Below are 144,179 nucleotides of genomic sequence, written 5' to 3'. Positions count from 1 at the left end.
CACCACCATGCCCTCTTCTAGGTTCATCTCCTCTTCCTCCTAACCGTCCTTCTTAAACAATCCACTGGACCATGTCCAACTAATGCTATCTATATATGCATGATATAGGGCTGCTCAATGGGGCATGGGCAGCCCACTAGGAAAGACGCTCCTGATGAAACTCAGCCCCTCTCCCTCAGCAGTTGTTAAGTGCCACTAGCTTTTCAGCTAGGAGTACACTCAAGTAAATGCAGCCCCCTACACACCTATGCAGGCACATGGACAGGCTTGATCAGGTCTTAGTCAGCTACCCACAGTGGTTGTGAGTTCACTAGTGCAATGTCCCTGTCACATCTAGGAGATCCTGTTCCACCACAATCCTCCACAACTTCTGGGTCTGATAATATTTCCACTCCTGCCTCTTCCAAAATGATCCCAGAGCCTGAGGGGAAAGGGGGCTGGTATAAATATCACATTTCATATTGAATGTTTGTAGTTTGTAGAAGGCAGCCCCTGTGTATGAAAGTGATGTGTAGTTGAGTGGCAGAAACAGTGATGAATCAGAGAAAGACTTGCCAGAATAGGATACACCCAACTCTCAGGATCGAATACTGAGGCTCAATGGAGGCTCAAGCCTCCATTGCATTTGGAGTCCTTCCCTTAGCTTTCTGAGGACTCCTGTTGTTCCCCTTCTAGTCCTGCTCTTCATTTGTCATCTTGTTCCCCACTTCCTCTGTGTTCTATCTGAACAGACCTGACCACAGATCCAAAGCACCACTTCCCCAACTCAAAGTTATCACGGAGAAGAGTTTTTTTCCCCCACTGTGGGGTTTGTTTGGTTAATGTGAGATAAAGGTATGTAACTTAACTACAGATTAGGAAAGCAGCTTCATATGTGTGGAAGTCTTTATCTTAGAAATGGCTTTATCCTGTTGCTTCAGCTTCCCCATCAGCAATGGGTCCTCTTAGACTTTGATTTCTTGCTGTCTAAATGAGGAATTAATTCACAATTCCATACGCCCTCCCTCTGGTGCCTCTGGTAGGTAAGGGCAGGGAGACAAGGGCAGTAACAGGAAGTCAAGGAAAAAGGTTGTAGCAGATGCCCAGGCAACCGATTTTGGAGATCTGGATCAGCAAAATCAAAGAGGTTAAAAAAAAAAAAAAAAAAAAAAGGAGTGGATAGCGTCAGGACTGAGGGTAGACAGTGGACAGCTCTGCTGGTAGATGTGGGGGATGGAAAAAGAAGGAAGGCCAGAGGTGGGCATGTGATTATTTTGGTCTAAGCACAAGTAGACTTAATGAAAGTAACTCATATGAATGCAAATTATCTATATGATACCTAAAATATAAAAAGTCACTACTTTCTTATAACTGTCTTTTTCATTGTGAGACAATTTGGCCTACTTCTCTTTGGTTATTCTTTTTTCTTCCTTCCAATTATTTTAGAGTTTTATATGTAAACATACAGATACATTCTTATTCCACTTAAAAAGGCCCAATATTAACGAAAACTTTTCTTTTTCTGCTAGGCATTGGAATTCAGATAAGCTGCCCTGTGGCGTTGTCTTCTGGTATTTTGAACATTTCCCCTTGACATTAGAAGATTTTAGAAAAAATAATTGTAGTTGCTGTATAATATCTCTGATGGTGTGGTTGTGGAGTAACATTTAAGCTGGCCTTCTCTTCTTAGACACCCATATCCTTCCTGATTCTGGGAGATTAAAATAATATTGCAACCTTTATCCATAAATATTTGCACATGAATCCAATAATATTCTCACGAGAAACTGCTAAATGTGAAATACCCGGTTAATACCTTTAAAGTAAAAATGGCTCCTTGATTAGTGACCATTTTTATATGTGGGAACCCTGGTAGCTGTTCTTAGCCAGCAAGTGGACTACATCTGGAATTAACTAAGACACAGTGGCTGGGTCCACTGAAGGGTCTTTTCTTAATTAAATTATTTGAAGTGTGAAGACCCACTTGTAATGTAGATCTCTTTGGGGTGGGAGATACAGCTTTAATCCAGCTCTTTTGCGGTGGGAAGATCCACCTCTAACCTGGGCCACACCAGTAACATGAATATCGAAGAAGAAAGCTTGCTCTCCGCGCCTGCTTGCTCTCACTGGCACGCTGTCCCTTCACTGGCGTTAGGCCTGCTTCTTCAGGATTCCAGCACATACTGAAGACCAGCTGCCCCGTCCACCCTCAAGGGCTGGGCAACTACCAGATTCTTGGATCTTCTGTTGGTGGACAGCCATTGTTGGACTAGCAGGACCACAGCCTGTGAGCCTTTCAGCCACATGCTAGGCAATATGCTAGCTCTTGATGGCATGATTTTATCCTCAGAGCAGTTCTCTGGAGCTCACCTTTTCATTCTCATCTGACAGATGGAAAACTGAAACTTTCTTTTTTTTTGTCTAAAAGAGAGGCTTACTTAATTTTACAGTTTTAAAGTAGGGTCAAAACTCAGTGCCAAATTCTGTCTAATTTCAGAACTCTTTCTCATGCCCTTTCTTTTCCCTCACGATAAATTAGTTTACCTTGAACATTTCCAGAATTTCAAAATTATCTCAATAAAGTATCCCCTGACCCCATCTTCTGCACTGTTTTCCAGCAAGAGTATTGCTCCACTGAGCCACCAAAGAGTAAATGCATTGGATGCACAGTATACTATCTGAGAGCTTACAAATATTTATTCTAAGTGAAGGAAGAGGGATAACTTATCATTTCCATTCACAATTAGACACTTGGCAAGAGCAGGAGCTAGAAGAGAGATCTGAAGCTGGCCAGTTCACTAATTTGGTGTGCGGCATTGTCAAAATTATTCATCAGCTTAGCTTAATGCTGACAAGCAATTATCTTCCTAGTGCCAAGTGAATTTCATGAGCAGGCGATTTAAAGATGTTCATTCTATTAACTTGAATGACTTCAAATGAGATCTTGATGAGAACAGTGTGGTGGGGGAATAAAAGAAAGATGGTAGACACCAGAAATTAAAAAAAAAAAAAAACAAAAACAAAATTTCACAAAACTCTCGGCTGGGGGTTTCTTCTCTCTAGTACCTTTAGCTGAATAATAGGACAGAATGGCAATTTAACAGTTAACTTGGTAGTCTCAAGCTGTATGTTATTCAAATGACTTTAACACCTAGAACAGTTCGGGCATCACAAACTGGAGAATTCTCCACGCATGCCTTCCGTGGCGCGGGCAGCCTCCCCATCATCACTGTTACCCACCTTAGTTCGGTCTAACCAGTGAACTCCCGCCCACACCCACACAGCGCCACCTGTCGGGTTCATGCCTTGACCTGTGCATTCGGTGAGTGCGTGAGGTGAGGTATCTTCCTTGATCTCGCCACCACGCTGGGTATTTTCAGCTGGGTATTTTCTTTTCGTTCATTCCTTTGCACAGTGCTAAGTCGGGATCCTGCTTCGATACAGAGTGTTAGCATCTGTTGGACGAGTCTGCTGCTCTGAGAAGTGGCTGCAAAGAGCAGTGCCACATCAGCAAGCAAGCCTTGGCGCTCAGTCTCCCGCACTTGCTCGCTGTGTTGACCGTCACCTGGACAATGACTGGCTTGCGGAAGCAGTCTCCATGGGTTTCTGTCAGAGCCAACCTGTGCTCCATGCCTACGCCCAGCCCTGAGGAGAGAGAACTGGAGACCTTAGGAAATGAGCCGCTGCTGGGGCTGCTGTCACCAGGCGGAAAGGCCGTGGCCAAAGCTGGAGAGCGAGTGAGCGAGGGTAGACAGACCTCCAGCAGCACATGAACTGACTTCAGCACAAGCACCGCACATCACAACCACATGTCGCATGAAGGAGTGGGGAGAGAATCCCAAAAGACTTAAAATGTGGCATAAGTGGAAGTCATACTATGCACATACACACACATACACACATCACACATGCACTTGAACACACCCACATACATGCATGCACACAGCACATACACACAACACACACATACACTCACACACACACTCACCACACAACATATACACTCCCCCCCCCATGCAGAGGACAGAATTTTCTTCCTCCTGCTTTTGGTTTCTGTTTTCTTTGGTCATTTCTATTTTTTCAAAAATTTATCTCTCTCTTTTATTTTTTTTCTCCATCAAGTCCACCAAAAGCCATCATTTGGAATACTTAGAATTAAAACTTCTACCCTTAAAATTTCATTTATCTTTTCCAAAAATCAAATCTCTGTATTTGAAAAGTAAAGGTTTAAAATGATTGGCTTAAAATAGAATAGCACATTCTCATAAAAGAGGATTTCTTTTTGTTTTTCATCATGAGCCTAGCCTTTAATAGCTGAGCCATCTCTGCAGCCTAAAAGAAGAGTTCTTAATCAGAAGACAGAGCTGCAACTAAGAGAGAAAAATAACACTAAAATGTTAAAGTTCTGTGAGCCAAATTAAAAGACAAAAAAAAAAAAAAAAAAGAGAGAAGATATTGCCAGTGCATATATCTAAAAAGATCTATAAGGAATAGCCATGGGGCTGGAGAGATGGCTCAGCAGTTGAGAGCACTGACTGCTCTTCCAGAGAACGCAAGTTCAAATCCCAGCACTTGCATGGCAGCTCACAACTGTCTTTAACTCCAAGATCTGACACCCTCACATAGACACACAGGCAAACAAAACATTAATGCACATTAAATAAATAAATAAATAAATAAATAAACAAAATAAATAATAAATAAATAAATAAATAAATAAACAAATAATAGCCACATAGCAACCAAGGGCTGACCACCCCAGTCAGAGTAGGGCACAAGAAAAAGAGAGAGAAGAGAGAGGAGAGAGAAACAATTAAATAAAAATATTAACAGCAAAGAAATCTAAAAACAAACACATAAATAAATAAATAAATAAATAAATAAATAAAATAAATGCAGATTAAAATAAGATACCTGCTATTCTGAACCTATTATACTGAGAGAGGAAAAAAGTGCTGACAGTACCATATGCTAGAGAAGATGTTACAAAATGAGAGTATAAATTGATACGACAATACGAAGACTAACTTCACAAAGCTTAAAGTTGAAAATGTATATACAACACAATGCTACAACTTTACTTACTAGACAGAGCCCTAACTGATATTCAAACTGAGGTACCTAAGGCTAAACATAAAAATCTTCCTTGCATCGCTGACTGAAGTTGTGAAAAAAGGTAAAACAACCTTCCTGAGATTTTACTAACCAAAAATTTGAAAATAGCACAAAGAGTGTTGTAAGGGTTTATGATTAGATATATCGTGAAGATGTAAAAATGTGTGTAGGGATGTTTACATATGTTCTTACTATGTTCTCTCTCTCTCTCTGTGTGTGTGTGTCTGTTGTGTGTACATGCCCTTGTATATTTGGAGGCCAAAGGAAAATTTATACCCGCTTTGGACTAGGCTTTCTGGTCAGTGAGTATCCAGAATCTGCCTGTTTCTGTCCCCAAATGAAGGGGTCACAGGCACATGCAGTCACAACTGCCTTTTATGCGGGTGCTGTTGATCTTGAACTCACATTTTCATGTAAGCAGTCTTACCCACTGAGCCATTCCTCTAGCCCCTGCCTTTTGATTTCTTGAAGTTTAAAAATGTATATATATATATATATATACACATATATATTCTGAATTTTTGAAAACATTTTACTATTTTTAAAAAAGAAGCAAGTCTTAAAGGAGTAGGACTTATAAGCTTGCTGAAATTGAAACAGAAACTTTAAATGGAACTTAAACGTAAGCTAAAGTTAAATTTAGAAACATGCAACATTAAGTAGAATTAATTGAAACATAGATTAGTGCATGTGAAACGAAAACGGTCTCATTTGTAAATAAAACAAGTTTCTATTGACTTGATAAAAGCCTGTGGGGCGATTTTTCATGAAAGAGTAAAACAAAAAAGACAAGGGAAATAAATGGATGGCGTTTATGCTTGTGCTAATCCAGTTAGAATGCTTGTCATGATACCCATTGATGCTGATGTTTGCCAGAGTTTGAGTAGGATGCTGTTTTAGTGGTTGCCACCAAGAACTAATCAAATAACTTAAACAAGAAAAGCAGCCTCTCCATCCCCTCCTTAGTGCAGTATTAGAAAAGGCGCTCTTCAGTGTAACTCAGGCTTTTTGTTCCCTCACAGTGTGTGTGTGCGTGAGTGTGCATGTATGCTTGTGTGTTGGAAAGTCGGTGCTGTGGGTTGAACTTAGGTACAGGTGCTCACAAGGCAAGCGTTTTATACCCTGTGTTATCTCTCCAGACCTGTTTTGTTTTTCTCAGTGTCCTTGTTGGTGCTGCTCTGGCTTTCGCCATCACTTCCGCCAACACCCAGGAGGTAAAGGGAAGACAAGGGGGAAAGTCATTTACATCATCTCTGCATTTACTCCGTGACTACACCTACCTGCAAGGGGAGCTGAGAAAGACATTCTTTATTATAATAGAGTGTCTGTGTGCCCAGCTAAAATTCAGTCGACCTAAGTAGAAGGGCAAGAGTAGATCTTTGGTAACAATTAGAAAATTCTGCTCAAGTCACAAAAGTAACCTTTTACCAGTTGATATGAATTTTCTAAAAATGCCATAGTTTCGGATAAAAAGCTTTATGAATTATTGGGGTGTGACGGTGGAAGAGGTAGGACAACTAAGAAGAGAAGACAGAATAAAAGAAATTTAGCTGTTTCTCTATACAGATAAATGAGGATGGGAAGATGAAAGCATCAAGTTCCATGACCCAAGCCGCAACATCTCAAATTTGTGTGAACTCTGCCACATAAGGCAAGGCTCCATAAGGCTGGACTCTCTATACAGGTCCAGGAGGGGAACCCCTCTTTTTGTGTGATCCATATTGTGCACGACAGAAAAAGCACTCGGGATAGGGGCAGTTGACAAAGGGCATCCCAGGGGTGCTCTGGGGCCATCAGTGCTGCACCTGTGCATCTGAGCCGAACACAGAATGGTATTTTTCTTGTGATTATGCCAAAGATAGTACAGTGTAGCAACACTTACAGTATAGTAAGATTTTCCAGTAATCGCAAGCCAATTGAAAGTACACAGGACAGTGTGGTTAGGGTGTAGGCAAGCACTATGCCATTTTGCATGAGGGCCTTACGTGTCTGCAGATTTGGGTGCCGCTGGGGAGGCCAGACGAACCCTCAGAGCAAACCCAAAAGTGCAAACAATTGCACTCAGAGGCACCCTCAGCGTCACACTTGATTGTCACCTGTGAATCTAGTTTTGAAAGTGTCATTTTCCCAGGTTTCCTTTCAGGGTGCCTTCCTCAGTCATGCTGCTGTGCCTGGGCCCTGGGAAGAACACAGACCAGCCCTCACCCATGGGCCTTACAAAGCTCAAGCTCAGTAGAGACAGTACAGAACCAGGACTCCACGCCAGAACACTGTAAGAACTCACTACATTTGTGTTCATAGTAAGGTTTGAGGATTTGCGTGAGAATAACTACAAAAATAAATTTTTGAATAAAGTTGTCAATTTGTTAGATGCAGGTATGCCCCTGCAATTTAAAAAGCTATCATTTTGTAGCTTAAGATTAAAAAATAACATGTAAGTTGATATCGATTTTAAAATTCTATGTCTCAAGTAGACTTAATGAGTGACAATCATTTACTCATAGCTTTTAATTGACTGTTATTGTCATTGGTGCAACAAATTCATTAAAATTTTTTGTTGTGTATTTATTGCATATGGTGCTGTGCTATATATAAGGGCATTTGATATAAGTATGTATTTTGTATTGAGTGCATTTCTTACATGCTCCCCCATGTTTCTCACCCTGATCCCATCAGTCCCCTTTGTTCCCCTAGACATTTATGCTTGTACTTTCATGTCATATATATATATATATATATATATAATTTAATGTATCTGTATGAAATCTAAGAACAACATACAAAAAAAAAAAAAAAAAAACCCAGCATTTTTGAGGCTGGCTTTGTTCCCTTACTATGATTATCTCCAGTGGTATCCATTATTCTGCAAATGACATAAATTTGTGTTTCTTTGTGGCTAGAAAACTTTCATTGTGCATGCATGCCAGGTTTTCTGTATCCATTTCTCCACTGTTGGACACCCAGGTCAGTTTAATAACTTAACTATTGTGAAGAGTTCTGTGATAAACACTATATCAAGTATCTGTGTGATAGTGACCAGACATTTTTGAGCATCTATTATACAAATGCCTCTGAGCTGGGAACAGTAGATGAATAAGAAATGAGACATCCTTCCAGCCTGCAAGGACTGGGCAGACATGGAAAGGAACAAGTACAAGACAGTGTGAGGCTGATACAGAATTAAAAAAGGCTCGATGTCTGCTTGCTGATGCATACGCAAGTTTTAAGCCACACTCATTTGTGTGGTATCTTTCATGTTAAACAACAACAACAACAAGTCTGCAGGCTGGGAGCGCCCTTCTGGTTTTCAAAGCATCTGGGATTTCTTGGTATTGTTTATAGAACAGAGCCTGAGAAAATCTTTGCTGCTAGCAAGCCAAAATTTAGTTTATAATTAGACAAGAGGGCTTGACAACAAGAGAAGATTGAACACAGCTAGCAATCTGAGAGAAGATAGGGAAAAGGCAGTTTGAAATTAATTTAAAATTTCAGCCTTTAAAAATGTCTGTTGATTTCCATGGATGCCAAGCTTGACCCATCTCCAGAACCAGACAGAAAGCCCTTATTGTATAGCTAGTTACCTTTCAAAATGTAGGTAGTGACTATTAAAACCTGTGTGGCAGGCAGTGTCAGGAGCTCTTTATATATGGTCTCAATCTTCATAAACATTCCATGTGGGGATTCTTAGCCTCATTTTAGAAGGGTAGAAACTGAGGCTTGGAACATATATTCATTCACTTTATGCCACTAGAAGGGCAGAAATGAAGAAATGAGCTTTGTATTCTGAGCCTCAGATCCTATAATCTTTACAAGACTATTTAGCTCTTCATTATATATATATATATGTATATATATATATACTTTATTTATCCTCTTCTCACTTCCAAAAGATATGTGTAGTAAATATGTGTATATATGTATTTTATACATATGTGCAATGAAAAAAAAGGAAGTCAAAAGCCCTTTGGAGGATGAGCAATGTCATCAAACTAATGATTTTCCACACAAATGCTTATTGAGAATGTAGGTTAATAAATTAAACTAGAATCAGACAAATTAAATTTAGGAGTCACTAGAAGCTACAGCAAAGAGGAAAATGTGTTAGTATATAACTGGCATAAAAAGGCATATAAATAAACTCAGTGAAGCAATTTGTCATATGGACAGTAATGATAGGGCAGCATAAATGATGTATGGGATAATAGTTCAGAAGGAATTGAGAGTATTTACACATGAAAACCATTTTCATGGTGTTTAAAAATGCCTGGCAAAACCCTAATGAAACCTTCTCATGCTTATATCCCATAGGCCTGCCTCCTTCTATTGCGCTAGGTGAGAGAATTCAGTAGATGGGGTATTAAATGACCAAGGTCCAAATCTAGTCCTACTTTCATATCATTTTACTCTCTTCTCCTTTTAACTTCTCATTTGTATATTTATGAAACACAGTGACAGATACTGATCTCCATCAGTAAGAATGGAGACATAGGTATGGAGGTTATTGTGTGTTTTTTTTTTTTTTTTCCCTTGTATCTAATCAGGAAAGAACCACCCTTGCCTTCTCCCAGTCCGGCCCTGGCCAAGGTTGTCTTCCATCAGCTGAGCAGGATGGACAGTTGGAGCAAGTTTAGGCGTGCACTAAGATGATTTAGTGCGTAGGGTAAGCAGGAGCGATGTAGCAGGCCACGACGCCATCTCGTGGTGGGGGAGGGGTTATGCTTAGACTGATAGGCATGTCCTAGTGCCGCCAGGTACTCTCAGAGCCCCTGGTTCTGAGCAGAGGACAAACTTCTTCCCAGAAATTTCTCTATCTAAAGAAAGAGTGCGGTGTCGGAGACTGCTGGGCCTCTGTTCAAACATCGCTGTTTGGCTTTTCTAACCTTCGGCTTTGGAGGAGACCTTAGCCAGCGTCAGCTGCCCAGCTGTGAAGAAGGGGAGATGGATCCACTTTGGCAAGTTTGTGTAAGTGTTCAAATAATTACGTGTAAATGATATTCATGACAAAAGGAACGATGAGATGGTTCATCTTCATCATCATCTCTGGGTGTGTTTGTGCAAGGGTTCCCAGAAAAGTTAACTGAGACGGAAAGACTCGTCTTAAATGCGACTGTGACCGTCCCTATGGGATGGGGTTCCAGTGTCAATAGAAAGGAGGACGCAAGTTGAGCACCAGCATTCATCTCACTGCTTGCTCGCTCTGGACCCAGAGTATCTGTCAGCGGCCTTACACTCCGGCTGCCATGACTGTAGCCTGGAGCTGGGTGCTAGGAGAAACCCTCCCACACTCGAGTCGCTCTCAGCAGGTATCTCGCTGCAGTCCTGAGAAAAGCAACAGATGATTAGGTAAGTTTCTTGGATTCTTCCATTAGAAGCCCTGGAGGTTTGAATTAATACTGACCTCTATTCTTTTCAGTTGTTTTGTTCTTTTATGCTGTTTTTCTCCATTTCAGTCTTCTCACTAGGTGGTAGGAAGCATAAGACAGGAAATGCACCAGACCTCTGCACTGTTGAGCAGCCAGGGACTGCCACAGAGCAGGAGTTCCACACACATGTGCTGGATGAGTGTGTGAGTTCATGCAGGAGTGATGGGGTGAAGTAGGAAGGATTTGTGTCCACACCCACCCTCACCCTCACCACACAATGCGCTGACGTTCCCGAGGTCACAAATATGGTGCCTCACATGCAGGGTACAGGAGATCCTTGTGTTTTTGAAGGAGCTGAGAGACATGATTTCTCCCCAGCCGCTCTCTGGCCTAATAGCCGCACATTTCTTCTCCACTGTGGCCTGTGGGTATGCTTGATTTCCCTAATTCTCCTATCCACTTCCTCTTTTACCTCCGGAGGCCATTTCTGTTGATAACTTTGGAATTTGTGTATGGTTACTAGGGACACACTTGCTTATTTTATGTTGGTAGAAACTCTGGGTTTTCAATGAAATACGCTCAGTAGCTAAGTACAGGGATGTCTACATTTGCTGGGAGGTGCTTAATATTGTGAAGGCAGTACTTTAATAAATTAGTCATTAATTTTTAAAAAGCCCATACTCGTTGTAGTTGATCTTTGGTTATAATTTCACCAAGAAGATATTACCAAAATGATTACTAGACAGTGATGTGAGGACTGAATTAAAAAATCAGTTTAAAATGCTAATAAGCTAAGTATTTGATTTTCATAGATAGGTAATAAAATCAGAAATGATGGGGGTAGCTTCCAAAAATTTTCTTCAAAGAAAGAAAATTAAAGGAGGCATCCGTGACAAAATTAAACTATGTAATTAAAATCCTATGAGTAACGATCCAGTTTTTTTTTTTTTTAATAAAGCAATGCTGGGCCTTGTTCTAATGATAATCTGATTGCCTTTGTTAAATACAATAACAGGGAAGGATAACAATTTCAGAGCGAACGTTGATAAAATAGCAGGTTATTCGGTTGTTTTAGCTTTATCAGTGCTATCTGATCACCACACCCGATACAGACGCACTCACAGCCTTTGCCTGGGAACAGCAATAGAGGGCTGGGCGTATTTGCAGTGATTCATCATTCTGCAGTGTCTCCCCAGAGCGCCCGCCACCTTTTCTTATATCCTCCAAATACGGTGGACCATGATAAATGACAGCCCTAAGAGCCGGAGTCTGTTTCCAAAATGCAAAACCCCAGAAATTAGAACAGATATCCAGCTGATCTCCTGCCTATTGTCCAAGTCCTCTGTGTAAAACAACAGCCTGGCAGCAAATGCCCAAAGGGTAGGGTCTGATTGGTGATCTGGACCAGGGCAAAGGCACCTGATACGGAAGAAGCAGAGCATAGCTCAGGAAGGATGACAGCGGTCACAACCACACAGTTGCCATGGTGGTATTGGGCGCATGACTAATCAGACTGACATCTCTCACCAGAGACTTAAGACAGGCAGAGTGGCTATCGTCAGGAAAAGAAACAACAGCAAATGCTGGCAAGGATATGGTGGGGGGGGGATGAAGGGCGCGCGTGAGCACGCGTGTGCATCTGCATGTACCCTGTGTGTGTAAGTCAGAAGCTGAAGTCCGGTGTCTTCATCAACAGCCCTCCACTTTATTTACTAAGGTAGGGTCTGTCACTGAACCGGAAGGGATTCTGAGTACCTAGGCAGGGATACCCATCTTTGCTTCCTAGGGGTCTTGAATACAGGCAGGCAGGTTGCCAGGCCTGCCCAGAGGCTACCATCCCTGTGCTTCTGTGGCAGGCTTTCTCTGTGGAGCCATCTCTCTAGTCCTTAAACCTTGCTTCTCATTAGGACTCTGCTTTAGGGTTGTGGCAAGCTCTTACTCATAGTCAAAGCCCTTCCAAGCGCAAGATGCTGTCCACATCATCCATCATTTAGCTGCCCGTTGTCCCAGCCTGGCCTCTGTGGCTTAGCAGTTTTTCACATGGCACTTGGGGTACCATACTCCTTTGTAAGACATAGGAACTTGGTGCCTAAAAGCCCAGCTTTCTAGAAGCCTCTCATAGCTGTTCACTTGGAAATCTTGCCATCACTCAAGGCCGGGTGAGACATGCATTCTCATTGACTCTCTTCTACTTCTCAGTCTCGGGGCTTTGAGGTGGAGTAAGAATAAACACACAGCAAAGACAGGAGGGGATGCAGCCACCTGCATTTATGCGCAGAACCTTTTGAAGGATTCATTTTACAAAGACCTCTGGGCAAATGAAGAAGAAAGTGTAATTAGATTTCTTGTTACCAAAACTGTATTTGCATTGTTTCTGTCTCCAGTTGTGTTTGGAGAAGGGCAGCTGTGCTGGTCATTTTTCGTCAACTTGAGACAAACTTATGAAGAGGGAACCTTGATGGAGAAATCGCTTCATTGGCCAGGGGGCAGGTCTGTTGAGCATTCTCTTGAAAAACGATTGAAATAGAAGTCTCCAGCCCTCTTTGGAGGATGCTTCCCATAGACAGGTGGTCCTGGGCTGTGTCAGAAAGCAAGCTCATGGCTGAGCAAGCCATGGAGAGCAGCCAGTAAGCAGGGCAGCAGGGTTCCTCTAAGGTTCCTGCGTCTGTTCCTTCTTAAGTTCCTGCCCTCAAGTCTCTCGGTGATAAGCTGGGATGGGGATGCCTATTTGTAAACCCTTTCCTCCCTAGTTGCTTTGTCACAGTGTTTATCAGAGCAATAGAAGCCAAACTAGATCAGTTGTCTTGGCGTCCTATACCTTCTAGCACTGGGTTCTTTCAAAGTCTTAATGTTGCCTCCATTTTTACCATTCCCTCTGCTTCCAGTGGTCTATCTTCTAGTAGCATCTATTTTCTTCTCAGTTACTCTCTCTCTCTTTCTCTCTCTCTGTCTCTCTGTCTCTGTCTCTGTCTCTGTCTCTCTCTCTCTCTCTCTCTCTGTGTGTGTGTGTGTGTGAAGCAAATGCATAAACTCTTTTTCCCCATGTGCTGAGGTATGGCTTTTGTAAAGAAGGGACAGTAGACACAGTGACCATTCACAAACTGTCCTGACTGACTTGTCAAGGTTAGAGATTGTAAGCAGAATCCAGAACAAAATTTGAAATCATTTTCATTGTGTTTTTTCAAGACCAAGGCTCATGATGTCAAGGGTCAAGTTAAAGGGTTCCTATAGGCAGCATGCTTACAGGGTAAAGGGCCTGAGCAGTTTCTCTGGAAATTTATTTTGAACCATAGTGATGTGTCTCTCACTTAGTGGGAGAGAGAGCTCTTTGACTCTAAGATTTTAGCACCCAGCACACCTTTGTTCCTTAAACAACAAAATGTTTAGCACATTTTGTTTTCTATTTTTGCCACTTGGAATAAAAAAAAAATTTCCCCCAAATATTTCCTGTCCTCTTTTGCCTTCACAATGAAGGATGCTCAGCATTATTCTTTCCCTCTGTGGCCCCTGAACTCTGGTTCTCAGGAATGCTTTTGCTGAGTTCAGGCTGTGGGCGGCCTGTGGGTTCCTTGGTCTCTTCCACTGCTGTACTCTCTTATGTTGCTCCAAACTTCTCACCAGGACTCCTGAGGTGCCTGGGAAGACAGCTTAACTGCCACGCAATAGCTGGAGGGTGTCTCTGGACTGTCACCTGAGCCCAGCTGAGGTCGGATCAGGGCTTTGTGCAGCTCTTCTAATGGCAGGCTATGTCGCAAAGGAGCTGTGACATAAATGTTAGGCACAGCTTATTTTGTGTCCTGACCTGGACTCTGTGGGATGCTGAGATAAAAAACCATTTAATTCTGCCTTAACTGATGAATAATTAGATCCTCAGAGCAACCTCCTTAAAAAGAAAGTTGTTCTTGGCTGAGATGCAGTTCAGTGGCAGAGAGCTTGCCTAACCTTTGTAAAGTCCTGGGCACTGCAGAAAGCACAGAAACTTTGCCCTGTGCTGTTAAACTTACTCAAGCTTTTCGAACTGTGGAAAATAGTCATTGATGGATAACAAAATCAATTTAGGGCGTCAAGATGTATTCAAAAAACAAAAAATATTTTCCACCATTTGTCTGCAAATTTCATGATTTTCTTGTTTTTAATTGCTGAATAGTATTCCATTGTGTAAATGTGCCACAATTTCTGTATCCATTCCTCAACTGAGGGGCAACTGGGTTGTTTCCAGTTTCTGGATATTAAGAATAAAGCTGCTACAAACATGGTTGAGCATATTTTGGATATGCCTAAGAATGGTCAAGCTGGATCTAGAGGTAGCACTATTACTAATTGTCTGAGAAAGGGCCAAATTGATTTCCAAAGTGGTTGTACAACTTTACATTCCCACCAGCAATGGAGGAGGGTTCCCCTTTCTCCACATCCTTTCCAGCATGTGTTGTCACTTGCGTTTTTGATCTTAGCCATTCTGATGGGTTTAGGTGAAATCTCAGGGTGGTTTTGATTTGCATTTCCCTGATAACTAAGGATGTTGAGCATTTCTTTGTTTCTCTGCTTTTCGGTGTTCTATTGAGAATTCTCTGTTTAGCTCTGTACCCCATTTTTTAATTGGATTACTTGACTTGTTGCTGTTTAACTTCTTGAATTCTCTATATATTCTGGATATTAGCCCTCTGTTGGATATGGAATTGGTGAACATCTTTTCCCAATCTGTAGGCAGTCATTTTGTTTTGATGACAGTATCCTTTGGTTTGCAGAAGCTTTTCAGTTTCATGAGGTCCCATTTATTGATTGTTGATCTTAGAGCCTGTGCTGTTGGTGTTCTGTTCAGGAAGTTGTCTCCTGTGCCAATGAGTTCAAGGCTCTTCCCTATTTTTCTTCAAACAGGTTTAGTCTGGTTTTATGCTGAGGTCTTTGATCCACTTGGACTTTAGTTTTGTGCAGAGTGATCTATTTGGATCTTTTTGCATTTTTCTACATGTAGACATCCAGTTAGATCAGCACCATTTGTTGAAGATGCTGTCTTTTTTTCATTGTATGGTTTTGGCATCTTTGTCAAAAATCAGGTATCCATATGTATGTGGGTTTATTTCTGGGTCTTCTATTCGATTCCTGAGTTATCCCAGAAGCAGAAAGACACACATGGTATGTACTCACTTATAAGTGGATATTAGATATATAATATAGGATAAACATACTAAAATTTGTACACCTAAAGAAGCTAAGCAAAAAGGAGGACCCTGGGCAAGATGCTCAATCCTAATTCAGAAAGGCAAATGAGATAGACATCAGAAGAGGGAACAGGAGAGAAGCCAACTACTGAGGGCCCCTGAAAGACTCTACCCAGCAGAGTATTAAAGCAGATGCTGAGACTCATAACCAAATTTTGGGCAGAGTGCAGGGAATCTTATGAAAGAAGGGGGAGATAGAAAGACCTGGAAGGGACAGGAGCTCCACAAGGAGAGCAACTGAACCAAAAAATCTGGGCCCAGAGGCCTTTTTTGAAACTGATACTCCAACCACGGACCATGCATGGAGATACATCTCTCCATGTATGGAGAGATGTAGCCCATGGCAGCTCAGTCTCCAAGTGGGTATCCTAGTAAGGGGAATAGGGAATGTCTCTGACATTAACTCAGTTGCTGGCTCTTTGACCATCTTCCTCTGAGGGAGTGGGAGCAGCCTTACCAGGCCACAGTGGAAGACAATGCAGCTAGTCCTGATGGGAGCTGATAGTCTAGGATCAGAAGGAAGGGGAGGAGGACCTCCCCTATCAGTGGGGGAAGGTCATGGGAGGAGAAGAGGGAGGGAGGGCAGGATTGGGAGGGGATAAGGGAGGGGGCTACAGCTGGGATACAAAGAGAGTAAATTGTAATAAATTTTAAAATAAATAAATAAAACAAAAATAGTGTAAATAAAATTTGCGTTTTCCTGTAGGTTTCTATCTCAGTTACTGTTGTATGAATGCGCATTTGTACCATATTGTAATATGAGATTTACTGTGAGCCATAGTCCAAACCACTAGAGAAAAGACAAGCTGTTATTTTCTACTGCAGTGTTACAGAAGGTTGAGCTGTTGGAAATGTAAATTTGTGAGAAATGGTGAACACTGGCTTCTTAAGGCTGAATAAATGGGGTGAATAGAGTGACACTGATTTCAGAAAGGGCACACTTTCATGGTGGTACAGTGCGCACAGGGGCTGGGGATGTGGTTCAGCTGGTAGAGGGCTTGCCTAGCAAGCGTGACGCCCTGGGTTCCAGCCCCAGCATTACTTAAAGACACACACATAAAGTATGTGTCTTTGGAAGGTGAAGGCAAGAAGACCAGGAGTTCAGGGTCATCCTTGGCACTCTAGAAAGTTTAAAAGTAACTTGGAAAACATGGGACTACAGAATAGTGATGGAAGCTGTGTACGTAAACTTGGGAGGCACTCAGGATACTTTCAGGGGACACCTTAAGCATCTGTTTAAATGACTTAAGCCATTTGTTGTGACTAAATAACTTCTCTGTTACATGGAAGAACGACAGATGCTCTTTAATGTGAATTTCCTACATGCTAGGTCCTATTCTGAATGCAGTGCTCATAGGCTCTCTTGTAGTCCTTTTGACAACTTTCTGAGCTTTCTTTCTCAACACACGGTCTTTCTATGGGTCCAGCGTTTTCCTACTGGACCCATATGTGAAGAAACTCACATAAAAAGGCAGCTTGCCTTTAGAGATTTGAATTCAAATTCATGTTGTTTTCTCCATCCTCAGGTCCAGTTAAGAGCGAGAACAGCACACCCACAGTGCTTAACAGCTTTAGAGTTTTGATTTTTCTGACAAAGATTTTTCAGAGTTCCATTTAGATCGCTCATGCTGAATTGAAGCCCTTTCCCTCTTTTGTCTTCTTTGTGGTGCCACAGAACAGCTGGCCACCATCCCCCCACTCCTACCCCTACAATGAGGCTGTCATCAAGTAGGGGACAGTAATTGTCCTTCTTCAGAACCAACAATCTCAGCTCCTTGAGACAGTTTTTCTTGGTCCTATTTTCTCATGCCTTCAATTACTTCTTTGTTTTTTTGTCTTGTCCTTTGGGGATAGTGTCACAGCTTATCCTTATCAGCCCTGCCTGTGGGGACAGGATGAATGTGGGCATTTCTAGCTTTATATCTGTGTTCCTCTGTCCATAGAATGGGACCCATAGGCTGACTTCTCATGTGTAGCCCTGCCATTCTTCTCTGGACCCTGCCACACTCACAGGTTAGCTTCCCTGAGTCCTCACGGTGACACAGGACACATGCACCTCAAGTCACCTCTGAGTCATTTGTGACTCACTGTCTTCTGACCCCTGCTTCTCCCTCAGGATGCCCTTCTTCTGCTTCCTAATGTTCCTTGCACACTTCCTCCTCTCAGAGGGTTGGACGTTCTCCTGCAACCGGGCATACTGGCCTGTGGGTTGCTTCTCTTTCTCTTCAAGCCCTTTTTTAACTTTCTGTGTCAGAGTGCTTATGTACTTGTCATTGCCCTTTTGTGTATTGTTAATTTGTTATTTAATTTATGAAACACAGACATGCTATAAAATTCAAACAGTCTAAAAAGGCACAAACAGGTCACACGACTTTCCTAGTCTGCTGTCCTCTACAGACAGGTGACTAGTGTTGGCCATTTCACAGGCATCATTCTAGACATGCTCTATGCATCCAGTTTATGATTTTTAACATACACTTATCACATGTGTTTTTATAGCATACATATGCACTTTGTGAAGACACTCACACACATGTACGTGTGTTATGCACAAATTGGATGGCTACATTATTCTGTATTTTCTTTTTGGCAGTACAGCTTGGCTACTATTCTGTTACACGTTTATAAAGAACTTCAGCTTGTATATAACATTCCATTTAAGGAATAAATCCTGATTTATTTCATCAAGCCTTTTCTAGCACACATTTGATTTTAACAGCGTGGACTCTGGGATGATATCATCTTACACGATTCTGTCACTGCCACTTAAGCTCTAAGAACCATGGCTGCCCACTCCTTTGTGTGTTAGCCTTATAAACTTCAGAATTTGAAAACCGCAACAGTCACTCCACTTGGGGTGACTGTAAAGATTAAATATGCTGATCGGTCTCAAACCCTTTCAGCAGCGTGTGACACAGAGTAGGTGCCAGTCGATACTGGCTTCCAATTAGACTGTCCCCCAAGTTTGGCGGTCACCCTGTGTATTGCAGTGAACAACCTTGAACATAGGAACAATGTCCAAATATTTAACAACTGTTACACCCTGGACACTGATTAATCAGAGCGATGCTGCCCAGAGTGCTGAAGCATGGTCCTAGACAGCCCTGGTAGTGATAGGCAGTTCATAGGCTGGATGAATTGTGCAAGTGTGAAGGTTCTTGGAACAGGCCTGGATCTCAGACAACAGTGTTTGCTATGAAAGAAGTGAAGTCTCCCAGGGCTTTGACAAGCAGGTGTGGTGCGTAACAGAATGAACTTGGCTCTGCAGTCAAACCTATTTTCACATCCATGTACGCGAATCTTTCCAGATAAATACCTAGATGAGGAATTGTTAGGGGAAGGTTTGCACGTTTGCAGTTTATCCTCTTGGAGGCCTACGTCCACATTAGCAAACTGCGAAAGCACCGTTCTTTGCCACGCGTTCTGTTAGCGAGCTTCTTTATGCCTTCCCCTTTGATCATTGAAAAATGACACCTCAGTCTTAATTTCCACTTCTTTTATTGTGATTGAGTCTGAGTCCTGCGGGACTCTGCATTTAAAAGGTCAGCCTGGTGTATCCGGAGAGCCAACTGAACTCAGTCTACTATGATGGGGTCCCTTTTCACAGCAGGGTTCCCTCCCCACCTGATCTGGCAACTCCAGATGTTGTAAGGGAAGATCATAGGCCCCACAGACCCTTTCCTAATTTCAAACAAACAAACAAAACCCCACAAAACTGTTTAGCAGGCACATGGGGAGTTCCTGGAGATACCCACCTATGTTAATAAGATGCCTTGATGTCTTGGCTTAGTTCTTCCCCAGCCCATAGGACAATTAAGTGCTATGTTCTCCCTCTTAGGACACTGGACTACTGCATGTAAGTGAGGTACTGTACCACAACATGTAAATCAAGCTTTCCTGGCATCCCTGTTCCCAGCAAATCAGACACGTTCACCCTTGGAGCCCCTCCCACTGCCCAAGGTTTATGAGTTCCTGATTTTACGTGAAATAAACGTAAAATGGGTGGGTGCTGGGTGCGTGCATGCTGCGTGATACCGTCAGCTTTCCACCGTGGCTGCTGGAGAGCTGTCATTTATTTTAGGGGAGGGAGATCTCCCCTGCTCCCTAGAGATTTGCTGATGAACTCTGGGAGCTTGGCTTGTAGCTAGGCTGACTGGAGCCTGCCCAATTGCCACGAACTTCTGGACTGCTCCGGCCACAGCGAGCTTCTGCCATTCACCGGCGTGCAGAACTGCCTCAGCAGCCGCTGACCTGCGTCCTGCCGGGTCTGCATCTCACCAGACCTGCCTTTCAGTCTGCCAAGCCGGCCAGGCATGGGCTTTTGTCCATACCTCTGCCATGCTTAGCACAGCATCTTAACCAAGGAGCAGTAACACTCTGGTATCACCATTGGCTTTGGAACGCCAGAGCTTCCATTGCCACTGGTGATCTCTTCTGCAAGAGACAACTAACTGTAACACTCTGTGGAAAACTCTTTCCACACTCTGGTCTATCGCATGGGCCTCTAAAGCACTCTAGCCATTCCTGAGATCCAGAAACAGAACCCCAATCCTGGTGTCACTGTTCTTTGTTCGGAAGCTGACAGCTGCATCCAGACTTCCACCAGATGGAGAACGACAGTGTCCTTAATGCATCTAGAGGACATACTCTTTTTTTTTTTTTTCAATGCAGTTTATTCAGGAACCTTGAACAATCATCTGACCCTGGGGAAAGCCAGCCCACAGCTTAAATAGCCTCTGGGTAGCCAACCCCAGCGTGCCACGTGGGCAATGCAGATAGGTCCACATACATGGAAGCAAGCCAGATCCTCAGCCTTAGCCAAATGTGGAATTGTTCGTGACAGAGAGAACTCACCATCGGGAAGGTAGAAGGCGGAAACCAGCTCCATCTTTAAGGCATAGCATTCCGAAGCTCTCTACAGTTCCCCCTTTTTGTTTTAGACACATCAGGCAAGAGTAGAGGTCTGATCTCTGATATTAGAAATAAATTGGGACTTTGTACCGATGTTCATTTAGGTGTCATCCACCCAAAGAGCATCAGACCCGACCGATACCTTTTTCTCAGAGGCGGGACCTGGGGCATCAACCCGCATGCAATCAGACATGCTCTTCTCTGGGTCCAAAGTGGCTGACCCTGAGTGCAGTGCTTAGCCTCGCATCCTGAGCATAACATTTTAGCTTTTTATGGTAGCCAACCATGCTTGGGGAGACTGTCCTGCTTCAATGGCTGTAAAGGCCTGAATGATCATGGCTGCATTACGCTGTTGTGAGACTCTAATCTTGCATATATACCACAGGCAAACCAAGGAGACCAACACCAGAAGGCCTGCTAACGCTCCCATGCCCGCCCATTCCTTCAGATGATTCATGGCTGCAGCAATCTATGATGATAATCCTGTGGCTAGTCCTGCGTCCACTCTGGTAGAATTTACTGTGACAATGGCCACTCTCAGCTGCTCCATCGTAGTATCGAATTCTCCAGTCCAATTACCTAAAATATAGCTAGACAATTGTTTAGACAGATTTGCAGCACAGGAAAAATTCTCATGTTATATGCTAGTGACTCAAAGTCCAGCATATTTTCATTGATAGCCAAGTTGAGCGATTTGCCATAGGGTATCAATTTGCTCCTGCACGAGGTCAATCCTCTGATTGAACACCATCAAGCTTCCTTTTAGTTGAGCATTAATTCCTTTTTGTACAACTAAGGCATGAGCTACATTGGCTAAATGATTATTCAGGGTCTGAGCAGTCTGCCCAGTATGACTCATGGCTAATGCCCCGGTGGTAGCTCCAACAGCCGCCAATGAGATGGCAGTAACAATTGGCTGTAGTTCCAAGATCCCTTTTCTGTCTGAAGAGAGTCATAACGTGAGGGGCATCAATGGGCACAGGCACCCAGCGAGGCATGCGAGTAACCAGGGCATAGCTAAATTTACTAGCATTCCAGCATTGGGCAAAAAAGCAAGTATCATTACCACAATTACTTGGCTCTATCTGGCTAATAATGAATAAAAATGGGGGATATAAACAAACAGGTGTGGGCTTATAGGAAATATTATGAGAAGCCTTAACCCCCTCGTTGGAACATCCTGCGTCAGTTCTAGAACTAGCAGTGGTAGTGTCCGAGGTCTGAGTAGGTTCAGGAGACCATTGCCCCCAGGGGCGAGACGTGCTCCATGCCAATTGACTAACTCCATGTTTTCCTCCACTTTTGAAAGTCATTTAAGGTTCTTAAATTATTTTTTTCCCCTTTTTTTTAAATTTTTCATCAATTACACTTTATTCATTCTGCATCCCCCCATAAGCCCCTCCCTCCTCCCCTCCCAATCCCACCCTCCCTCCTCCCTCTGCTTGCATGCCACTCCCCAAGTCCACTGATAGGGGAGGTTCTCCTCTCCTTTCTGATCTTAGTCTATCAGTTCACATCAAAAGTGGCTGCATTGTCCTCTACTATGGCCTGGTAAGGCTGCTCCCCCCCAGGGGGAGGTGATCAAAGAGCAGGCCAATCAGATTAAGAGGACATACTCTTTTTAGCTGTCATTTTTGTTATGGTTATGCGTGAATGCTTTATATGCTTAGCGGCCATTTTTACTTAACTTTTCTCTATATTGTTTTCCTATACCTTACTCAGTTTTTGTTGTTGTTGTTGTTGCCTCTTATTGATTTGTAGGAGCTGTTTGTATATTGCATGCAATTTATTGTTTTACTTATCTTAGAGATTCATTGAGTCTCTAGGACAGGTGTGGTGCTATTCTAGGACTAGAGGTCAGGTGAAAAACAGTAGCAGCAGTGAAACAGAGTACTCAACTTCAAGGAGCTGTCAGCTAGCAGAGGAGACAGATAAGAAAAAAATAGTTGCGATAAAGGCTTAGAAGTGCTATGGGTACAGTGGCATTCTTTGAGAACACAGAGGAGCATCCATGTGGGCTGTGTCTTACTAGGGAATTCTACAGTAGTGTTCAAGATGCTTAATGGATGCTTGCTTTCAGTGGACAGGCTCGTGAGCTCCTGCTGTTCAGAGTCATTTCTAAGGAGCTGAGTGCCATGAATCTTATGTCTGCTTCATCTCTGTCGTCTTATTCCCGGCTCTGAGACACAAAAGGAATGGTGGGATTCCCAGTGCAGCTGGGATGTTTAAACCCTTGCGTTTCCAATGATAAGGAGCTTTGTTTATGTTAAGGGAGAAAGTTGTCAGCTCCATTTCTCAGAGACAGAGACCTTTCTAAATGTAAAGCAGTCCACACCCCCAGCCTGTCCATTTTAAACACAGGTTGGGTACAAAATAGCACTCAAACCCCACACAACACCTTTGTCTTTCTAGTAAGTCTTTTTTTGAGTACTTACTTGGAATATTTCACATCCAAATAACCTGTATAGTAACACATAGCTTAAAGTGGGTCATTCCACCTGTTCAAAAAAGGAGTTAAATGAGTCTGTAGTGTTGGTTCCACCTCGGGCTGAAACAGCAACCATGAGAAGAACAACAATCCTACGCAGCTAGAGACCCTTTATGTGTGCTTCTCAAGGGCAGCTCGTTCTCAGACTAGGGCATGCGTGCCGTAAACCCACAGAGCAGGCCTGGCCCTCTCCACCAGGTCGAGAGTCTCTGCTTCAGTTCTCAAAAGCAACAAACAAAAGGAAGTGTGTGGTGTGTGAACTAATGGATGAGCCTATTAGACTCTGTGCAAACCAAAATGATGAGGCCTCTTATTGGAAATTACTGAGTTTCCAAATGAAGACTGCGGAGTATCAAATGTAGGTGGCTGAGACGCAGAGCCATGTCCATAAGCATGAAACGAACATGGAGAAGGGAGGTACAGGTTCTTTGCCACATCCTGAAATGTGTCACTCGCGAGGAGCCACGGCTTGTGCTACCCAGATTTTGCATGGGTGTGGAGGGGGGCATGCAATCGTGTGTATGCCTACGTACGCACGTATGTACATTAGGCTACAGGAGAGCCTCAGGTGCCATCCCTCACTGCCACCTCTCCCACTGTAAAGATATTTTTACATTTATTTTATTATTTTATGCATGCGAATATTTGCCCATATATATATGCACTGAGTACATGTCTGGTCAGAAGAGGTCTTTCAGTCCCATGGGACTGGGGTTACAGATGGTGGCAAGCCACCACATGGGTGCTGGGAATCAAACTTGGGTCCTTTATAAGAGCGACACATGCCTGTGATTACTGATCTCTCGCTGGCCTGGAGCTCATAATGTAAGTTGGGCTGGTGGCCAGTGACCCTCCGCAACCTGCCTGCCTTGGCTTTCCCACAGTTGGGATTTCTAGTGTGTGACATCATTCTTGGCTTTTTTAATGTGGACCCTGGGACTTGAACTCAAGCCCTTTTGATTCCAGGGTAAACACTTTCCCTGCCCTAAGCCATTTCCCCAACTGTGATGCACAGACTTTTAGAAGCTGTTTCTATGGAGCTGTAAGAGTTTTAGTAACAGGCACATACAGCATTTCCCTTGCTCCAGCAGGGAAGGGAGATGGGATGTGTGTGCTCTCTCTGCCTTCCTGGTTTTCACCTCCTCTCTTAGACATGATATGGTGAACTTTTGACCAACCAGAACTTCTCCATCTCTCTAAACTGCCTGATGGTAATGTTCTGCTGAAATCCAGGTCTTATGATTGCACATATATGAGGGAAACAATAGCTTCATTAATTGATAACAACTTCTTTTATTGGCATTGTATCCTGTCTCCTGAGTGCAGCAGGTAGTGGGTTAACCTTGTATTTGCTATGCTCTTCTCTAAGGCACTCTCTCACAGACAACACAAATAACACAAGTCGTGACATCTAGACCTTATGAACCATGCATGGCCCATCACAGAGCTAAAAATGCTACTTGATTATGCACATGGCTCCTCCTCCTCTCTTGGTAGCGTAGGGAGGGCTGGAGGCAACTTGCAGGAAAGCTGCTTTGAAAAAGAACCATCATGAATCTCATGTATGGATAAAAGGCATGAAATAGGCACATTCTAACAAAGGGTGTGTGTGTGTGTGTACACATGTGTATGTTTGTATGTGTGCATGTGCACACATGAGTCCATGTGGAGGACAGAGGTCAATGTGTTTTGTCTTTATCAACCGCTCCTCCATCTTATGCTTTGAGGCAGGGTCTCTCAGCCAGAGCTCTCTGATCAGGCTGGGCTGGCTAGCTAGCAAGCTCCAGGGATAAAGATTATATGTGTAATGTTGAAGAATTTTTGTTTTATGATATGCAAACACGATTTTGTTTTAATCCCAGGTATGGGGAGTGGGACTGATTCAGATTGTCAACAGCAGGAAACTATTTGGCTGTGTGGGCTTTGAGAGGGCCTCTTTGCCAGCTGCAGATAGATTAATTCTGAGGACTCTGAGAAGGGATAAAGGCCAGAGTCCAGAGAGTGTTGGGGGTGCTCCAAGAAAGAAGAAGGCTGCTGGTGCTCCCTCCTGCTGCTCCGGGTTGCTGTTGACATCATGAGAAGTTGGACTTGCTAAAATGAACCCAGCAACCCTAACCAGCAGGAAGTAGCCTAAGAGAACTATGCTCCCTCTCCCCACTAGCCTTTCTCTCCTACATGGCATTGGGATGTTGGAAGGGATTGGGGTGGGGAAGAAAGAAAGAGGCATAAGAAACATAAATAAAATAGTTTTTTTTTTTTAAAAGTACACCAGTGCCACCCAGATGTCGGGCTTAGAATAATGGCTAATGCCATAGATTAGACAGCCGGGTATGGAGAAATGAATATACTGTTTCAGGATATGAGGAAAAGCTTTACTGCAGCTGTTACCACTGGCCTATAAGGCCTAAATTATTTACTTTTTATCTACAGAGATGACCTCTAATAGGAAACTATTTCTTCAGCTTAAAAAATATTTTTTTATGTGCATTGGTGTTTTGCCTGCAGATATGTCTGTGTGGGGAGACAGACCCCCTGGGACTGGCCTGCACTGCCATGTGGGTGTTGGGAACTGAACCAGGGTCCTTTGGAAGAGCATCCAGTGCTCTTTTCCTCTGAGCCATCTCTCCAGCCCAGAAAATACTTGATGCAGATTAAACATAAATGTGACATGTGCATAGCTGTTTATTATGAAGTGCACACATGAGAACGGAGGAAGCACTCCTGCAGCATTTGGTTCCTATGACCACAGACACCCCTCATATCATTAATGAGCAACAGATTTCTAAAGCAGTAGTGTTGAGACTGAAGGATGGTTCCTCTTATTGCACAGCATGAATGCGAGTACGAGTAGATCAGATGGAAAATTTCAGGACAACAACTGTACTGAGGAAGAGTTGATTGAGATGCCATTCCATTTATCAAACCATGGTTGACCTACAGCTGTCTATCACCCCATCCTCCTAGGAGTTCAGGAAAAATCAGTTAAAACATTCTCAATAGACTCGATTGTTAAATAAAATTTATATTATTCCAAACCTGCATATTTTACTATCATTTATAAAACAGGTATATGTGTGTGTGTGTGCGTTATATCAATAAAATACAAAGTGTATGTGTGAATGTATGTATGGGTTTCAGCGCATGGCTGGCTGGCTCCATTGCTATGCACCTGAAAAGAGGCTGAACCCAAGAAGAGGTAAAGAGGGTGTGAGGAAACAGAGACTCTCACTTCATGGTAGCCAGAGAGAAGGCAAACAGGAAGAACCCAGGGAATGTAAGTACATCAAAACATACTTCTTCCTTCTACGAACCCATTCAGATATCAAGTCATTACTGGATTAATTTATGAATGGAATTAATTCTTCCATGATCCAATTACTTCTCCAGAGCTCCTCAGTTCAAACCAAGCCTTCAACATAATCCTCTTGAGTGATCACTTCATATGCAACTCACGGCAGCAAAGTCTTCTTGACGAACACTCCTCAGCACCCAACCTTTCTCCTTCATAATATGCTGCCATGGGGAAAACTGTAAACCACCCACCTTCACTAGGTAAGCTGAGGAAAGGCCGAGACACACTGTTCAGTTCACTGCTGAACCGGCGGTCTTTAATAGACCCATTATTTGTGGGGAAACATTAAGGGCTTAATAAATGCGTCTTCCTTTTCCCGTTTGTTCTCCCTGGAGAGTTGGCATTATTTCTATGAAGACATTTTCTGATTGTCATGATTAATACTGAAAACTTTGAGACAAGACTCACTATATAGCTTTGGCTGACCTGGAACTTACTCTGTAGACCAGGCCAACATTGAATTCATATAAAGCAACCTGCCTCTGTCTTCCAAGTGCTGGGATCAAGGGTGTGTGCCAACATTCTCAGCTGATAGAGAACATTTTTATGATGACATGGAATTTTCCATGAAATCACAAAATACAAACAGATGTCATCAGTTCTTTAAGGGATTTAATTTACTGTTGTCATCTTGCTGAGTGCCTCTCTCCATGGTTGGGTGAAAAGCTTACAGGGTTAGGCCCTTGGACCTCCTGCTTACCACCAGTGCATTGTCTCAGACAGTTGACCATCAAGGACATACCAGCAAACAAGATAGAGATATCTGTCCATGTTCCCTGTGGTGAGACAGACATTGGACAAGCACATATGTCCCGCATGCTGTGAGGAAGAATAAAGCAAGGCAAGAAGGAGAATGCGTGGGTCCAGAGCAGGGAGAAACATGCTGAGGAGGATTTCCTATAGGGGTGTGGGCGCCTCCTCCACAAAGACTGAACCCGGCAGTCTTTACTCAGCAGGGGGGGTTGCTTTGCCATAGCTGAGTAGCTGGAGGCCTCCTTCCTTAGTGTTGGATGGTCTATAGACTCTAGCCCCTCCTGACCCCAGGTTGTGTACAATTAGGGCAGCATAGATAGGGAGAGGCTGGATATTCAGGTAAGAGTCAGGTGACCATCCTCTCTATGAGGGGAGTGTAAACAGTCAACAAAAGCAGCTAGGGGAATCAATTTGCAAGGATCACAACTGGGATTCCCAAGATGGCGGTTGCTTGGTCCTGAGGCCATTGACCACAATGGGCTCTGAGAGGAGAAGATGCGTTATGGGTTCAGTGAGTGGGAAGAAAGCCATAAGGCTACAGCAAATGTTAGAAGAGAATAGGGAGATGCCGTGGAGTCAGAGGACGTGTGGGATCTCTGTAGAGCCCGCAAGAAGTTTGATTTGATCTTTGGTCTAGGGGAGATTAAAAACTCATGGGAATTCTGAGCAAAGAAATGTTATGATGCTTTTAAATGTTTTTCTTTATTCTTGAGAATTTCGTATATGCACACAATGAAATATGATCAAGCCAGAATTTCCCTTTCAAATCCCCCTGTGTCTTTTTGCTGTGTCCCTCTCCCAGCTGTAGGTCTTTTCTTTTCCTCTTTTTGATAATCCACTAAGTACAGTTAATGCTGCCCATATGGAGCATAGAAAACCTACCAGTGGTCATACTCTCAAAAAAGAATGATTCTTCCTTCTCCAGCAGCTACCAACTGCCAAAAGTGCCTCAGTAATGAGCTGGGCCTAGAGAGCACTCCCTTACCTATGCTGGGATTTTGTCTGGTTTGAGTGTTCAGGGTGTGCCTGGTCCCATAGCCATGCAATGTTCAGGAAACAGCATTTCCCTCCCACCACCCAGCACTTGCAGTCTCTCTGCCTGTTCTTTATTGACATTCCCTGACCCATGAGAGATGTGGGTTGGGGCTTGATGAAGGTATACCATTTAGGGATGGTGCTTTTGTCTTAATGGCTTTACTCTAGACACAGCTCTGGAATAAAAGGCAGAGAATGCATAAGTATAGAGAGATCAGTTGGGAGCCCACAGTGTGAATCCAGGTGAAAGCAGCCCAGCACAGATGAGAGGCATGAGAGAGAGGTCTTGAAAGGTGTTAGATTTGGTACATATATTTTGAAAGTAAGTTTTAGAAGATTTTTCTGGTAGATTCATTTAATGGCGTGAAGTTGAGACACATCATTGTTGACATTTTTGAGAATGCACGCATGTAATGGCCAGTGCTACTTTGTACAGAATCAGTGTTCCAAAAGAGGGGAAACTTCCAGAGGAAATTCTAGCAAGATATTCCTTGCATAGAAGGTTCTTTTAACAGATATTCTGCACACACCAATCCAATTATTCTTTAAATCTCTCCATGGAATACATAGGAGCTATATCTCCATCTTACAGAAGAGACACAGAGGTAGAGACCATGAGCCGTTAAGCAAAAGTCCAAGGCTTACAGTCACCCAGATCATAAGTGGCAGAGCTGAGAATTAAACCCAAGGCTTCAACCATCACCTGTACTAATGCTAGAGGACAAAATCATAAAGCAAGATTTTCTGCACCAAGACGAACTGGGCTTGGAGTTGCTGGGGCAGGTCAGAGCTGAAGAGCCCAGGAAGTGTTGGCATCATGCTTCTCCAAACAAAGGAGGCTTGACAGTATCAGAGGAACATGCTGTAGGGTACCAGGAAAGCGCCAAAGGTGGGGGTGAGGTGGGGAGGACCTACCTGTGCAAAAGACAAGCACAATGTAACATTTCTAGTAGATTTGAATGTAGATCTCCCATTAAACAGACTTTACACCGAGGTGCACACACACAGACTCATAAACACACAGAGAGACACATAAGCACACACACACACACACACACACACAGACACACAGATGCATACGTGTAGCCATGCCACTTTGAAAAGTTGCTAGTTTCTCGGCTCCTTTATTGGTGGCATTACAAGCAGTGATGCAACACTTCCTGGAGAGGCCTCCTGGTAAAGTGCAGATGAGTACCAACACAACTGCTGCCATGCCTGCCTCCTGAAACTTTGCTTCTGTGGAAGAGTTGAGTAAAAACTGTAAAGCATAAAGCTGGAAGCATTGGGACAGTAAGGAGTACAAACCAAGCCTCGGGAGATTTCAGTGGACAGAGTAGGGGCAAATGAAGAAGGAGGCTGGATGGTGTGTGGCCATGAAAAGAGAGTCGTTTAAAGACTATCTGGGGAAATCTGGGTTGAGAATGTGGTGAGAGGAGCTTGCTCTAGGTGGGCAGAATTTGGGGTTTCTGAGACACAGAATGTGAGAAAGTCCTAGAAAGCTGGATTAGGGATAGATAGGTGATTGGGCATCAAGGTGTTTGAAGATATCTGACATTTCATGTTTACTTTTCAGGTGATAGGAACACATCTGAGAGCTCTTATTAGGATACCTCCTATGTTGCTGGGCACATACTAGGTAGATAATTTTTTTTTTGCAAGTAACAAAGAAAAGATAATGGTGCAAAGTTATTAAGCAGTTGCTAAATGCTAAGCTTTTAGCCATTCATACAACTGATTGTCAACACACACCTTCAGATGGCTTTGTCAGATGCATCAGTTCTACAGATGAAGAAATGGAATCTCGGGAAAGCCGTATGTCTCACTCAACGCTGTGGCTAATGAATGGGCATCCAACCAAAGTCCATTATCAATGCAATTGGAAGACTTAAATAGATGAGAGAAAAGAAGGAAGCAGTGGACTACCAGTGTTCTTCAGAAAGGAAGTCATGGTGGGCATAACCTATCGGAGGAGCAGGGTGGCTTAGGAAGAGGGGGCATTCCAAAGACAGAATCAGTGGGCATCTGTTACGACTTGATGTGGGAAGCCTGGGAGAGAGAAGGCTCAGGGGGGTTCGTCCTTTCCAGGTTTCATTTCTGGGAAACGGCAATTATGGAAAGAAACTGCAAAGTGAGAGAGGGGAGTGGCAGAAATCTGGGCTCCCTAGGCCCTCTAAATTAGCCAGCAGACCCATTATGAAAGGTTAGCTGGGGGGCTCCTGTGCCCGGCCACTTTCCCTATCTCTGGATTTTGCTGGGAACTTTGAGGCTCTCTGAAGTTCCTTTCTGTGTTTGTATCATTTAGCAGGGAAGGGTTGTTAATGACTAATCTGTGTCCATGAGGCACAGGGCCAAGGGAGAGATGCTCTAGCATATGCCGGAAGGCCGCCTGTGGTCACCCAGGCTTCTACTGGAGTCTCTCCTCCTCCTGTTCCCTCTTCCCCTCCTCCTCCTCAGTCCACTGTCTCCTTATCTCACCCCAGAGCAGAACTGAATTCTGAGCATCTACAGCGAAATTGCTGGGCTCTCGAAAGGAGGACTGGCTTCTGAAGCCTCCCAGCGCCTTGGACATCTCTGACCCAAAATAATCCAAGTAAGTACCTAGTCCATCTGGAAGAGGGAGTGCGCATCTCAGAGCAGCAGAGAAAGGGCACCATGTGCAGGCTTCTCTTAGACACCTGTGATTTTGGTCAACGAATGAACCGTAGAGTCAGCAGAGTTTGATGTAAAAAATGCTGAAGTTCCAGAAGAGAAAGTAACCCTAAAGATAAGAGCCAAAGCTGCTTTCTTGCTGTACAATAACTGATAAACGTCCTTTCTCCATCCTGGTCCCCCAGAGGGCAAGGCTGCAGACAGTGAGTCTCCAAGAAACTGTACAATCAATGCTATTTCTACACAGAAAATCTAAACTGTGCCGTGTGCTACCTTGTGGCGATTTGCCAAATCTCCGTGTCAGTTGAGGAGTGTAGCTACTGTCAGGTGACCATGCGCTGGAGAACAGAACATGGAGCCTACACTTCAGTGGTATGGATGTTTTCCTTGGACATGTGGCTTCAAAGTGGTTTCTCTTTAAGCTTCATTTATGCCCTCCTCTACTGCCTTCTACTTCCAACACTAATATCAGAAATATTAAAAAGGGCTTGAAAATACGTGAGAAAGAATTTCATTACGAAAGTGCCCCTGGAACAAAGCTTGTAGATAAGGCCTGCTTGTCTGCTTACTGACATAGTGACACAGGCAAGCGGGGCGCTCGGAAAATTCCTCCTAATTGGACTTTTATTTGGAAAGGAGGGGCAGGGGAATAGTGGATGACTTGCCTTCAATTCTTACTCTGAGCAAGTCATACCTGTGTCTGAAGAGATCCCATGTTATCTTTGGTGCTTGCTTAGAGCCACTGCAGCAATGTTGAAGACAGACGGGGCGGGGAGAGGGGGAATCCGCAAGTTCATGTTCATGAGAAGAAAATGGGGAGGAAAGCATAGGGAACGATGAAAAGGTTTATGGTGTAGATTATGGTGATGATTGTATCTTTTTTTTATGCCAAACACACCTTTATAAAGTGGCATGTGCATATGTTCTTTTCCCTTTAAAATGGGCGTGAGATCGGAAGGAAAAGATAGTTGAAAAGCTGTCATTGTGTTCCTGGCTTTGGGTTTGTAAAAACGATAGACACTTTGATCTTTGAGTCACTCCCTCCTCCTACAAAAAGGTGGACCTGTGCCTTTTGCACCCTGGACCCTTCTGTGTGCTGACAGTGTTGCAAAATGACTGATGTAACTCCCAGCTCCCAGCTGAGGTAGGCAGGACAGAGCTTGGTTCTCCAGAGGCCCCTCTGCAGTCTTTCTAGCAGTGTTCCACAGCACAGAGCTCTCTTGCATAGGGATAAGGAACATGGGACTATCCTTTGCTTGACTCAAGACCTGGGCAAACAGAATACACAGTGGTTACGAGGCCTGAGGACCCTGTAAGGAAAGGAAAAGAAGTGTGTGTGTGTGTGTGTGTGTGTGTGTGTGTGTGTGAGACAGAGAGAGACAGAGACAGAGAAAGACGGAGACAGAGACAGAGATAGAGAAACACAGAGAGACAGAGACACAGAGGGGTAAGGCTATCTTTAATTCCATGTCTACTAAATGCCCCAGGCTTTTCCTAAACAGCCTGTTTCCTTCTCACAAGAGCACTCTGTGATGTGGAAGTCTTTGAAGTACCCATTTTACAGACAATGAAAACAACGCTCAAAGAGGATGAGTTGCCTCTCTGCAGACAGACAGCTAAAGAATAGGACTTGAATTGGAGTGTAGCTCTGCCCTTGCTCCCCCGTTCCTATTGCACCCTTGGAAAAACTTGAAATTGACAGCTGGTGGCCATTTCAGTTTGACAGGGCTGCTTGTTAAAAGCCACAAATATTTTGAAGATTCTAAAAACCTCACTCATACGGCATTTTCTAATGACTGCACTAACAGCAGGGGAAGTGGAAAGTGCAGAGCTGTGAGCCATTAACCCACCAGTCTGCAAGAGCTGCTTGGACACTTCAGTTATCAGCATCTTAATTAAAGCCTGGAATGATCACAGTGTGGGACATTCCAGAAGGGATCCGGCTCTGTGGTTCACGGAGGCCACGGGTGATGGATGCCGAAGCAGTGCTTATCTCGACATGACAGAGTTTCAAAGGTTCTTGGGGTAGAAAGAGAGGAAACATGGGTCAAGCTTTCCCCACGTTGCTTCTAGTTTCGTTTTCCCTTTAGTCCTGGTAATACAGATTATGAAGAAGAAGAAGTTTCCCCCCAGTGTTTTTACGGAGCTGGTAGGGCCAGGTTTTAAGCCTGGGGCCTTGTACACACCAAGCACATATAGCTTAGCTATCACTAAGCTATATTCCCAGCTTCCTCCTGGCTATTTCTTATTGTCCATTTGCTGTCAGCAAAAATGGAGCTAAAAGGCAACACGATATGAGTGTCCTAAGTTGTAAGCTACATGGGGACACGCATCATCCCCCTCCCGGAACCCAAGCCCCTTGGCTCTCCACTGCGAGTTATTTCTTCCCTTAGTTGCCCCTTTCCAATTTTGTTTATAAAGGAATGTAATTTTTTAAAACTCTCCATTGTGTACATTTATGTCAATACCTTAATATAGTACAGCTTGCAGGATAAAAGACAACATGGTTTATTAGGCCTAAGAACTATTAACAGGGTTCTGATGATCAAAGTAATATGTGTATGTAAAAATTGAATTTTAAGCTGTGCGTGGTGGTAGATGCCTGTAATACCAGTACTTGGGGAGGCAGAGGCAGGCGGATCTCTGTGAGTTCGAGGCCAGCCTGGTCTACAAAGCAAGTCCAGAACAGCCAAGGCTCCACAGAGAAACACATCCCCCCTCTAATAAAGGAAAGAAAATGAATTTTATTTTTATTTTTTTAAAGTTGAAGTCCTAATCCAACATCGAAATTCCCCTCCCATTTAAAGTTGCTCAAGAGGAACTTCTCTTGGTCTCAGTCAGCCTGGGGTAATTTGTGTCTCTTACATTAACATTTTTTAAAATTTCTTGTTGTTTATTGTGTACACATCACGGGGTGAGGCAGAGGGGCCATGGCACCTGTGTGGCAGTCAGAGGGTCATTCTGTGGAGCTGGCCCTCTTCGGCTGCCTCTGTGTGGTTTCCAGGTAGCAGCAAGGTATCTATCTGAGCCTTCTCATCCCCCAGTGTCACCAGTTCAAAGGAAGGGGAAGCAGCATAGCTCTGCGTATCAAGTCTCAGAGCTACTTTTGACATGGTTATCGGGAAAGTGTGGTCGGTGATTCACCTGTTCATGGAGAGAAGAGCCCTGTTGAAGAGCATAGCTAACCGGAGAATGCCCCACTGCTTGGGGCCAAGATTGTCCCTGATGGACCAGAAAACCAGAAACTGCAGGTTGCCTGAGTTCTGCCAGACCACACCATCGCAGGCCTAAAGAAGCAAAAGCTGACTGCAGTCCAGGGCTGGGCACAGTGACATCTTCCTAAGGGCCTGATTCAGAAACCTCCTGCTATGAATCTGAGGCCATGACTGGGTTCTCCACCCAGGTGTCCTTTGAGACTGTATTTACGTACATCTCACAGAGGCTATATAGGGAACATAGCTAAGGCAGACGACACTGCAGAGGTGGATATGGTTTTTCTTGCACACTTGTCAGAACCTGTAGGATGTCGGCACTGAGTGAAGCTTCAGGCAAACTGTGGGGTTTGATAAAGGCACGCCAACACAGATGCGTCAGTTTATGGAGAATGTACCACTGTGGTGAAGGATGCAGACGGTAGGGGGTTATCTGTGCCTTTATGGAGGTAGGGAGCAGTTGGGAAATTTCTGTTCTGTTTTCTTTGAACCTAAAATTGCTCCCATGCCAAATTAATTATATTTTAAATGAACATTTTATGTTTCCCCAGAGGTTTTAAATTTCCACTCCAGCACAAAAGTGCTGTTAATTCTAAAATTATTTTTTTACTTTTTCTTTGGTTTTATTTTATTTTTGTTTACATGCATGTTTTGCCTGCATGCATATCTTTGTACCACCTTTGTGCTGGTGCCTCCAGGGCCAGAAGAGGCTCCTGGGAGGGTACTTACAGTGCGAGCCAGCTGGTGTGGGTACTGAGGATTGAACCTCGGTCCTCTGGCAGAGAAGCCAATGTTCCCAACCCCTGTCTGTTAATGTTGCCAAAATTATTATTTTCCTACTTAAATCTTAGCAAATTAGTTTTTAATGCCCTATATTATAAAGACAGCCATGTAACTTCCTATTGTTCAAATAGTTTTGATAAATTTTGAAGTCAAATCCATTTGGAGCTGATTTCCAAGGTCTTTGTTTTCATCTCTAAATAGTAACTGCTTTTCTGATACAATTCCTCAGCTGGCATTTCTTCCACTGATTGGAGCTATTTGAAGTTCAGTACACACGGTTCTCATAGCCACTTCTAACATGCTGTAGTCTAATGGCTACGTGTTCTTTTCTCTCTCTTTCTCTATTTTTTCTCTTTCTTTCTCTATTTAATTTACTTCTGTGCATCACATGTTTGCCTGGTATCCATGAAAGTCAGAAGATGGCCTTAGATCCCTGGGGTTCTAGATGGTTGTGAACCACCATAAGGGTGCCGGGAATCAAGTGCGTTTAACCCCTGAGCCATCTCTCCAGCCCTCTTTCAATATTAGGCTCTAGCCTCTCTCCTCTTAAGACTTTCCGTATCTTCTGAGTCACACTCCTGTTGAAAAACCACCGAAGACTCCCACTTAGGATAAATTCCAAACTTCCCCAGCCATGGGAATGCTGCCTGCATGGGCCTCATCCCCTAGAGTCCTTCCCTGAATGGCTCGTCTCCACATTCCTGGACTTCCATTCCTCTTCCCAAACTCCAAGCACAGGCTCGGGGCACTGGCTGGCTGCTTCCCTGGTCTTAGTTCTCCCCTGTGTAGCTGGCTCCTCACCCTTCACAAACATCTTGCCTTTGGTTTAAAGACCCACTTTTAAGAGAACCCGCCACTGGTCACCTTCTCTGGTGTTCACCTATATCCCTCTGTATTTATCTCCTTTATTTATTTTTTATTATTATGATCACCATTGTTTGCTTGTGTCCTTATGCTGGAATGTGAGCGAGCTCTTTGCCTTATCCACTACTGTATTTCCAACACCTAAATCAAAGCATGAAACATGGTAGAAAATTAATGAATTGGGGGAATGAATGCCCAACTTATGTTCTTGTTGGGAACTATGTTTTCTTCTATTGTACTGATAATGATGATAGATTTGAATCCTTTGTCTGGTTGTCTGACACGAAGTCAATAAATGTATAGTGACTGAGTAAGTGAGTGAATGAGTTAGAAATTGACATTGAGATGCTATTTTTAAAGAACATAGTACTTTTAAGAAAATGCTCATTTTGGATAAGACAATAGCCAGCTTGTCATATTGTTGAGAGGGGTTGTATATCATCTTATAACAAGCTCCCGCTCTACCCCCTAATTTAGTGGCTCAGTTCTGTACCTTTTAAAGTATTTTGACTGAGATGAATTGTGCGACTACTTTTAACTGTGCAAAGCTAAGGTAGTTAAGCCTTCGCTTCCCTGCATGTGGGCTCCGAATTGGCTGACACACTACTGTCTGAATCCCTTTCTTCTACTTATGTCAATCTTAGCATTCCAGAGAGAAAAACAGAAAGTCCAATGTGCCTTTAAGTTAAAAATCAAGTCATTGTGACAGTCCATTCAAGGGCTGTAATAATAGACCAATTATATATTGAAAGATTGTCAGGATTAGCTTCTGGCTCAAGATGGCATTGCATTTACTAATATAATTTACTTGAATGTCATGTGTATGTGTGTGTGTGTGTGTGTGTGTGTGTGTGTGAGTGAGAGAGAGTGTGTGAGAGAGACACAGACACAGACACACAGAGACAGAGACAGTGAGACAGGCAGAGAGAGAGAGAGAGAGAGAGAGAGAGAGAGAGAGTTAGAGTTTTAGCGTTCATGCATGCCTAAAAGGCACGCCAATGTACTGGGTAAATACCTAAACAGAAAAATTATCTTTTTTTTCCCCCTAGAATTCATTTCTCTCTCTCCTTAACGACATACCTTTGCACTGAATCTTGGGCTTCCTCTAAGCATGGAGTCACAATGATGTTTTAAGCTTTGAAAAGTGAATCCCATATATACTTACCAGAATCTATGTTCCACAGCAGCCGGGTTCACAGGACAGTGCTTTTGTGTGTGAGTCACACATATGATCAGTTTTTACATGCATCTCCCAAGACTTGAAAGTATCTACGTCAGCCAGCGCTGTTTAGTTGAAACAGAGCCTGAAGTGGGTGCCAGATTCCTTAGAGCTTATAACTGGAGGTTGTGAACCACCTGAAGTGGATACTGAGCACTGAACTCAGAGCCTCTGCAGGAGCAGCAAGTGCTTTTAACCACTGCAACACCTTTCCAGCCACTGGCCTATTCTTAAACACAGATTCCATCGTGTCATTAAAAACATCTAGCACATTCTCACTGATCACAGTTATGTCTGTCAAAAAATTTTTTGGGAAGAGATTACTTTCAAAGCTTTTATAAGAGTGAAGCTTTGTATGAGCTTCCATCTATTTACAGTTGAGAAAGCTTTCTATATTATATCGTTAGGATTTAGTCATTTTCATTGCATATATGTGGGTACATAATTGCATATAATATACACTTAAGTCCACTCAATCTTTTCATTATGAATATTTTTAACATGCAAAGAGCAGAGTAATATAATTGACTCCCTTGTATTTGTTACCAGAGTAATAACAGCATTAAAGATGTTTAGGGTTGCTCTGTGCATCCAACTCGCTCGCATTCTGAGTATGGAGCCATTTCTTTTGTCCAAGTGGATAATGAGAGCAGGGATTACAAACGCTCTCTGTGAAGAGTGAGTGACCAAGTCAGGCTTTGCAGATCATGCGGACTGTTTTGCAACTATTCAACTCTGCCATTGTAGCTTTAAGCAATTAAAGACTAAAGGACAAACAGGCCCTTGGCTTTCCATTCACAGCTCACTGAGCCCTGCAGTGGAGTATCAGTGACAATATGATGTGTTTTACAAATCTTTAAACACATGTAAATCACATCAGACTATATGAATTATTCTGCAACCTGATTCTTCTGCTCAATATGGTGCTTTTAACTAATCCATAGGAATACAATAAGCCTTGGTTCAGTTTGTAATAGTTTTGTCCAGTTTACAGTAATTTTAATTAACAAATAGTGTCCATATAATGCTTACTTATTCTATGAATTCTCTTAGGAATGGACTATTATACTGTTTCTAATTTTTGTACTATGGTGAACTTTTTTTTTAATGCTCATGTCATCCTATACATACGTGCTGAAGTCCAGGAAAGGTAGACCCTTTAACTTTGCAGCAGTCCTGCTGCTCAGATTTTAAAACTTTGTGCAGCAGAGGCTTGGAGTAGAAGTGCTGAGTGGTTAGTTCCAGACCTTAGCTCCAGGCCACACGTGAAGCTGCAAGGACAGGCTTTGTTCTGTGAGGTATTTTCTACAAGAACAGAGCTGCCATTTCTGTATGTGCATACGGTGGTTTGAAGGAGAAATGTCCTCCATGGGCTCATGTATTTAAACACTGTGCCCTGGGTGATGTTGTTTGGGGAGGCAGGCATGGACTTGCTGGAGGAAGGTCATCTCGGGGTGAACTGTGAGAGTTTACATCCTCATCACACTTCCTGCTTGCTCTTTCTGCTTCCTGTGTGGGCTTCAGACTGTAGCCAGCCAGCACCTGCTTGTCCTGGCCCGCCATGCCTTCCCTGCCTTATAGACTCCAAGCCTCTGGAACCATAAGCCAAAGTCAACTTAATTTTTAAGCTGCTTCTGGTTATGGTAGTTCATTGCATTAACAGAAAAAGTAACTGAATCAATGCCTATCCCTGCTAGTGATGAAAGAGAATGCTGGAGACATCCACACTGGCTCCTGTCTTCTAATGGTTTATAATCTGCTGAAACAATGAAGATAAAGTAAGTAAAGTTAAATTATTAACTGTACACAAGAAAAAGGGAGAGAACTGACATGGATTGCCCTCCAAAAGAGCTAAAACCAAAATATTACAAACATGTAAATACTCTTCTCTTCATAATCTGGTAACATCTCAAATGCCTGAAGAAACTTCTTTAAAAAGTAGCATGTCGTATAAGTAACAATGGCCAACTGAGCATCCGCTCAGCTGCAGAGGGGTCTGTATCCACTTTCTCTCATCCAAGGCTCAGGAAGCACTGCAGAAGAGTGGGCAGAATGAATACAGAAGCCAGAAGGTACATGGGGAGCTGTAAAGGGACATCTTTTGATGTAGCTGATGGTCGCAGCTATGATATATGATGCTCACACATCACCCACAGAAGCTATGGTTGCCAGTCTTTGCACCATTTGACACAGAGAAGGAGCCACCTAGTTGTAGAAATTTGTGCTGTAGGCTCTTTCTTTTCTGTTATGATGCAGCCAGGATGCCCCTGCCAGGCTAGTAGCCCTATTCTCCAGCCACCATTATCATGAACCAAATACATAATTTTTTACTTTCTAAGTTATTTAGGTGCAGGTGTTTTGCTATAGCTACACAAAGCAAGCTAAAGCAGCATGCACCTGTGTTACCATTTCCAAAATTAAAGGATTTCCTTTTAACAGATCCTTTGGAGATTAGTGAACCCAGTAAAATAGGTTTGAGTGGGCCCTGCTCACTATACGGGACTAGACAACTCTGTTGTTAATTAGTCAGGGACAGCGACTTGGTGGACCTCCAGTGAGCAATAATTACCAATGGAAGCAGAGGAACTGAGTTTTTCCTTGGGTTAGCCAATGTTAAATCATATCCAAAAACTTGTGATAATAGGAGAATGTGATCTTAATGACATTTTTCCAAGAGAGTACACCAGATATAATGGAATTTGGCACAACTTTTCAAGAAAAATAATAAACACAGATGGTTTAAGCGCGTCAACATTTCTTCGGGGAGTATTATGTGCCTGTCATTTCAGTTTAAGACATCATGTTTATGTGAACATACAGTGGAATGTCTAGGAGTCCACATGAAGAAGAGCACATCTTGTGAACACACAAGGTTAGAAACGGTGGAAGACATGAACATTGCCATGTCTGTGGTCTTCGTTACACAAAACGGATCCTTGAGGCCCAGGAGTTCAGAACTTGATTGGGAAACAGAGTGGGAATCTAACTTTAACCAAAATAAATCAAACTGTGGAAGTGAAAAAATGGGGAGCACAAGGGGAAACCTAAAGTCAGAGACAGCATCAAATGGTAGTAACTTAAAGAGTATACATTTGGATTGAAAAGTAAGAACAATTAGCAGCTTCTAGCATTGTAGAATATCCTTTACTAGAGACAGAAGAAACTCCAAAAATAATCATTGCTTGAATTGGGGCCAATAAAAAGTATATACACACATATATGTACATTTGAGCACATGACTTCTATGTGTGTTTTGTCTACGTATGTTGGATGTGTATTTATACAACTGATATTTAACATAGTTATGATTGGATTTCTCTAGTTATATACTGGTTTACAGATAGGACTGAAATTTCCTCACTGCTTCCAGTGCTTTCTGGCTTATTCCTCTGGGCCTCTACCTCCCCATCCAATCATAGTCCCCAAGGATGTTGGAAGGCTTGCATTTGTATGTTTGTTTGCTCGTTGAGACAGGGTTTCTCTGTGTAGCCTTGGCTGTCCTGAACTCACTCTGTAGACCAGGATGGCCTTGAACTCACAGAAATCCGCTTGCCTCTCTGCTTCTTGAATTCTGGGATTGAAAGCTTTCACCATTATTCCCGTCTGCCTGCATCTCTTCAAATGCATAATGTAGTCTGCTCTGGCTTCTCTCTTTCCTCTACTTTTTGGGGTTTTGTTTGTTTGTTTTTGTCCCTCAGACAGAGCATCACTCATCCAGAAGTCATGGTAGCACTGCTGGGCAATTCTGTATGGCTACAGGGCTGCTCCTATTTCACAACTATCCTAGAAAGCTCCTGGGCCCTCATGTGTTCGAAGGTCCAGTATGATGTGTGGCAGTTATTTGAGGATGAGAGTTGTATTAGTTACTTTTCTGTTGCTGTCATAGAACACCATGACTGAAAACAAGTAATGGCAGAACAAGTTTATTTTGCCTTATAGTTCCAGAAGGAGAGTCCTTAATGGCACGGGAGGCATGGAGTCAGGGGCTGGAGCAGGCGAGATCACCTCATCAACCATGGGAAGAAAGCAGAGAGAGTGAATTAGAAGTAGGGAAGGTTATACACTCTGAAAGTCCTCCCCCAGGACATACTTCCTCCAATGACACTCATCCTCTGTGGGGCTCCATAACTCCCCAAACCACTCCATCAACTGAGGAACAATTTTTCAAACACATAAGTCTGTGGGTGGGCATTTTTCATTCAAACCACCTAAGGATGGAGGCGATCCTGGCTTTCTCTCCTTGTTGAATTCTGTTGAAGAGTCCTGTCTTGACTTTTGGTGCTTTTAAATTCTGCTTTCACATGTCAGCTACTCCTTTCCCATCCTTTGCTGAGAAAAACCTCCCAAGCTTAATGAAGCTAAACTGACCACAATTCATTTCTCTGATGAGTTAGGTTTTGCTTTAGGATGACGGTTATGGCCCTCGGTGTCACCCAAAATTCACTTTTCTTCTCAAATGGCAGGTTTGATGGTAGAGTTTTTCAAGAGTTTAGGAAACCATGTCCTTGGTTCACTGTATGGATCAGTTTGTCTCTATCCTTACAATGGATGCTGTTGATGTTCCTTTAGGTGAGCCACAGAATTGCCCATCTTTAAAAATTGCTCTTAAAACCATATCTTCTGCAAGGCATTGGGGTATATAGCTGTAGTTTCAGTAGTTAGGAGACTATGCGTTCAAGGCTAGCCTGTGTTTCATAGTGAGTTCAAGGCCAGTTGTCTTGTAGTGAAACCCTTGATGAACCAGGCAACCAACCAACCAATCAATCAAATAAACAATTTTTAAAATATGTCCCTTTTCACCTACATTACTATTTCTTGACACCAAATCCACTAGAACATGTTATTCTGGGCCTTTATCATCTGACCCTGGGGAAAGCCAGCCCACAGCTTAAATAACCTCTGGGTAGCCAACTCCAGCGTGCTACGTGGGCAATGCAGATAGGTCCACATACATGGAAGCAAGCCAGATCCTCAGCCTTAGCCAAATGTGGAGTTGTTCGTGACAGAGCTTCTTCTTCTTCTTCTTCTTCTTCTTCTTCTTCTTCTTCTTCTTCTTCTTCTTCTTCTTCTTCTTCTTCTTCTCCTTTTCCTGAGACAGGGGTTCTCTATGTAGCCTTAGCTTTCCTGAACTTGCTCTGTAGACCAAGATGACCTGAAACTAACAGAGATTCGCCTGTCTCTGCCTCTCCAACTGCTGGGATTACAGGCATGTGCCACCATACCTGGCATATTCTGGGGCCTTTATAAACCTTTATAAACAATGTGTAATCAGCCAAGTTGTGTGATCACTGTACGGATATCTGTTTCTCATTAAGCTTAACATCATGAATCATAGATGCTTTTCGGCCTTTGTCACTTTACCCCAGAAGATCCAGCCCGGTATTTACCTTGGAATAAGCACTCAGGAAATGTTTGTTGGAAGTCTGAACAAATGAATGAGTGAGGCAAAGCTGCTCCTGTGGAGCACCCTGCCACACACCTTGCCTAGCTCCCTCCCGCTTGAGCTAGGAAAGACATGGAGACTGAATAGTGGGGAAATTCCAATGAGATAAATATTTGTCCAACACACTCTAATATTTTCTCCCAGGGCAGAAAATATAAATATTTAGGAAAAAAAGTTTCTCAGTGAAGACAGGATAAAAAGGTTGGAAAACCATTCTCAGCCAGAGGGGAAAAGCTCTGAGGACTCACCTTTCACTGTCTAACCACTCCTTTCACTTCCTAGGAAACGGTGGGAAAGAAGGAAGGAAGGAAGGAAGGAAGGAAGGAAGGAAGGAAGGAAGGAAGGAAGGAAAGAGGGCCAGCAGACCTACAGAAAACAGCTCAGTGTGGGCACTGCTTCTCTTGAATAGACTCCACCAATTCCTTCAGAATGAAACTAGAGGTATTTGGGTAAGATTTACCATTATTTCTTTTTTTTAAAAAATACTTTTATGTGTGAATGTTTTATGCATATATGTCTGTGTGTGCTTACATGTCTGAAGCCTGCAGAGGGCAGAAGAGGGAGTCAGGTCTTTGGAACTAGAGGTACAGGCAATTGTAATGCACCACGTGGGTGCTGGGAACTGAAACCAGGTCCTCTGCAAGAGTAGTAAGTGCTTTTAAGGCTTGAGCCGTCTTTCCAGCCTAAATTATCTCTCTATTTATCCTACATACTTTTCATTTTGGTTTTACCCTAGTCCAATGTGGAGCTAATGTAGACAGTAGAGTAAAAAAATGCAAGTTCCTAAAGATTTCCCTACCAGGAAGAAGTCCAGTCTAACCTAGAGGATCAGTCTCTGATTTTTGACTGTTAACATACTTAAGAAGCACCACGAAACTATTGTTTTGTGTTTACACAGCCCAGATCAACTTTTAAATAAAGTTAAGAAAATAAATCAGTGTAGGTCCCCTAACAATTGGAGCGGTGGGGGGGGGGGAGTGTCTCTGCCTTTGGATCCCTTTCCCCTAGCTGGGCTGCCTTCTCTGGCCTCAGTGGGGGAGGATGCACATAGTCCCACTATGACTGGATGTGGCAGGGCAGGTTGGTACCCATGGGTACCCTTCTGAGGGGAAGGGAAAAGGGAAATGGGTGAGGGGTGAGGGTGGGACTGGGAGTAGAGGAGGGAGGTTGTGATCGGGGTGTAAAGTGAATAAATAAATTAAGTGATAGAAAAAGTAAATCAAAGACATCCCTTTTTAAATTAAAGCCTTTATATTTATTTTTGTTTTCTTATACAAAAATGTCTTATATAAAAGAAGACATAACCCAAATGTTATCACATCTTGCCTAAATCCACAAATACTGGAATTTAAGTGAAAAACATTAGGTATATTAAATTTAAAAAAAAAACACCTCTTTGAAAGCATGTAACTTGGACGTTTTTTAAGTTCAAGTGAGCTATAATCATAATATTGAGAAAAAAGAATAAAGAAAGGTTATAGAAAAGTCTCTGCAGAGGAACCATTTGGACATTTGTTTTGTTCATTTGCTTTCTACCTGTTTCTCGTGAGCAACTCCTGACCCCATACTGCAACCATGAAATTGTCTCTACATTGCCTTTCTGGGTTCTTGTTTGCAGACCACCATCCCAGAAGCACGTTTTCTCAAACTGAAAAGTCTGAGTGGTGTCCAGAATGAATCTGATTGAGTACTCCCACTTACAGGCCATGGATGAGTTTTCTCTTTCTGAAAACTTATTCGGTAAGTTGTCAAACTGGTTTAGATAGGAATCCAACAGAACTAATTGTCTCAGAAGAAAGCCTTGGTAGTGAGTTTGAGAAAATGATCTTGCTTCTTCTAAAGACTCAGTAAATGTGACCTCTTCTGCCAGGTTGTACTTTGGATTCATTGATCTCAACGGTCTCTCTCATTCCCTCTCTTTATAGAAGAGGACTGTCAGTCTCCAGGGCTTTGTGAGTCTCCAAGGCCATGAGACTAGATAATTAACTGAGTGGGGAAGAAGCTACTTCCTGTTCTCGAGTGAATTCTAGAGTTATTACAGCAGGTATTAAAGCATGAATCAAGTGCTTATGGCTTAATATGATGCCTGTTAAAGCCTGGGGTTGCTCAGTGCTTGGCACTAGGTTGCTCTCTCATTCCTCCTGTGCTGGGATCTATGACACAGTTTCAGGATTAGTCATTTAAATAGGTTGAGGACAAGCTGTACCAAGTGACTTTATGTAGATCTGTGACTAGATGACACCATAAAATGATCTATTGCTCCACTTTATACATTTATGAAAGCATCTAAGCATAAAGAGTTCAGCTGAGAATATTCGCAAAGAGTCAAAACGAGGGCATGCTTGGGGCGGGCGGGAGCTTTCTGCCGCCTTTGAATGACTTCTTTCTGTATAACTTACCTTCCTCGGAGGCTAGCTTGCTCTCAGTTCCCATCCAGTATCACGCAGACCATGGTAGACTATGATAATAAAAATGGAAACCTTTGAGATGCCACCAAGATCAACGTGGTAAGAAATGATCCCTTATCTAGTGTCAGATGTCCCCAAGAAATACTGGTTGTGGCTGCTCTAGCGCCTGCTGGCCACTATCATCTGTGCGGAGGTGATAATTAGTGCATTTCCAAGGCGAGAGGGAAGCACTTGCGTGGCCTGCTTACACGTCTAGCACCCGTGCACAGTAGGGGAACATCAGCGCGCAGGCTTTACTAATCCTTGAGCACCGGATCGCTGATAATCTAGTGAAAAATAACAGACAAGAAGCGTAAAATAGCCTTACTGGGGAGAGAGGGGGCGACCATCGGTGATTCTCAGAGAGAGCACAGACAGAGTAATTCCTTGTGAAATGCCAATTTTCACATAGTGTCATTGTGTCTTATAGTTTTAGTAGCCCTCAACCCTGTGTGCCATGAGAGGTTTCGAGCAATGGCAGGGTGTGCCTCTGCTCCTGATCTCTTGAACATTTGTTCTAGCCTGCTCTCCTATACTTCCTTAGAAAAATCAACACATGGACAGTGGGTAATTTTTGCTCTACCAACAAAAACTCACAGAATAATTGGGATTATTACTATATATTATAGATAAGCAAAATTCCACTTACGATTATTTTTTTCAAAGAAAAGCTACCACTTCCTGTCCCAAAATTTTACAATGGTCTATTAAAATTCCCCAGTCTTAACATTATTAAAACAAATCATGTTGAGCTCAAGTTTGCACATGGGGAGGAAAATGTAGATTTTTGCTTACATTCCAATCCAGCTTTACACCCCAGATCCCAGGTTAACCTTAAGGAGTAAAGGCTAGCAGGTACTGTCCGATTAGATGCACCTGCAAAATGATAGCAAAACATGCGCTGCAACTCCTGCTTTTCATCTTGTGGCTCCCATATATATATGTATGTATCATGATACATACATATATATAACACACACACCCATATATGTATACATATGTATACATATATGTATACATATGTATATATGTATATATATGGGTGTGTGTGTGTGTGTATAATGAAATTATATTCTCATTTCCTGGTTTCTGGGAATACATAGCACAAGGTGCGTGAGCTGCAATGCATAGCTTTAAATCTCTCTCTGGCCCATGCTTGTAAGTTAACCAGATCAGCGCTAGACTCCTCTCATTTTTCCCGCCTATGTTCTAGAGCAGTGCTTCTCAACCTGTGGATCACGATCCCTTTGGGGAGGTCACATACCAAATATCCTGCCTATCAGATACTTACATTATGATTCATAACAGTAGCAAGATTACAACTATGAAGGGGCAATGAGATAGTTCTATGGTGGGGGTCACCACAGCATGAGGAACTGCATTAAAGGGTTGCAGCGTTGGAAAGGCTGAGAGCGGCCTGTTTTTCAGGGGTGTAACAGGGAGTTAGCTGGGTTTTGTGGGAGACTTCTGTAGGTGAACAATCTCAGTTTGTAAACATCCAGGTGGGGGAGCAGTAGTTGTCAGTTTCTACACATGTGAGTCACAAACACTCCTCTTGAGTCTGACATATATGGCAAAACCAATTTTGCCAGTTTCCCATGGGCCCAAGGCGTTATATGCATATTTAAATATTACTTAATACATTATATTAGGTAACATATGGATGTCATATGTAATCCTTTAATGTTATTTAAGTCTGGGTATTGAGTTAGTTTAATAAAATTTTAGGAATAAGAAAGAAAAGAAAGAAAGAAAGAAAGAAAGAAAGAAAGAAAGAAAGGTTGAGAGTGACTGTTTCAGAGCAAGGCTTAAGCATTGTTCTGAATCTGTTTCTTCTGGGGCCTCAGTCACATCCTACTCAACACACTTGGGCTAATGGAGAAAAATAGAGTCCTTCATCCCAGTTCTCTGTTTTCTTGTCCAGAAGACACTGACAGATACTATGCCTCCCTCCCCAGCAGGTTTAGGCTGTGGCACATTAGTGCAGACTGTTAGACACAGATGAGTAGCCCACAGACCCTAGTTCCTCACTCTTGCATCTTAAGTTATGACAAAGACCTAGAGCCCTATGGATTCAACTGACCAGGGCCAGGGAGGTAAACTCTTTTCAGTGCTTTGTATATTAAAAACCCAGCAGCCTGTATTGTTATAAGTGCAGGTAAAATTTATGACAAGCAGATGGGACAGTATCATTCTATTAAATGTTGAGCACTGATGATGCTCTGGGCATTGGAATAAAACAAAAGCAAACAAACAAAAATCGGACATTTAATAGATGTTCCATTAGCTGAAGATCCTGAGACATTAGCTCCCTAACCCTTCTAGACTGTTCTTATACTCAAGCCAAACTGTCGTTCTCTGTAGTATTAGAAAACACAGAGCTGAGGTGTGTCAAAGGGCTCTGACACTAGCATCAGAAGAAAGAAGGAAAGCTTGGACAAATATGACATAGAATTGTGATATAGAATATAGGGTTCTTTTACTCATCCTGACACTCTGTCAGACCCACATGGAAATCTAGCCCATCGGTAAACAGATCCCCACGGAAGGCAAGGGATGGAAAGACAAGGTGACCTCATAGAGATAAGACTCCTTTCCCCTGAGAGCCTGCAAGCCGGAAACTTGGTCAAAGATTAATTTATGGCTTTAAAGGGGCATCTCTGAAGAAAGAAGGCAAGGTTTTATGTAATTAGTGCACAATAAAAAGCAATGATGGCAAAGTCCATGGTCTCTTGCCATTCAGCACAGTGAATAGGAAAGGAAGTAGCAGATTAATCAAAGCTTGTGTTTTATTTTAGTAAATTTTAGAAACTAAAACTCCCACAGAACTTAAAAGATCAAGTAGCTAGACAAAGAACTATAACAGCAGGGCTGAATAAGCAAAGGCAAGAACAGTCTGGTGTTCCCAGGACTCAAGCTCGTAGAGCGGCATGTCTCAAAGTGCTTAGGTCTGGCGTGCCGGGGAGGATACACTGAACGCACCCGTGGAAAGGGGCAATACAGTTGAGAGGACTGAAGTCAGAGGCAAATGGTCCTCTCTGAGCTTCAGTTTTCTCCTGTGTGGCCTTACTGGGACGGAAGAGAGTGTTCCATAAACTCTAAGGCATCACAAAACATTATGATTAGTTTGGAGTTTGACTGCCATGAGCTACATTTAAAATTGTTGAAACGGTAAACACGACTCCACTCACTCAAAGAAGGAAATGCTGCTTGTCTCTGCATTGTTAAGTGCAAGGTTTTAGAGGAACCAGACAGAATCTACAACACACAAATATGTTTCTGGTGTCTTAAGGACGGAGATTTATGTTCTTCCTCACCTTATCATTACACCACTGTTATAGTAGCAACAACTGTGAAATCCATGGTTTATATGTCAGTTTTTATTATTCTACTCAATATTTTCCGCAAATCTCCAAGCCACAGTGAAGCCCAGCAAGGAGCAGGGGATAGACTCCACGTACTCCCATTCCCACATTCCGTTGCCTTTGCTTATTCCTCCTTGCTTTATGTGCTGCTTAACTACTGATGTCTACCTTCTCTGGCTATGCTTTCTTTTTAATTAGCACTTTGGAATCTGGTTCTTGCCAAAGCTGTGCACTTCAATTAAAAGACTGCCAGATGTTCCAGAACAACCCAGATGTCTTGAAATACAATTAAAATTCTTGAGATGAGGATTTACAGAGCATTTCTGACATCTGGTTTCAAGCATTTTTTCATTTCACTGAGCTTAGCTCAAGCGAGCGTAGTTCTAACTAGTTGGGCGAACTGAAACTAAAAGTCTACAGGAGACTGAAAACTGCCGGGCTCAGTCAAAATAAGCTTCACTTAACAAAATTGGGGTTTTGTTCTTCTCTCTCCTTTTCCCCCAGTGCTAAGGATCAAACCCAGGACCTTACACACTTTAGGCGTGTTCCCATGCCACTGGGCTAGCCCTGGCCCACTACTCTTCCTCATCCTTAACTCTCCCACAGCTCTGAGCAGTCTCTGAAGTTTTGCTAATTCTCTGGGGCTCTAATTTTTCCTATCTGAGGAAATCACTCTCACACCCTGTCTTTTATTCATGGAGTAGAGAACCGAGGCAAGGCATGATACTGAGTCAGCCTTTGCTCATTACAGCACAGATCGCTGCTGCCTTCAGAGAGGGCGTGCACAGAGGGCATTGTACATGCATGCAATAAGATGCAAAGTTGTGTACAAGCTGGTCAGCTGCTCAGTGGTTCTTCTAACTTCTAGGATTTAGACTTCAACCTTGTAGGATAAGAAGCAGATTCTCAGGGGTACCAAGCTGAGAAAGAGTAACCATAAAATCAGATTAAAAAGAGATTTGCAGTGGTAGGAAGAACAGAAATAATAATAATTTTCCCAATTCTTTCTATATGCCAGACACCATATTGATGAAGTACATTTCAGATTTAAATGTTTTTTTTCAAGGCATGTCTCATGTAGCTCAGGATTGGCCTATATAAAGATGGCCCTGAATCCCTAATCCTTATGTCTCCATTTCCTAAATACTGGAATTACATACCCAGCTATTCTATATGCTCTTGAAGCAGGCTTCCTGGGTTACTTCCATCTCTGCCATCTACTTGTCTATGGTCCAGACACATTCCTTCATTCTGTGCAAGTTACTGGCCTTTGTTCATTAAGTACTCCCAAAACATCCAGGGGCATAGTAAATAACTGTCCTCTATTGGCTGTTAATATTGATTCTCACAGAGACTCCTCTAAGACCCCTGTCATTACTGTTGCCCTTTTATGGAAGGAAAGTAGATATTTAAAGATGTCAAACAAACCGAGTCACATTTTCTTAAATAACAAGTAGACCACCAAAATATAATTAGGACAAGGACCTGGATCCGATGCTCAAGGTTCCCAGCCAAGGGAAAGCTTCTAGTAACTTTGTTTCTTTGTTTCTCTCTTTCTCTCTGTTTCTCTTTCTCTCTTTGTTTCTCTTTCTTTCTTTCTTTCTTTCTTTCTTTCTTTCTTTCTTTCTTTCTTTCTTTCTTTCTTTCTTTCTTTCTTTCTTTCATTCTATATCCTGAACACAGCTCCCTCCCTCTTCTCCTCTGGGTCCTACCCTTCGCCCCTCTTCCCCCTTCCCCATTCCTTAGTCCTCAGAAAGGGGGAGCCCCTCCCTTACCAACTGACCCCAGACTATCCAGTCTCTTCAGAACTCTTTGCATCCTCTTTCTCTGTGGCCTAGCAAGGCCGCCTCACCTGGGGGATGTGATTGAAGAGCAGATAACAGAGCTCATGTCAGAGACAGACACTACTCCCCGATTAGGGAACTTACATGGAGACTGAGCTGCCTATCAGTTGCATCTGAGCAGGGGGTTAGCATGGTTCTTGGTTGGTACATCAGTCTCTGCAGGTCTGCCCTCAGCCCAGATTTGTTGGTTCTGTTGGTCTTGTTGAGTTCCTATCCCCTCCAGGTCCTTCTACCCCACTCTTCCATAAGACTCCCTGCTCTTTGCCCAAAGTTTGGCTGTAAGTCTCAGCAGCTGCTTCCATCCTGTCCTGGCTGGAGTTTTTCAGAGGACATCCATAAAAGGCTCTGGTCGAGACTGTGTCACAGGATGCTGGAAAGAGTTAGGCAAGCATTTCCAGTGTTTGCTCTGGGGCATCCCATTTTCTATAGTGCAACAGCTGATAGCCAGTGCAGCTTGACTCACACTGATTTGTGCGATCTATCACTACACTAGCCAACAGAGCTGACTGCGGTGGCGGACATGTCCAATGCAGCAAGCACTGTCCACATGGAGGACGCTGGAATGTGAACGGTGTGCTTCGAGAACTGCCTCAACTTCCCTAAGTGCATGTGGATGTAGCCAGCATTCCTGCTGATATTCCAGTGAGGTGGTTTGAATTTTTCTTTAAATGGCCCCCACAGGCTCATAGGGAGTGGCACTATTAGGATTTGTGGCTTTGTGGGAGTAGGTGTGGCTTTACTGGAGGAAATGGGTCTCAAGGGGGTGGTCTTTGAGGTCTCAGATGCGTAAGTCTGGCCAATGTGTCACTGTCTCTTCCTGCTGATCTAGATGTAGAACTCTCAGCGACTTCTCCAGCACCTTGTCAGTCCACACGTGGCCATGCTTCCTGCCATGATGATAGTGGACTAAACCTCTGAAACTATAAATCAGCTCCAATGAAATGTTTTCCTTTATAAGGGTTGCCATGGTCATGGTACATTTTCACAGCAATGAAACCCTAATTAAGACATCCAATTAGTCTCTCCTTTACTTTTATGTGTTTATTTATTCATTGATGACATGATATACTTTATTATAGCTGTTTACAGCGTCCTGGGTACGGGTTTATTTTCAGGAGTGTGAATTCCTCGCCAGAAGTTATCTGCACCACTGAAGAGAATCTCTTTCTCCCTCAGCAATCACTAAGTGCCTAAAAATGTTCAGGGGGCTATTTGGACCTGAGGGCACCCTCTACTCAGCTGCCATTTTCTGCCTGTAGGTCCTGGGTGGGCACAAGGCCCTTCTCGACCATGGTGAGATGAGGCTGATCCAGTCTTGTGCAGCTCTTGTGCTAGCAAGCTCAGCTGCGGTGAGATCGAGTGCGGTGGTGGTGTCACCTTCCCATGACAGCGTTCTACTGCAGTCGCCTCTTTGCTCCTGCCCTTTCATCCTTTCTACCCCATCTCTCGAGGTTTCCTCAGCTTTGCTGGGAGTGATGCAGATAGGCCTTAGCCTCCCAACCATCGGATTCTGATTCAGAAGTCTCTACTTCCTTCCCTCTAATCTACACACAAGTTACCTTAACTCAATGAGTTGGTTTTCCTCCTCTGTAAGATAGGGTTGAAGGCAGAGGGCCTCATAAACAAAACCCTGCACATATGGCAGACGTGACGCTCCCCTGAGATAACACGTAAATACACTTTGTCCACTTGTAAAGACTGTAGGGGTGTCAGCAATCACACCACGAATCACCTTTGTCTCTTGAATTTGCTTTCATGTTGATTATCTCATTTTATCTTCACAGCAGGCCTATGAAGGGTGTAGGCAGGGATATTATCTATATTTTACCATCTGTTAATGCAAATGAATGGGGCCCACAGCATCCCAGACACTTACCTGAAGTTGCATTGCATGCCTGGAATCAACCCTGAGCCTACTGAGTCCCCTGTTAAGGCTTTCTCAGAGACAACAACCAAAACAAACCAGTGACGTCTTAAGGTTGACATTCAGAAATTATGTACAGGGGTTTCTAAATTGAACCATTTCTATTAAATAACAAAGCCAAACTGAGTGAGTCCAGTATCAGTGCAATGACAATAGCCATCAATGCAGTTGTGACAGTTTCAATATTATTTTATTTAAATCAAATATGAGTAGGGGTTGTGTTGCTGTCACCCCCTCCCTTTAGAAGTTAGGAAATCGGGCCTAGAGAGACAGCTCTGCATTTGAGAATGCCTGCAGCTCTTGCAGGGGACCCTAGATTGGTTCCCAGCATCCCAGCTGACAATCTTCCCTAACTCCAGTTCCAGGGTCTCCAACACATGATGGCCTCTGCAGGTACCAGGTACACATGTGGCATACATACATACATGCCAGCAAAATACCCACATACATAATGTAAAAATAAGCACAAACATTTTTTGTTTTGGTTTTTGTTTTCGCTTTTTCAGACAAGATTTCTCTGTGTAGGCTTAGCTGTCCTGGAGCTCATTCTGCAGACCAGGCTGGCCTTAGACTCATAGAGATCCATTTGCCTGCCTCAAACTCTCAAGTGCTAGAATTAAAGGTGTGGGCCACCACCCTGGTCAGTCTCCTCCTCCTCCTCCTCCTCCTCCTCCTCCTCCTCCTCCTCCTCCTCCTCCTCCTCCTCCTCATCATCATTGTCCTCCTCCTCCTCCTCTTCCTCATCCTCCTCCCCCTCCTCCTCCTCCCCTCCTCCTCCTTTTTCTTTTCTTTTTCAAAGAGGAAATAAGTGCAGAAGATGCAGGAATGTGAGCATGGTCCACAGAGCTTGGAAATGTCAGGAAAGACTGGATTTATTAGATTTTGGGGGCTACTCTGCTTGACTATCACAAACAACAAAATGTATTAGCTTAGAGTTCTGACAGCCAGAAGTTTAAAATCAGGATGTCGTCGGGCTGATTCCTCCTGAGACTGCCAGGAAGGAATCTGTTCTAGGTCTTTCCGTTTGGCTTATCAATGTCATCTTTTGTCTCTTCATTCATTGTCCATCCACAGGTGTTTGTCTGTGTTCTAGTTTCTCTGTCTCTCTGTTGCTATCTCTCTGTCTCTGTCTGTCTGTCTGTCTCTCTCTCTAATAAGGACATGAGCCATAGTGGATTAATTCCCATTTTGATTATCTTTATACGAAGTTAGCCCACATAGACTTTATATGTAAATAAGGTCACACTGTAAGGTCCTTGGGGTTAGGATTTCAACATATGAACTGGAGTATGGGTGGGACATAATTCTTCACATATTATTAGATACATACCCATTTGGTCAGGTTCATAGGCTTCTAGGGCTAACTTTGAAGTATTATTCATAATGCTTCCGATGTTACAAATGCATGCTGGTTACAAATACAAAGATCCAGAGTGTGATCTTTGACCTCCAACCAGTATTAGAGGCACTGAATGGAAATTTACCCTCTAAAAGTTCTTAAACTGGGAAAGGGCTCCCCAAAATGTTTATCTAAGACACCAGTTTTCAGCTTACTAGGCAATCTGGCATTGAGGACTTTTCTCATAAACATTTACAAATATTCCGCTCAGTGATGGAGTTAATCAGTAAACCACACCAACCTCTGGCCCCTGTCACTTCTTACCTGGTCTCCTCCTCAGTTGCTGTGAGGAAGCTAAGAATGGTGATGCAGTTTCAGGGCTTAGAAAGTCCAATTCAGATTAATCTTCACCACAGCCACCGGCTACCAGGACTTGTGTCGGACATGATGAGTGTGAAGCCTGCTAAAGGTAGGACCCTACTCACAGCTGTCTTCACGTGGACTCTCCTACCATACCGAGGAAATATGGGACTTTTTTGTTAAGGCTATAGATCTCTGTCAGAGGGAGGCCCAGACAACTTGAGAAGGCCGGGGATGGGAGGTTGTGATGGGTTGATATTTGTTGTTCTAAGCACATCAGTATCTTATCAGGATAATAGGCCTGTGCTGTCCTTTCAAGTCAGTCAAATGTTACCGTTAACATCAGTGAGTGCTTGAAGAACATTAAAGTGTGCTCTGTAAGGCTGTTTGTTTAATACGGAACTTGAGTCTCATTGAATTCTGACGCTTGTTCAGCGGCTTGGGACCAGCATTAAAAACCAGAGTGCAGTATAGACAATATGGACACACCTGCCCAGAAGCAAAGACAAATTTGTTTTGTAAAATTTTGGTTCAATAACATGTGTGTAAGTATGCATAAGGGTCATGATGAAAAATTCATTGCAGACCATGGCATGTAGTAAGAAGTGATTACCAGAAAAAGAAGAAATACCAATTTAATGAACGGGTTGTATAGCATATTTCTTCCAGTGTTTTCTGGTAAATAAGACAAATGAAACTGAGATTTAGGCTTAGGGTTTTTGTTTTTCTGAATTAAGAAATACTTTATTATAAAAAAACAGTATAATGTAAATATTATCTTAATGTTTCTCTCAAAACAAAACTCATATTCTAAAATTTCCACCAAAAATTGAACACTGATTATTCTCTGATAATTACAATGATGTGCATACTTTTGACCATACGCTTGGCAGCATCCCATTTTCCTTAGGAGTAGTATTTCAAAGGGGCTGGCGCTGTATTTAGAAACAGACATTACTTACATGGTTTGGAAAGCAAATTTTCCACCCCCTTCTAGTTAACACACATTTATTTGACGTCTATTATGTGCAGGGACTGTGTCTAGTGCCAGAAATAATAGAAAAGGAAATACAATCTAATATTTCACTCAGAGAGTTCACAGACTAACCACAGCAGGAGCAAAACAGAATGTACTGAATGCTTGCTCTCTGTGGAGAGTGCAATTTGCATTCCTGGTCCTAGGCCTGCCCTGTTGCAGCCTCTGACGTTACAGCACATTACTCCAGCTTTATGGAGGCAGAAACAGAACCTAAAAGAAGTTCAATGTCTTCCCCAACTTCATCCATTTAGCAATTCACTGGTGAATTGAGTCCAGATCCGTGCACTTCAAACCAGTTTCTCATTACCACCTCAGGTTTTGCATGGAAGATAAGGCTGTGAACAAATATGGATGATTGTTCATGCTTCTGATAAGTGCTGGAGTAGAAGTGTGTACAGAGGTTAGGAGAGATTTGTTCTACCTGGGGGAACTGGGACAGGCCTCACGGAGGTCATCAGCTGACACAGCCAGGAGAAACACCCACAGCCTGGCGCCAGGAATGGCAAACAGCTTCACAAATGAGGCCATGCTGTGTGGCTTAGGAGCCATGGCTTAGGAAATAAGGAATAGGTTAAAGCAAGGTTCCACTCACTTCAATCCCGCAAATATGCAGTGAACAGTTGCTGTGCTTGGTGTGTGTCAGAGGTAAACAAAAACAGAGAACAAAGAAATAAAAAACAGGAAAAAATGGGATAATTTGCACCAGGCACTGACTCAAACTGAAATTGTGAGAGGGAACCACCATTAATATGTCAGCCTAGCCCCTGTCACAAAACCCCTAGAGCTGTACTGTTGACTATGACAGTCACTGGCCACACAGGGTTATTTAATTTAAAATTTTCATTACTGAGAATTATTTATACGTTTAGCACTCTTTTCCTTGGTGTTACTGATTGCATCTCAACTGGCCAACATTCTCACGTGGTTAATGGCTGTCATATTATAAGCACAGAATCCTTCTTTCATCTCAGAAAGCCTCCCGTGGATGAACGTCTATGGAAAGCCAGGGGCCCCTATCCAGAAGCAGGCTTTCCGGGAGTTCTCAGGCCTGCCTGCAGATTATCCATGTGTCCCTACTGAAGACCTTCTCCTAAACTCTCACGGGGTTTCCTGCCCAAAGGATTCGAATTCTGACACTGTAAATTATAGTTGGTCCACTTCCCCCCCTACATCTTCTCCAATCGTGTAAATCAATGCTTCTCTAATGATTTAGTCGCTTATGTCCTGTCCGCGACATCTCTATTCTCCAACAGAGACACAGAAGAAAGGCTGAGCATTTTCTACCTATCTTGTTCATGGTCGTGTCCTTGAAGCCTAGACAATGTGTGCCAAATAGCAAGTGTCCAATATACACGATGAAATAAGTGTCCCAATGCTTATGTCATTAGAACAGACTGTGTGTGAATGATTACCAATTAATTATCACTGAAGTCGAGATTTTTTTCTGAAATCTTCAGCATCAACCCTTTTTCTTAACAACTGTACTTTAAAGCAAGAATTACCTAATGAGATAGCAAGGCCAGAGCGGGGTTTGTCGTCCAGGGAGACTGTAACACATAAAGTGCAGGGGCGGACCTCATAGTCACTTCTGTAGTAGAAGGTGCCCTGGCCCAGCCTTGTAGAGAAAGTCAGCTGTGCGAGTCTGCATCTCGCACGTCTGTATACTTACCACTCTGTGCTGTGTGCAGCCAACTGTGAAACGCTGGAAGTGGAGAAGCTTTGAGAACAGAATCATTAATTCGAGTCGTTGTATACTAGTCTCGTATTTTGCCATGTGTTACTTTTTTTTAGCATAATATTACTATAACCTTGGGAAAGTTTTATACTTATGTGTATTTATGTGTGCACACGTGTATGTGCGTGTGCGTGGGTGTGCATGAGCACATGTGGAGGCCAGAGGTCAGCCTCGGGTGTTGTTCTTTAGGTATTGTCGCTTGTTTTGTTTGGTTCTTTGTGGTTTTCTTGTGACGGTCTCTCACTGGCCTGGTACTTGTCAAGCAGGCTGCCTGGCCAGTGACCTTGAAGGTTCCTTCTCGACTCTTACCAACAACACAAAATCAAGAAGCCTGGAGCCCACCTGGCTTTTGACGTGGTTTGGGGGAATGTAGGTTCTCATGCCTGTGTGGCAGGCACACGAGTGCTGGGGATCTCTCCCACCTCACTTTATGTTTTAATTTAGATGGTTCCAGGGAATGATATGATGTTGATACCATTAACTGACCTGATTTCAGACTCTGCTGCTTCTTGATTATGGAGATCTTTGTTTCCCTGAAATAACTAATGCTCAGAGGCCTCAAGCTGTCATGTGAGGAGAAAAAGTTAACCATTTCCCCAGATTCTACAGAATCCAGATTCTGTTGCTAATTGGTTCCTTGACCTTGTACTAGTTGCTTGACTTTCCTAACCTGAGGTGATAGAAAGCTGGGCTTGGGGTGGAGTGAGAATTGAGAGAACATGTCAGAAGACAAAATCAAGGCCAGAGTAAAACTCAGAGTGTAACTTTCCTGTTCTTTTACATCTTATTTTGTTCCAGAGTTTTAGCCATATTTGATTAAGAAATGGATTGCGATTTTGCTTACATTTCATCTATAATAACTTTTTACCTTATTCTTCTATTTTGTACTCCTAAAACAAAAGTGGCTTTACCAAATCATTTTTGTCAGATGCACTGGTTATTGTTTTCTGGCTCATACAGACAAGGTGGGCACGAAAGGGAGGAAATTGATGTTCGCACAGATGCTGTATATTGTGCGATTTTTCTCAGCCATTTCCCAGGTCGGTGTAGAAAGTGTTCTCAATATTTGAAGATATTCTGCTTTGCCGTTGTAGAAAAGTTCTGAATTCTAGTATGCATAGAGAAGTCTCATGCTTATGAGGTTTTTAGAGAGAAAAGACTAAAAGGTCCTATATATCCTTTATAGATGAGCGAAGAGAGAGTCCAGCAGGTTAGTAAGTAATGGTTTGCAGGCACTGTTTAATTAAACACAAAGCCGTAACTCTCCCCGCCCCCCCCCCCCCCCCATACAGGGTTTCTCTTTGTAGCCTTGGCTGCCCGGGAATATGCTCTGTAGACCAGGCTCGCCTGGAACTCACAGAGACCCACCTGCCTCTGCCTCCCCAGGCGCTGGTATGCACGACTGCATATCATCCCGGACGCCGCGATCTGGTCTGATCGCAGAAGAAACACGACTCTTAAGATTTAGAGTCAGAGAAAACAACCCAAGCAAAGCAGTCCTTACAGAGAAATCTGCAGTCAAGTGAAGGGCAATGAGCTCTGGGAGAGATGAGGAAGGGCCCAGGCTCACGAAGCATGAAGGAAAAGTCCTAAGACTGGAAGCAGCAAGAGAGCCAAGAAACAGAAGAGCTGGCACGTGGGGAAAGAGTGGCAGGAAGAGAGAGGGCCGTGCCCGCTGAGCCTTGCAGGCCTGTTCGGATGTGATGTGCGAGCAGAGGTTACCGGCTCAAGTACAGGGAGCAGAGGAGGAGACAGCCACTGCCTCGTGCTTCGTTGAAACATCTCACATTTGGCATCATTCCAGAGAGTAGGGTGACCCCATGCAAGGGCCTTGAGGTCAGACTCCAAAGTCCCAGCCACCTAGCGGGGTAGGAGCAAGGAGGAGCTTCAGCAGCGGCATTCTGGGCAGCTGTAGAGACAGCACTGTGCTCTGAGGTGCAAAGCGGCCCAGGAGATGACTGCTCTCGGAGGAGTAACAGTACCTCATCCTACTGCGGCAAGGAACACCATGAATATGCAAATGCTCAGTATTGAGAAGAGATTCATAAAAAAAATTGTGCCTCTAGTAATAATGACAAAAACATCAACCATTTGAGTGCCTTGAAGAATATTTTAGAGGTATGGTACACAGATCCAGATTCCAAATTCCAATTTCCAAATTCTAAGTCCAATTCCAAATTCCCAAACCACTGGAAACCATTGGTTTTTAAGTTTAGTCAGATTTTTTTTTGTGCCATTCCTGAGCTGAAGGATGTGAAACTTTGATTAAATAAATAAAGTGTTTATTCTGCTTTGTGTGAATATTCACAAAATCTCCCTGAGGAGAGCATTGCCGAGCTTGCTTCATAACACAGCATGCACTGATTTCTCCCCAGGGGCATGAATTCCACGGCACCATGTTCTGAGCTCTAAATGAAATATTTTTTTCTCTTTCAGCAGTTCTGGGGATTGAGCCCAGGCCCTTGCCTAATCCAGGGTTCTAAATTTTATTTGTTTATTTATTTTATCAATTATATAATGTGTCCATGCAGAAGGCCAGAGAGTGAAGTTAGGTGCCAGAGAGGAAGACATTCCATCCCTCCACCCATCATCATCATCATTCTCTCCTTGAACTGGGGTTGCACCATTCCAGTGGGACAGGCTGGTCCTTGGCAAGTGCTGGCATTACAAGCGTGGGCCACCAGGGCTTTACAGAGCAGTAGTTTCAGCCTAAAGGTTGTGACTCCCACAGGGGTCGAATATCACATATTTACATTATGATTCATAGAGCAGCAAAATCACAGTTAGGAGGTAGCAGTGAAATGACTTTATGGTCGGGGTCACCACATGGGGAGCTGCATTAAAGGAGGGAAGCATTAGCAAGGTTGAGAGCCGCTGATTATACGATGCAGAGGATCTGAACTCATGTCCTCTTCCCTGTGAGGCAAACACCTTACCCATTGAGCCCTCTCCCCCAAACCCCTAAGACCCAAAAACATCTGAATTCTAAGACACATTCGATTCTGAGCGCTTTCCATCAACAGAACCGTTTATCCAGAAGCTTCCATCTCCAGTCAAGGTGTGAACATTGAGAATCAGCGGTTTATTTGCTTCAAGTTCTACACTCAGAAAGGAGGCCAGAACTGTGACCAGGGCTGCCTGACAATGTGATAAAGAATCAGATTCACTTACACCACCTTATCTTTAATTTATGTCTTTTTAAAAAGAATTTTGCATAATTCAACCATTTTGTTTTCTAAAGAGCATAGCTTATGTTTCCAAAAATAGAAGCATTTTCATTAACCGCTAATTTTTATTACCTAGAGGTTTTATTTAAGCATCTTATTTAATAATAATGCTTTTAGTAATAATTATAATCCCTGTTTTAATGTCATCTGTAATTTTTGGACACTTCAGTGTCATTTAACACAGTTCTTGGCATGCCTTATCTCATTTAATCCTTACAACAACTCAGTTGTTACTGGTAGACATTACTATTCCTTTTATGTAAAGAGAAAACTGTGGATTTTAAGAAAATTCTCATCTGCACAAAGAGATTAAGTACCAGAACATAGATTTGAATCCAGGTAGACTAACCCAGTTAGGCAGTGCATTCTTTTGTTCAAAAGCTCTCTTCTATGCTATAGTAATTAAAGCAACATTCACTTGACAAAACAAACAAACAAACAAACAAACAAACAAAAAACCCAACTCAAACAGTAAAATGATTATGTAGTTTTTTACCCCAGAAAATAGTGTAATATCACCTTCCACTCTCACCAGCATTTAGCTTGTTAACACCACAAAGGAAGTTGCCTGGCCTACAAGACACAAACACACACAAATATTTTTATTCAAAAATATACACATTTTTCTACAGTTTACTTTCTGAAAATAATAGCTGGGCAAGATATTAACCCTCCATATTGTCACTGTTATTATTGTTACACATTTAAGGAGTTGTGTACAAATACTGCACGTTTTTCTTCAACCATTCCATGGATGGAGTACGTTTCCAGCTTCTGGTTCTTCCAAGGTGCTAAAAATGAATGCCTTTATTTCTATGGAAGTTCCTTTCACGTAGAATTAGATGTATTTCTAAAATAAAAATTTCTGGCACTGTAAAAATTAATGCTAGCTATTAGTCGTTAGATGATGGAAGACTCTAACGAATTGCCCTCTGCCAGTATTCGTTTTCCCAACAGTGTCTATTATAAACACTTAAAATCTTCATAATTTGAGGATAAAAATGAGTATATTATAGATTTAACTTAAGCCTATTGGCAAAGGGAAATATTTTTGTGGGCTTATGAAACACTTTTTAAAAACTGTCTTTGCCTTTTATCCTTTCTCCCCAGGGTGTTCTAAGTTTTCAAGAGCTCATTACATGTTAGCAACACACCATTCATGGGTCCTCTGTGTTGCACATTGCGTCCCCAAGGTTATGATTTATTATTTAAATGTTTTTATCTCTATTTCTATATATGTAAGCACACATACAAAGATATTAGATATATTTACAGATAAACGTCTTTTAAAAATTAAATTTATATAGTTAAGTGTTTTGCAGTTTTTGCGTTTATATATGTTCACAGTTTGTATTTAAATAAATTTCCATTTCAATATTAGATCTGACATAACTTCTAGAATGACCTTAGAATGATAAGGTTAATTCCAGTTTTATTGACCCTTCTGTTCAGGTGTGCTGACAGAACACGCGGCGGGTCCTCTGGGGCAGAATCTGGATTTGGAATCATACTCGCCATACAACAATGTCCAATTTCCGCAAGTTCAGCCACAGATTTCCTCATCAGCCTATTATTCCAACCTGGGTTTCTACCCCCAGCAACCGGAAGACTGGTATTCTCCTGGAATCTATGAACTTAGGCGAATGCCTGCCGAGACTGTGTACCAGGGAGAGACTGAGGTGTCAGAAACGCCTGTGACGAAGAAGCCCCGATTGGCCACATCGTCAGTGGGAAGAATAAAAGGCGACGAGCTGTGTGTTGTCTGTGGAGACAGGGCCTCTGGGTACCACTACAACGCGCTCACCTGCGAGGGCTGCAAAGGTGAGGCCTTCTGATTGTTTCCATCTTAGTAAGATTCTGCTGTTTCAGTGCTACAATTTCTTGAACTGGGTTTATATGCAAGAAAGTAACCAAATTTATAAATTAAGTGTACACAAAAACCCCTACAAAAACATCCCAATGAAACATAAAGTGCGTCAATTACGTGTTTTTGTTGTTGGAACTGTTAGCAAAGCCTCTTGGGTTTGGTGAGCCTACTCCATGCGCCATAACTCCCCGGTTGTTGTCCAAGCCCCATCTTGGTTCGTTTAGAGCACCAGTTAGCCTGGGCTGGGGCATATCACGAATATTAAGTTTAGCTTTGCTGTTTTCTCACTGCTCTTGATAATTTTAACGAGACCCCGGCACAAACAAACTCTGAGGTCTATTAGTTTAAATGTCAGGACAAGATGGCCATAGAGATGATCCAGAGAAGCTTCCTTAGTTTTAAAAGACTATTATAAAAATAACGTGCAATCATAAATTTAATATGGGGCTAGTGAGATGGCTGTGGAGTTAAAAATGCTTGTCAACCAGGCTGATGTCCTGATCCCTGGGACCCATATGGTGTAAAGAGAGAACTGACTGCTGAAATTTTTCTTATCTCCCTACATAGCATGTGTGTGTGGCCCCTCAATAAAATAAGTGTGAAAGGCATATAGAAATAAAATTAAATTTAAAATGGGTAAAAGAATTAGTACAATGTACTAAATTCACAAGAAGTGAAAACTTGGGGAGTCTTTTATTATTCCTATTAGAGTCTTTGTATCCAGTCGTAAAGAGTGACATAGAAGCGTAAGCCATCATGGGAAGGTTTCTAGGAAATTCATATTTGGGGTCCCACTCCAGGCCTATGGATTGAGAATTTCTGAAACCGAAACCTAAGAATCTTTGATCTCATAAGCCCTTACTGCTCAATTTTTAAAACATGGGTATAGGTGATATCTAAAAGGTACCCAAGAGGGCTCACAAGGCAGATCAGCATTGATAGCAACAGAGAACCCGGGGAGCACTCTCTCCCTTAGGTCAGCAGATGGTCAGCTCCATACATAAAAATGAGGCCTGGAAATCTGGCTGGAAAGGCACAAATTTCCAGTCTAGGCCATGTTTCCTGCCTGAAGAGAGAGAAAAAAAGAAAAGAACATTCATAGTCTACTTTAGAAGTCTGTATCAAAGGAAAAATCCCAACATAATACTATTTAAGCTGTATGTTACAGTGCCAACTACAGGCCGATTCTCTCTAGCCTTCCCCAGTAACTGTGGGAGATGGGCATCGCATGTACATCTGAAAGAGGGGGATACCAGCAAATCCCTCTCCTGCCAGCTCCAGGAACCCCAAGGAAAAGGATGCAGAAAGAGTGTCAGAGCCAGAGGGGATGGAGGACACCAAGCAAACAAGAGCCACTGTCTCAACGTGAGCAAACCCCAGATGAACTCACAGAGATGGAAGCAGCAAGCACAGGGCCAGCACGGTTTGCCCCAGATATGCTGGGCTTATAGTATGGCTTCCACTTCAGTGTTTTTATGGGATTCCTGAGTAGGTCTCTGTTTCTGGTGCCTTCTCTTGGGCTCTTTTCCTTCTTTTTGTTTGTTCTGTCTAATTATTATGTGTTAGTTTTTGTTTCGTCTTATTTTATTTTATTTTGTCTTATTTTATCATTATCCCTTAGAAGCCTGTTTGTTTTCTAATGAGAGACAGAAAGGGAGTGAATCCCGATGGGAAGGAAGGTAGGGAGACACTGGGAGGATTAGAGACAGAGGAAACAGTAATCTGGTGAATAATGTAACAGAGGGAGCTATTTTCAATAAGAGGAAAAGAAAAAGAAAAGAAAGGGAGGAACTTGCATAGTATATCAGACTGAAGCCATGTGGCTTCAAGAGGCCAGTGCTGAGTGTGGGATCTATTTAACATACTTCCATAATAAGGTTCTTTAATGTTCATGCCATATACCTTATTTTGTAGATGAGCAAACTGAAACACAAAATGCTAATGAACCCACCCAAGACTTCATAGCTGATAAGGGAAATGGGGGTGGAGGTGGGGTTGGGGGGTCCAGCTTCAAAACTATAGCTTGTAAATCTAACTCCATACCCCTTGCATGAGTGACCTCCAGGCTGAGGTGCTAGGCATTGCTTGCCTACTAAATGGCCATCCTACTCCTGGGCTGTTTGCTCAGTTAATACTGATGATCAATGCAGTGATAATGTTAATACAGTGGCCAAAGGAAGAAAGCCAAATGCTTCATTTAGATACTGAGGTGTCAGTATTTTCTTAGCCCATGGATCAAACACCAATAGTCAGAACTTTGGAAAAGTTCACTTTATAAGTAAACTCAAGTTAAAAAGACCTAGGAATTTGGGGGCATGGCAGAATCACTACAGGGAGACTAGGGGACCAAGGAAAATCACTAGGAGCATTCACCTAAATGACATTCAGGAAAGGAAAGGACTTTATAGTATGCAGAAGCTAAGTCAGAGGCATGGAGCCTACAGGAAAGCACAGGGCTGCAGCTAGCAAGGCACAGAGGAAGTGGTCAGAGGGGACCTGAGGTTTTGAGACTCACACAGGAAGTAGGATTTTGGTATAGGTATGTTTTTAAGAGCAGAGTAAGGCAGAGTTGTTTTTTTCCTATTGATTTTTGGTTTGAAACTTTGTTCCCAATGGTGCCAGCAAATGACAAGCATGCAAGTGACATAGACAGCCCAGAGGGCCACCCACTAGCGGTCAGATTACAAACATTTTAAGATCTTCACCACAGCAGTCTCTGTTGCAACTGTTCCACTCTGCAGACACACCACGTATGCACACGTGTAAAGAGTGGCCGTGGCCTCCTTCTACTGAACTTAGTACATAAGCAGGCAGGAAAGTGAAGACCAAGTTATATTTTGTAGCCTGCTAGCACCCTTTCTCAACCAGCGATGAGGCCAGAAGTAGAACCACCAACGTCAAGCATAGTGAGAGTGTTTAACACCTATAGTCCATGTGAGCAGGAAATGGAGCCTCTTTGTCTGATTTAATTTAATTTAACGTCGAGTCCCTGAACTTACTTCATCTGATTTAGGATCATTCCTCTTACACCTGCTGAGTTGTGGTCAGGTACCAAACAGTGTTGCAGAGTGACTGGGTGGCTTTGTGGTGGGGTCGATCCTCAGTATTTTGGGGTGATGTTGGAGCTGCTCTCCAGTCACCATTAAGAAGATCTAGCGACATCCTGGGGTGCTGAATGCATTCCTCCTCCACCTCCGACCCTATCTGTGCATTTCTTTTGGGTCAAGGGTGGACTCCTGCTGTTGCTGTAGGGCCTGTGCTGGAATACCCAGATATACCAAGAAACCATGAAAGTGTTGACCTGCTTCATGCCAGGCTGGACACAGGGAACCCTGAGCCTGCAGGAACCCCTCTGTTGTGGGATCCCAGATGAGACTGTGTTTCTGTCAACCCTCAACTCATCTCTAGAATTCAGTCTGGAAATGGGAACATGAAAGGAACAGAGTGCATGAACCTCTCAAGGTACCAGCGTGCCTCCATCCTTTCTCTTTGATTGCCACCACAAAAACTATTGGTCACAGGAGTATACTATATGTCATACACTGTTTGGGATTTGGGAGTTTGGGCTTAGGTGACTGAAAAGTCAATAATAGTCTGACTTGAGGTCTTATGTGTTCTCATAAGAAAATGAGTGAAACGTGCCCTCGCTTAATCAACAGGGAAGGACAAAGGACAAGGAAACGAGAGGAGCACACAAAAGGATGCAAAAGAGTCCAACAAAAACCTGTTCCAGGAAGGTCTAACAGCTCAGCCAACCCTGTCCCCACAACCTGCAACTCTTGGCATATGACCTCCCAGGATGCAAAGCTGATTTCACTCTCTGATATTCTTCACAAAGATGCTGGGCTTTAGAGTCAGTCAGCATGCCTCAGATCTAGGCTCTCTACTTCTTGGCAAAACAATCAAGTCCCCCAAGACAGCAGTTGGAACCCAATGAAATAAAACAGAACCTAACCTTTCAAGCAGAAGGGAACAAATGCAGGCCCAGTTGAGAGAGCCACCACAGGTGCTACACTGGCCTCGAGGAGTGTGCTCAGAGCGTTGCTGCAGTACTGGTCTGCTGGAGCTCTTGCTACTCAGCCGCAGGGTAGAAGACAGAGGTGTGGGAAGCCATTGCCGTGGCACAGTTGTACCCCCTGCTTGACAGTAGGAACAACAGGAGCACAGATATAGCCTCTCTTCTGTTCTACGCCGACTCCTAAAGGCATCTCTATGGAAGAGCTTTGCAAGGGAAACTGGAAAAAGTTGTGTTCAATGTCCTTCCCTTGTGGAAAGGACTTAGAGTAGCCCAAACACTATATAGCACCTAGTATAATCCTGTGGCCAATAGTTTTTATGGTGGCAGTCAAAGAGAAAGAAGTAGCTAAACAGAACTCTGTGCCCTCTCCCCACTAACCTTCTTTCTCTCCTACCAGGTATTGGGGTATTAGAAAGGATTTGGGGTAGAAAAGGGAAAAAGAGGCCTAAGAAACATAAATATAATAGTTTTAAAAGTACTTCCTGCTGGTTAGGGTCGTCAGGTTCCTTGTGGAAATTCCAATCTTCATTTCATGATATCTCCAACTTCTTCTCATCAAACTGTATTGACAGCAATCAAAAGCAGGGTGGGGGGCACCAGCAGCCTTCTTCTTTCTCTGGGCTCCCCAACACTCTCTGGGCTCTGGCCTTTAGTCCCTCTCAGAGTCCTCAGAATTAAACTATCTTCAGCTGGGAAAGAACTCCTCTCAGAGCCTGCATGAGGCAAATAGTTTGCTGGTATGGACAATCTGAATCAGTCCTGTACCCTACACCTGGGATCATGACATTATTGTCCTTTAGAATACATTTTTATATAAGATCATAAGCCAGTACTGGGCTTAGCTCTGAAGTTTTAGGAAAGCTTCCAAAAATATTGACATGATTGTCACATGAAATGGATTTAGACAGTTTCTGATGGGCCCTTTGTTTACGGACCCTTTCGACTGACTGGCAAGTAGCCCTGATATTCATATATTGAGATCGCATGTGTTGAGGCTCTAGTTGCGATCTGGCTTATGAAATTTAGTAAATGATGCTAATGAAGTGGTAGATTAAGTTGTCACAGAGCACGATGCAGTGTGGGTTCCTAAGGATTTCAAGGCCTTGGAAGCCTTTGATAGGGGAGTCTTGCCATCATAGGTAGGTTGAGACTCTGGAGGCAAATGTCTCAAATTCAATCCCAGGAATTGTTTTTCTGCTTGTCCTAAGTTAAATCATGTCTCTGGGCTTCAGCCTCTTCAGTTACAAAGTAGAGATAATGCTGATGAGGAGAAAGATGAGATGATAATGGAGATAATGATGGCAAGGATGATAGCCAGATGGCTAGGTAGATAATACACATCAGGTGATTGGTATATGTAGGCACTGTTCTGGGGCTTGTAATGTACTAAATCACTTGACCTTTGGCACATTTCCTCGGCTAAGTATTCACATATTTTCATCAAGGAGCTCCCATGTTCATACCGTGAGACCACATGTTCTGAGACTCGAGTTGTATGTAACACAATTGGCGCACACTTTGCCAATGGTAAATACTCGATGCATATACTCAGCACAATAGCGCTGTTATTACCATTTCCTTTGCATTGCTGAATGGAAAGGCACAGCCACTGCCTTTAAAAACTCGCTCTCTTCCTGGCATGCCTGAAGAGTCCATAGGCAGTAGCTGTTGTTACAGTCTCTTAATGAAATTTCCTCTTATCATTGTTTCTTCTTTGTTCCTCTACCTGGCCCAGCTGGCATCATACCCTGACTTCATATCTTCCTGATGGTTAATTAACTAATTAATTTATTTATAAAATATGGTTAAGTATCACCTTATATGTCATTCATTCTTCTAACCTAAAGGTGATTCAGTGGTGAGCAAAACAGAAAAGAAATTCTTATAGTTACAAGTGTAAAGCTATAGTGAGGAAACAGTGTATCTAACTGCCCTACAATAGAAACCACACCACAAAGGCACACAAAAGAGGTTCAAAAATGCCGACAGAGAGCACCTGGAGAACCATACAAATTACAAATGCTACAAGGATGATTTAAAGTGGACAAAAAAAAAATGGTTATCTCAGATAAACATATAAGCAATACATTTTTAAGCATGAGAAATACCCAAGAATATAAATAATACATAAACAGCGATGAAGAGAAACTTCCCAAAGCACAAACTGTTACTAACTCATATCTGAAAATAAACCAGAGAGACATGTGGGCCGCAGCGCAGAGGGAAAGGGTTAGATCTCCTTAAGAGTAAGTTAGTGTGTAGACTACCAGGGAAAGCAGCCCCAGACGCCACCCAGGGTGGAATTTTGCTATGGTAACCCAGACCACATGAGGGGTGCTGAGGTCAGGCTGCAGCTCCCAGGAATTTGTGTAAATGGGCATCTAATAGGCTCTCAATGACCGGCAGAACCACGCTTTATCACAGCATGACCCTTGCCCTCACGTGCTCCCAGCAGGAATGAGGATGTCAGCGGAATATACTTTCTATTTTACTTTTATCCATCATCACTTGATAGCAACATGCTTGATGCTAGCAACGTGAGTCCTGGTGATTCTGAAGCCACAGGAAGTTTATGAAGAACTGTCAAAATGACCTCTGCCCCGGCCCACTTCTTTAAGCCCACCCTCTGCAGAAGCCACCATCAATGTCCTTACACTTTTCTAGTTTTTAGACCTTTGGTTTTGTGTTTCACTTGGATAGTTGACTTATCCTCCATTTGACACGGAAGTAAAGACAGAGGAGGGCCAGATGAGCGCTATTCTGTGGAGCATTCCAGCCCAGCCTCTGCAGTGTGAAGGAGGAGGTTGAAGTGGGAGTCTGGGGGTGGCCCCCTCCTCTTCTGGCCTCCCAGGAGGCTCTGACAGCCTTTCCAAGCCTTCAGCCTGTTGATGATCTGAGAGGCAGTGCTTTCTACACCTGTATCTGTTTGTTTGTATCATGTGTGTATCATAGGCACGCGATACAAACACGTCCTGCTTGTGAGCTGCAGCCAAGTCTGAGAAGCAGTGCTTTGTGGCCTCAGAGTTGCCGGAGACTTGCTTACACTGAACCTGGTTGAGACGTCTCCAAGGCAGTTTGCACGTTTCCATCCTCCATTGCACCCCCCATTGCACCCTGTCCTCTAGGGCCATAGCTGCATGTATAGTGGCGTGCAGCTCTTGTGTAGTCTCTGAAGTCTAGAGAGTTCTACTCATCATCACCAACGATGTTCATGGAAGCCTTTTTCTAGGCAGTTATGACAGACAAATTCATCGTGGCTAAGTTACTGTTGCCGTGGTCTTGGTGAGCTAACAGTTGCCAAAATGAGCTTTATTTTTAGCAGAGAAAGCTGAGAGGCCTTGCGGTATGTTATATTTCCTGTTTTATTGGAGTCAAGGTGTCTTGAGGTAAGTTTAAATCTGGAAAAAAAAATGATGAAAAGTTTGGTTCAAATAATATCACATGAAATTCATTTCATAATCTACCCAGTGAAGTATTCTTTATATATGTAACAGAGTTGAAAACACGATGCCAGACAAAAACAAATAAAAACCACTTCTAACCAGACTAAAAAAAAAATAAAATAAAAGAAGAGAAAGACAATTGTGAAGCTGGGAGTTCGTTCGGCATTTGAGAACACTTGCTCTGTGAGGACGAAGACCTGAGTGAATCCAGGGTTTCCAAAAAGCCAGGCATGGCTGTGCGCACCTGTGATTCCAGATTTGCAGAAGACAGGTGGACCCCAAGAGTTAGCTGGACAACAGCCTAGAGGAAGTGATGAGCATGAACAAGGAAAGGACGAGGTGGTGACTTATACTTTTTTCTTTTCTTCTAGTGTTTTTGTATATTTTTTGGTGTTAAGGTATTGCTGACCATGTAAACAGGCTAGGAAGTGGCCCTTCTGTCTTCTGGGGGAAAAAAAAAGGATAGACTGTATTTCATCTTCAGATGGTAGATTGGAAACCAGCGAAACCATCTGGACCTGATAGTTCCTGTTTTGTGAGATTAATTATTAATTCAGTATGTTTTATCGGATAGGCCCGTTTTGTTGATCAGTTCCTCCCAGGTAAATTTTGATAAACATTCAAGGAACTGCACTGAAGTGATTAAATTTGTTAGCTTGGAGTGCTTTACACTTCTTTATTCCCTGTTTTCCTTCTGAAGGGTCTATACTGATGGGCCCGTTTCAGTTGTGATATTCATAATTTGTACCATTGTTTATTGGCTAGCCATTAAGGAGATTTATTAATTTTATTACTGGAATCATCTTTTAGTCTCATGGATATTTTTATATTGTCTTCCTATTTTAAGTTATATTGATTTCTGCTCTGATTTAAAAATTAAAAAGACTATTCCTTTCTTACGCCTTCTTTGTAATTAATTTAATCTTCTTTCCTAGCTTCCTGAGGGCAAAGTTTAGGTAACTGAGTTTTAGATGTTAACATAGAAAACACATTTTAACGTTGCTACTCACCCTTAAAAGCATTGATTTTGCTGCATACCACCAATCTTGATAGGTAAAATAATTTTTTTAAAAAATAATTCTTTAGTCTGTTGGAATTGTTTTTATTGTCTGGCATTGTCTTTTTAACTCTATTATATAAGGACTACTTTACTGGGTAGATTCTGCAATGAGTTTCTTTTGAAATCAATTCATTTTCAATTAGCTCTTTAGGCAGTCATTCTCTGCATAGATTTTCCTGACGTGTAACTTTTCAAAGGCTCTGTGCATGCTATTCAAGCAGCCCACTGCTGGGCTGAACCCCCATTCACTGTGGTTGCCTCTTCTCTGGAGACTCTTCTTGGGTGGTCGTTGCTCACAGGATCCATGAGATTCACTTCATTCCAAAGCTCCGGGGAAGTTTTCCAAATCTCCTCCCAGCTAAGCGGCTTCTGTTCCTCCCAACTCTAGAAATAGTCACTTACCTTTTACATTTTTGGTGATCCAGAATAAGCCTTTCAATGAAGGGTTAAAAATGAAAGCCCCGGGCAAGATGTATGTTTGTGTAGAGGGAGACTTTAGCTTTTGTTGAAGTGAGTGAGCATGAAATGATGATTATCCTCTTGGGATGGAAAGAAAATGAAGAATCAATAGGAGCAAGAATTAATGTACAGGCATGACTTATCGTTTCCATTCATTTTAACTTTACCAAAATGACCGCGAGGTACTCTTGGATTCAACGTGGGGACAGTAACTGATCTTTGTTATCGGCTGGGTTTTTCCATGCTGTGTTGAGAGTTGGGGAAATCAATGTCTTAAGAAAACTTTTTGGGATACAAACTCCTCATTTAATTTGCAGGCCTGTGAAGGTAGTGGTTGAAAGCAGAGCCTGAGCTGAGCCTACCAGGATTCAAATCCAACCTCCGCAATTCATTACCTGTAGGACCTTGAGCAAGTAGCCTCTGTGCAGCTCAAGTTCCTCTTCCATGGGAGAGAAAGAATCAAACATCTGCCCCATTGGATTCAGGATTAGATGAATACCACATGCAAAGTATCTTAAAACAGCGTCTGACACAAATTAAGTGCTACTTAAAGTTATCTCTCTGTAGGCCATGCTCTACAGAAAGATCTCTGAGTTCTATGCTTGCTGCTGTTTTAAAGGCAGAGATCCTTAAACATATGGCACATCAAATGATGGTCTACCAGTGATTACCCATATCAACCACCAATGTCCAGTGTGGCATACATGCAGGCATATATGTTAGGATTACAAGATTCAGCCAGGTGTGGTGGTGCATGCCTATAATCCCAGCACTCAGGGAGGCAGAGGCTGGTGGATCTCTGTGAGTTCAAGGCTAGCCTGGTCCTACAAAGAAAGTCCAGTACAGCTAAGGTTACACAAAGGAAAAAAAAGGGGGGGATCTATGAAAATACCATCCCCAAGTTGTTCCACAAGCCAGGGGTTCCCTGCCCCCAAATTGGCAATGCCATTCCTCCCCACTGCTCATCTTTTATATCAGGAAGGCTCTGAGTCTATGAATTTTCTTCCCACGCATTCTCAAATGACTTTTCTGATATGAGCATTGTTGAATATGCACAAGAAAGAGCAAGATAGAGGCATAGTGTGTGTTCGGACTGATTTGCATAAGTATAAATACAGTATATGTGCCCACATTTAAATGATGTAGTGATAATATTGTGTTGCTTTCCCAGAGTGAAAGCTAATTAATTCAGCTATTGATATGCTAATGACTTCTTTTTCAGTTTAATACCAGAGGTAAAAAGAAAGAAAGAAAACCTGCAGAATTTTTCTATGCAGCCTTCCTTTGATTCATCTTGGAATAAGGAGTCTCATTCTGTTAACTATTGAGCTGTCTATCAGTATCTATGACAGTTTTAAAGGGAATCATTCCTAGGCGGAGCTGAAGACTCATGGGAAGACTGACTCATGCGAGCTAAGATGTTCATTGAGCTCATGGCTTGGCATTGGGGGAAAAGTTCCTTTTGCTTTACTCACTAAAAATGCACATTTTGATATTTGCTCTCTCCACATCAGTGCTAATCTGAGGCATAGAGTGTGTTTTTGTAATATGATTTTATTTGGTTGGCTTTGACATTTAGGAAAGTGTCGGATCTTTCCTGCTGTAATTCAGACTAATTGACAAGCAAGCCCCATGACTCAGTTAACTTTGACAGATCTACCTTTTCCTGTGGCCTCTGTTTTCATGTTTAGTTAGTTACCTGAGGCTAGAAAGTTCTCTTTTTTAGGTCTCTCCCAGTCTAGCCTAGGTATCTCTAACTTTTCAGCTATGTTGTGGTAATGGACTCCAGTCTCCAGTCTCCACTCTTCTTCATCTTGTTCTGTCTTCAAGGACTTTCTCCAAATGCAGGTTAGGTCAGACATTCTGCTGCTAACTTCTTCAAGGGTCCCTTTTTGTCTGTGTGGCTTTCAAGGGCGTTTAATATTATTTTCTCACTTGGTCTCCTTTGCCACCTCTCACTAATATTCCCAGACTCTATCCTGCTACCAGGATGGATTGTCCAGTTTTCCTAGGAACTTTGGTAACATGCTGCTTTGCTCATTTCCAGGAGGTCTCTCCTCCCTTACGGCATGTGTTTCAAAAGTTATTCTGTAAGCCCTCATTCAAATTCTTCATAAAGCTTTCTCTGATTTCCCTACCTGGAGCTAGAGTCACTGCAGCTCAACAATTGATTCTTAGGCTTCGGGAGATCCTTATCTTATAGTTATTATAAAATAATTTTGAATTAGTTGATAGCTGGATACATTTTCATAATAAATATGCAACTGTCCATGTCTACAGAACAATTGTTCTCCTCCTTCTAAAATACGACACCTTTCCAAGTACATAGAATGACCCAAAATTTTGTTCTATATTCCAATATCTTTTCTTCCATGTTTCAATAATATCTTGCTTATTTAGCTGCCTGTCACCCTGTCTTGTATTCTGCTCTGAATTTACTTCTTCATAATCCCAAGCTGAGAGTACTGAAGACAGGAGTGTCTTACCCATCTTGATACCTAAGAAGTTCAGAGAATGCAGTTTTCTGTCAGCGCTTAATGTTAAACTGTTCTCTTTTCCTTTGCCCCAGGGGAGGCAACCACAATTGAGGGATTGAGAGGATGTGCTTTAGAGCATGACTTCCTGGATTTGAGTTCTCCTTGTACATAAAATCATGGCTGAAGTTTTTAATTTCTCTGTATCATTTTTCTTTTCTTTATAAGGTGAGAGAACATTATGCTCACTTTAAAATTGATATTATAATTAAGTACCTAAGTGATGGTAAAGTGGTTAAAACAATAATAATTGTTAGAGTGTAAATAGTAAATGTTTGCTATTATTCCAACATCTGTAAAAATTATAACCTATGTCTTGGACAAGAGCAAGTCATTGTGACGTTAGTGTAAGTCTTTGCCAAGAACCTCAAACAGGGAGATCTTGGCTTAAAGTAATAACATTGTTCTCTTTTCTTTCTGTTGCTATAAGAAAACTCTTCGACCAAAAACAACTTAGGGTAAGAAAGGGTTTATTTCAACTTATGCTTTGAGGTCACAGTCCATCACTGAGTAAAGTCAAGGCAGGGATTCAGGACAGGTCTGCTTGCTGTTTCCTGCAGCGTTATCTGCAGTAGAGAATTTCCTCCCAGCCAGTGAAGCACAACAGAAACCAAGCGTGCTGGCTCACTGTGTGGCTTGCTGGCTCACTGTGTGGCTTGCTCAGCTTCCTTATACAGCCCAAAACTATCTGTCCAGGGAATGGTACCACCCACAGTGGACCGGGCCCTCCTACATCAATTAACATTTAAGATTCTTCCATGGGCACGCCCACAGACCAACCTAACAAAGACAATTTCTCCAGGGAGTCTTTTAGAAAGGCCTGGTGATTCTAGATGTTGTCAAGTTAACAATTAACATTAGGTAGCACAAGACTAAACCACCAAATCCCTAGAGGCTGGAGGAGGACATAGAGCTACGAGCTAGAATTTAAACAGTTTTCCTCTCATCAAGGAAGTGTGAACAAAAGCAGGCCAGTGATGGGAAGGGTTCCTCAAGAGTCCAAACCAAAGAGGAAGTGTCAGCTTTGAAAACTTGCCACATGCACCCAGCTCACAAAAACACACTCGTCCACAGTGATACACAGTAGTAATCGTGTCACAAGTGAGATCTCTCAAATGCCACTGGCTCGGTAACCGGTACAACATTGATTTGCTGACTAATGGGGTGATTTCTATCCTGATTGAGACTGCAAGGAAAAAATAAGTAAAAATAGAAATGAATCCCTTTCCCATTCATCCCACTACTCAGAAACATGAATAATTTCAAAATTTATGAGGGGCTTACGTCTGTAAAGTTCCATTAGTATCTTTGCACCATGCTTTACTACATGTCATCAGAACCCAAGAAACTGAAGTTGTGGATAAGTGTGTGAGCTTCTGAACCAAGCAAGTGTGAATTTCTCTGTTAATTCTCTTGCTTCCCAAATGCATGCCTCTGCTCACCACCACACCAATTCTGGAATTCTTGGGATCTATGGTTAACTAGTTGGAGGAGAACAAGTAGATGTGGGATATGAGGGAGGGGGAAGCCACATTCCCTTGCTGCCTTTAGGCATCTTACCTGAACTGGCTGCAGCTGGACTGGACCTTCTCTGGGGAGACACTGCCTTTTAAATCAAGCTTGGCAGGCAAGGCTGTCATATTAAGTGCCAAAGAACTAAAACCTTGAATTCAACTTTTCTTCCTACAGGCCCGATAAACAAAAACACACTTTCTGGCTTTTTGCCTGTTGCTCACTTTCAAAGTTTTATTTTTTTAAAAGAATTATTTATTTCATTTAATGTGTGGTAGGAGTTTTGTCTGCATGTGTGTATATGTACCGCCCGCACGACTGATGTTCACGGAAGTCAGAAGAAGGTGTTGGATTCCTGGAAGTGGAGTTTTATGGGTGGTTGTAAACCACCGTGTGGGTTTGGAGACCCCAAACTTGGCCTTCTACAAAAGCATCAAGTGCTCTTGAACGCAGAGCCAAAATCTCTAGCCCCTTGCTTGCTATATTAACAATTCCCTGCATTTGTCCTACCCCAGGACAGTGTCCAGCAGTATCCATACAGACTCCTACCTCTCACTTGTCTGGTTGGGTGCATGTATTTGCTTTTGGTCACCCTTTGAACTCTGGGAGGGCAGGGATGGATTGTTTGCCTTTATAGCATCATCATGTAGTACTTACTGGCATGTAATTGTCCCCCAATAAAGATAAAGGAAAGCAATACTTTCATTTGAGACAGGGTTTCTCTGTGTAGCCTTGGCTGTCCTGGAACTCACTCTGTAGACCAGGCTGGCCTCAAACTCACAGAGATCCGCCTGCCTCTGCCTCCTAATGCTGGGACTAAATACATGCGCCCCAACACCCTGGTTGTAATATATTCTTAAACAAACACCTGAAATTTTTTCAGTACAAGAGGCCCTAATTCTCACTTGTTTCAGAGAGATTTTAAAATAGCTCCCTTTTCAGCAGCAGTGCAAGGCAAAGTGTCTATTGCTTCATACCTGTTGTTCGAGACCCATCTGAGTGATTCCCAACACTTCATGAAAAAGAACAAAACGAAACAAAAGACAACCACTGAAAAAAAAAAAAAACACGCCGAGTCCTGGCGCACATGAATCCACATGTATCTCCTGAAAGCTTGTTACGGATCTTCTTACACTCTTCAGTGTTTCTCCCACAGGTTTCTTCCGGAGAAGCATCACCAAAAATGCCGTGTACAAGTGTAAGAACGGGGGCAACTGTGTGATGGACATGTACATGCGAAGGAAGTGCCAGGAGTGCCGGCTAAGGAAGTGCAAAGAGATGGGGATGTTGGCTGAATGTATGTATACAGGTATCCACTTCAAGCAATTAAATTCCACTAGCACCTCTTAAGGAGGCGGGTACCAGGTAACCAGACCACCCATACTCGCGGTGGACTGCTGAGCAGCCTCCATTCTTGAAAGGGGCAGCGGCCCATTGCCCTCCGCAGCCTCAGGAGCCTCTCAGCCCGCTGAAAGAAATGACTGGGCTTTGGTTTGGGTTTTGGTTTCCTTTGTTGTAAGGAATTTTTACAAGGAGTCATGTGTCATTCACATATTATTGAAAAAGGTTGGCTTAATGGGCTATGTAGAATGACATTCTGAAAGGTCCCTCTAAATTTGATTTTAATGTACTTCTTATTTATTGCTTAATTCCCATTTAAATGCATAGTGGTGAAACAATAGCTGCCTCTGAATTATCTAAATAGGGTTTTAAACAAAGTCATTTTTATTAAGAATTTGTCTCCCCTTAGATCAGCTGTGAGCCAATTTGTATAGGTTTACACAGGAAATTAACTACCCCGAGTTTTAATATAATTTTGTCCTTCTATCTGATAAAGGGACACTGTATTAAACACTGGCTTTATGAGGAACCACCGTCTTCATCAGAAATTGGAATGCATGTCCGTATAACACCATTAATTTTTCATCCTACAGCCTGCTCAGATTTAGAGATAAGCCCTGTCCCTCCTCAAAACAAAACAGACAAACAAATCACCAAGGGGATGACAACATTCAGGAAGGGAATGCCGCATGAAATAAAAGCCTGTGGAAAGTGACTCCAGATCCATTGTTCTCAAACTGTACAGGCAATGGGATGCTCCCAGAGAAAAACAATGTGTGCAGGAGGGAGGAAAATCGGTCTGGGTAAATCAATAATCCAGCCCTGGATGGATGAAAGTTTTATACAGGCTGATCACAATCACGTTTTAGCACACATGAAATAAGAGCCTGAACGGGGCCAGCGGCTGCAATCCAATCTTGCAATGGAAATACTTTGACATGGGCTGGTTCGTGTTGCTCATTACTTAAATATGAACTTGTTCCATCTGAGCTCATTGTGTAAAGGACCCTCCCCATAAGAGTCCATAGTCCTATTCAGCAGCACGAAAATCTTCCTGTCGGGGATGAAGCTGTTTCATGACTCTTTGCATAGTGAACCTCCAGAAGCTTTGTTTCGTTGTTACCAAGAGAACAACAAAATCCAACAAATATGGACGGTCTTTCCGCATTACTTGTTAAAGTTCAAAGCATAATCAATGATGACATTACATGCTCACTTTTTAAAAAATCAGACACTACGTACTAGTGGGGTTTCTATAAGTATTTAAAAATACCTGAGAGAATTATTAAGAGGAAACATTCATTTTGGCTCCTACTCTAACGAGTCACATGACTGCCTTCCACAGCAGTTAAGCTTCTCGTAGAGATGCTGTGGGTGAGGAGCTGAGGACAGGGAACAGAGCTTAACCTGTGGCTAGAGTCCCACAGTCCCACGGCGGGCATGTCGCCAATGGCCCAGCTCTTCTATGAGCCCCCCCCCCAAAGAATCCACCACTCCCAACAGCATACCCCTAGGGCCTCAGTCTTTAAGTAATGGCTGGCATTCCTTAAGTGTTGTAACCTTTATATCTTTAAATAACTTGTGTAGATTAATAGGTTTTATTTTTTTTTCTGAAAGCTGTTCAACTTTGTTTTGCTCAACAAGTTTAACATAAAACAGAATACACTTCTTATTAAACAGTTTTAATATAGGTGAAAGTAATAGTAATTGTATGACTGGAAGCCAGCTTCCCTGGTGTCCTAGACCAGGAACAGGGGCTGTGTCACTTACCGGGCCATTGACTGAACACCTTTGTATAATCCTTTAGCATCACAAATTATTTTTATATAAGCCCGTTTTTTTTAAATATCTAATCACATTTATGCAAAACCCTGCAGCATGTATTTGTATTTTAAAAAATAAGAAGCAGACTCACAAATATCAAATACTTCACTCAAAATCAAATCTTAAAAATATTACCCTTTTATTTTTACTTAAGGTTTGTGTTTGTGTATGTGTCCGTGTCTGTGTGAATGTGTGCCATGCATGTAGGGTTCCTGAGGAGGCCAGGAGAGGGCATGGGTTCCCCCGGAGCTACAGTCTCAGGGTAACTGTGAGGCACCCCACACACATGGCATGGGAGCTGGGGCCAAACTTCTCTGGGCTTCTAGAAGAGCATCAAGTGCTCTAACTATGAAGCTGTGGCTCTATCTGGCCTTCTCCGTTGAAATGTCAGACAAGCTAGAATTAATTCTGACACATCACCTGAGCTGAGTACATACCAGCTGCATCAGGCCACACACCCAACAGGATATTCTCTGTTTCTTTTCTGTTTTTCAGGTTTGTTAACTGAAATTCAGTGTAAATCTAAACGACTGAGAAAAAATGTGAAGCAGCACGCAGATCAGACCATGAATGAGGACGGTGAAGGCCGGGACTTACGACAAGTGACCTCCACGACCAAGTCATGCAGGGTAACAGAGCGGGATGTCGCTGCCAAAGCCCAGCGAGAGTGCCTCTAGGAACCTGTCAGTCAGAGCAGAGCCTAGGCATCTCAGTTGCGCACTGAAACGGAGTCCTTCATTTCTTTTGAATCAAGAGGGAAATAGATGCTTTTGGTGTGAAATTATAAATAATAGCAGTGTATAGGGTAAAGAGCGAAGGTTCTTCTTCCTGGGCTACTTCCTGCTACCCTAATGGCTGCCAGTGGGAATGATTTAGGATGGAGTTTTCTACTTGAGGTTTTGTTTGTTTGTTTAAAACAAACACTATGGTCGCTATGTGGCCATGGCTGGCTTGGAACACAATATTTAGACCAGAATAGCCTCAAACTTACAGAGATAACACCTGCCTCTGCCTCTGCCCCCTAAGTGCTGGGCCTTGCCTCCAGAATTCTGGGATTAAAAGCACGTACTGCCTTGCCTGGGCTCTATCTGAGTATTTGATGAACACATCTCAGCTCCCGCCCCTCCCCCACCACTCTTGCGTTTGAGAAGGAAAGTTCCAGCTTGGGAAGTGTGGACCCATCACAGGCTATGGATTGACCCTCATCAGTGGGTAGAACAGGGTACCACACCTCTGTGAACCCATAGAGAAAATGCTTTTCATTGAAAAAACATCTTGAGAAATCCATTGAAAAACTAAGGACAAAGTGAGTGGACAACATCTGGGCTGACCAGACACTACACAATGATGTGTCTCGGCACACCTGCAAGAATTCTTATCTGCTATGAGCTGAAAAACCAATAAGCCATGATACCCAAGCTACAGCTTTGCCCGCATTTATCTCACAAGGGGAGCTTTGTCCACTGTTAGGCTTTTAAACTCATTGTCTGCATTGATCTCAGAAAAACTAACCTCATGGAAAAGGACCATTCTCATCACGGTGTCCCCTCTCAATACTTTCATATAAGAAAACAAAAAGCTAACGCAACAGTTCATATTTCCCAAGAGACAGTGAAGAGGGAAAGGATATTTGGGGTCTCAGTTGGGCAGACTGACAGACTGTGGGTTCAGAGGTCTGTTATTTTTTTTTTTCCTTTTTTAAGATAGGTTAGATAGGTTTTTAGGTGCTGGCTACATGTTCTCTAAGACAACTATGTAACTGCCATTTCAATTCAAAAGCAGCACAGACAAAATTCAGCAAAGAGCATGGCCACATCCCAGTCAAATTTTATGTTTATACGGGTGGATTGGTCCAGAGGCGCAGTTTGCCACCTTTGAGTATAGATGAGTCTGCATAGGTGGATTCTCCATCTAGAACACAGCGAGCTTTTTGGAGCTATGATTTAACCTTGAAATTCTACTGACTTTCACTCAATAGCCTCTACATTCACTACTATTTACTCCCATGGTTCAAATCTTTTTTTTTTTCTCTTTTTTCTTTCTTTCCTTTTTTTTTTTTTTGTTTTTTGTTTTGTTTTGTTTTGATTTTGGAGACAAGAGTTTTTCTGTGTAGCCTTGGCTGAATAGATTCGCTCTATAAACCAGGCTGGCCTCAAACTCACAGAGATCACCTGCCTCTGCCTCCCTGAGTGCTGGGATTACAGGAGTGCACCGCCACGCCCAGCTTGTTCGTATTTTCTAAATAGGAACATGAGCAAGTTAAAGCAATTTTAGGGAAATATGTTACTGCTTGTGCCAGGGTGTAGAAAAACCTATTTCCCGCTCTGTGAAAGCTCACAGCTCTGGGGCTTTGAAAAATCCTGTTATTAGTTTGTTTCAGATAATTGCACATATTAGAAGGCACCTTTAGCTGCCCTCCCTAACACCTTTCATTTTCTTGCCAGTGTAGGAGAGAACTGAACTCACCCCAGACCAGCAGACCCTCCTGGATTATATTATGGATTCATACAGCAAACAGAGAATGCCCCAGGAAATAACAAATAAAATCGTAAGTATACTATCTGAAAACACACTTGTTTAAAGTTAGTGATGTTTTGGCAGCAAGATTTTATTATCTTTTAAGGTGGCATTTATATATAAATGCGTTACTCAAAGTGATTGTACTGAGACTTCAAGTTAAACGTTCAAGCTTTTATCAGCATTAAGCAATTAATAAAAGAAGTCTCAGATCTATCTTGTAAATAGTAATTGTTCTCCAAATGTGATCTGGGTCTTTAAATTTCATTATTCAAGTCTGTTTTTTTTTCCTTTAATGCTTTTATATTGAGTTATTCTTTTCCTATCTACTTATTAATAATTTACTTTTTTTCTTAACATTTAGTTAAAAGAAGAATTTAGTGCAGAAGAAAATTTTCTCATATTAACAGAAATGGCTACCAGTCATGTACAGATTCTTGTAGAATTCACAAAAAAACTTCCAGGTATTTTTTAATAATAAAAAATAATGTTCTTGAAATGTGTTAAATGATAATGTTAATCACTTTGTGTATAATATTTTTTTAATTCTTAAAGGATTCCTATGTGATCAGATCTATCATCGTGATTTCTTTTGCTAGGTTTTTCCATTTGCAATTGCTCTACTACATTGTACAGTTTTCCTGTAACACTGAGAGATTCATCTCACTATAAAATCAAAACTGTATCTGACTTAATGTTTCTAATTCCTATAGACATGAAAAGTTAGAGGCAGAAAGCATACCCAGAATCCTTCTTACCCATAATAATTCTTCCCTGGGGTAAAGTTGTAGTTCGAGGAACACTTGCTTAATATACACGAAGCTGAGTTAGATCCATAGCCCTGTGTAAACTGGGCCTGATGGCATGTGCTTGTCAATTCTGGCACTTAGAAGGTAGAGGCAGGAGAAATGGAAGTTTATGGTCTTCCTTGGCTGCATAATAAGTTTGAGGCCAGCCTGGTATACATTAGATACTGTCTTTAAAAAAGAAAAAAGTTCTTCCTAATCAGTAGGTCAGAACTGAGACCCTGCCAAGTTGTCATTTATCTACTCATTTAGTAAGCAGTGGTTGGTAACATACAAGTGCATGGCTGTTCCCTTCAAGAAGAAGGGTAGTTAAAGGGTGTTAACACACACACACACACACACATGTGCGCATGCACGCGCGCGCTATTTGAACAAAGAGGACTAGATAGTTTTAAGATTTAATTTTTATTACGTGTGTGTGTGTGTGTGTGTGTGTGTGTGTGTGTGTGTGTGTGCATGTACCTGCAGAGGCAAAGCACAGGGACCTGATTTTGGATCTCCACTATCCATGTAAGCAGCCAGGAATGATGTCATGCTCCTTTAATCCCAGCACTGGGGAGATAAAGACAGGAAGATCCCAGGACTAGCCAGGCAGGCTAGCTAATTCACTGAGGTTCAGAGTCAGTGAGTTTGTCTCAAAAAGAAAAATGGAGAGTGTATGAAGAAAAATACTCAGCGTTGACTTCTGATCTTCACAAAGCCACACTCACATGCATACACACACAGTTAAAAATACACACATGAACATATATGCCACCCTACACACACACACACACACAGGATGGGAGACAAAATTCAGTGTGGCTATAGAATAGTATCTTTGCCATGCTCTTTGATAGGTAGAAAGGCAAATTGGCATTAGATAATAAGGGCTTAACTAAGGAAGGTAGCCATGGCCTCCCGGATAGTAAAGAGGTTTTAGAAAATGATAAAAGTTTTGTAACAGATACATGGTCTCATCAGGTTTATGTGAGGTGGACTTGAGTGGAAAGAGACAGGAGGCAGGGGGATCAGTTACTATGCCATTGCTCAAGTCTAGGTAAGAAGGCTCAAAAGAAAGCAGTAAGAGTAGAAGAGAAAAGGAGGGAAAGTGGATGATGGATTCAAACATCTGTAGGGGTTGATGCATGGTAGTTTGCATAAGGTAAAGGAGAAGGGTGTGACCTCATGTGCTCAGCAGATGCACGTCTCCAGTATACAAACTGGAGCAGCAAACCACATTTCCCAGCCTGCATCACTGGTGGATCTGTGTCATCGGTGCTATCTAAGAAGTCATTTAGATTACTGCAGTAAAGTCTTAAATCAAATGGACCTAATAGACATTTACAGAACCTTTCACCCAAAGACAAAAGAGTATATACTTTCTTCTCAGCATCTCATGGAACCATCTCCAAAGTAGACCACATAGTCGTGCACAAAGCAAGCCTCAACAGATACAAGAAGATTGAAATAATCCCTTGTATTATATCAAACCACCATGGCCTAAAACTAGACCAAAATAATAACAGAAATAACAAAAAGCCTATACACACATGGAAACTGAACAACTCTCTACTCAATGACAACTGGGTCAGGGAGGAAATAAAGAAAGAAATTAAAGATTTCCTAGAACTTAATGAAAATGAAGGTACAACTTCTTCTAACTTATGGGACATAATGAAAGCAGAAAGAGGAAAGTTCATAGCACTAAGTGCCGTCATAAAGAAATTCAAGGCATCTCATACAAGCAACTTAATGGCATACCTGAAAACACTAGAAAAAAAAAAAAAAGAAGCAGACACACCCATGGGGAGTAGGCAGCTGGAAATAATCAAACTTAGGTGGAAATCAATACATTAGAAACAAAGAGAATAGTTCAAAGAACCAACAAAATCAAGATCTGATTCTTTGAGAAAATCAACAAAATAGACAAACCCTTAGCCATACTAACTAAAAGGTAGAGGGACACTGTCCATATCAGCAAAATCAGAAATGAAAAGGGGGACATAACAATAGACACTGAGGAAATCCAAAGAATTATTAGGTCCTACTTCAAAAGCCTATATGCAACAAAATTTGAAAATGTAAATGAAATGGACAATTTTCTTGATAGATTCCATTTACCAAAGTTGAATCAAGATCAGGTAAATAAATTAAATAGTCCTATATCCTCCAAGGAAATAGAAGCTATCATCAAAAGTCTCCCATCCAAAAATAGCCCAGGGCCAGATGGTTTCAGCACAGAATTCTTCCAGACCTTCAAAGAAGAGCTAACACCAATACTCTTCAAACTATTGTACAAAATAGAAAGAGCAAAATAGAAGGAGCATTACCAACCTCATTCTATGAGGCCACAGTCACCTTGATACCTAAACCACACAAAGACCCAACAAAGAGAACTTGAGGCCAATCTCTCTTATGAACATTGATGCAAAAACACTCAATAACATACTCGCAAACCAAATTAAAGAATGCATTAAATATATCATCCACCATGACCAAGTAGGTTCCATCGAAGGCATGCAGGGGCATACAACATACGAAAATCCATCAATGTGATCCACCATATAAACAAACTGAAGGAGAAAAACCACATGATCATCTCCTTAGATGCTGAAAAAGCATTTGACAAAATTCAATATCTGTTCATGTTTAAGGTTTTGGAGAGATCAAGGACACAAGGCATATACCTAAACATAGTGAAAGCAATATACAGCAAGCCTATAGCCAACATCAAACTCAATGGAGAGAAATTTAAATCAATCCTACTGAGTCAGGGACAAGGCAAGGCTGCCCACTCTCTCCTTATCTCTTCAACATAGTGCTTGAAGTCCTAGCTAGAGCAATAAGACAAGTAAAGGAGATCAAGGGGATACAAATTGGAAAGGAAGAAGTCAAAGTATCACTGTTCACAGATGATATGATAGTATATATGAGTGACCACAAAAATTCTACTAGATTGCTGCAGTAAAAAAAAAAAAATTAACAAAGCTAGCCTGGGCTACCTAGTAAAATTTGTCTCAAAAAATTTAAAAATACTAGTGCATTTACAATTTCATAGTGTAGAGTTAATAAATGCCTTCAGTAGCAGCATAAGACTTATTAAATTACAGATAATAGCTTCTGACATAGATTTTTAATTAGATGTGCTAATTTGCCTTCTTTTGGCCACTATTATGCTATTCTTTTATTAAATGTGCCACAGATAGACATTAGCCTAATAAAACTCATAAAATGTGGAAAGTTCCTGCTGTCATTGAAACGTTAATATTCTCTTGTTTTTTTACTAACAATGAAAGAGAAACTTAATTTGTTATATGCTAATTAAGGTGACATCAATCTTGATTAAAAACCAAGATCATACAAAAATATACTCTGTGAGGAGAATAAATGAAAATGGTAGAGAGCTATGACATTTAAAAAATTATTTGTGGAAAGCTATTTTTCAGTTTAAATGGTCAGTTTCTTTTTATCTGCAAAATAATAGATGACAAGATGCATATAAGATGTGGCTCTCCAAAAACAATGGAAAAATGTTAATTCCTCTTTATTCCCATTCCCCAGTTCCTGAGGAGGAGAACAATAAAGTGTGTTTAGTAAATAAAGCAGGGGCAAAATCTTAAAACACAGAAGGAAATAAAAGACAAAAGGCTTTTGTCAATCATTTCTGCCTAATGATAATTACAGAAATAACACTACAAATGTCAGCAATGGTAGTTTAATGCCAGTACTGAAAGGGTGTTTGTAGAAAATTACACTTTCCGTTGAGTATGGCCTTTGCCTGACACTGTCCAGGGTGCTGGAGACCTAGTAAGAAGAAGGCATGGTCCTGCCTGCAGAGGAACCCGGAGGTTCTCAGGATGGTGACTTGTCTTTCAGACAACTATGTAGGCCACACTGACCCCAAACAAGCGATGTAATGGAAGAAGACCTTGAACTTTTACCTAACGAGTAGTGAGATGCATGTGTCACAGTACCCACTTTTATGTAATTCTGGGGGAGGAGTTGGGACCCAAGGCTTTAGGAAGACTTAGGCAATCACTCTACCAACTGAGCCAAATCTTCAGCCCCGATAGTGACTGTGATCCTCACAGTTACTCTCTTTGAATGCTCCTTGCTCTTTAACACTCTCCTAAGCTATTAGACACTGGTGGTTTTCCTCCCTTCCCTCCCTCCTTTTCTCTTCTCTCTCCTTCCCTCTCTCTCTTTCTCTCTCTGTGTATGTGTCAGTATGAACAAAAATTTGTGGGTTTTTTTTTTAATCATTCATTCATTCTGCTGCCTAACAAATAATATTGGACACCTATTATGTGCCAGGCACCGAGGTTACCAAAGCAAGCACACTGGGCATCCTCTGCTCTAATAAGCTTATATTCCGACATAGACAGCAGCCATGAATCTATTGTATCATGCATGACAGGTGGCACATCCTGAGGACAGACAGGAAGCATGTGGGCTCTAGTGAGAGCTTGGGGATTTACACATGATAAACTTGCAGCAGATAACTGATGCCTGTGAGGGGGGCAGGAATGGGGATACCAGGGAAGAGCATTCATCTCTGAGACAACAGCACACTTTTAGATCTCAGATCTGAGTAGAGCAAGGGCCTCAGTTTAACAGGAGGAGAGAGGCTGGCAGTGGGGATGGGCAGGAAGTCAGAGCAGTTGCTGGGGCTGTGTGTTAAAAGCCTGGATGAAGACTCTGCTCTTTGAAGCTAATAGTTCCTCCTCAGTATTGTCTGTTTCCCCACACTGCATGGTGCAGAAATGATGACACAAGAAGGCACTAATGGACTTGGGGATATGTCGCTCATGCTCTGCATTCTGACTAAGCCTCCCGAGTCAGCCCAATATTCTGGCTCTCGACACTTTTATTTTCTGAGTTGACCCTGCACGCCAGGTGTGACCAGAATAATGGCTCAAGGAGAATCTGCCTACATCCAGTTCTTGAGGGTTGCTTCATCCGAGTCAGCCTATCTCTGCCGTTATACATGTGCTTGCTGTGAAGCTGGCATCTCTGTTTCCACTGCAATTCTTTGGCAAACTTGACTCGGTGAAGATGAAAGTCAGTTTTTCATTGGGGGACCCAGTAGATGTTCTGTTGACTCCACTTGAATACCTGCTGTGAAACAACTACAAGATCAGTTGATGGAAATGCTTTATCAGCGTGGACGACGCGATAATGAAATCTTCTAGTATATGTGCAATGTCATCGTAATTAGCATATATGAACAGTGTGAAATGCTGTTGGGCAAACATAGGTCCTTGATCTTGTTTGATTATCACCTTAGGGTTTCAGACATTGGACCATGAAGATCAGATTGCTCTGCTCAAAGGGTCCGCTGTTGAAGCCATGTTCCTCCGATCAGCAGAGATTTTCAATAAGAAACTTCCTGCTGGACATGCAGATCTGTTGGAAGAAAGAATCCGAAAGTGTGGTAAGTGATGTAGTTAAAGAGTTTGTTAATACAAGGAAAACTTGGCGCACATACCATGAAGGTGGGCTCTGCCCTGCCAGGTAACATTACCTGACCGTGTACCTAGCATGAAGAATGAGTGTAAAAGGTATAGGTTAAGTAGGTGGGAGTTTGAAATTTTGGCTCAAAACTCCTTTTGGTAACAGCAAGATATTCTTCTGTGAACTAAGATGAAGACTTTTGAAATACTAAAATTTTCATCTTACTAAAAATAGTACAACAGCCAGGCAATGGTGGCACATACCTTTAATCCCAGCACTTGGGAGGTAGAGGCAGACAGATCTCTGTGAGTTTGAGGACAGCCTGGTCTATAAAGTGAGCCTAGGACATCCACAGCTACACAGAGAAACCCTATTTCAAAATAAACAACAACAACAAAAATACAACAGAACTGGGTGTATCCAGTTCAGAAAAAAAAGATTTATTTATTCCTAACCTGTAGGTATGAAAGACTAGTATCAATCTATTATCCATCCTATAAATAAAATAAGAATAAGAAACAATAAAATAAGAAACAATTATGATCGGTACTCATATATCATGTGCCAGATTCCAGACATTGTTCTGAATAATTTACATATCATTTAGGTAAAGCCTAAAATCATCCTTTGAGGTAGGTTCTATTATCACCCCCACTTTACAGATGAAAGAGCAGAGATGGAGCAGCTCATGTCTCCAGAGGAAATGGAAGTCAAAGTCTGATCTCAGAAGCTATATGTCTTTTACATTTTATCTATTGTGCAGTTATTGGAATTGCATAGCAAATTGCATGTAATAGGTATTTGGCCTTTTACTGCGCTATATAACCTATCCCCAGCTAGAAGCCGTTCATTTAAATCAATATTCTACAGTGCCCCTTAAGAGACGAAGTGAAATCATAGTACATAATTCAGTTTAACTTATTATGTGTGTGTCGGCAGTGTGTGTGTATGCGGGGGGGGACACAACCCAACACATGCTTCTTGAGGTAGACACTTAATTGCTTAAGAAACACCTGGACAATTAATGAGGGGAGGAATGGACAACTGAGGTGAGATTTGCCTCAGGTGTCTCCTCTGCCACTTGCTTTTCTGATGGGCCTTCCCAGATATCAGAGTTACTGGCTTTTGCCTCCCAGAAAATGAAGCTGCAGGGTGCTGTTTGTGCAGACCTAGAAGTGATTAGTCAGGGATTCAGCATCTCTTTGGGATCTGAGGGTAAGCTGAGGGCACAGCTGGTGCGGGTGCAGGCCCTGCTGTGCTGTCCTCTCCTCCCTAAGATGAGTTGCTGAGCGTTCACTCAGGTGCCTCAGAGCAAAGAGGAGTGGGCCTTCTGCCACAGAAGTTAAAATGTTTCGATGAGTCGAAGGGAAATTAGTGTTCCCTCTTTGTCTCTCTATTTCTCTCTCTCTCTCTCTCTCTCTCTCTCTCTCTCTCTCCCTCTCTCTCTGTTTTTGTCTCTTTCTCTGTCTCTCCTTTCCCCGTTACTGGATTTCTAAGAGGAAACTGTTATAAAAGCTGTTTCTGCATGAGCTATTAATGGCTCTATTAATTGTGGTATGTAAAGTCAACACTGCTAGCTGCTACAGACCAGCTTTACTCTAGCTGTGCAAGCTTTGTGTCTAACAAGAAAAAAAAAGACCAGGATGAATTAAGTATTCAAAGGATTAATTGATGAAAAGTTCTCTGAAAAATAAAAGGGGAGGAAGTAGGTTTGGTGAAAGAGAGAAAGGCTTGACTGGGACAAGGCTTGGAGCACAGTGCTAAAGAGGTCTAAGCTAGGCAATGAGTGGGATGAGGTCAGAGATGCCCACTGAACAGACCCACAGAACATGCTGGCCTTGGTCAACCAGTGGCTGTAGTGTCCTTAACATTCACAGGGGGTAGCTCAGAGACCACGGTGCTCTGGTAGGGCATCTTCATGGCTCCCAAAGTGCATCATTACATAGGTGTATGTATGTGTACATATAAATGTACATACACACATACATATATATATGTCCAGACACAGACCCTGTTAATAACAAAACATCTCTAAAAGCTGCAGTGCCTAGTTTTTGGCAAGCCATGATAGAAGACAACCATCTAACTCTCCTCACCCATTTCTTCAACTCTGACTCCAGCGACTCTTTCTTTTAAGGAGCTTCATCCATTAAGTTGTCATCTCCCAATCCTCTGTCCACTGGCTGAGCTACTTCTTTCCTCTGTGTGTGTATATGTCTGTGCATGTGAGAGCGGGAACATGTGTCATGATGGACCTGTGGAGGTCATGGTGGACCTGTGGAGGTCAGAGGGCAGTCTCAAATGTTGGTCCTTGCCTTTCAGTCTATTTTGAGACAGGGTCTCTCTTATTCACTGCCAAACCAGACTTAGTCACTCTACAAGCTTTCAGCAACTCTCCCACCTCTGACTCCCACCCCTCAGTAAAGGTGTGGTGAGATTAACCTGGCTTGTGCTACTGTGTCTGGTGGGTTTAGGGGTCCAAACTCAAGTGGTTAGGCTTGCATGGCAAGCCCTTTACCCACCAAGCTTTCTGCTATCCTAATACAACTGTACTACTTTTTACCTGACCTCTTTTCCCTCAGCACTTAGCTTCAGATTTCTGCTCCATCATTATGATTCTTTCTTGGAATGTTTGTTGGACATACTCAATTCCTTGCTTATTTTGGGAAAGTGGCTTTGAGGCAGGTTCTCATGTATCCCAGGCTCACCTTGAACTCACTGTATGGAAGAGGATGGTCTTGAACTCTTTATCCCCCTGCCTCTACTTCTGAGTCCTAGGATTTCAGCCATGAGCCATCATGCACGCATTTTGCCATGCTGGGTGTCAAGTCCGGGGCCTTTGTGTATGCTAAGCAAGCATCCAGCTATGGCTCTCAGCTTTTTCCTCAGCTGAGAAGATCACTTACCCTACAGAGTACAACTTAACACTTGCTTAAACCCGAAAATTAAGATAGCGCGGTTGGCTCACCTTATAGTGCTGACCACACATTTCAAGCACAACTGAGAATTCCCAAATTATCACTCTTCCGCAGTCACTCATAATCAGATGTGAAACCAATCACCTGTGCTTCTTCAAACTCCCAACACCCCTTCTTTATTATTAACAATGGCTTTGCCGGGCAGGACAGATCTTGAAAGCATAGCGTGAACTCAGCTGAAAGTGCAGATTGTGCACTGAGGCATGGTGGTCCCAGCAGCGGCAGATCCACTTCCTCCTTTGGACATTGGCAGCATCTGGAGGCATTTTTGACTGCCACCTTGCAGGGAGGGGACAGTACTAGCACCTGATGTGTAGGGGCCAGGCCCCCTTCATATCTAGCAAACGATTTATGGACCTCAAGATGTTGCTATGCCAAGACTGAGAAGCTCTGCTATAGAAGGATACTGGGCCCTGGCGCCATTTAACAGTGTCAGGTGTGTGATGCTGCCTGCACAAATGTTGTGGAAATGTAGAGTGATGTGGCATCATGCAGAGGTCTTTCTATGCAGTTGTTCAATTGGCTCTGAATAGATACATGTTGAATACTGCCCTGCACATGGAACTGTACAGTTATTGAAGGTATGGACAGCAGAGTGCCTGCTTTGGGAACTGCAGACAAGTAGAGAAGGCGACAGAGCAAAAGTAAGGAGAGTTATGCAAACTGGAGCACAGAAGAGTGCTCACATTCCTGTGAGACTGAATCAATAGGCTCAGAAGGTGATGAAGGATGGTTAGGAATGTATCAAGCAATGAGAGTCTAAGGCTGTAGTAATTCAGTCACAGCAGATGCAAGGACATGGCAAAACCATAGGAAGAGCCTCCTGGCTGCAATGGAAATACTGAATTGGAGGGGCTGAGCAGAAGCAAGGAGACATAACTGTAGACACAATGGAATATCTAAGTAAGAGATGGTGAGGTACTTTCACATTAAATATATGTCAGAGTCCTAAAAAAACAAAACAAAGCCTTTACTTATAATGTGGTAAATTTCAGAGCTGTGATTTTTCAAGTTTCATGAAAGTTCCGTGATAAAGTTTTCCAGAATATAATCTATGTCAATAAATATGCATGCCTCTAGTTTGTAACAAGAAACTGTCTCCAAATACCAGCCCCATATTGCGACATTGGAAACCACCTGAACTCACACACTGCTTCCTATTTTATTATCTATAATGGCGTTTCTTCCATTTATTAATATTTATGAGTTTCCTGCTCCCAGGAGAGTCTCAGAACATTGTCTCATCCACACATCAAATCAAAACCTGATCCTGCAAAATGACCTTTAAGAATAACTTTTTATTCCCATGCTAATGTAGCAATTCTTATTTCTATTACATGTTATTTATAGAATAACACAACCTTTCAAAATTGCCGTGTTGATGCCTATGGAAGTCTGTAAGAATACAATATAAAAATTAATTTCCTTGTTGTGCGAATTCACACTTTTTTATTATTATACCCAAATTATATACACAAAGATACCATCTCCTGAGGTATTGTCAGTTAAAGGGAGCAACTGTATTTGTTTATGCTCACAGAAGCTGACATGGTCTGTGCTGGAGTTGTTTTATACAATTTGATTGCATTAATGGGTTTATTTTTAATGTCCTATTATAATGCAAACTAGACTTCTAAGCTGAACATTTTAGTAAAAATAAAAATAATCATATAATACTATAGAACATGATAGGACTGAGGTGGGCTTGCTAACTCTAGTGAATGTACAGTTCAACGGTAAGGCACTGGGTAATAATCTCATAAAATCAAAAGGCTTGTTTTGTTTCAAAATTAAGTAAATCTTGTAATTTACAGGGCTTTGGGGTGGGGGGAGTCTTTTTTTATTCCCACAATAGATATAAGTTAAAACTTTTGAATGTTATTTTTCTTTCTCGTATCGTCTTGTAAGCAGTCTGAGTGGCGTTTGAAGGTGGGAATCATGTTCCTGTGCGTCAAGGCTGCTCAGCGCATCAGCAGACACCTAGGAGTACAGTGCAGTGTTCTGGAAGTGCAGTGCTCTTTCTATGTATTGCTCCTGTCATTTTCCAAGGCCTAACAGCTACCGGGTTTTGGCCAGTCAGGATAAAACTCAGTAAAACGCATCCTTGCCCTCCAGCCAGGAAAGAAATGTAAGCAGTAGCTAGCAATGTCAAGTTGCTTCTCTGTAAAAGATTACAGATAGCAAGGTCAGAGAAATGAGGGATTCCTAATAAGGGTGATGAAGTTGTAGCTAGCTGTAGTTCCCCACTAGATGATACTGTATGTAAGGAAGCGCACAAGGCCTCTTTTTTCCTTTGAAACACGCACACGGTGAAAACAGTGTAACTACATTTCCCAGAGAAACAGGCGAAACAATGATGAGTTCAAGTATTGGCTTTTTCAAAGGACTGAAAATGCAAATCTCTAAGTGTTTATAAGAAAGGCAAATGTCTCACTAAGTCAGCTTACATTCTTATTACCTCTAATTTTACTTAAGTCATCGTGTGTTAATTTCAACACAGACAGTTTGAGGCTGGCTAATAGAAAGAAATTTTCTTCACATGAAGAAAAACTTAGGAATATTTTAAGAGCCAATATTGTTAATACTTCTGGGCAGACCTGTTGTTCTTCTAAGACCTTGAACTTGCTCAGCCTTGGGGCATTATGTGTTTATCTATGTGTCTGCTTCTTCCATTGATCTGTGAATTGCTTGAGGCCCTCTGTCCTGGCACTATTGTGATGCCCAGTGCCTACTAGCTAGGCACTCATGTACAGAATTTGTTGAGTTCAGTCAGAAACCTGGCAGTCCGAAGCCTGGTGAATCCTAACCACCAGGAAGACCCAATATGACCAAATGAACGCTTGCTACTGCAAAGGGCTACTGTGAAGCATATTGTTTATTGATATTTTAAATTAACCATTTTAAAATTATTAAACCAATTGATGCTTTTAAAAATTAAAGTCAGCAGTTGAGGCACAAATGAGTCACTTGGTACGAATTAAGCACTTGAAACACATCTTACTATGATGATAATGCTTTCATAGTCACTTCACAAATGTGTATTTTATTATTATATGTACATGTTATGATTGTGTCTGCACATGCCACAGTGCATGACAATTTTGTGGAGGTGATTCTCTCCTTCCACCTTGAGGTGGGTTCCAGGACTCGAACTCAGGTTGTCGACTGTGCAACAAGTGAGCCATCTCGCTGGCCCTTCCATTGCATCGATGACATCTCTCACCTTTATCATATTTTATAGCTATGTTGCTTTTGTCACAAGGAACCAGAAAAACACAACACTGTCTAATTGAACAAAAAATTATGGATGTCTGTGTCTCCACCAGGCTGCTAATTATTAGAGATACATTTCAGAGATGAATAAGGGACACCTGTGGAGCAGCCTTCCCGGACAAGGCTGAATGGAGACGCAGCCACTGTCTCTTCTCTCGTCCATTTGAGTACAGTTTTCATACTGTGGGGAGGAGAGCTGGGACTTGGATAGGGCTGATAGCAATGAATAAGGAGAAGAAAGCAGCGGACTTTGGCACTGTGGTGGGGAAAGCATCGCAGAAAAGCAGCATTTGAACAGGAGTGCAGGGCCTCATCTTAACATGGGCCCTGCCTTATATGTCAGGGAGAAACCCTGAAGCCAGCTGTATATGTCATTTGTTAGAGACACCATCAGAATGATCCTGGATGACAGTAACAGGAGACCCAGCTGAATGTGGCCCTAAAAGGGAAGAAAATGAGGAGTGGGGCTGTAGAGAGAGCTGTCAGTGAGCATAAAGGCTGGAGCTGAACATCCGTGTTAAACGCTGGGTGTATATGCCTGGGATTCCAGTTCTGGGGAGGCAGAGACAGGGTCACTGGAGCCGGTTGGCCAGGCTCGTCTTGCTAAAGAAATCACTGAGCTGCAGGTTCAGTGATATAGGGAGATAGCCAGTGTTGACCTCTGACCTACGCACATGCATGTGTGCTTACATGTGCACACACATGCGTGTTTGCGCACGTGCGTGTGTGTTTGTGAGGTACATCAGTGGTAGAATTCCTGTCAGTCATGTACCAAAGCCCTGAGGTTCATCTCTAGTAACATTCTGTCTCTGTCTCTGTCTCTCTGTCTCTGTCTGTCTCTCTCTGTCTCTGTCTGTCTCTCTCTGTGTCTCTGTCTCTCTCTCTTGGTTTTTGGAGACAGGGTTTCTCTGTGTAGCCTTGGCTGTCCTGGACTCACTTTGTAGACCCGGCTGGCCTGGGACTCACAGCGATCCACCTGCCTCCCGAGGGCTGGGGTTAAACGTGTGAGCCACCACCACCTGGCTCTGGTAACACTTTTTGAAAGTAAGAAGATGTTAGCTGAAAATGAAAAGCAGAGGAGGCAGCAGCAGACACTGTATTTGGGGCTCAGCACAGGCTGGGAAGCACAGCTGCTCGCTTCTTGGTCTTCTCTCTGTGCTGTGGCTTTACCCTCAGGCAAGCTCTTCTAGTTAACAGGTAGTGCCCATAAGCCCTGTCTCCAATCAAAGCAACGGTCACGGCTGAAAGGGAGAGTGTCCCTTTAATGTCGGTGGCCAGAACTGTGCAGAACCTGAAGATGCTGCTGCCTCTGTTACGGGAACGAGACCAGCCGAGGCTGGATCTTGGGCTGGAGCAAACTAAACTTCAGGATCCTGCAAGGGTTGCCATTTATTCTGTGGGAAAACACCAGGCCAGGGAAAACTTAGAAAAGAAAGCTGAAGGCTTCGTAGGCTTGGATACTACGTTCAGGTGTAGATCTAATCTCTATGCTATTGGAATGGCGTCATTTCTAGGAAAAAGCCAAATTACATGGTTCTGAGCAAATAGCATCACTTTAAACAAGATATCCAGTTTATCTTGAGATCACCAACAATAAATCATACAGAGGCATCAAGAGTACTGGAAAATGTGGCTTACATTGACACACATCCTTCCATATAATACAGATTCCTGCACCCAAAGAAGCTGCCTGTTTTTATTCCTGATTAATACTAGAAAGTTAATCAGGAAAGAAATGATTCATTTTAAAACATACATTGGTAGAACACTTGCTTAGCACCTCAGAACACAAAACATAGAGAAGCAAAGCACAGTAATGTTTTTGCTATGGGTTATTCTTTCAGTATTTCTTATCCTTGAAGAACCAATTCATCAGTCACAGTCCGCACCACCACCACCACCTACACACACACATACACACACACACACACACACACACACACACACACACACACACACACACGCACACAAAGGGAAAACAAGAAACAGAAACAGGTGCAGAAATAAGCTATTTTTCTTTTTACAACTCAAACTTTTTCAGACAGTGTCTGTGGTTGAGTTAGAAACTAGCAGCCTCCTGATTGTTGTTGGTGTTGGGGATGTCTCCCCTTTTCTGAGGAGAAGGGGAGAGGGGAATGGGGAAAGAGGGTGGGAGGGTGCAACCCAGAGAAGAGGAGAAAGTGGGCTGTAAAGTGAATAAATAAGTGAGGAGAGAGAAAGAGAGAAGATATTGCCCTCTTGTGGTCAACACTGAGACATTCGGTCTTAAGAGTGAAAAACAAAGCAAATTCAATCAAGGAAATTATTAGGAAGAGGGAGGCTGGAAAATGGGGAAGGGCTGCCGCCTTCAGGATGGTGTTGTTCTTACGCTTTTTGGGGGAAAGTACTGGTTCTCAAATACTTGAAACAACTCTTGGTGTTTATGTTACTGTCCTTAGTAATGGGGCTAAGTCTGATTCCTAGAAACGACTTGATTCCTACAAGACCTGATATGTCTTGTAGAAAAACTAATTTCTAAAACTTACATATTACTTATACATTAACATGTACAAAGTAAAACAATCATAGTAAGAATTTTAACTTATTTTTCCCCAAACTTCATCAACATCAGTTAGTGGAAGCAACATCATTGGAGGTTGAGGACTTAGAAGGGTGAACAAACTAGGCAATTTGTCAATCAAATATGAATTCTAAATATTAAACATCTTAAGATAAGTTCGTTTGAGCAGTATCTCTAAATCCCATGGCATTTAAAGTTACGGCCCACGGCCAGTGGGATGGCTTAGCAGATAAAGGTGCTTGCCAAAAAGCCTGATCATCGGAGTTGGGTCTCAGGGATCCGCATGACAGAGAGAAGGAACCCACCATGAGGTTGTGCTCCATCTCCACATGAGTGTGTATGTACGTGCACACGTAAACAAATGTGTGTAAAAATGACTTTCATTACTTCACAACCAAGGGTTCATTCTGCTCCACACACTAGCTGTTCGCCCTCTAGTTACCTGCTCCAAGGAAACAGGTCACAAACGCTTCAGGAGACATCTGTTCACAGATCAGCACTCTCAAAAGAGACTTCCTGGGACAAGTCAGCCATTCGTAAAAAAGTTAGTGATTCAAAATAATAAAAGCGAGATGGCTCATCCACAAAGCTGAAACATTCAAAATGAACAAAAGCATGTGTGATCAGCAGCAAATAGCAAGAGAAATTCTGTAACAAATACACAAATATATGACATGTCTTTCTGTGACATTTCTTTGCTTGATCTTTAATCTATTTAATATATACATATATATATATATACACACACACATATGTGTGTGTGTGTGTGTGTATGTTGACACCAGAAGCATAGGTGAAAGAAGTAGAAAGGCAGAGGCAGGTGAATCTCTGTGAGTTCAAAGCCAGCTTGGTCTATAGACAGCCAAGGCTACACTGAGAGACCCTGTCTTGAACTCCTCCCTTAAAAAAAAATTAATTAATTCAAATGTATTTTGATTCTTCTATTTTTATGTGCATTGGTGCTTTGCTTGCATATATGTCTGCATGAGGGTGTCAGATCCCCAGAAAGTGGAGTCACAGACAGTTGTGAGCTGCCATGTGGGTCCTGGGAATTGAACCAGGGTCCTCTGGAAGAGCAGACAGTGCTCTTAACCACTTGAGCCATCTCTCCAGCCCTTCAAATATATTTTTTAAGACATTTCAATAAAAATTGTTTCACATCAGTCTGTTAGAAAAATTAAAAACCTTCAATAATTTACTGAGGTTCTTTTTTAAAAGGATAAAAACACAACAAAGCAAAGTTGTGGCCCAGCCATGCAGTTTAGGTGATCTTTCCAAATATGGGAGCAGCGTGAAGAAGACAGCCTTTCTTGATTTTAAACGGGGTCTTGCTATGTGCCTTGGGCTGGCCGTTGACCTCCGCATCCCCCTACCTCAGTCTTCCAAACGTTAGGATTAGAGGCGGATTCCTCCACTTACAGCCAAGACTGCTAATTTCTGAAGGTACAAAGAAAATCTTTAGTTAAAAAAAAGTTACAGATCTTTGTTTTACTCTGATGTCTAGAAAAATTCTGAGGGAAGTCACTGATGAGATACGTTTGTATTTATTCCCAGTAGAAAGTAAAATGATTTTTAGCTGGCTGTGTGGCATAGGCCTTTAATCCCCACACCTGAATGGTAGAGGCCAGCCTCGTTTACAATGGGCTCCAGGACAGCTAGGGCTGTGTAGAGAGGCCCTGTGTCAAAAGAGAAGAACTAAGAGACGTTCTAAAACACATATATGCATGTGCACACACAATATTGGCCCGGCAAGATGGCTCAGCAGATGAAAAGGCTCTTGTTGTCAAGCCTGATGGCCTGAGTTTGAAAATTAGGACACACATGGTGGAAAAAATTGACTCCCAAGTGTTTCCTGACCTTCCCATGGGCACAGTAGCACAGCCTCCAACACACATGAAATTAAGAAAACAATATAGCTTTGTAAAGGCAGAATGATGCAAATTTAATCTAGACTAAAATGGCCTGAGATTATGACACATTAATTTGTTAATGCTGTTCATTGGCTTAACGGTGGTAAATAATCTTTGAATGTTTGAATTCAAAACATCTTCTTCTTTAATACCTGCTTTAGTATTGCTACTATAGATATAGGTTTAGGGCAGACCACTTGGGATTGGACAGCCTGTCAGGGGAGCATCCCTGGAGAAAATGGACTCTCCCGCTCTTACCAGTCATTGATTACTCGAAACTCTTTATCATGTGAAATTGTGCACATCCATGTTGGCATGTCCACTGATGTCATGGGTGTAGCACCCCTGTCATGTCAGGAAGACTCTGTCATATAGCTGACCTTCTGGTCCACTGGCTCTTGTAACCCCCCTGAGCCGTAGGTGTAGAGGTAATGCTACAGATGGACTGCCTACTACCGGGCTCACAGTCGCTTACTCTCTGCACTTTGGCCACTGTGGATCTCCGTAGTAGCTTTCAGCTCCCACTGGCTGCCCAGCTGTCCCTGGCCTTGCTCTGTAGCTGAGGCAGCTCTTGCACTTGCTATCTTCCTCCCTCAGCTTGGCCCACCATTGAGGGCTCACTGCAAGGCAAGTATGCAGTAAATACTCTGTGTTATCTTACATGATACTATCATTATACAATTCACATTTCATGGATGAGAAAACTGTGGCTTCACAAGTGTTGATGTGCTCAAGACCATTATCAGGGAATCAGATTTCAAAGCCAAGAGTCAGCTCACAAGCTCTAACCCCCAGTGTTGGAGGCAGGGAGCCGTGTTCCCAGGCTCCTGCTGCAGTCCTTTTAAGTTGGATCTAGTTTGGTCATGGGTACTGTACTCAAGTCAGTTCTGTGGCAGCTGGATAAAGGGAACTCTTCCATATGATCTCCCACTTGCTAAACAAAGCCTTAGCTGTCGAGAGACTCACTGGGGTCAAGTGTACAATCAAAGGTGCAGGGAGTGAGGGAGGGGGAGAAGAGTGTGATGTGTTGAATTTCTGGGAAAGGCCAAGGGCTCAGTTTGGAAGAGACTTCAAACTCTTTTAAACATGAGGATTTGGCTACCGACAAATTGACCGACTATAAAGTGTACCTGATGGTTGTACTCTTGGGCATCGGGAATCCAGCCATATTCTGATGTGGTTCAGCCAGGGTTCTGTGGCTGAATTTGGTGTAGGAAGGAAGAAAGCAGAAGATTCTCATATGGACCCATCCTGGGACACTCATCCTCATCTCCATTCATGAGCAAGCCTCTCCCATTTCCTTGACTCCTTGGCCAATACTCCTCCAGAATGAAACCAGGTGTGTAGCCAGCTCCAAACTAATATTTTTTGAGTAAGTTAAAAAAAACACAAGAAGTCTTAAATTATAAACAAGAATAAAGTTAAAAGAGAATGAAGGTATTCCAAGCAGAGACAGCAATGTGTGTACAGATGCTGGGAAAACTGAATTGCTGAAGGAAACTGAAGTTGAACCTGGCTGGAGGAGAACTGCGATTAAAAACAAAACAAAACAAAAAAAAAACCAAAAAACAAACAAACAAACAAGAGAAACCAAGCCAAAGACTGCCAACTGTGGTTTGAGTCATGGCATTGCCTCTCACATATCAGATATCCTGTATATCAAATATTTACATTAAGGATCATAACATTAGCAAAATTACAGTGATAAAGTAGCAATGAAATAATTCTATGGTTGGGGGTCACCATAACATGAGAAACTATATTAAAGGGTCACAGTGTTAGGAAGGCTGAGAATCATTGAGCTAGGGGTTTTAGAAAACTTAATGAAGAAACAGCAGGAGATGAGTGGATTTGGAGGATTTGGAGCAGGTGTGATGGTTTGGTTTTTACCTGGAGTCTTTGATATTTGATGCACTGAGCTTTAAAGGAGTGGCCAAGAAGCACCTATCACAGAGTGTAGTACATACTGAGGACCCAGTGTACACTGTTACAGTCTTAGTCGAGAAGAGAGGCAGAAGGCCCCATTTCAAAGGGAAATACACATACACATACACAAAGCCATAGAAAGGATTTGAAGGTGTGAAACGAGTGAGAAGAAAGTATTCGACTTGAAGTTCATGGAGGTTATTCTGTTATCTGGATAGAGAATGGATTAAAGAGGAACAAACAAGACAGGAAGATGAGTGAGGAAGCATTTGCTATACTAGGTGGCGGCTGAAACTAAGTCAGCGCCAAGAGCTGTAAAGAGGCAAGGCAACATGGAATGAGGAGAAGCATTGAGGACTGTAGGGACCACACACCAGACTGTCAGCGGTCAGCCTGGACAACTGGATGGCAAGGATATCCACCCCTGAAAATGGACACGTCGGAAGGGGGTTTGGAGAAATTTGAGAGGTTTGATCCTTACCTTGCATCTTTCATATTTGAAGTACTGAGTTTGAAAAATGTGGCTCCATACTGCTAAATGCATGGATGCATGGTAGGCAATGGTGCTTCAGGTAGATCCAAACCTGTCCCTAAGAATGTATTCAGTGCAATTGCCTCTACTTCTGAACCAAAGAACAGCTATGCTCTGCCTTTTGTTTCAGTTGCTCTCCATCTTGAGTTTATCTATTGATATTGTTTAAAGTAACAGGCCCCACCCAGAAAATAGTACAATTATGGGAATTTTTCTAACCCAAGAACATTATCACCTGTTGTTACACACTGGTGGCTAAACAAAGACAGTACTGAATTCACAGACAAATGCATCAGATACGAGGCTGTCCTCTGAAGATTTTGCTTATTGATCTTTACAACACATTGCCTTTGGCTGAGATGTAAATATATTATAACTGAATGAATGAGCACGCATGGAAGCGTGATAACATGTGTTTGATCACTAGAATCCATGTGAAGGAGAGGACCACCTCCACAAAGGTGTACCCTGCCTGACCTCAGCATGGATACACACACATGCGCGTGCGCACACACACACACACTCACTCACCACAGTAATAACTAAAATGAAAAACCTCTCCTTCTAACTATGCTTCTTCAACTTTCTTATGCAGGCATCTCTGATGAATATATAACCCCGATGTTCAGTTTTTACAAAAGCGTTGGGGACTTGAAAATGACCCAGGAGGAGTACGCACTGCTCACGGCAATCGTCATCCTCTCTCCAGGTAACTTGACTGTTATATTTGGAATTTTATACCGTTTACTTCTTCCTCAGTATGGTCATATGGATGAGCATTAAAGAAAACATAAAAAACTCAGAGAAAGCAAAATGCTCCACAATTCTCCCACTTACATGGATTGTTAACATTTTAATACACGTTTCAATTATTATTTCAAACAATATTACCCTCATGGTTTCAGTAACTTCCCATTACCTCCTACATAGCGAATATGGCTCTAGACGCTACGAGTACGTTGGATAGTGGATAGTCTATGAGGCTATTGTTTTAGAAAAGTGAGGAAGAAAACAAATTTCCTAAATAATAATAATAATAATAACAGACAGACACAGTGTCCCGTGCCTGTAGTTTCTGCACCTGAGGCTGATGGAGGAGGAGTACAAGTTTGAGCTCATCCTGGGCTGTCCAGTGAGAATTCATCTAAAAAAAATATATGAATGAGAATATGAAGGATGAGGTAGGAGAAGAGCCTGGCTCTTCTGGGAGACTAATGCTTGAGCAGGGATAGCAAAAAAAAAAAAAAATTATTCGTTATAATATAGCAAAGATCATTCTGTCCTTTAGAAAACTCTTTAGTAGGCTTTTGTCAAAAGGTAGGCATTACGTTCCACTGTATGACTCTACAGAGACATACTTAATCTTTGTACAGTTGTATGCTTCCAGTTGTAGAAATGAATATCTCTCTGCATAAAACGTATTTTCAAACTTGGCTGTAATGATTTGGGTGCAATTGATACTGTGTTCGTAGTGTGTAGAACATATTGTGCCTTTTTATATGTGATAAATAGGCAGATGCTAGTTGCTATTCTCTGGGTATTAAAAATTGTGATTGAGAAAAAATAAGCTTTTTGGCAGAGCCTCCTAGAGTTATGCGTGTGGCTGTCCTGTGGCTCGGGAAGGCTGGGGATGTCCTTGAGACATCAGGCTCACACTTGTGTGGGTCCCTTCAAGGGCTTTAATTGGGAAAGGAGTCCAGAGACACCCCTGGGAGCATTTGATGCTCCATAGCGTGGTCTACATTTAAGCCCATTGTATATGAGTGCATGTATACATGTTTGTATTATATTGCATGTGTGTGTGCATGCAAGTAACTTCATCACACTGAAAACTTTGTAAATTTAAGGGTACAACATTTATAAATACACATTTTAGAAAAGCTTAGGCATTGCCCTAATTACTCCAAATTAGTGTTTTTCACTTTCTTTTATCTTGCTATTTTGTTTCAAACCCTCAAATAGATAGACAATACATAAAGGATAGAGAGGCAGTGGAAAAGCTTCAGGAGCCTCTGCTGGATGTTCTACAAAAACTGTGCAAGATTTACCAGCCAGAGAACCCGCAGCATTTTGCCTGTCTCCTGGGCCGCCTGACGGAACTTCGGACGTTCAACCATCACCACGCTGAGATGCTGATGTCTTGGAGGGTGAATGACCACAAGTTCACCCCACTCCTCTGCGAGATCTGGGATGTGCAGTGATGCCCACAAGGAGGGGCTGGCTCCTTGTCCTCCTTAGAACATACATCTGATATTTGACCTACCTTGTTTCATTTGTATCTGGTTTCACGAAAGAATCGCAATGAATATTTATGCAGCAATTGTATAACTCCCACAATTGTAAGTACAGGCTAGGTAGAATTGCTTTCTACACATTATATTTTACAAGGCTTCAGGAAACCTCATTGACACACCCTGTTTGCCTACTTAAATCAATTGTTACTTCAGTTCTGTCTACTGAGCTAGGTACAACTTCATTTTAGTCTTCGTTTGACAATATTCCATATATTTTATTAAAGAGCTGTCTTCAACTGAGAGAATAAAGTAAACACAATAGTAAACGACTTCTCATTTGGAAAATGATGAATATTTCTTTCAGTGACGATGGAAATCTTATTGAGGTGGAGGGCAGGTAATTTCTAGAAAGTAAACTCTTACAATAGAAAAGGAAGGCTTCCATCCCTGGAGAAGCCATGGGCTCCACTCACTCATTCGTTTGGGATTGCCTTCTAATCATTCAAGAAGCCATTGATTTTCTGCATAGAATATTCTCTGAAGCAACCCCATCCCTAAAGCAGTCGGGGTCTTGAAGTCACATTTACAAAGAGATCATGCAAATAACTGTAGTGGTGAGACAGTCTCCCATCTCTCTTGGGAATATTCACCGCGGTTTCAGCGCACACAGTTCCTCAGGTTCCCCACGCCCATTGTTTTCGCCTCTGCAGCTGGGTACACAGCTGTTATATACTTCCCCAAAGCAGGAATTGGTTCATTTCCTTCCTCCGTTATTCAACTGTGGCAGTCTTCTCCCAGGTCTGCTTTGTCTAATTCAATAAAACACCTTCTGTAAGAAGTGAGCTGGGATCGCCCTTTCTCCTGAAGTCAGCTCAAATGGAGTTTGCCTGGGAAGCAGAGCCTCCATAGAGAAGTACAGAGCAACGCCAGAAGCCAAGCTGCACCATTTGGATTCTGTTTGACACAACGAGGAAAGTCCTCTTTAATGCAAAATTCTTCTGCTAAATTCCATGCAGTATATAGAGATGGCTAAAATCCAGTAACTTCTGGGAAGGGGTTGCCAGGGGGTACGGTGGGAAGTAGGGTGGGCAAGCACAGGAACGGGAAATCCCACGGTGGAGGTGAAATTTCCCCTGGGATCCAAAGACTAGCTCCCTATTCTGTGGGCCAGGGGAGCTCAAGATGACAGAAGGGGCAGAGACAAAGGAGGGTGGGAGCTAAACCGATTCTCCAAAAGGACGGAACTTGAGGGAAGAAGGCAGATAGCACCAGACTAAAATGCGAATGTCCGAGTTCGTTTTTTAGAAGATTTAGTTGATCAGTGCAGAGTAAGTGGGAATGTTCAGGCCCACCAGAAGAGAGGTGGAATTAGGAATGAATTTCTGGACGCCCTTCTGCTTGGTCGCTTAAAGGGAAGCTTCGGTTGCAGGAACAGGGTGTGGTTTGGTGTCTCAGGATCACAGGCAACACGTGGGGGAAGTGGTGGGAGGCGGGAACCTCGTGGGCACTGCAGACAGCTTCATCCTGTTGGTCTGGAGGTACTGAAGTGGCCAGACGCTCGCAGTAGCGAATGTGGGAAAGTCAGCATGGAACTGTGGGACTTTGCCCTCAGTTCCAGGCACAGCTTCAGAACTCAGGGAGGGTGGGCAGCCCTGCTCCTGGTTTTAATGAGATTGCTTTGAGGGCTGCGGGTCTGTCATGTAGGGCTTCTGTTCTGTTGCGATGTGTCCTTCCATTCCTACTCTCTCGCAGACTTTTATCATGAAAACATTTTGTCAAAGGCCTTTTCTGCAGCTATTCAGATAATCATGCCATTTTTGTTTTTCTGTTTAAGTGGTAGATTATTTTTATTGACTTCATATGTTGAACCAACCCTGCATCATTCAGTGGTCAGGGGAGAGGACTGTCTTCTGATATTCCTTTAACCACATCTAAGCTGTGTTACGAAGATGACTCTTGGTGGGTCTCTAGATGGCTTCAGCATGTCCCAACCATGTGGTTAAAGGGCTGGAATCCTCAGTCTCAACCCCAACTTCTGGGGAGCGGGGAATGGGGATCCGATTTCATCACCGAAGGCCAAAGACTAATTAAACCATATCTATGCAGTGGAGTCTCCACACTCCAGGCCCCAATAATGAGGTTTGGAAAACTCTGGGTTGGTGAGCACACTGGGGTGGTTTGGAGGTTGGCACGCTGGGAAAGGGAATGTGGAAGCTCCTGGTTCCCCCTGCCCTCTCACCTTGTCCTGTAGATCAGTTCGATTTGGCTGTTTTGGGGTGAATGTTATATTTAAATGTGAGGTGTCCCCCACAGGCTCGGGTTTGAGCACTTGGGTCTCCCCCAGTGGTGGTGTGACTCTGGCAGCTCATGGAACCTTTGGAACATGGGGCTGCATGTCCATGGCAGGCTCCTGTCCAGTTCTGGGCTAGCTCTCTGCTTCCGGATCTGCCGGGGTATGAACAAACCATGCTGCAAGCTCCTGCAGGCGCAGGTGGAGCTTCTCCAGCCACCAGGTTTTCCTCGATGAAGTGCGCTGTGCCATCTAAACTGTGAGCCAACAACAATAACAATGAACAAAACAAAACAACAACAACAAGTGGCTTCCGTTGGGAACTTTGCCACAGTAGTTTAAGGGGGTAGGAGTGGCTAACAGAGTGGCGAACCTGCTTTCCTGGGGTCTGTGAGCTATTCTAGGCAATTACTAACCTTGAAGAAGGGGTTGCAGGAACCTGCAATTTATAGCTGGTTGGTCTTGGTCTAGACACTAACTTCAGCCTTATGATTGCCGTTTTGAGAGGCAGTTACAGGACTAAGCCCTAGCCTGTGCACCTGCACAAAATTAAGATAATCAGCGCTGGACAGGGGCAAGGATGGAGCTCAGTGGTGAAGGGTTTGCCTGAGTTGGTACACACTGCTCTGTTTGCTCCCCCACTCTGCCAAAAGATACTTAGCATCGGAATTGACATCGGAATTGACAGAACTGTAGTACCTGATGTCAAGGTGGAGAATGTGTCAGAACAGTTGGAATAAAAGTAGTTCACTAGTGGGTCTTTATCCCCTTGCAGGAAGAAGTGTGTGTGTAACTTTAAAAAAAAGAGGTCTGTCTAACATTTCCTTGATAAATCAGTGTTCACTCTGCTTAGAAAGGGAAGAGAGTGGATGTGATGGTGCGTGCTGTGCCAATAGTCCCGGCATTCATCAGAGTCAGAGGCAGGTGGATCCCTGTGGGTTAAACCAGCATGGTCTGTACTGAGTTTCCGGCCAGGGTTCCATAGAGAGAACTTGTCTGCAAAACTGAGCAGTTAATCCAAGGGGGCTGTGCGATGGCTTAGTGGTAAGAGTGTGTACTGAGCTGCAGGAACTCGAGTTTGTCTCCTAGCACCCATGGTGGGCAGTTTACAATCATCTGTAACTTCAGCTCCAGGGACTCAGGGGCCTCTCAACTATAAGCAATAAAAATAAATCTTTATTTAAAGAATGATCTAAATGAGCCACCAATCATCTGGACAGGAAAACTCAGTTCCAGAAACATTAAGAAAGCCATTGCATCTAAAGCCTTGCTAAGAAGAGGAGAGGAATGGCTTTAATGAGATAAGTACTTACGTACCCCAGGAACCCTTCCTTCACTGCAGTGGCTGTAGATCTTCATTGCTAAGCCAACCCAATTTCTGAGTTCTAACCCAGAGCATGACTAGTTTTACCCTTTCAAACTCCTTTTTTTTTTTTTTTTTCGAAATGGGCCCAAATTCTAAACCTACGTACTCAGACACTGAGCACTCTCACTCTGTCTCTGGCTACCAACCTCCCTTACCCTCTGTAGCTGCTGACAGATTTCTATTGCTACACCTGTCTGCTTTCTTAGCCTCTAACTCAGACAGCATGGTTTCATTCCTCTTAGCCATCTCTCTCCAAACATCTGCCTGTCCCGTTGTTTTTTTTAAATTGCAAACTCCAATTAAAATTATTCTTAGAGTTCCCTCTTGGTCTGTTTGTAATAAATTCTCTTCTCTCTGAGTGTCTGAACCTGAATAAGTAGCATGTTATACAAGACTAGGCTTTTCTGTGTGTGAGGAACATTGAAGTCAGGTCAAGACTCCCCACAATCAAGTTCTCAGCACAAAGGAGATTTATTTGCCCCAGAGTGACAGAGGGCAGGGATAAGAGACAAAGACAGGAGAGAGACGAAGAGGGAGAAGGGGAAGGGAACAAGAGAGAGGGGTATTTATCCTGAAGGACTGCCTCTGGATAGCGAGAAGACAGACGAGGCCCATAGAAAAATGGCAGTTTATGAAGGTAAAATGGGTATTTAATTTTAATTGGGCATGTTAATTGGGTGAGCCAAAGGTGGCCTTTGAGTGCCAGACCTCAGTACTTTGCTAGCTAGACCTTGGTAGTCAGCCCCAGGAGGAGGAAGTGACCAAAGAAGGGAATAGACCTTGGTGGCTAGCTTCAGGAATGCCATCTAACCGTTTTTCCGCAGAGGGCTAGTGTCCCCTCATTGTGTGGCTAGCTCTGGGCTATGGAATGTGTGTGGAAGTGACAATATGCCAGCCCAGAGCTGAGGCCCCTGGAGACCCCAGTGTCTCTGCTGCTCTGCACACCCACCAGCTGCCACCTGCCATGAGGAAGGCTTGCCCTGGATAGACATAGAATGGGAGGCAGAAAGAATTCACCTTGATTCAACCCACAGCCTGACGCAACAAACACCAGCATCCCAGCTGCTAACATGACAATCTCTAAACAAGATACACTGATGTTTCTCTTTTTTCAGTACCAATGAAGTTGTCATTTCACAGAAAGAAAGAACGACAACAACAAAACCTCCAGCTTATGCATTTGTTTGTATACAGCCTTGTCCTTCCCATTCGCCTCTCTGCTTATACTGTTAAGGAGAGCTAATTCCCAACAGGCTGCGTTTCATATGCTCCTGGGTCAGCTGGCTTTGACCAGGTTCCACCAAGGAAGGCGTTGATAGGGGGCTGGAGAGATGGTGACAGGATGTTTCTCCTTCACTCCCTGGCTCCAGCATGGCTCCCAGCTCTGCAGGGCAAATCCTGCCCTGGTGCTGATGGCTCTGCCTTTTGAGCTCTCTCTTTAAACTTCCAAATCCAAACTGTAATGGCTTCCTGCTGGTCTTTATCTCTGGGTCACACTGTTGGCTTCTCTGTATCGCAGCAATCCATTCCCCTATAAAGGCAAACTGATGCCTCTTTTTGAAGCACCTAGAGTGATTTGGTGATTTGTGTCTTCTAACCTGAGCACTATACAGTTTCTTTCTTTCTTTCTTTCTTTCTTTCTTTCTTTCTTTCTTCTTTCTTTCTTTCTTTCTTTTCTTTTCTTTTTTTTTTTTTTACTTTAAGTTGAGCCTATAGGAATATGGAATTTGTGGAAAACATTTTGTAACCAAAGGAAATCTGAGAATAAGCCAACTCCCAAAGCAGAGTCAACAGGGACCAGACTCTGGTTGTCTTAATTACTGTTCTGTTGCAATGAAGAGACACCATGACCAAAGCGACTCTTACAAAATAAATCATCTAATTGGAGGCTTAGGGTGAGTCTACTAGCATCCTGGTGAGGGTCATGGAGGCTCACAGGTAGAAATAATGCTGGAGATGTAGCTGAGATCTACATCCTCATTCTCAGGCAGAGAGAGAAACAGAGGCAGAGAGAGGGAGAGCCTATCCCTAGCAACAAACCTTCTCTAACAAGGAAGCCCCTATTCTAACAAGGCCATGCCTCCTTTTAATTTTAATTTTTAAATATATATTAATTAGTTTATTCACTTGGCAGCATTAAACAGATATTCATTCTTTCACAGTTCTGAGGTCCAGAAATCTAAAATCAAGGTTCCAGCAGAGCCAAGTTTCCTCCAAAAGCTCCAAGAAAACCTTCTCTTTAGTCTCCCAGATTCTTACAATGGCTCTTGGCATTCCTTGGTTTATGAATGCATAATTCTAACTTCTGTTCTTTCCCTGCCCCAGTGTGTGTGTGTGTGTGTGTGTGTGTGTCTGTCTGTCTATCTGTCTGTCTGTCTGTTATAATGGACTCTAAACAGATTTGGGGAAAAAGCCAAATACTTCCAAATAAAGTCATAGTTTGAGGGCCAGGTGGACATGAATTGGAGTGCCCAATACTTAACTTACTATGTAGGTATTAACCACAACTGCTGTTATCATAAAAACCATAATGTTGTTTGCATAACACATTTATTAACATAAATCCGCAGCATTCTTACGCTGCCAAACTTGTGGTAATGCCAGAACTCTAGGAGACAATACCATCTCTACCTGAACAGAAATATAAAAAAGTAACTACACAGCAAGAACAGCAGCATGAAGAAGCATTCTCCAGTCCCCACCTCAGCTATATGATGTCACAGTAGCACAGGGACCAGAATTGTTCTTACTGTATTTGGATCTAAGCTGACCACCTTCTGAAGGTGAAATTTAATTGTGAATAAGTCAAGATCTCCATTACCCAGAGAATTCACTCAGAACTTCACATAATCCACAATCCATAGCTGACAATTAATTAATGTCAAAGCCTTACAACCAGTTCCAAAGCAAAAGGTCTGAGGAACTAATTCAAAGCAAAATGAAAATCAACCACAGTCTATTTTAAGCAACAAAAGCATCCTTGTAGATCTGTAGAGAGATTATTTCAAGGGCGATGGGACTTTTGGAGGATCCTCTGTATCTGAAAAAAGCTCTTCAGTCAGGGGACTAAGTCTTAACGTAATGCAGCATAAATTTACAAACGCAGGCTTCCAAACAGGGTGCCTCCTGAGGTGGGGCATACTTTGCAGCTGGGGCCAGAATGACTGCCATCTGGTGGAAGGGAGCTGGTGCCCCCACAACAACCCCCCCCCAATTGAAACACTCATGCCAGTTTCAATTAAAGAGACAACCTGTGAAACATGGCTATTATGTAACCACCAATCAGAAAGCCTACACAGGAAAGGAAATTATAGCTTATTTGATGGAACCCTCAATTACTAATTGCAGTGTTAAAACCCAGGTAGGTAGGCAAGCTGGTCAGTGTGCTTAGGGGATGGAGTAATAATCAGGAACTAATAATTAGGAACTAATAACTCATAACTAATGAAGTTATGAATGAGAAAAGGGAAACTTTAAGTGAAGTGAGAGGGAAGGGAGCTAAATCAAAGGATCTGGATGGGGATTCACCATCAAAGTGCAGTGAGGAATACAGGCAGAGAGGAGTGATCTGGGCAGATTTCCAGCCTCTGGAACACTGGAAACCACACTGGCCTGTGTCCTTGTAACCAAATAGGCAAAGGAATAAAAAACAAAACAGCTCTTTTAAAGGCCGCTGCAAGGTTTCAACAGAGACTTAAAAATATTAAGAGCTCTGGGTGAAGGGAGACTGTTTATTTACATTTCTCACTGAACATAGTTTCAGTTTTAAATAAGTGGTATTCAAATATTTAGGCATAAGATATACATGTAAGAAAAAAAGCCATTGCTAAGCAGCAATTCATCAAACAAAACTTGTATAGTACAATGTACTTATTACTAATCAATCAATTTTTTTGGGGGGTGCTGGGGATTTAGACAGTTATCCTCAAGGTTTCGTAGAGAAGGGTACATATTTTGGTATCTAATTTAAAACATCAAAACCTGGCTAAATGAAGAGGTATATGCGTAGCCCCATGGTTCTAAACAGACATATTGGGAAACACAGGGTGGTTTTAACAGACTCAGTGAATTTCTACTGCTGTTGTAGTCAGCAAAAAGTTCTGAAATGAACTTATAAAACAAGAAAGAGGAACAATGACAGTCTGATATCATCAAGTCCATTCATCACGTGTTTGACAATTTTTAATGACAGCCTTGTTCTCTTACACAGAATCCTGGGGGAGCAGGATGGCCGGTGCTTAGGGCAGAGCCTGATGCAGAGCACCTCTTACCTTCCGCGTAGACGGGCTGAAGTAGCTCTAGACAACTCAACTCTTAAGGGAACATCTCTCCGTCCATGTTTGTTTCACGCTTCAAACTGAATACACCCAACTGGTCGTCTCCCGTCTCCCACAGCTTGTTTTACCTGTATTCCTGAGACCAGCGCCACCACATAATAACCACGGCCAGATAAATCACCCTCTCAGGCGCTTGCAGACACTTCCTCACACCACCTTCTAAGCTAGTTTAGGGAGCTGTCATTTTAGTTTAGTTTTGTTTTTTAAATGACAAACTATCCTTTTCCCTTTTTTCAAAATCTTTGAAAAATGAATCCTCACTGGCACCCCCCCCCGCCAAAAATAAGGAAACCCCACAAATGAATTCCTTCATCTCATCTGCTTCCAGGAAGGCATCTGCATTCCTCAGTATCTACCAGGCTACCTTCTGCACACATTACCCTCAAACTGCTACTGCTCTGTCTCTCCAGGTCAACTTCGATTATTCAAAACGATTACTTCCAGAACACTCCATGTGCCATGTCCTACGTTTGTTCTTCCCCTGCCTAAGAATCAACCTTTCTTTGCAATGACTTCCTCTGGCCGATTCTTGCTGTTCCTTCAAGATCTAGCCACTTCCAAACCTCCGACCATCAACCCTTTCCGCGGACTTCTATTTCCACTGCGCTCAACTCCCTGAAGACTGAGATTGTTTTGTTTCTTATGAAAGCAACACTGTGCTGTATCGTTTTGGTGGAGACCACGTTTCCGTTCAGAGCCCACTCTTTAGAGATGGAGAAGCATGCACCACCGAGGTGTCACGACTTAAAAGGAACGAAGTGGCGGGAGCTAAGAGCTTGGGCCAGAACTCAAGCCTCCAGGCTTTTAGCCAGTAATGACCAACCCCCATTAAAAAGCCACTTTTGAAGTTAACTCGCATCTATCACCACAGTGTAACAATCACATGGTTACAGTGTTGCTTTGACATGCACATCCCCCTTCCCCCACGTTTCCTGAAGGAAGAGCCAACATCCTCCTCTGGCGTCCAGCGGTGACTGCGGGGTTCCTCTCTCTCTCTCTTTATCTTTGATGGCCCGGAATAAGGGGGGTTGGGGTCGGCTATGTCTGAAAGACTTCTGCTTAGGACGGGTCCCTGCTGGGTTGGTTTGTATTTCTGGAAACCTCAGTGTCTGTCCGGACGTGAGCTGATTTTAGGGTTGGGAGCAGCTCCATCTTCTGAGAAGAGCAGCATTCCAGGGCGCTCAGAAGCAGCCTTCAGAGGGACTGGGCTGCAGGACTGGACAAACAGGAGGGGTTGTCGCTGCCGCGGACGGACGGCGCTCCGTCACAGCCTCCCGGTGCTCAGGTCCGTGCAGGTCCAGGCGCTGCGGGAAACCTCTGGGGGCGGGGCGTCCGGGCCACGCCCCCGGCTCCGATTGGCTCCTTCGAAACAGGCGGCCGCGCTCGGCGGCGAACGGCGGCGGTTAGCGGGGGGGCGTGCGAGTACGCACGGCTGGAGCCCGAGTGGCGGGCAGGGAGAGTGGCCGCGCTCCCGGGCTGGTGAGTGACCTCCCTGCTGGGCTCCCCCTTCCTGCTGAGCTTTCCGTCGTCCGCCCTGGGGTCCCGCGGCCTCGCCCACCCCGGAATCCCTGCCGTCCGGGGAGTTCAGGTGGGCTCCGTGCGGTGGGCTGCTCCGCGATTGGCTGCCGGGACGCTGACGTTCCGCTCGCCTCCCGACACCTGCGAGTGTGAGCCGGCCGGCGGGCGCGCCGGGCGGCGCTCTGGGGGCCGGCCAGCGCGGGGCGGCCCGGGCACCCTCTCCGCAGAGCGCGGCCCACTGTCGCGCTGCTGCTGCTGGCCTCGAGCAGGCTCCGCTCAGGCTCAGCGGAGTGGGGGGACTCCGGCGGAGCCCTGGCGCAGCGCCCTCCCACCCACACCCCGGGTTGGGAGGCGCGCGGGATGCCCCGGAAGGCGGGGCAGCCGTTTAGGGAGCCCGCATCCCTGTGCGTGTGTCTCTGGTCCCGTCGTGGCCGCCTTAAACCTAGGGGCTGAGTCAGACACTTTGGGGTGCTCTGTAGCCTTTCTTTAAAATGAAGAAACGCGTTTTCCTGCGGGCCGGCGCTCGGTCAGAGTTTGGGGTTTGCGCAGCCCCTGTGAGGACGGGAATGACCGCCCTTACATAAGCAGCTGTGCACTGCGCTGTGAGTTCACGGCTCTGGCACTTACCCACGGAATGATTAAAAATTGGAATTTTCTCACACCTTTGATCCCCTTTAGGAGGAAACTAGTAAGAATATTACGGTGCAGATCCTGACGTTGTATCTGACTCATCGGTTTCAAACACTCACTGTGGCCAACTGACACTGCATACTCTGCTGCGTTGACAGAGAAAAGGGGCAAAGCCGCTCACCTCAGAAATGGTTTTTAGACTTACCGTTGAGAAAGAACTGTAATTAACGTGTGCACGTTGTTACAGTTGACTCTCTTTCAGTAGTGTGCGAATATATTTTATCCTTTCCTTATACTTGCTCACATTTGGATTACACACACCATTATGTACCTAAGGATGGGATATATACTGAGAGAATGGGAAGCCAGTCTAATTCATCGCAAGTTGAGTTTACACTTAATTAGAATTTCATTATTATAGAGAACTGTCTCAGAAATAAATTTTTTTTTGCAAGACAATGGTTAAAATTACATTAGGTGTTTCTTCTTCCAAGAGCCCAGTGAGTTTTCTCGGTGTAACGGGACACAGCAGATGTCTTGGTTAGCAGAAAGTTACTAAGTATTTCATATGTGAGGTATAAGCCTTCACAGATCTTGACTGTAATGGCATGTAGCGCACACATGACATGTAGTTTGGTCTTTTTGCTGACAGGATTTTGGGAGGTCGCTGTATTTCTCCATCAGTCAGTCATGTGCCAGGTATCACGGAAGAGTTGTCTGATAGAGGTGACTTACTCTCAGGCAACATGAATTTATTGTAAAAGGTATTATATCAGTTATGGTGGAGTGTGTGTGTTTCTTTACGCATATTAAGGCAAGCACTTTACCCCAGCCTCTGACCTAATTATTTTTCTGGCCAAAATTAAAGTTGGGTTTAATTTAAAATGTTTGGCTCTGTTAAGAATTCTTTTCTTCTTTCTTCCCTCTCCCCCCCTTTTTTTCCCACTCTTTCCCTGTTCTTTCCTCTTCCCCTTTTTTTCTTTTGACCTGTGTTGTGTGGTGGTTTAAATGAGAAAGCCCGCACCCCCCCGCCAACCCCAGGCTCATCTGTTTGACTACTTGGTCCCCAGTTGACGGAACTGTTTGGGAAGGATTAGAAAGTGTGGCCTTGTTGGAGGTGTGTCGTTGTGGGATCCACCTCTGAGGTTTCAAAAGCCCAAGCCATTCCCAGGTAGCTCTCTCCATCATGCTTGTGGATCAGATGTCAGCTCTTAGCTCCCACTCTGCCTCTAGACAGAGATAGAAAGTTCTCAGCTACTGCTCTAGGGCCATGCTTCCCTGTCTACTGCCAGGGATGGCCACAGGCTGACTCATCCCCGGAAACTTTAAGCCACAGTAAACTCTTATTTCTATAGGCTACCTTAGTCATGGTGTATCATCACAGCAATTAAAAAACAGTAACTGTTGCTTTGTAAAACAGGATGCCCACAAACTTGTGACAACCCTCCTGACTTAGCCTTCTGAGTGCTGGGATTACAGGTGTGTAACACCATGTCTAGAGATAAGTTTTTAATTTTTACCCACACTCATATTTTAAGTATGAATGTTCCATAAGCTTTTTGAGTTTTGTGTTAATAGAAAATTACATATATTTTTCTCATGTTCCCTTGTAGTCTTTTAATTGAAGTGATGGTGTTGGACTGAATTTAAACTTGTTTTAAAAGGTTTTTTTGATGGGGGGTAAGAGGTTGGAGAGATGGCTCAGTGGTTAAGATCATGTGCTGCTATAGTAGAAGTCCCAACTTCAGTTCCCAGCTTTCCTATCTCAGGGTAGCTCAAAACCACCTCTACCTAACTTCAGCTCTAGGGGATGGGGCATCCTCCTAGCCTTTTGGGTACCTGAACTCAAATGTACCTACCTTCCTCAACAAACAATTTAAAAAAATTAACTTTTTTTTTCTTTTTATCACAAAACTAAACTGAAAATTTGTTCAGATTCAATATCTTCCAAACAAAAGAATCTGTTTGGCAGAAATCTGCCAAGATAATATCTGCAAGAGAAATTTTCAAATTCTTCAACAAGGGATCAGCATCTAGATTTTGTAAATAACCCTGCTTTCTTGCAGTGCTGGAGACTGAATGTACTAGCCAGGTGCTCTGTCACTGTTATGTCTCAGTCCAGCATTTTAATTTTTCTGGAAAGCTTTCATCTATGATGGAACGTCCTTTTTTTTTTTTTTTTTTTTTTGTAGGTGAATATACCATGGATTTATGCCTTTATTTCATGTTACCTGTTAACCTTTAATAATATACCAATCTAATATTGGTACCAATCTAATATTAGGTACCAATCTAATATTGCTTTGAGCAGGGTGTTGTTAGGCAGCCCAGGCTTTGTCTTGTAGTCTTTGTCTTCCTGCTTCAGCTTTCCAAGTGTTACGAATATTCAAAGCAGCATGGACTTATTGTCTTATGGTTTAAGGATAAAAAGTCAGGAGTTTTCATGGTGCTTTTGAAAGAAGGTATGGGCAAGGCGGTGATACTTCTCTCCGGAGGAAGAGTCCACTTTGCCTTTTCCAGTGTCCAGCAAGCCCCCACATTCCTTGGCTCCTTCTATCTTCTCAGCCCTTGTCTAGAATCTCAGATCTCTGCCTCTGACTTTTTCCTATCATGACCTCTCTTTGCCTCTTATGACTGGCCTGTCTTCAGCTTTTTTAAAGGGCTCTGCCTGGATACAGTCTCATCTCAAGGTCTTTTTTTTTTTTCCTTTTTCTTTTCTATCTGCATGTTTCCCTTTTTCAGGTTAGGGCAGATATTTGCGGGCTCTGGGAATTAAGAAGGGTCATCTCTAGGTGCCTTTCTTCTCTCTGGTACAGATTACAGTGTAACAGACAAGTATGTATGCAGAGGAGCAGCCACAGGCATCTGTGAGTAGCACAGTGGTCAGAGTCCTTGCCCCGCTGGGCAGCTGTTCTGTCCTGCATTCCTAAACTCTGAATGCTCTCAGCCTTAGTCATTTGCTTTTATCAGCAAGCCCTCTGACTTATCAGCTCACATCACTTGCAGGTACTTTAAGCCATCAAAAGTCCATGTCAAGCACAGAGTCTGTCTGTAGGCATGTGATCAGGAGGCAGCTCTCAGCTCCTTCTCCAGCACCATGTCTGTGTGCATGCCGCCATGTTCCCCATAATGATAATGGACTAACCTCTGCACCTGCAGGCCAGCCCCCCCTCGTTAAATGCTATCCTTTAAAAGAGTTTTCTTGGCTGTGTTCTCTCTTCACAGCAATAGAACAATGACTAAGATAGAGGTTCATAGAAATGTTATTTGTAGCTGCAGGGGAGACACGTTGGCTACCAGTTCAGTCATTGAACTATTACTGGGGCTTCCTATCTCTTCACCCTTCAGATTTCTCTCCCTCTCCTGCAGATCCTCACTGCTTTGCCCTCCCCATCCTGCCTCTCCCTGGTTCTCCTCCCATCCTTTCCTTCAGCTCTTTTTCTTAATCTCTGGCCGCTTGTATTTTGTTTTCTGCTTTTCTTTGCTAAACTCACTCCTATTTTACTTCTGTATCCCTTTGTCCTAGGAGAGCATTTTAAAACTATGAATGAGATCATGCTGCCACTCCTTCATTAAAGCTGTTTAGTGGTTTCCCGCTGCATTTAGAGTCAAATCTAATTTTCTCCACGCTGCCTGTGTGGTGGGGCCACTCTCCAGAATTACTCTATCCGTCAGCCACTGTGCTGCTTTGCGTTCTTGGAATGTGTCATGCTTTTTTCACGTGGAGCCCACCCCCGTAGAGAACCCTTCTTCCTTTCTTGACAAAACTCTTACCACTCTTCACATTTATGCTTTTCTCACAGAAAAATTATTTCATTCAATATAGGTCTAAAGTAGGCTCCTGTTATTTTTCTCTTGAGGGATTTTGCTCCTTGTTTCAAAGCATTGGCATGGTTTAAGAGTGTTGATTTGTTTGGCTACGTTTTCTTTCAGTCTTCTCCAGTGGTGTTTGTTGTTATCTCTGTAAGGGCAGTAACTTGGTCACCATGGTTATCTTGGTTAGGATGGCTGATTCTGTAAAGGATATGGATACATGTTTACTGAATACACGAATCTGTGTATTATCACCTGAAACAGGATCTATCCTGAAATAAGAAATAAGGCTGAATGGACCCAGAAATGAGGCTAAATGGGACAAAGACTCTGTTTCAAATACAGTTAGGCTGAGGACATGGCTTAAAGAGTAAGAACACTTTTTATGGACAGGTAAAGTCTTAAGTTCGAATTTTCAGAACGTGTGTACAGCAAGGCTTGCTTGCACATGTCCATAACCCCATCCTGGTGCAGTGGAGACAGGCAAATCCTAAGAGCTCAGTGGCCAGCCAGAATACCTTAGGGAGTGCCTGCAGCTCAGTGGGAGACCCTGTCTCAAGGCAGCAAGGCAGAGCGATGGAAATAGATCCTTGCTAATCTGCTGTGGCTCCAACATGTGTGTGTGTGTGTGTGTGTGTGCCTGTGCCCCCATATACTTGTATAGACATCTGCACATCACACATACTGAAATCACAGGTTTATGAACACTTAATCTAGCAAAGGGAACCCCAAGTTTCATATTCTGACTTCAAGTTTTAATGTGGTTCTATTCCAATTTTTATTTTCATTTATAACCATACATTTATTAGTAAAAGAAGCCTTTTAACTTATATGTAGTGGTGTTTGAGTACTGTCAGTCTGTGTTATCTTTTCAATTTTGTAAATGTTGTTAAATGAACTATAATTATGTCTCATCATATATTTAATAGTAAGTCATTTGTTAAGTGCTCCTGTGCCAGGGATTTTACATGTATCATCTCATTTTATTTCTACAACAGCTGTCTGAGGGTCATGGTGATCCTCTTGTTTTTCTGATAAACTTTTAGGTTCCAAGAAGTTGGCCACATCATGCTCAGGTGGCTGGTTTATGTTGGGGCAGGAACTGAACTCAGAGGAATCTAGTACTTTGTACCACCGTAGTACTGTTTTGATGGTGAGTATTTTAGTATGTACTTTCAAATAGATAAAAAAAAAATATTTGGTATAGATACAGAATTTCTGCTTTCTCTGCTAAGCAGCTAATAAATATTTAACTCAGAATTTTAAAGCTAAAAGTTTTAAATTTCAGCACCTAGCAGGAATACTATATTCTTGAAATATTATCTTATAAAAAGACATTAAAATGGTGAAGCATTTTGACACACATTGAAGCATACAGTAAAAATATTGAAACATACCATAACAATGCTTCTCTTCTGTCCGCTGCTCCAGCTTGGCACTTGGTCCTTGCAGCTCATATGTACTGGCTGTCACCTGGTGGCTGAGTACTGTGCAGTAGCAATCTTTTCCCTGAACAAACTACGTATTTGTTTGCCCATTTTGCACTTTTCCAGATTCACTTCGGGATTGTGTCATGGGGCTGTAGGTCCTTCCCATCGTATTTTATATTGTGGTGTGGAGCCTTTGCAGCCCTGGGAAGGAATGTTCCATAGAGTGGCTTTCTCTCCATGATCTGAGGTCAGATTTAAAGAAGAGCCTTAAGCATAATTACAAGGACCTCATTATTGCTTTTTAGGTGAGTGGGTTGGGCCCAGTCTTGGTCAGGTTACATGTGGAGCATATCCTGTTTCTCACATTTTCCCTGGAGCATCTCAAAGTCAAGTATAATATTCTTAACTTATGCATTATGTTTGCTTGTGAGAGATTCCCATCAGGAGCAGGATGCAGTTTGGACTTGGTTATGAGAAAGTTCTTGTTTTGTTTTTAGTCACTCTAAAGGGGGAAAAAAACCCCAACAACCAAAAAAATCCTTTTAAGGCTAGTAAAGAATTGAAGTCAGCTTCTCTGATAAGACAGGGGAGAAACAAAAAAGCCAAATGAAGTGCCCAACCAGGGATGAAGTCCTGTGGTTCAGATTAAGGCTGAGACTCAGGGAAGATTAGAAATGAGGAAGAAAGGATAAAAGTAACAAAAGGAAGAACTGAGGATGTGGTGCTCACCAGGGCCTGGGCTGACCACACAGCTGCTCTTGGGTATGGAACTGGCTGACAAGAGGATATGAACAGCTAAATTTTATAAAAAGCTGGCTCTCTGTATCTGGACCGTGGTTGAGTACTCATTAATTAACCGGTTAACTGATTCAGTCTGGACAGTTCTGAAAGTTTTCCCCCAAAGGAATAGTGTACATAATAGCTTTTTATAGCTGAGGGTCTGTTGCAACATATCCGAGTGCTATTTTATTACAAATTAGTTAGTTTATTTATTGTGGTACCATGGGCTGAGCCCACGTCCTTGCACATGCTGGACAAGCATTGTGCAGCTGAGCCATCCTAGATCTGAAGAAATATTTCTAAGGGTAACGCAAGTGGTTATAGCTCTGTAGTTTCAGCAGTGCTATCTGCTGCTCCAGAAGAATTTGAAAACATCTGACTTTTGCTAAAGTTCAAGGGACTGAACGTTGTACACAAATTCTTCGTTCCCTTCATAAAACTGATTTTGTTGAATTTTCCATAAAATGTGCAGCTGCTGAACATTCTTGTGACGGCCCCTTTGTGAATGTGCCACTGTTCTGGGTGTGCACACACGCCTTGTAATTGCAGCTTTCTTTTGTTGGTGGTCGGCAGCTCCAACTGTTAGAGCTCTTGTCTGCTTATGGGGAACTTCATTTTAATGGGAATGGCTTCTTTGCTGCGTTTTTGAAGAAATGGTCTTGGAAGCTTCATACTGTGGACCTTTGTTGGGGACAAAGGATTATTTATGCTAAAAGAAAATGTATTCCCCACTGAATTAGCTGGTGGGCAGCATAACAGGCTTGTTAGCAATGCTCACTGCGCTTTGGCCTTTTGCTGTGGTGGAGAGAAGGAAAAATGAGAGCAAAAAGGGCATGCTGTGGTCTTTTGCTTTCTGCAACGAAGATGCGATACAATGTTCAGCTTCTCAGTTGGCTTTAGCTCAGGGTCTGCTTGTCTGTTGAGAATGCAGGGTGTATAGTTGGCACTTGCACACAATATTGTGAGAGAGCTCAGGGGAGGACATAACTTTGGAAACAGGTAACATTTTTGCCTTATAAGTAATTTTATAATTTTCTCTTAAAATCTTTCAGTGGTAGTTTTTAATAAAAATAGAGTATGTTAACTGCTATAAAGAAGCAACAAACACATGCTTTTTTGCAATCTCTATTATTCTGTCTTTAAGTCTTTCATTTATTTTCTTCCTGAAAATATATTAAAGAATTGTATTGACCTGATTTAATTTACTAAAGTTTGTCTCTTTTGCAGATTTCAAGAGCAGACAGAGCTTTGGAGTCAGCACTGCTGTTTCTTTTGTTTCTGACAAATTTTCACAGGAAGGTATTGAGTATTTTTAATTCATAGTTGAAATTGATACTTTTTTACTGTCTTGTTGTCTAGTAGAAAAAGCTTATGGCTAAGCATGTGATTTATAAAGTTCAAATGACTCATCAAAATGTGATTACAACAATGGAAGATGCCTGAGTTTCAGTATCAGTTTTGGGGGGTGGGCGACTGCTCTGTGAAGCAGGTTTTGCCATGAATTCTTCCTCACTGCCCCATACTTTAAGAGTCGCTTTGACACAAGCGCTGGGGACAGTGCATCAAAGTGTTTTAAGTCTTTCTCGTTTGAGTAACAGATGCCCTTGGAGGCAAAAGTGAAAAGTGATGTGAGTTCCTCGCTGTCACATTATCCTAACTAGATGAGAATGTCTCAGGTGTGTGGTCAAAGAGGCAATAAGGCACACACCTCATTCTCATCATTTGGGGTTTGAGGGAGCAGGACCTGTGCCGTAATCTGCATGCTAATTCCTTCTCTCTCCACCTCAGGGTAGATGACCATGCAGCCTGCAATCCAAGTAAGTTTTCTTTTTGTGAAAGATAAATATAAACTATGAATTGATATTATTGATTTAATTCCTTTTATGGCATTTTTTAACACCACATTTTAACAATAGCAATACTGTATTTCGACTTTCTAGTTCCAAGAACATTTTAATTCTGAGTTTTACTTGTGCAAGATATCTGAAAGAATCAAAGAATTTGGGGGTTAGTAGGTCAGTGGAAAATAAGTAGCTTGCTTTATAGCATCCCCTCTTTACAGTGTGGTACATGATCATGACTGCAGCTGAAGGAGCAGTTAGGAAAGTAAAAATACAAGGAACAAGTCTTAGTGAGATACTGCAAGTCGCTTTATCAATGAGCCTTTACCTGACTGTGTTAAAATTAGAATCTTTAGAGTAGGTTTTTTTCTTTTGTTTTTGTTGTTTGTTTGTTATTGTTGCTGTTTGTGATTGGGCAAAGCCTGCCATGGGGAATCACAGAAGTCATGGCAGTATGAAGTTTGTATTTGCTGTGTTCATTGCCTTTCTGTCCTTTTGTTTTCTTTCCTTGGATAGAAAGTAATAGGACAATTAAATATTAAATCAAAGGCAAGAGCGAAACTGAATCTTTCTACCTTGAAAGATACAGTCAGTTGCTAATAAATCCATCTTTTGAAAGTCAGAACTTTAGAGCCAGTCATAGCCGAGTTCTGATCCCACTTTTGCCAGCCTCGTCGTGAGAGCCTGGCGAGTTGTCCTGCCTGCCCTGCCTGGTTCATCACCTGCAGGGTGAGGGCAGTAATTTTGCAGGTTAGTTGTGAAGCAGTGAGGCACAGCACACATGGAGAACCTGCTGGGATTGCCCAGGACGAGTTTCAGGGGTTTGTTTCTTTGGTAATTCTTCCTCTAATGTATGTTTATACTCGCCAGAGGAGATTGGAAATGTCATAGTTTGTTTGCATAGTTTGTCCTGTTCAAGCAGGACAGAAATCCCAGCAAAGAGAAGGGAAGTACTCATGAAGTCCCACCCAGAGTCAAGAAGCTGTTTCTGGTTGTTACCTGCTGGGAGATGGAAAATCACCTTTCGTCAGTGGCCTGATGCCGGCATATAAGCCGCACTTCAAGCAGACCCCATGCTCAGTAGTAGTTGGTCAACAGAAATTGAACTTCGTGATGTCTTGTTCTTGGTTTTTTGTTTGTTTTGTTTTAACAAGAGCTCCTATGACTTTTTGATATGGCCTTTATCCTTTGAGTGCTACTTTGTTTTCTGTTAAAATATCATAAGGTTAATTTTCCCCTCCCACTGTGTATTTGTTCCTTTCTCTAGCAGTGAGGAAACTGCCTCCTGATCAATAACTCTTTAGGTATGTGGCCACACTCTTGTTGTTACTGCCGCCTTCTCCCTGGTGTGGAGGCACACAGCTCATGTGGCTCCGCCCCCATGGAGGCCTTCTGATCAGAGCCAGACACCTTGCATAGGGTCACCGTAGGCATCACTCAGGCTCCTGTTTACATCCAGGTCACCTCCCTTGAAGAGCTTCCTGCTCACCTCATGTGGGCTCTAATACTCATCTTGAGGACAAAAACCATTTGTACTTTTTTTTTTTTAATGTGATGTTATGGTTCTCTCTTTCATAATTTGCACAATTGAGTCTTTTCTATAAACAATCTGAGAGCAAATCTGCTTATATTTCAAATATTTCCACATGTTTGTTTGATAATATATTTATGTAATTTTTTTCTTTATTTTTTTATTTTAAAATATCAGCAACCATTTTGGCCTTTGCAGGCCAGTAGGCCAAACAAACAAACAAACAAAGACACTGTTAGATGGGTATTTGGGTACTTGTATAACAGTCATTTTAAAATGTTTTAGTTTTAGATCATAAAAATACAGATGATATACCAGGTTTGCTTACAGGCGTAGTTTGCTGTTCCATTGGTTTAATCAAAGTATTTGGAAAAGAAAATAAAGAAAGCATTGTAGGGGCTGGAATGATGGCTCAGTGGTCAAGAGCACAGCTGCTCCTCCAGAGGACTTGAGTTTGGTCCTAGAACCCATATCAAGTGGCTCACGGCCACCTGTCACTCCAGCTCCAAAGAATCTGACACCCTCTCCTGGCCTCCACGGGTACATGTACTAATAATGCACAGCCCTCCCACACACATTTCATTAAAAAAAAAGTCAATTTTTAAAACATCGCGATTATGATTTCAAGTTTGCAGATGCCATCTGCTGTCTGTCAGGGACAGTGCTAGATGCTGCAAACAAATCTTGTAAGGCAGGTGTTATTAACCCATTATCTAGCTAAGGTAAAGGGAGGGATTCTGGTTTAGTTACTAGTACACTCCTGAGCTGACAAGTGGAGAAAAAAAAAATTTTTTTTGTTGTTGAAATTTTATCCTCTTAGCTCTGCAGTAGAATCCAGTCGTTCATTTTGTGTCCTCTGGCATCAGCCACTGCGTTAACTATGAAGAACATCCAGGTGTTCCAGGTGGCTTCTACTGTGCATATTCTCTCTGCGGCGGTGCGGTTTGGCTTGTTCTGTATTGCTTATGTCTACTTATTCAAACATGTGGACTACGCTGACTTTAAGCAGATTGCCTTCTCTCAGCTGCTTTTTATTTTGTCAAGGTGTGGTTTGGGGAAGATCTGCCTCTAAGTCCCAGGTGTCCCCTGACGCCCAGACACGGCCCGGGACTGGCTGATGTTTGTCAGTATGACGAGTGGATAGCTGTGCGCCATGAAGCCACTCTGCTGCCTATGCAAGAAGATCTCTCTATCTGGTTGTCTGGCTTACTAGGTAAGGCTTTACGGAGACACCAACTGTTTTGTTTGGTTTTTCAGTCTTCACTTAAGAAGTGACTGATTGTTCCGGATGCCGGTGTCACTGCAGTGAGCAACAGAATTGAGTCCTTGTTTTCACAGGCTGTATAGTTTAGGTTATATAGTATAATACAGTTAAAAAGATACTCTCACCCTGAACCTTCAGTCTTGCATTATAGGAAACTTGAAATTTTACTGAAGTGGCCAGTCATTTTGAATAATCAATATTTTATGGTTAATATTAATATATTTTTAAAATTTATTTACATCTAGCATTGCTTTACTTTTTTTTTGCTGATTTATCCCAGTCTTGTAAGAGCTATAAAGTTATAAATGGAAGACATACTGTAGTTATGTAAAAGTCTGTTTCTGAACATGGAGAGGTAGAAGCAAAGGAAACCAAAAAGAAAATGCCAGTTGGAGAATGCCTGGTATCACATTTTTTTACTGTATTCAAGATTATGATGAGTGCTCTGAACTTTCTTTCCAGTGGGAAGGAAAATATCACTTTTGTTTTGTGTATGTATGTCTGTATATGTATGCATGTGTAGATGTCTGTACGCATATGTGTATGTATATATGTGTATATGTTCGTGTGTCTATGTGTATGTGTCCATTGTGTGGGTGCAGGTGCGTGGGGACTTACATGTTCGTGTAAATGTTTGTGTGTGTGTGTAACCATGTGCATGCTAGCTTAGATGCCACAGGCTCCCAAGATCTGCCTGACTTGGCCAAAGGCACACCAACAAACCTCACTTTTAGGTTCAGGGACCCAAACTCAGGACCTCCCACTTTGCTGAGAGAGCCTTCTTCGGAGCTCCTCAAGTCACTTACCTCTAGACTCTCCTGCAGCATTCTGAGATTTTCATGAGAAGGACAAGCCTGAAGAGGACTAAGGCCCTTCTAAGATGAACACACGCTGAACAGTCACTCTAGTTTTGTCTGGTATCAGCTCAGTGGTGGGAACGTTTTTAAAGTTTGTAATGCTTTTAAAGAAGTTATTTTAGAGGCAAAAGTTGATATCCCCAGATTAGTTATTCTGGCACTGTATTTAATCTATAATTTGTAACAAAATCCTTCTCACTTATAAAGAACATTTTTTTCTTGTACAGATGGTACCAATATGCAGTGAGTTTATCTAACAGAGATGTACATGTATTTTTTCTGAACTTTATGCATCACAGGTTTTGCTTTTGTCTTTGATTTCACTAGACATTATTTGTTTTAATATATCTCTTAAGGGTATTTGTTTAGTTTTCCAGCTGTTATCTGATTATTTTTAAGTTTCAGCCATTGGTTTTGAGTTTGCTGCTTCTAGATGAGTCTTAGCTTTACAATGTGCTTTTAGGTATTGACATAAAGGCAGAAAGGTTATTGGAAGAACTTGATAACGGAGTGCTGTTGTGCCAGCTAATCAATGTTCTTCAAGACATGGTCAAAGCCTGCCACTCTGAAGCACCGGGGGTGAGTAGACATTTGACAGCAGTGACGTCAGTTGCTCTCATCTACGTCTCACTATCTCTGTGGCTCTGTTGCCGTCCTGTAACCAACTGAGACTTCAAAAAGTTGATTTAACTTTTTGGGCATTTGAAAAGTAATATTTCTGAAATAGAGGTAGTAACATTAATCTTGTGGCCTGGGAGACGGTTGGCAAAGTGCCTGTCATGTCACACGAGGGCCTGAGTTCAGATCCCCAGCACTCGCATAAACAAAGGATGGATGTGGCAGCTCGTGGCTGCAGTTCCAGTGCTAGGAGACAGAGGCAGGCAGATCCCAAAGGCTCACTGGCCCACTAGCCCACCTCATCAGTGAGTTTCAGGGTCACTGAGAGTCCCTGTCTTAAAAGCCAAATCTCCATGAGCATGGGCACAAGTGCATACACAAGTATATATACACACCAGAAACAACAACGTAAGGATTTACTTGTGGGAATATTTGTGAACGCTCACTGATATTGAGGCTATAAATAGTATCTCGGATAGGTGATCTCCAGCAGCTAGATCCTAAAAACATTGACAGAACCTTCTACAGTTACTATATTCGAGAAGAGAGTTCATGGTGGTTCCTCACTGTGCAGGCTAGTTTTATGTCCAGTTGACACGAGCTAGAAGGAGGGAACTTTAATTTAAAAATTCCAGCTGTCTGGAAGGAGGGAACTTCAGTTTAAAAATTCCAGCTGTCTGGAAGGAGGGAACTTCAGTTTAAAAATTCCTGTGTGGGGTGCAGGTGTGGGCATTTGCCCAGTCAGTGACCAGCAGGGAGGGCTTGGCCCATTGTGGGGGTGCCATAAGAAAGCAGCTGAGCAAGCCATGGGGAGCAAGCCAGTGAGCAGCTCTCCTCCACGGCCTCTACTTCAGCGCCTGCCTCCAGTTTCCTGCCCTCCTATCCTGACTTCCTTTGATGATGAAGTGATACGGAAATATAATCCAAGTAAACCCTTTCCTCCTGAACTGGCTCTTGGTCATGGGGTTTGATCACAGCAACAGTAGCCATGACTAAGACCCTGGCACACAGGTTACCTCTCTTTTTGGTATTATCATCATCTGTATAGTTTTCATCTGCCTTAGTGGCAATTTTATAAAGATAGGTGGAATACATAACATTTTTAAAAGATAATTTGAAAGTGATGCTTTAAAGCATATTAGGTTTCTTTCTTTTTATCAGAGAAAGTGTTTTTATTAAGTGCTTTTGAGAGTTTGGAGCTTGGGCACACTGATAGTGAAACATAAAGTAGTATCATTGTCCTGGGAAGGCAATGAGTGAGACAGCTCTGTGTCTGTAGACACATACAGGCACACAGATGTATCATATATGTAATCCTGAAAATAAAGTACATCCTTTGGTATAAAAAATTCCCTACTTCTAGGAATTCACTCTAAGAAAATCACAGATAGAAATAATGTAAAAGTTAAGAATAACCTGCTTATCAAGAGAGAAGTGATAAAAATTAATTATGGTACTTAAACACTTTGGAATATTATATATTTTTAGAAATGATTATTTAAGTGTGTCCTCTTAAAGTCTTAAATATGCCCACAGCCTGTCTAGTGCACATTTTTCCAAAGTACGTGCACACGCATGCACATACACAAATGGGTTTGCAGACTTTTATCTGCGCGGTGTTTTCTAAGTACATATGCATTGCTTTGCATTGAGATTTTATTGAAGTGTCAGAGAGAGGATTTCAGTTAATACTAACCATCTTTGTATTTTGCTATATTTATTTGTATATTTTTGGCAATGATAATATATTCTGTATTTAATCATGCATGCAGGCTATTTCAGTTCTAGAAAATAATAGCACCCAGAAAGAGATGCGTAGATTTGGTAACCACAGTTGTTGCTAGGGAGAAAGAAACTGGCAATGGTGAAGAAAGACCAACTGTACCTGTTGTATTAAAAACGTATGAATCGCCAAGTGAAAAGTAAAAGCGAAAGGACTCCCCACTTCTGCCTCAACCGCAGCAGGAATATCAGACTACTCTTGGGCTAGAATAGTTAAAAAACAAAAATAAAAACTTCAGGTTTTATGAGACTTAGGTCACCAAGGAACCTGATTTAAGAGTGAACAAATACTCCCATATTTTATAGTCTCTCTAAGAAGCCCAGGGCGACCTTTGTGACTCTGTGAAGAAGAGGCAACACTGAGGATTTGTTAATCTGTAGCGTAGGATGAACCCTGTGCAGAGACACAGTAGAGATGCTTTGTAGTTGCCAGGCTGTCATTTTCAGTTTTGTAGTTGCCAACTGTCATTTTCAGTTTTGAAGTTCTTGTGTTGTTTTGAGTCGTTCAGTTTTCCTAAGCATCTGTTTCTGGAAAACAAAATAAAAGAAGAAAATCGTTCTTGACGATAATTGTTTTCCCTCCAACCTCCGTGCTCTTTAGTTACACTTAATGCATATAACATTTACTTTGTGTTACTAAAAATAAACACCTAGTGAAATATCGTTGTGTGTTTTTTTTGTTTTGTTTTTGTTTTTTGTCCTTATGTCTTTTCTAGAATTTTCCAATGAGAAAAGTGCCGTGTAAGAAAGATGCTGCGTCTGGTTCGTTCTTTGCCAGAGACAACACAGCAAACTTCCTTCACTGGTGTCGGCACATCGGGGTTGACGAAACGTACCTCTTTGAATCGGAAGGGTTAGGTAGGTACTGTTGCTGGAGTGTTAACTGGGAGGGCTGCGTCTCTCCCTCATTTCTACATTTCTTTCTAGACAGTGACTTGGGTGCCACAGCTTCCCCTCATATTAATATAGGTTTATGATGTAGAATTCTCTGAGTTGGCTGCTGAAGATGGACCCTACCAGGTCTAAATTACTAGCAATTCCTTTTTAACCAGATCATTATAGAAATAGCAGGTGAAGTGTGCTTACAGTATTTAGATTTAATTATAAATAGTAGCTGCCACCTCTATTATCTAAAAGGAATAATGCTTTTGACATTTCATTAAAGGAATCATGCTCAGAACTTGGCAGTGGTGGCACATGCCTTTCATCTCAGCACTTGGGAGGCAGAGGTTTGAGGCCAGCCTGGTCTACAGAGTAAGTTCCAGGACAGTTAGGGCTACACAGAGAAAACCTGTCTCAAAAACAAACAAACAAAACATGCTCCACTGAAAAACTGTCGATGTGTTTTTCTCATTTTCTTAAGTCAGCAAAAGCATCTATACGATACTAATGAAGCAGCTGCCTGGCTGTTTTGTGCGCGCACACAACACAGAATCCAAAGCACTCATTGGCATGTAGACGTGAACACATGCTTGTATAAAATGCATACGCATGGGATGCATATTGCTGTGTAAGAAAGCCACATCCCAAAGCGGACACTGTGCTCCTACACAGAGGTTTCATCACCGGCACCGTCTACAGCTCCCGATTCATGTTGGTGATTAAAAGCAAGCCGACTTTTAGTCGAATTTGTTAGTGTTTAGTCCTTCACGGACACTGTAAAGTGTGGCTGGCTCCCGGGTAATCGGCAGCCTGTTCACTGCGCTTCTGGCTACCCCTGCCTAGCGCAGAAGGATGCCGTGGACCCTGCAGGCTGTGTGTGCTGATTGTTACCGACAGTGATGTTTATTAAAGGGCCATCCAGCTCAGAGAGCAGAGGCAGGAGAGGATGCTTTGAATTCTCTCCTTTGTAGCTTACTCTTTGTGAAAAGGCCTAAGATTGCCATTTATTTTTAAATGTGAAAGACATCTTCCAGCAGTGCTGAAGGGCAGTGTAGGACTAAGAAAAATACTGTCAATACTGTCACTTCAATGCCTCATTTGTAGGCATTGAAGTGATAATTTCTTTTTTACATTTGCTTGGAACTCAAAGTAGTTATAAAAAATAAACATACTATTTTAAGGTTATTTATAAGAACAGGTTAGAAATATTTCATGATAAATTCCTCTATTTCTGTAGATTTTAAGTTCAAATGGAGGTCTTTTTGCTGCCTTAAATGGTAATATTTTATAGCCAGTGTTGGTACACACACACCTGTAATCTGAGCCCGAGCCATAGATCAGGCAAGACCTGTTTCAGAGGAAACAGATTGTTTGGTTTTGTGTATGTAAAAGACGCTGTTCATATGTCAAAGAGCAGCTGCCCTTCCAATTGGTGCAATCAGTGTTTGTGCTCAGAACACCTTGCACATTAGGTTAGGATTCCAAAGTTCCTTACAATTTCTGACTCTGAGGACCAAGAAAGGAAAGTTGAAGAGTCATAAGCGCTGAGGGCCATGAATAGAACCAGGCTGCTGCAGCCTCCTCCTCCCTCTCTTCTGTTCCTCCTCCTTCTATTGTTCCTCCTCCTTTGCTCATTTTGTTAAAATTAATTAATTTATTTTTTCACTTTACATCTCCTCTGATTTTAGCCCCCTCTGTCCTCTCCTCCCAGTCCCACTCTCTCTTAGTTTCCCCCTCCACCTCCCCTATTCCTCAGATAAGGGAGCCCCTTCTCCCCCTCCCCATCTACCCATCTCATTAGGTTGAATCAGGACTTAGCTTGTCCTCCCCTGTGGCCTGGCAAGGGGGGAGTGACCAGAAAGCAGGCAACAGAGTCCATGTCAGGGACAGTTCCTGGCCCCCTTTCTAGGTGACCCACATGAAGGCCAAGCTAGCCATCAGCTACATCTGTGTAGGGTCCAGTCCATGCAGTCCTTGGTTGGTGCTTCAGCTTCCTCAAGTCCCTCTGGGCCCTGGTTAGCACCAGCAGCTCAGACTCTAAGATCTATAATTAATAAGTGGGATCTCTTGAAACTAAAATGCACATGAAAGGCCAAGGGCACTTCAATAAAACAAAATGGTAGTCTGTACAGATTAGGAAAAGATCTTTACCAATCCTACATCTCACAAAGGGCTAATATCCATTGTTCATTTTAAAAAATTGTATTTATCTTTTTTATGGACTAGCAAAGGTTTTGCATGTATTTTAGATGTTTCACCCCATCAAATATAATTTGCAAATATTTTCTGCCATTCTTCACTTTTTAATAGTATCCTTTGTTGTCTAAAATTTTTAGAAATTTTGTTTTACATACATACATATTATGCACATATACACATATATATGCACACACATACACACGAGTGTTTGGTCTGCATGTCGCCTGTGTATCACATACGTGCCTGGTGCCTGGGGAGGCCAGAAGCTGGTGTCACATCCTTTTAAACTGGAGTTCAGACAGTTTGCAGCTGTCACATGGGTTCTGGGAAGTGAACCTGGGTCCTCTGAAAAAGCCTCAGTGCTCATCACTGCTGAGCCATCTTTCCAGCTTCAAACTGAAATTTTTTTAAGTCTGTCTTTTTTCTTTATTTTTTGAACTTTGCATATCTAAGTATTATTGCTTAACAAAGACAACACAGGTTTTTACCTGTTTCCCTTTTATTGTGTTGAGGCCAGGGACAGTGCAGTGTTGAATAGGACTGATGAGAGTGATGCCATTATCTTTACCCTGGCTTAGGAGACAGATTTTCTGCGGTTTACCTACATGTAAATGCTTTCAGAATGCTATTAGCTGTAGGGTTTTTGTGGATGCCCTTTATTAGATTGAGAAGATTCTTTCATATTCTTTTGTTTTTGTGTCATCCTCTATTTTGTGGTATAGGACCCCTGTTTTCCATTAATTACATTGGTTTATTTTCATCTATTCAGCCATTTGCACTCCTGGCATAAATCCTACTTGTTCATTGCACGTAGTTTCTGTATGCTGCTGGATTTTAGTGCTGGTGTGTTGAAGATTGCTACATTCATTTCTGTGAGGCTTAGATACTGGTTTTTAGTTTTCTTATGGTATAGTTCTCTGGCTTCTGTGCTTGTTTTGAAGATAATGGTGCTTCACAGAGTAAGTTACGAATTGTAACGTTTGAGAACTCTACAGAGTAAACTTGAAGTGCCGTGTCTCCCAACACTGTCTCCTGCTGAGATGCCTGTAATGTGTGTTCTGGCGAGGGCAGGGGCAAGGTCAGGTGTCTTTGGTGTTGGGGTTCTCCACCTTATTTTTTGAGGCAGGGCTTCTCGGCTAAACTTGGAACTCATCAATTCCCATGGGTGGGGTGGCCTTTGATCCTGGGGATCTTGCCCTTATCTACCCCAGCACTGTGGTTTCAGATGTATGCCCCCATTCCTGGCTTTGCATGGTGCTGGATATCCGAACTCCGGTCCTGATGTTTATGCAACGAGAACCTTTATGACAGAGTCATCGCCCTGGGCTTCAATATAATTTAGTGATATTAAATCCATAGTTTTATAGCCTGAAATACTATATAAGTAAATACCCTGGGCCACTCTCCATTCTCTTTGTGCTTGCTAGTTTGTTTATTTATTTATCTATTTATCTATTTATTTATTTATTTTACTATAGAAGAAATTACTATGTAGAGACAATAAAAGTGTCCCTTTTGAGTATCTTCTAAACAAGTAAGCCTGTTGTCTTCATTATTCTTTCCCTACACTCTCTGCTCTGCCAGAATGTATTTTCCAACTATCATCTGATTCTTGAAACATATGGTCTTATATTTTCCACAGTTTTACATAAAGACCCCAGACAGGTGTACCTTTGCCTTCTCGAGATTGGTCGAATTGTTTCAAGGTACGTATGTCTCAATATTTCAGAATTTCCACATCATAAATAGCTTTAAGCCACTTCATTTTATCATAGTTTCTATACCCAAAGAATATGATTCTTGATTAAATGAAGTAAGTAATTTTCTGTTTTTTGTTCTGTGTCTTTATTTTATCGACATGAGCATGTGTCCACATTTGTTTTCTTCATTTACCTTCATTTCATATGAAATTGTGAAAATGCTACCTAAAACTTTGAGGTTAAGAGCAGGGTAGAAATGTGTAACTTGAACCAGTTCTAAACAGATCAGGAGCATTTGGTAAGAATCCCTCATGCCTGCAGCAGCCCTGTCCACCACCAGTTTGGTTTTCAAGCCGCTCTTCAGGACTCTAGGACACATATATGCTATGATACAGAGATTGTAGTTCGGATTTTGGGCGATCTGAAGCATTAAAAAAGGACTCGTAGCTGTCTCAGTGAGACAGTTTGTAGAAAAGTCATAGACTTCACTCCAAAAGTAAACCGTCCCTGTTGATCTGCAGAGATGTAGTTGGGTACACACGGGATGATCTGCTTCCCTGACTTTGTTTGCAGATATGGAGTTGAGCCACCAGTCTTAGTGAAACTTGAGAAAGAGATTGAGTTGGAGGAGACCTTGCTTAATGCCTCGGGGCCTGAAGACTCCTTCAGCATACCCAAAACATGCTGTCAGCATGAAGAACTGCATGAGGCAGTAAGTATTTGCTGTGCTTTTTAAAATTGTGCCAGCTGAAGTCTTATGTTTTATTTATTTCTAAATTGCTACCGGAAATACTAACTATAAAAGAAAATGGAGCCAGGTGTGGTGGAGCACGCCTTTAATCCTAGCACTCAGGGAGGCAGAGGCAGGTGGATCTCTGTGAGTTCCAGGCCAGCCTCGTCTACAAAACAAGTCCAGGATAGCCAAGGCTACACAGGACAGAAAAACCCTGTCTAAAACCAAAACCAACCAACCAACCAAACGAGAAATGGCTTTTATTCAGAATATATTTACTAATCTCTACTGCCTGAGGAATTTTGGGAGTATGTGAAGAATGGATGTGTACTTGGAGAGCGATGGGTTAAAGGTCACAAGAAGTCAATGAGTTTTTTTGTTTTTTTTTCTTTTAAATATGATAGCATTATAATCTGATTTGTAAGTAATAAAGGATTCCTTTTTTGGTTATATTGTGTTTGTTTTATGGTACTAGCCCAAGCATGAGATGATGAGAGTTTACGTTTGAACACAGTAGTGAGAAATGGAACAAAAGGAACAATTATAAGCCGTGTCTCAGAGTAGAATTCTTGAGTCATTTTGAGGAGAGAGAGATCCAAGGTGGTTGAAGCAGATGATGCACAGATACTAGAAGGATAAGAGAGGAAGAAAAGTTGCAAGAAGAAACTGATGGAGTTTTCCTGAACATTGTCCCTCCTAGACAATAAGCAGTTTTTATATGGCCGGCCATGTCATGGTGGTCTTCTCAACAGTGCCTGTTCGTGCTGTAGACACTGATAGAGTCAAGCCCTTTCAGGCTCCAGAGCTTCTGTAGATTCTACAGTGTAAGTGGTGGAGGTAGTCGGAATATCAGACATTTTCTGCTTGCTGTCATTTACGTTTGCAGTGTTTTAAAGAAAAGTTTAATGTATAAAGTTATTTGATAATAAGAATAGATCATCAGTAGTAAATATTTTGTAATGCTTCTTTTCTTTTTAAATATAATTTGTTTGATAAGTCATTTGGCCCGGGGCCTGGAGAGCAGTTGGTAGTGGGCCCATTGTACAAGCATGAGAGACTGAACTCGGATCTACTGCGCCAACACAGAAACTAGCTGGGGCTGGGGAGAGGGTGGCGGGGGGGGGGCAATCCTCATCCTGAGGATTGTGTAATCCTCGTCCTGTGGGGTAGAGGAGGAGTTGGGAGAGGCAGAGACACTCAGTTTGTTGGCACTCGCTGGCCTACCATCTAGCCAGTTGATGAGCTCAGAAGAAGGAGGAGGACAGTAAGACATAGTTGATATAGACTTCTTACCTCCATGTATATGAGTTCACACATGCGTGTACACTCACATGTATACAGACATACATATAAAATATGCACTTACACACTGGCAGACACATATATACATATACATAAAATAAAATAGAATAAATATTCAGATTACTTTGTAAAACAGATTAAGAATGTCAATCTGAAAAACCTTTTATTAGATCAAAATTATTTACCTTTATTATCTCATTGGTATATTTGATGATTATAAGTATCAGAATGGGAAGCAGAAATAATATAGTAGATAAAAACTGTTGTTATAATGAAAGAAACTTCCAGTCGTTTGATTTTACCAGTCAAGACTCAGGAGCCAGGTACTGGGGCGAAAGCCTACTAGACACAGAGAAAGCGCCCATGTCCTAGAAGGATAAAGATCTTCCTACTCCACCCACGATCTAGGAGGAAAAAGCCAAAAGCCCTCTCTTCTTCAAGCTGTCTTAAATACCCTTCTCTCAATTCCCTCCTTTTGTTTACTTCCTGTCAGCTGGTTTCTTGCTCCACCTCTTGACCAAGGGTTGAAGTTATTTAATCCTCAGAGATCACGGAGTAAAGGTGTGTGCTAGGGCTGAGCGACACCACAAGTACTTGTTTGCAGATCTTAAAGAATATTTCTAAACCTTTAAGTTTTAGACACCTTAAAGAATGATAATTAACAAAGGAAACAAAAAGAAACATTTTGTTAAATGAAAAATTTAGTATATAATTTGTTATATGAATGCAGTACATTTGTTAAGAAATGGGCACATGTGCAGGGACTGTATTCAGACAAAAAGAAAATATAATATTGAAATTTGATAATTAAAGAAAGTTAAAATTGCCACAATACCATTTTGTTCCAGTAGCAAAAGTTTTAAAAGTTGGAAAACTGAAAGCTGTATAAATCGTGGTGAAACTATACTTAGGAATTACTATAGTTAATGAAAGCTGATAGTAGTTTTGAAAAATAAATATTAAGAGCTGCAAAAATACTCTTTTAAAATTTTACTATAATTAAATTAAGTAAAAATAAAAATGTTTATTGTACTATTATTTCTAATGGTAGAAAAATTAAGTAATGTAAAAACCCTCCAGTAGAGCAAAGGCTTCATAAACTAGGAATCAGTATCGTCATAGAATAATAATTGTATGTGATTGCTATGTCATAGAATGTAGCAGGGAGAAAATGCTGATATAAGAAAAACTATGTCTATATGGACAAAAATATGGGGGTGAGAATGAAAATAAGCAATTGTATTGTAGATTGTTTCTTTAGCTATTTCCTTAGTGTTGTTAACTGTGTCATCAGTAGATCTAGAACCGCTCCAGCCACAGCTCACTGCCTTGTGTAGGCTCTGCTACTGATGGCTGCTAGTGCAAACGACTTCATATTGCCGAATGTCAGCACGGATTTGGATATTCTCATCGGGGAAATAAGTGGCTCTGATCTGAATTTTTATTGTGAAAAATAAAAACAGGCATATTTCTTTACATATGTACCTTCTATGTCCTCCTATACATGGATATGGTATACAGATGTCCTGGGTTGTTATTTAGCATACAGGACAATTACTATTTGATTCATCATGTTGGAGCCTGTTAAATATGCAGATGAAATTTTGCAGCACATAATGGCTAAAAGAAACACCTCCTGTGAAGTTACTGTAGTTAACGAGCGTAGAAACATGTTGTAGCAGTTTCCAGCTTCACCTGATTTCAGTGTCTTGTTTCATGTATGTGTTGAATGTGACGGTGAGTTACATGTGGGTATGCTCACTATGTGCATATGTGCTCAGTCTGTGAACAAGAGGAACTTTATTGAGGACTTGTAGGGATCAACCCCCTTTGTTTACAAGGAAATGTTCTTGTTAAATGAACAGCATAGGGAAATAGATTCTGTTAGTATAATATTCTCATCAGACCCTGTGACTCTGTGATTGTTAACTTATTTTTGGTAGATAATTAAGGCAAGCATAAATTTCTCTTAGTGTGCAGCTAAATTGGGCATATCTGTAGAGGGTGTTTACAACATTAGGATTAAGTTCAATTAAATGAATATATTCTGATATACTTGGTGTGATAAGTAAGTTTGAAAAATAATTATGACTTTTTGTTGTCGTTTTAAGACAGGGTCTCACCATGCCGCCCTGGCTGGCCTGGAGCTCACTATGTAGACAAGGCTGGCCTCAAACAATTGGAGATATTTAGCCCTTTTCTCCCGAGTGCTAGGGTTAAAGGTGTGCATCAGTATTCCTGACATGACCTTTCTTTCTTTTTTTTTTTTTTAATGTAATTTGAGGAGAAACCCAATATTTGTCTTAGTTGCTAACATGTAATGTTTTTCATTTAAACATATTTCAAAATACACCTTCATTTAATCAATTTATTTTATTTTCTTTGTTTACAATAGAATGTCTTTTCCTAGCTACTTTAATTTTACCATTTCCTTGAGGCCTCTCTCAAGGAACAGGGAACATGAAGGAAAGGAAGGTCCAAAGACTCTGAGAGCCAGAGGCCCTAGTCATGAACTCAGTGTTTGTGCTTGCCTGCATAAGCCTGCACAGCGAGGTCAAGCAGGCAGCATTCCAGCATGGGCGGGGCCAGTCAGGATCACCAGGTCCCACCCCTAACTGAGATGCAGTTGGCATCTATAGATATTAGGGAGGGAGAGTCAGAACTTTCAGGTGAGGCCCCTTGCCCACGACCCAGTGGCTCACCCAGCACTCACTTGTATATGGCAGCACTTCCTGTACCCGGTGGACCGTCAGGGAAGGGTGATGCTGGCAGGGGACACACACACTTGCCGGACAGGTGTTGACGTGGGGGACTCGGAGGTAGATATGGTCAAAATACATTGTGTGCATGTTTGAAACTGTTCATCGAAAACAAGATTTTGAGAGCGAGAACTAAGTTATGTTTTGCCTTCCTTCCATTTCCTCATGAGGTGTTTGAACTAGAGCAAATACTTCTAGAAAAAATGCTTTCCAAATTGAAATATTAAGAATTTTACCCACTCATGAACATATAGACATACGGCTTTGCTTATTTTAGCAGTAACTTGCAACAAATCTAAGTGTTCCCACAATATTAGTTTAGCATTGTCTTAAGGGAAAAGTGAGAATTCCTTGTTTGTGACTGGGATGGCCTTTGACACAAATCAGGCTTAAAACAGTTGAGACTTAATGATGAGCTCATGGGGCCTACGGATCAGCAAGTGCGTTTTGAATTGACTTTATTGTCTTCTCCATTGTCAGCCCTCCTTCAGTGATTGTGGCTTCTTGCCTGGTTTCCCTTGGTCTGACGGGGGGGGGGGGCATCCTCGAGGATGAATGTTGCCAGATTAGCTGTGTCTGATTCCAAAATTTATCAGCAAGGAATGGAGAAGAGATACTCAATAGTTGAACAGGCTTTGAATTTTTATCTTTGAGGTTTGTGTTTTAACTTTTAATAGACTGTTTTTTTTTTTTAAACTAGGCACTGAATATTGATATTTGTTTTTAATCCCAGGTTAAACACATTGCTGAGGATCCTCCTTGTAGCTGTTCTCATCGATTTTCTATTGAGTACTTATCGGAAGGAAGGTACCGGCTGGGGGAGAAAATCCTCTTCATAAGGGTAGGCCTGCTGTTTACAGCCTGTATTCACACACATGTGTCTTGGAATTGATTTCTTTTAAACCAACTTTCTTTTGATCCCCTTTACTTGTAAAAGAATTAGAATACAGGGTGCTAGTGATGGAAGAATTTTACTGTACAGGAGAAAATATGGCATGCTTGATTTCATGGATTTCAAATGAGTTTGAATAGATGCTTTTCACACTCAAGGGACTAACCAGAAGACAGCTGAGACTATACAAATAAAGAGAAATATCTTCATATAGTTGGGTGGTGGTGGCACACGCCTTTATTCCCAGCACTGGGGAGGCAGAGGCAGGCAGATCTCTGAGTTCAAGGCCAGCCTGGTCTACAGAGTGAGTTCCAGGACAGCCAGGGCTGCACAAAGAAACCCTGTCTGCAAAAACAAAAACAAAAGCCAACCAGCCAAACAAACATACAAAGAAAAAAACATCATGTACTTTGGGGAGTTACTGCATTTTTTTTTTTCAGATTTTCTTAAATGGAATAATTTTCCATCAATTCTCTAAGAAGAAATGAACAAAATAGAATGTCCACTAAGTTCAATGTTAATAGTAAGAAAATAAACATAAACGCACTGCCATTCACAGTGATGAGGAGTAAGCAGATCTCTTGGATGCGCCAGTAGGCCATGATACCCATGTTCATGGCCTTTCCTTGTCCTGTCTGTAGTTGATTACTTGACCCTTTTGTTGATCAGAAAATGGAATGTTCACCTGTTTAACATCTTTCTGCTTTTGACATACTGTAGGAACTGTGTTCTCTTTATTTAGGAACATAATATAAAAGTACTTAAACATACAATTAAGCCATCTCCTTAATCAAAGCAAATCTACTTCACAAAGAATCATAGTGTTCCCACCCTGTACCCAGCTCATAGAGAAACACCCAAATTCATTTGTTTTTAAGTAGCTTTCTTCAAAATTTTTTATTTGGCAATTTTGTTGTTGAGCAATTTCATACGTGTATAGAATGTATTTTGATTATTCTTCATTCTCTTTTACCTTCTTCTGATCCCTATCAACTCAATTTCATCATCCCGATTTATGACTTTTGGCTTTGTTTGTGACTTAGTTTAATTAGGACCATCTGTGTAACTGTCGGATTGAAACTATTCAGTGGCGTCTGGTAGGATCATCAATGGATATACAATTTAAGGCAATTTCCCCTCTTCCTGAATCTGAACAATAGCAAATAGAAGCAGAAATCAGGTTGAGTTGACTCCTTAACATTAATTAGCCCAAACTAACTGGAAGAGAGATTTGAGAACAAGTGACTGCAGAGTCTTCCGTTCTTATTAGGGAGTCAGCGGGGAGAGGTAGGGTTCCCAAAGCCCTCCTCCATCCATGCCTGACTGATGGGCCCAGCCTTGCGCAGGCTCAGCACAGCCATCTACTGCAGCTGGTAGTTTATCACTGCAATGGCTGTATCTTGCCCAGAAGATGAAATTACTCAGCCCTTCCCCCAGAATGTTTCCTGAGCCTTCGAGGGAATGCTGTGGAAATGACTCAGTGCTTCATTCTCATTCATCACGTTCATTCAGCACTTTGTGCAGCCACCAATCTGCATCCACCACTGTTCACTGGAAAGACAGGATTCTTTGATATGGGCCAAGAGTTAAGTCCTACCTAAGCTATGGCATAAAGGTGATATGCACAGAATGGGACTTTGAGCTAAACTTTAAAGCTAAGCTCTAAGATGGGAGGACCCCCAGCTGTGTGGACAGGGCCCTGAAATCCAGTGTGGGCTGCCTTCACAGAGCCAGGGGAAGCCTGTGTATTTGAGGCTAGCCCTAACTTTCTTAATCTCTCAGAGCCATTCTTATCTGCCAGGACATACTAATAATTTATATATGTTTTAAAGATGAAATTGATCGAATATAATTTTAAATTTAAAGTACAAGTTTTTATTATTTTTCTAATTACTTTTTTGTGTCATGAGGCTTTTTTCTGTCTTTCTCCTCTTCTATCTCCTTTTCTTCCTTCAGTACTCGGTCCATTGAACGATATTTTTTATTTCAGTTTTCTATATTACTTGTGTGGATTTAGGATACAAATTATTTGTAAATATTTTAATTACAAAGTGGAGGGCTTTTATTATTAGTTGTTTAATCTAATACTAAATTTATTATTTAATACAAGACTGTCAATTTGAAATAAAGCTGTTGGCGAATACAGGTTTCGCAGGTCATAGAAAATGCAAATCATAATTGTGGACAGATTGAAACTATAAACCCTGCAGCTTCACTGTTTTATTTTTTATTTTTGTTTTTGTGGCAGATGCTTCATGGAAAACACGTTATGGTCCGTGTTGGGGGAGGCTGGGATACGCTGCAAGGATTTTTGCTGAAATATGACCCCTGTCGAATACTGCAGTTTGCTACACTAGAACAAAAAATTTTAGCCTTTCAAAAAGGAGTTTCTAATGAAAGTGTGCCAGATTCGCCTGCCAGAACGCCTCAGCCTCCCGAAATGAACCCTTTGTCTGCGGTTAGCATGTTTCAGAAACAAAATTTAAAACCTGGCACGCCAGTGAGTGCTGCGAAAAGCAAGGAAAAGCAGGTCCGCCCACCAGGTGTGCCGCCCCCTGCACCGACAGTGAAAGGTAATCCAGCTCCCCCGTCATCTACTCGTAAACCTCCAGATCCTCCAGCATCCCTTTCCCATCCCAGGGTCGCGTCTTTGAAGGACACAGCAAAAAAGACGCATGCTCCTTCCAATAACGCATCATCTTCCGTGGCGGCTCTAAATCCAGCCGGCAAAACAAGCGCTACACAGTGTGCCTCGGGGTCTCTGAGAAACTGCGTCACAGTCCCCAAGACTACCAAGACCAAGGCTAGTCCAGCCCAGAAGTCAAGAGAGCTGGCCAAGCCCAGACTTTTGCCAAGTAAGCATTCTGGAAAGATGGAACCAAAGCATTTGAAACACAATCATCTTTCTTCCAGGGATGAGTCACCTGTAAATTTATCATCAAAGTGCCCAAAGCTACCTAAAGGAACCCTACACCAAAGGCCTAACCCTTCTCCTTTCCAGTCGCCTGCAAAAGTGACAAAACCCAGTGCTAGAACCAGAGCCCTAGGTCTGGGGAGACAGCCTCAGCCACCTGAGAGCACTCTGGAATCAAGGACAGACTCAGCACAAAGACTTCAGTCTACCTTGAGTTCAAATCATGCCGCTCCTGGCTGTGCTGTGTCCTCTGCAAAAGCTACTCAGGAATCAAAACGTAAGAATGTAGTTGCAGTTGCCAAAAAGCAACCTCAGAGTAAGGGTACCTGCCAGAATACGAGACCCGGCTCCTCGAAGTCTCCTGGCCGTACCCCGCTGTCCACTGTGACTGTTCCCCAATCTGCTGCCAAGACAGAAACTGTCTCAAAGTCAGCACAGACTGCCACGAAGGGCCAGTCCTCAGCTAAAGGGCCCCCCAAAAGCGGCAAGTCACCAGCATCTGCCAGGACACCACCCTCATCTGGTAAGGGAGCAGACAGTGGAGAGAAAAAGTCTACTGCCAAGAAAAAGGAAGATGATGACCATTATTTTGTTATGACTGGAAGTAAGAAGCTTAGAAAATAAGTATGTTTGTATTGTTCTTAACAAATCAGGGTGACCAAGCGTAATGGTGATCAGTCAATGGTGATCCCCAGTGATCACAAAAGACCTTCCGATTTGTGTTTGTGCAGAGGGCTGGAGACAAGAGGTCAAGATGGGAGAGGGAGGCAGGGACAAGGCTGGGGTGAGGAGAGGATGCACGTGCTTTTTTTATATTAACAGACAAATGCATGAGTGATGATGTGTACTGCTTGAGGGAGACGTAAAAGTCCGACAACACTACCAGAACTGTAACTATAGTAGCTGTATTTTTTACTAGGTATTAACTATGGAGACTGTCTGCTAATAGCAACTCCAATGCTCTTAAACACTAGTTACTGTGTCTGTCACAAAGCAGTGTTCTCTTGGCGCTAGTGTGTGCCTGTAATCCCAGCTCTGATGGCTGAGGCAGGGTTACACAGTAAACCTAGCAACGGTTTGACATGTGCTGCAGGAGGCACCTAAGTTAATTTCCTGATCAGGAATCCTAGTCCAGCAATCCAATGGCTGCTGCTGCTTAGATTGACATTATTCTGAATTAAAAGAAATTCTTATTGTTTAAATCTCCAGCCTTTTATATCAGAAGGGACTGTTTTGTTTTGTTTTTAATTAAACCAGGCTTTTGATAATATTGGTAGCATTTTGTAACCAGCATTTTTGGTAAAATACACACACACACACACACACACACACACCACCACAACAACAAAACCCAACCAAGTTAACTTTTTGAAACAATTGAAACATAACCTGAAATTTAGTAAGAAGTAAGATTTTTTTAAGATAACAATCTAGACACTTGTATCTTGTATTTTTAGATGAAGTCTGCAGTATGGCAGCGAAACAGATTTCATTGCTTTTGGCATATTAAAATATTTTAAGTGAATAGGTATTTCCTATGTGTACAGATAAGTATTTTTGCATTAAAATAATGTGTTTTGATACCATAATTATGTTTTAATGATCTTAAAATTGAGAGGCATTTCTTGTGAGGCGTGAGGACTGGAGATGAGATCCCAGCACCTTGGCCACGATCTGGTAAGTGCGATGCTCTGCCTGTAGTTCCAGTCTCAGGAGGAAGAGACAGGATGTCCTGGACAAGCTGGCTGGCTACGTTAGGCAAATTGATGAACTCCAGCTTTTTTTCTTTTTTCAAGATCCTGCCTTAATAAATAATGGAGGAAGACACCCAGTCAATTTCTGGGCTAATGCACGTATGCACACTAAACTTTATGCACACCACATGCATCCATATGCACATACAATTAAGGTGGTGTTAAGAGTCTTAGAATTAGTGATACTGTGTACACATTCTATCAGGCAACTTGTATTTCTTTTGATAGCACACCATTGATTTTAATTAGATTCTCCAAATTATGTTAATCTTTTCAATAAAGCTATATTGTGCTCAGTTTTCCAGGGGCCAGCAGACAGACAGTGTATGTGTGTTGCCTTCTGTTCTGTAGGCAGATTCTCTTTAGGAACATCCAAATGGTATAATGACAGCATGAACTCCTTCCACCCACAGGGGCACTTGTAAATAATTTATGTACAGGCCTGTCACTATTTAAAGTGTATTAATGTATTGTGCTAAGTTTTAAGGTTTTAAGTAACTATGATATTATCAGTTTCATAAGCTTTAGGGGGGAAAGCAGGTATGGTGTTACATGCTTATAATTCCAGCCCTTGGGAAATGGAGGCAGGAGGATCAGAAATTCAAGGTCATCTTCAGCTATGTCCTGGAGACATGTCTCAAAAAAAAGACAAATTGGCATTTTGACTTCTCTCTTTTCTATGTTCCTTTCTGTTTTATCTCCGCCCCATCCTCTTTCTCTTCCTTTATTTTCTTTGTGATACGGAGGATGCATTCTGGGGTGTCTCACATGCTAGATAAGCATCACCACTGAGCTCCATCTCCAGCCCCATACGGTTTCTAAAGCCAAACAAGATAGTTTACACAGAAGTGCAATGAGTGAGTGACTAAGCATCTTAGCTGGCTGCCGTCATCCTCTAGCTGTACAGCAGGAGAACCTTGTGTAAGTGTCAGTGATTTTATACCCCAGGGGTATACCCGAGGGCTGTGGCTACGATCAAAAATCTCAGATGCTTACAACAGAGCCACCAAGTACTGGGCTTGTTTCCTTCCATCAGGGCCTCGAGAATGGCAATATTTAGAAAGCAACTCTAGTGCGCAAGAGGTGCCAGGAGCATTCCGAGTAATCGGGAATATCTAATGCACTTTTCAGAGAGGAACAACTGCACCTTTTAGAGGTTATCCCCATAGAGAGGGTCATAAACTGTTTCTGGATCTGCGGTGTCTGAGAATTAAAGGAAATTGTAAGTTATACTATAGGTAGACCTAGCCTGTGGTTCAGTGGATTGCACAATCCTATAAATGTTATCTTTTGTGCTGGGTAATCAGGAATAAAGATACTCCCCAGACAGATGGCACAAATTCCAGAATTAACTTTAGAATTATTTATTTGGAAAATAAAGTTTATGTGTCTGTTCTTCAGCAGAGGGGGATTTATCCAACTATAGTCATTTAGGATGAATTATCCCATTCTGTGTATGTTGTCTTCCCCATATGTAGGTTTTATGTGAATAAATCCCATGGGGCTGGAGAAATGGCTCAGCAATTAAGAACCTTTGTTATTCTTGCAGAGGACCTGTGTTCCTTTTCCAGAGCTCACATCATGGCTGACAACCATCCACCATTTTGTTAGAGGGTATCTGATGCCTTCTTCTGGCCTCCACAGGCACTAAGCATGCATATGGTACACATACATACATGGAGGCAAATAAATCTTTTTTCTCACAAATTAAAAAAATTAAATCCATTGTAATATATTTTGAATTTTTCTAAAGGAGCTGATGAATCTCTGCCACAATTAAAAGCATTTACATTGCAGTTGTATTCATTTCTTCTTAGTAATGACATGAAATCATCTAAGGTTTTTGTGTTTAATATTTAATAAAACAAAATACTAAGCATAAAATGCTGAAGTACCTGGAAGACAAAATATGTGTTTTTTAAAATATATGTTTTTATTTTTCTTTGCTATAATTTATTAATGTGTAATTACATAAAACTTAACAGGAAAGTGAAATTATTATTTTTACATTGTGGTTCAAGTAGGGTATTTGAAAAGTAGCCCATGGCATCTCAATCTCCAAGTGGATCCCTAGTAAGGGGAACAGGGGCTATCTCTGACATGAACTCAGGGACTGGCTTTTTGATCACCTCCTCCTGAGAAGAGGGGAAACCTTACCAGGCCATAGAGGCACCCAGTCCTGATGAGACCTGATGGACTAGGGTCAGATGGAAGGGAAGGAGGACCTCCCCTATCAGTGGACTTGGAGAGGGGCATGGGAGGAGATGAGGGAGAGAGGGTGGGATTGGGAGGAGACAAGGGAGGAAGCTACAGCTGGGATACAAAGTGAATAAAAAGTGTACTGTCAGAATGCTTGGAGTAATTAGTGACCTTGAAATGTCATCAGCTCTTTAAAGCGTTTTTTTGTTTTGTTTTGTCTTGTTTTGTTTTATTTTTCTTAGACAAGATTCATTATGTAGCCCAGGCTGGCTTTGAGGTCATAGCAATCCTCCTGGCTCACCCTCCTGAGTACTGAGTTTGCAGGTTTGAGCCACCATATCCAGCTGTTGTTCTTAGTGGATAAAGGAATATTTTGGAGAAAATAATTTCTTGTGTGATCTTTTTATAGCTGTCTAATTTAAAATCTGTTACTTCCTTAAAAGGAGCTAATAAAGATTATGATGTATTCTTATATCCAAGTTTCATACACTCTACATGAAATTGAATTTGTATATATTCTGCTTTTTTGTGCCAGCAGTATTTGTATCCATTTTAACTTATATTTTCTCAAGTATTAAAATGTAAACATAAACCAGTCTCTGCTTGCTTTGTTGGGTTTATGTGTGTGTGTGTTCTCAGTGCATTTTTGACTATTTGATCCATGTTGGAAATTTGTATATGAAACTCCTAAATTGAGAAGAGTTTTAAATTTTATGTTATTTTAAATGTTTTTATTGTACTGCTCCTAGATGTTGTTTCAGAAAGACCAGACCCATGGTGAATAATCATTAGATATTAAAATCAAATTCTACAGGTCACACAAACTATGTTTACAGAAAGTCACTGATAAAATAGAATTTCAATTTCCTAGTCCCATAGTCCTGTTTCAATTT

General features: G+C 42.3%; 2 protein-coding genes across 7 annotated transcripts; both read left to right on the top strand.

The window, feature by feature from the left end:
- Nucleotides 1–30,589: 30,589 nt before the first annotated feature.
- Nucleotides 30,590–102,224, top strand: Nr1h4 (nuclear receptor subfamily 1 group H member 4). Of its 5 annotated transcripts, none has more exons than XM_021645702.2 (11): nt 30,590–30,805; nt 42,668–42,826; nt 44,004–44,125; nt 61,118–61,486; nt 75,715–75,867; nt 78,219–78,352; nt 80,173–80,271; nt 80,605–80,704; nt 86,316–86,462; nt 100,257–100,370; nt 101,624–102,224. In XM_021645702.2, the coding sequence occupies exons 3-11, from the start codon at nt 44,059–44,061 to the stop codon at nt 101,860–101,862; spliced, it is 1,422 nt and encodes a 473-aa protein (XP_021501377.1). In that variant the 5' UTR covers nt 30,590–30,805; nt 42,668–42,826; nt 44,004–44,058; the 3' UTR covers nt 101,863–102,224. The 5 variants fall into 5 exon arrangements, with proteins under 5 accessions (XP_021501377.1, XP_021501376.1, XP_021501378.1 ...); XM_021645701.2 differs by having other exon boundaries at nt 42,668–42,834; XM_021645703.2 differs by having other exon boundaries at nt 30,591–30,805; nt 42,668–42,834; nt 75,715–75,855.
- Nucleotides 102,225–111,219: 8,995 nt separating this feature from the next.
- Nucleotides 111,220–143,881, top strand: Gas2l3 (growth arrest specific 2 like 3). 2 transcript variants are annotated; one of them, XM_060377887.1, is made up of 11 exons: nt 111,220–111,367; nt 116,896–117,002; nt 119,287–119,358; nt 119,848–119,876; nt 122,476–122,644; nt 124,016–124,131; nt 126,669–126,810; nt 130,676–130,739; nt 131,307–131,445; nt 136,261–136,368; nt 138,668–143,881. In XM_060377887.1, exons 4-11 carry the CDS (start codon nt 119,853–119,855, stop codon nt 139,955–139,957), a joined length of 2,052 nt encoding a protein of 683 aa, XP_060233870.1. In that variant the 5' UTR covers nt 111,220–111,367; nt 116,896–117,002; nt 119,287–119,358; nt 119,848–119,852; the 3' UTR covers nt 139,958–143,881. The 2 variants fall into 2 exon arrangements, with proteins under 2 accessions (XP_060233870.1, XP_021501368.1); XM_021645693.2 differs by lacking the exons at nt 111,220–111,367; nt 116,896–117,002 and adding an exon at nt 117,369–117,584.
- The last annotated feature ends 298 nt before the right edge of the window (nt 143,882–144,179 follow it).

The sequence above is a fragment of the Meriones unguiculatus genome, chromosome 2 (genome assembly GCF_030254825.1).
Source record: "Meriones unguiculatus strain TT.TT164.6M chromosome 2, Bangor_MerUng_6.1, whole genome shotgun sequence".
Classification (NCBI taxonomy): domain Eukaryota; kingdom Metazoa; phylum Chordata; class Mammalia; order Rodentia; family Muridae; genus Meriones; species Meriones unguiculatus.
This window is presented reverse-complemented; position numbering and strand designations above follow the sequence as displayed.

Coding starts and splice junctions, on each gene's coding strand:
- Nr1h4 (XM_021645699.2), top strand. CDS start 53,665: ATGGTGATGCAGTTTCAGGGCTTAGAAAGTCCAATTCAGATTAATCTT. Junction 53,774..61,117: donor GAGTGTGAAGCCTGCTAAAG/GTAGGACCCTAC, acceptor CCTTCTGTTCAG/GTGTGCTGACAGAACACGCG. Junction 80,705..86,315: donor ATTCACAAAAAAACTTCCAG/GTATTTTTTAAT, acceptor TTATCACCTTAG/GGTTTCAGACATTGGACCAT.
- Gas2l3 (XM_060377887.1), top strand. CDS start 119,853: ATGACCATGCAGCCTGCAATCCAA. Junction 130,740..131,306: donor ATTGGTCGAATTGTTTCAAG/GTACGTATGTCT, acceptor CTTTGTTTGCAG/ATATGGAGTTGAGCCACCAG. Junction 131,446..136,260: donor ATGAAGAACTGCATGAGGCA/GTAAGTATTTGC, acceptor TTTTAATCCCAG/GTTAAACACATTGCTGAGGA.